The sequence below is a fragment of the Acromyrmex echinatior genome, chromosome 11 (assembly GCF_024713525.1).
Source record: "Acromyrmex echinatior isolate Ae372 chromosome 11, ASM2471352v2, whole genome shotgun sequence".
NCBI classification, from domain to species: domain Eukaryota; kingdom Metazoa; phylum Arthropoda; class Insecta; order Hymenoptera; family Formicidae; genus Acromyrmex; species Acromyrmex echinatior.
The window spans coordinates 2,913,530-3,057,708 of record NC_141862.1 but is presented as its reverse complement, the minus strand read 5'-3'; the positions used below and the strand labels follow the sequence as shown (position 1 = coordinate 3,057,708).

The 144,179-nt window shown below is 34.2% G+C and overlaps 1 protein-coding gene, 1 long non-coding RNA gene and 3 pseudogenes across 3 annotated transcripts in view; 2 read left to right on the top strand and 3 right to left on the bottom strand.

Moving 5' to 3' along the window:
- The window catches only part of LOC147908038 (odorant receptor 94b-like), a 259,915-nt gene extending 210,626 nt beyond the window's left edge, over positions 1-49,289 (top strand). The window contains exons 4-5 of one of the 2 annotated variants that reach the window (XM_087411253.1): positions 44,271-44,426; positions 46,982-49,289. In XM_087411253.1, the coding sequence (XP_087267379.1) occupies positions 44,271-44,426; positions 46,982-47,029 (204 nt within the window). In that variant the 3' untranslated portion in view covers positions 47,030-49,289. The remainder of the gene's footprint in view (positions 1-44,270; positions 44,427-46,981) is intronic. The other variant, XM_087411254.1, reaches the window with a different exon arrangement.
- On the bottom strand, positions 5,721-8,345 carry LOC147908040 (uncharacterized). The gene is made up of 3 exons (XR_015546693.1): positions 7,507-8,345; positions 6,969-7,425; positions 5,721-6,824 (listed from the first exon to the last, which is right to left on the bottom strand). It is a non-coding gene; the product is annotated as an uncharacterized LOC147908040 (long non-coding RNA).
- Positions 38,816-39,472, top strand: LOC147908039 (uncharacterized; annotated as a pseudogene).
- Positions 49,290-90,097: 40,808 nt separating the features above from the next.
- On the bottom strand, positions 90,098-100,042 carry LOC147908037 (uncharacterized; annotated as a pseudogene).
- A 1,137-nt stretch (positions 100,043-101,179) lies between these two features.
- On the bottom strand, positions 101,180-107,879 carry LOC147908036 (uncharacterized; annotated as a pseudogene).
- Between the last annotated feature and the right edge of the window lie 36,300 nt (positions 107,880-144,179).

The window sequence follows — 144,179 nt, the reverse complement described above, 5'->3', positions numbered from 1 at the left end:
ATACGTAAAATGTTTTTTTATTTGTATTGGAGTTGTATAATGTTCTTAACTGCAAGTGATGCGGTAAGTTGGATATTTTCATTTTCTAATATACGCACTATATTCGCACATATTCGTTGCGGCGATGACCTTTTTACATTACTTTTCCGTATTTTTTAATTTTTAAATATTCTTCCAACTGCTTAAATCAAATCCTAAAGGCAGTAACATCTAATTTAATTACGAGTTTCCATTCCGATTCTGCCTGATTCATCAACCCAATTTTTTCGAAATATATGCCGGGCATATGACAGAGCGGTATGCTGGTGAATTCAAGTCCGTTCCATCCGTATAACTCCATACAAGTAATATCCTGTAAGATAGGCGTTCATATTGCTCTTCGATGAATCCTTATCTTCCCATACTGTTACTTTGCGTCTTAATTTTATTCAGAGCTCCCTTAATTAAAAGCATTGCTATTGCTATTGTAACCGAAAGTTTTTTTTTTTTAAGTGAAACTTGAATATGCGGTGCCTAAGGTGCAACCAATTTTTTGTTCCCTCTACTTGCGATTGATGCCTACGCAGTTACTAGTTATAGTTATATAAGTTGCACGCAACCTGCAAGAATGAGAATCATGTGCCCGACCTCGGTTAGTGCGGAACTGGCGCGCCCCTTGTCACTTCCAGATGCATGTGTGCACCCTAACGGGGCGGGAAGGAGGTACTACCACTCTACGTTCATAAGTACACCCTTTTTGTACAACTTTATATAAAGATGCAGCATCATTTTGGCTCATCGAAAAGCGTCAATGATTAGCAACGACAGTGATACTAACGACAAGCAAACAAATCATGGCTTATCCTGGATTACGTCTCCCCCACTCTCCCGGCTCTAAAGTAAGTGCCTTATGGTTTCCCTTCCCTAACTAACTTGTTTTATTACGTTTATTACTAATTTGTTTATTTTCCGCTCTAACTATCCGCTTAATGCTCGATAAACTTCAATCGATTCGTGTGTACGCGTATTAGTTTTCGTCCTATTTTTATCGTGTAATTCACGTTATTTTATTTTTCTATTACTGTATAGGGACCTATCCATTTCTAGCTGCTTCGATTCGGCTTCTTCTTATCGTTTCGTCATAGAATAGAACCATGTCGCCCACTTCCTTCTTTTTTGAATCGTATTGTCTCTTGGCCTGAATTTTGACTTGTTCTCTCTCACCACCTGATTCATCGTGCAAAGTCTTTCTCTCAACTCTCGCATGTAATCATCGTATGCGTAAGTCGGTTTCGGATATTGTAATAGAGCGGTTGGTATTATTGCTTGATGGCCATATATAAGTTCGATAGGCGATCCTATGACAGTGTGTGTGTGTCCTATGCAATATTATATGTGAAGCGTAGAGTAACCATTTGTCCCGTAACCATTTGTTCGTCGTTTACATAATGTCGTAAATATTCCGTGAGAGTTTGATATGAATGTCTAATGTCCCTCCCCTAATGTTACTCTTGGAATGATACGCCGTTATCTATATTTTCTTAATCTTTAGAAGTTTACACACATTTTTATATACTTAAAATTCGTAAAATTAGTGCCTTGATCCATAAAGATTTTTTCGGATATTCCATGCTTCATTATTATGTTTATAACAAATGTTTTGGTTTTGATTCTCTACCGGTATCACTTTGCTGAATTTTGTAAGGTTATCTTGAATAGTCAAGAGGTATATTTATTCCCAGCGATCGTAATCAACAGTGGTCCTACTATCTCAAGAGCATACTTTTCGGAGATTTTTCGGGTGTATCCGTTAATAGGTATTTTCGTCTTTTGAAGAATCTAAATTTATTTTTCTGAAAAATTTGTATTTACTAATATATTAGGTGTTGGAATTAATTCGTAGCGTTTTACAAGTGATGGGAAGTACTTTCATTAATGTATTTTTTAATGCTCATGTGAAATAAATAACATTCTTTCATTAAAAAACGCTACGAATTAATTCCAACACCTAATAGTTTTCGACATCCTTAGTGATGCCACGCCAGTCATGTAGCAATCTTATTCTTTTTGTCCTTCCCCCTCTGTTCATCATGATATTCATATAATATTTGTTATTTCTCTTCTTCCGTGTACTCCTTCGTGGTGTCTTCCTTGTATTCTTTGTTGTCATTTTTCCATTCCTTTGACTGAACGTTGTGTACGTGTTCGTCGTTCCGAATTGGATTTCGATTCAGAGCATCGACGTTGGTATTACTTTTATCAACTTTATGTATGATCTTATAATCATACTCTTCTAATTTCAATCTCCAGCGCATTAATCTCAATGGATCATTTAGCCTAGATCATTTACATTAAAAAGATTAATGGCCTGTGATCTGTTACGAAAGGTCGTACCGTATAAATAAGGTACCGAAAATATTTGCCAACTTATCGCTAATAATTCTTTCTCTGTAGTGTTATAATTTTATTCGACTTTAGTATTCGACTCACGTAAGCAATCGGACGGTCTTGACCTACGGCCTTGTGATAATATGGTTCTAATTGCAAGGTCTGACACGTCAGCGGTTATCAGAAATTCTTGAGTGAAATCTGGATAACAATATAGATATCTGGATAACAATAGCTGTTGTAAACTTCAGTTTTAATAATTCGAATGCATTCTGTTATTCCCTTTTCTAGTCGAATATAGCTCTTTTTTTAATCAAACTTGTTAGAGACTTCGCAATTTTTGAGAAATTTGTGATGAGTTTCTGGTAGTATTCTGGCTAATCCGATAAACGATTATATGTCCTTAATTTTTTATGGCATAGGAAAAATTTTTTTCTTTTTTTCGCACAGCGCTTAATTTATTCTGATCTGGACGTATCTCGGATATGGATCTTCTTCAGTTATTATATGTCCGAGATATATTACTTCCTTTCGTAGGAACTCGCACTTGTTAGGTTGTAGTTTCAAATTGTATTTACGTAATCGTTGCATTACCTCGACAAGACGCTTATTATGTTCCTCTAGGCTTAGTCCATAAATAATTATCATCTGAGTTCACGAGGCATCTCAACCTTTGTATTCCCGCTAATATTGTTCATCAGTCTTTGAAATGTCGCGAGTGCATTTCTTAATCCATATAACCAAAAATATAAAAAACACAAAAATAAAACTGCCTTTTCTACCTCGCACGGGCATATTATGAATTTAACCCGAATTCGGTTATAATGTCCGTGAGATAGAGAAGTTTATTTTTAGTTTCAGTTCAGTTTTATTTTTGTGTTCCTTACTCCAAAGGAATTTGATAATATCCCGATACTAAATCCAATTTAGAGAAATATTTGACGTTTCCTAACTGGTCTAAAAATGTCGATTATGTTTGGTAGAGGAAATGAGGCTATGGCTAATTCGTTAAGTCTCCTGAAATCTATTACTACTCTGAGTTGTTGCTTTCCTGAAGCGTCGCTCTTTTTTGAAACTGTAGTGACGTGTTTCACTGACTTGCGCTAGGATGAAATATCATCTTGTAGCATTTTCCTTATTTGTTGATTCACTTCTTCCTTATATACTTCTGGCAACTGATATAATCACACATTTACTGATGCATTATTAGTGCGCGTATTAATTTCATGCGCTATCGCTGTTGTGTGCGTTATATATATATATATATATCCTTCTAAATGGAAAATGTTGAAGTCTTTGCATATTTGCTCAATGGTTTTCTTTTCTTCTTTATTTAGATGCTTAGTTCTTATCTGTATTCGTACACGCTCGTGCCGCAGTAGGATTAGTGTACCGCTTTTATTACCTGTTTTTTGTAGTGTGTGTACGTTTTCTCGGTCATTCGCCCGCAACTCGTCTATTGTTACGAGTGGCGTAATTATTTCGATGTTTTCTCTCGTAATATTTAACATGCTTATTGAGCACGTATATTCGTCAGGTGTTACTAGACAATTTTCAATAAATATTTCTGTCTAGTTTCCTCTGATTTAACTATTCCCACGATTTTTATTTGTGATCACACACATTATCAATGCGGAGAGTCAGCGTTATTTTTCTGTTTTTTCGAGTGAAGTTTCAAAGTTATCCCGTCAATTTGCAAATAGTTTTTCTGATCGCTTTTAAATTTGTACTTTAGTAGAAAATCTATTTCGAGGATTCCTTCGTAGTCGACAGGAAAATCATATCTCACGACATGCATGGCATATCATATTTCCTTGTCACCTAACCGCACCGTTGCTCTTACTTTTCCAATTTATTTTACTTGATGACCTGTCACACTGGTGGGAGTCATTGGCCTTCCCCGTATGAATAACCTTCAAGTTTCCTATTTTAATTAAAGTAAGTATAGCCTGTCTAATAATAGATTTATTCGACCCTTCTTCATTTCTTTGATCGCTAGTATTATAAGTCTAAGATTGTTGGTATTCACATCGGTATTTTCCGGTCACTTGCGTAATTCGATGCTCACTAGCGGCTCGCGTTTTTTGCGTCCCCCTTTTCTCTTTTTTTCTTCCCTGCTAGCGTACGACGATTCTTCGCTTTCGCTTTGTCGCTTATTTCATCTTATCTAAACAATAGTGTTTACACGCTTCGTCTTACTATCGATGTTTCGTTTCGCATGTTGTTTCGGCTCCTTTTCGGGCTGTCCGTTCAATGAGTAGCACTCGTTTTTTTTATGTCCTGCTGTTTTGCAATACGTACAAAATTTCTCGATGATTTTATACTTTATCGGCTCGGGAAAATGAGAATCTATTAGCGTGATGGCTTGACCGACAGTCTCGTCAGTAATTATCTACTTTTCCGCATTTGCTGCACTGTACACTCGAGTTTTTTGAGTTTTGGCTTTGCTCATATTTATTACGATCGTTATTATTCGCTCGTGGGAAAGGCCCTTTTATGCGATCTTCCGCGTTTGCTGCATTGATAGCTTCTTGCAGGCTTCTTTTTGAAGATTTTTGTGACCATACTATTAATTTAATATTGTCGCGCAGTCCCCAGCTCGAAATTTAATAAAGCTTGATCCTGAATTGTTTCTAATTGTTCGCTTCTGCTTACTTGTATTTTCTCGTTTCTCGATCAATGATTCGTATAGATCTATAGCTAAAGTATCCACGCGTCGTTCATATGTATGAGCGCTTTCGCCTGGCTTTTGTTTAAAAGCATTAAACTCTAATTGTAAGTGTAACATTCCATGTTTTCCCAAGTAATTAGCTTCTATCTCTCGTCATAATTGTTCAAAGTCTGTCATGCTTCTAATTTGGAAGTTTAATAGGAGTTTTCCTTTCAATTTCGTGTTTAATATCTCTTCTAACAAGACTGATTTTTCCACGAAATTGATCTTTTTCATCGCATAGATACTAGCGCTTATGAATTCCTACATCCTCTGACGCGAATGTTCGTCTATTTCCAGTATCAAACTCCATACATCTTTTATTCTTAAATATCCCACGGATTGATTTCTTGCTTCCCGTATGTCATTTTGCGTCCGTCCGTACGTGACGTTGAGCGTTCTATCATCGGGATACGCCAATCGGAAATTTTTACGATGGTAAATTGTAATTTCCATCCTGCTCATTCTATCTTGCAAACCCGTAATTGCTTCCATCATTCTACTTATATCGCGTTTCATGATATCGTAAACATTGTCATATTGTACATAATACAGGGTGGCCGATTTATCTGAAGACATTGAAATATCTGGAGAACTATACATAAGATAAAAAAATGTGTGCAACGAAAGTTGCTCGATACGAAGGGGGGAATCCAATGATACCAAACTCGGCCCCCACCGCTCCCCGGAAGCGGGGTGGGGGTAGGGGACATAAGAAACTTAAATAGGAACCCCAATTTTTTATTGCAGATTTGGATTCTCCAGGAAAAAGTACGCCAAGTTGACCTACGAACTTTAACATTTTCGTTCACAGGTGGCGCTGTAATCGATAAAAATCCAAATTTATCAGAAGACATTGAAATAACTCGAGAATTATGCATGGGACAAAAAAAAGGTGGCTAATGAAACTTGTTCGCTTTAAAAGCTGCCTTCGAATGAAAGCAAACTTGCCCCCCCCCCTCATGGTGGGGGGAGGGGCATAAAGAACTTAAATAGGAAGCTTCTTGATTTGATATTATTGTAATGTTTCATACGTGTAGCAATAATGGAAAGTATCGGGGAAAAAAATCATGGAGTTCATTACAAATTTATCAAAGAATACATTTTGCGTTACTCGGGAACAACGACGTGGCCGTAGTATTTTTCTGTTCCCTTCGGGGTGCTAAATTAGCGTGAGTCCCCTTGCCTCTCACAAATGGGGGTGCTTGTTTTATGTGAGCCCCTTGCCTCTCACAACTTTTTTTTGATCATTTTCTTTTTTATTAATGCCCAACATCTCAAGAATATTGTGTCCAAATTTGAAGTCAATCCGAGTAAAACTAACGGAGTTCTGATGTCCAGCGTCCGATGCCTGGCCTCCAGGCGCTAGGGGTCCTGACTCCCTTCGCCCGGACGCTTGTTTTCCCGAATTGAGGGCTGTTGGGACTTATGACCGAAAAAATTAATGTTTACATCACTGTGGTGGTCGAGACTTTCGAGACGAGACGAGAACGACACGATACTGTACGTGCCACGTCTCGTCTCGTGCTCATCCCAGACGAGAATTCTCGACGCGGCTTTTTCCGAGGCGAGACACGTCGACACGAGACGAGACGAGACGGGCTCGAACGGTATTACTAGTCATAGTAGATATTTACGAGTACTTGAAACAAAACTTCATTAAAATTGATTGAGAGTTCACCGAGAGAAAGCCAATGTCCGAAATTTTTTCTTTCCGACCACTGTGAGATGTTGCTGTGATTAGGTTCTGTAATAAAAATAGAAGAAAGTATAAAAATTGTAATTTTTGTAAATTTTGTAAATGTGCGTGTAGGTCTGCTATTAATCACGTGGAGTTCAACTCCCCTTTCGATAACCCCGAAAGTTTTGTCAGATTTTGCGTATCCCTTACCGTTTTCGAGATATCGTAGAATTTCGCAAATTTGAACGGAAATATCCCTCAACGGCGAATTCGTAGTTTGTTCCACAGTAGAGATACTTGTCGCTGATTTTACTCTTGCAGCGAAAAAATATCCTCTTGCATATTCAACTGGATTGTTGACTGTTTTTCAAGTCTGTCATAAAGGTACAGTTCGGTCGGAGGTCACTTTTCTTTCAGAATCAAAGCTTTCACTTTACTTGACTAGTTTTTATTGTGTACCCTTCATTCCTTGAACAGAATTACAAGTAAAAAATGAATTCTGCTACGGTTCAGGAAAACATCGAAATGATTCTCATTTATGGTGAATGTAGGAGGAATGTTGACGATGCTGTTGCCTTGTATGCTGAGCGTTTTCCAGACAATGTTCGCTCACGTTCTTTTTTTTACAAAGTTGTGAATGCCTTTCACTCAGATGGCAGCGTCCAAACTAAAAAAAGAAAACGAAGGTTAACGGTTACAGGAGAAGCTACTGAAATAGCTGTGTTAGCAGCTGTTCAACAAAACCCACATGCAAGCACTCGGCAATTACATCGCGATTCCGGCATTTTCAGAGATAGCATTCAGAGAATATTGCACCATCATAAGTATCATCCATATCACATATCACTGCATCAAGAACTTCATGGCGATGATTTTCGTAATCGAGTGGTGTTTTGTGAATGGGCACTTCAAAAAATGCAAGCGAACCGCAGTTTCTTTCTTAATGTATTATTTTCAGAATCTACATTCACGAACCATGGTGGCGTTAACAGACATAACATACATTATTGGAGTGTAGAAAATCCCCACTGGTTACGACAAGTAAATCATCAACGTCCTTGGTCGGTGAACGTTTGGTGTGGAATCATAGGAATCAACTAATTGGTCCTTACTTTATTGAAGGTAATTTGAATGGAATGAAATATCGAAATTTCCTGGAACAGGAACTACCATTACTACTTGAGGATGTTGCCTTGGACGTTCGACAATGTTAGGACAATGTGGTTTCAGCATGACGGTTGCCCAGCACATTTCTCAGCAGCAGCCAAGGAAATACTAGACCGTGATTACAATGGTCGGTGGATTGGTAGAGGTGGCCCAATTAATTGGCCTGCTAGGTCACCTGACTTAACATCGCCGGATTTCTTCCTGTGGGGTTACCTAAAAGGTAAGGTATATGAACAAGTGCCAACAACTCGCGAAAACGTGGTAGAACGCATAAGAAATGCTTGCGCAGAAATTCCCGCAGATATGATACTGTCCTGTGTAAAGTCATCATTTGAAGAAAGAGTCAACAAATGTATTGAAGTGGAAGGTCGAAATTTCGAACACTTATTCCATTAAGTGAACATAAAGCAAGCATCCCGATTTGTGAGAGGCAAGGGGACTCACGCTAATCTAGTACCCCGAAACGTGAGAGGCAAGGGGACTCACGCTAATTTAGCACCCCGAAGGGAACAGAAAAATACTACGGCCACGTCGTTGTTCCCGAGTAACGCAAAATGTATTTTTTGATAAATTTGTAATGAACTCCATGATTTTTTTCCCCGATACTTTCCATTATTGCTACACGTATGAAACATTACAACAATAATATCAAATCAAGAAGCTTCCTATTTAAGTTCTTTATGCCCTCCCTCCCACCATTAGGAGGGGGGGGGCAAGTTTGCTTTCATTCGAAGGCAGCTTTTAAAGCGAACAAGTTTCATTAGCCACCTTTTTTTTGTCCCATGCATAGTTCTCGAGTTATTTCAATGTCTTCTGATAAATTTGGATTTTTATCGATTACAGCGCCACCTGTGAACGAAAATGTTAAAGTTCGTAGGTCAACTTGGCGTACTTTTTCCTGGAGAATCCAAATCTGCAATAAAAAATTGGGGTTCCTATTTAAGTTTCTTATGTCCCCTACCCCCACCCCGCTTCCGGGGAGCGGTGGGGGCCGAGTTTGGTATCATTGGATTCCCCCCTTCGTATCGAGCAACTTTCGTTGCACACATTTTTTTATCTTATGTATAGTTCTCGAGATATTTCAATGTCTTCAGATAAATCGGCCACCCTGTATATGAGGCTATCATCGATATACATAATTTTACATTTTTCGTAAAACATTGATGTACTCGTGGTGAAATTCATACAAACGTCTTGGATATGTTGAAGATACACATACCTACATATATTGATCAAACTTCTTTGAGTTTACGTAGTTCTGTGGCGATCAGATTCTCCGAAAAGACACTACGACTATGGAAATTTGGTTTTGCGATCATTGCCTCAACACTATTTCCCATTTCGTTAATAACTTTACATCGACGCGATCGCGCATGTTATCCATGATTTTGCCAAATATCGCGTTATTCATAAGTTTATATAAATTTTTTTCAAAATCATTTTTGGTTAAAGTTCTAAATTTTATGTTTAGTTCTATATAATTGCATAGCATGGAGATTGCGCGAATTGCAATATATGATAAACCTTTGTGATACGAAGACCGTGATGAGTACACTGCTGCAGGTTACAATAATGTATGACACGTTTATCGCATAATGTTGCGAGGAGCTTGTCATAGCGCTTGCTGAGTGGTTTCTCGCGAGTCGGACATAATGATAGATCAGTATGCGCTTCATGAAGATGTTGCGGGAATTCCATCTCGAGAATATAGCCTATTGCCGAATCTAACGCGATGGTCATAAAGTCAAATTCAATTTTGTACGTCGTCGACCCATTGAAAATCGGCGTAAGGCAATAGTTGACACAGCGTATAGATTGTTGACGACATAGTACATCAAGTATGATGACGGTTTCGATGGATTCTATGACAGCATGTATTTGTTGTTGACTCGCGCGAACCTGTTTGAACACTGGCTCAGACCACTGCGTGCAATAACACTGTTCGAGAGCGAGTTAGAGCGAGAATGATAGCGAGAAAATTTTGAGTAATACGTTTCAGCTAAAGCTTTCGATTTACGCGAATTCTCTATCGCGGATCGAACGCGGCGGTTTTCTGGCGGTGGAGCGTCTCCTAGGCGGTTACACTTGTAGCGAAACGTTGATTCTAATCGAGAACAGCGAAGAAAAAGAAGAAGAATTGCTTCTCGATTTTGCCTTTTATCCTCTTTGAAGAACAAAAGCTTCTCCTTGCATTCGCCTATGAGATTCTCGCAAAATTGAAAAATTTGAGGTGACCCTCTGTTTCGGGCAGCGATTGGCAATTTCGAACGCGATGGCCAAGCAGTATGCTATTGCCATGAGCGCCCGCTAAATCTGGAATCTTGATTGGAATGTACGCATATTACGCGTTTTGCGTCATGCAAGCGCACGTGTGTTGCGATCGATCTGAGTTAGTTTATCGTTATAGCGATTGAGATCTGTATACGTACGACATGCTTACCTCATGTTTTTCGACTTTATTGACGAGGTGATGGCTATTTATATTTTGGAAATCTCTAAAGACGCTTAAAATCTTTCTAGAAGCTTCCGATCCGCACGTACGCTAAATCTGCAAAAACTGTTTGTGTTAGCTGTATCTTGAACAAACGCATTACGCTAACAAAGCAGCTATACTTTGATGAAATTGTAAATGTTGCATTTTTGCAGGTATTATCATCAATTATATTGATGATCATTATTCTAGAGAAACTCTTAAATTATACGAATAAAGCAGCTGTATATTAGCCGATATTGAACTATTTGGCAACGTTATCGCATCTCAATTATATCATATCATATATTATTTCTATCATACATTAATTATTGTCATTGCGAAACATGTTAAATGTCTGAAAAAATTTTTTTATTACGCTGACAAGGTCATATTGAAACTTGGAAATTGCTGATATTGTGATTTGCGGTGTCAAATTACATTAATGTCATTATCGGATGTCTCTAAAAATCTTTTGTTATAAAATTTGATCTTTGCATTTTTGATGTCATTGACCGGCAATGATCATATAAATATCCGCGAGAATTTTTTGCGAAAAGTGAACCTGTGTAAAATAGCTAATCGTAATTGTTATCCATTTAATTCGTAATCGGGAACTTGGTTTCCGCAATGTGTTAATATGTACTAATACTTGGTATTCAAAATACCAAATAGAGCATCAGAGTTACATTTCAGTAAAAACGTTTAGTAAAATGGAAATAAGATCTCAAATTTATATGAGTACTCTAGGCACGTGTGTTATAGTTGATTTTGTATCTTAAAAGAGATGTAAGTATATTACCGACTTACATGTTTATTATCCGTCAAATTTTAGGTCTGAAGATTCTCCCTGTAATTCTTCCGAGTGATGAATAAATTGGGAGGGAGGGATAAGATTTAAAATCGGTTCGTGTGACGGCATCGAAAGATGGATTCATACGTTCAACCGTATTTCATTTATATTTGTTTGAAAAAAATGTTTCTCTATAGATGGCTTATTCGTTTGTTCTTCTCCATTATAGCGCGTCTTTACATACATATTATTACATATTATATTGGAGAGGATGATATTCATATTGGAGCAGAGGAGATAAAATGTATGATAAAATATATATATAAATAAATATGGATAAATCGGGATTAAGTAGTAGGATAGCTACACCGATTTTAGCACATATGTGTTAATGCGAATACGTATACGATATGCGTGCGTGCGTTTTAGGCTAACGAAAATGCAAATGTACACACACACACGCATGTGAGATATAATTCTGTCCGCGTAACCTTTCCGTACTTCACCTCGGGTAATGTTAATATATACTGGTGCAGCAACAATAAATATTAATTTTTAGTTAAAAAAACGTAAAAATGTATTAGTCATTTCAAATCATTACGCTTCAGTTAAAAAAATTGCGTAATGATTAAGAAATTATTTTAAGAAAATGTTAAGTTGTACAGTATAATTAAAAAAACTTGCATAAAAAATTTGTTTGTGCCACCAAAGTTTATTTTTCAATTCTACAAGGTTCTATTTATATGAGCACCATTTGTAATAACTTATTACAAATTATAATTCTCAAAATATTTTATTTTAAAAATTATAATTTAAAATATTTTTTGCATAACTTTATTTTTTGTAATATTATAAGTATAAAATACAATATAAATTTTCAAATTAAATGTGTTAATTACATTAATTTATTGTATCAATATATGTATAAGTAAAATAATAAAAACCATGTTTAAGGAACCGTAAGATGGAGCGCCCATTCTCTCGCGAATTAGGAGCGTTCCAGTGCTCTAAGTGCAGCGAGCGCGAGCGTCAATTCGGCGTAACAGAAGCTACAGCTCCTGGAACACTCTGCCAACGGTATTCCCAGACAATTCAAATTGGAACGGCAGTGATTGCAATCTCGCAGATCTAATGATGCTAATCTTCTCGAAATATCGTAATGACGACATATCCGGTGTTAGAAAAGTCTAGATCTTCCCAGAAGGTCGGCACTTATAAAACTGCCAAATCAGTCATTCCGGCCTCTCGCAATAGTATTTGTAATTAGAACCTCGCATCTCGCGCCTCAACAATTTTGTACATTGCATCGATCGCTGCGGATAAAAGTGTGAATTATCGTGTAAAATAAAGTGCTCAAAGAAATAACTCGAATTTTCCTTCTTTTGCATCTTATCACACCTCTTGTACTTCTTTCTAACGAGTGTAGAACACCTAAAAATGTACTTAATCAGAAACAAATAACATTAACGAAATGCGAGTATATCATTTTATGTGACATATGATTGAGCTATTATTACATTGACAAATCGATTTAACTGAGTAGTTTTATTTGACACACTCCTTCTATTTTTTTCTGACTTCTGCGACATAAATCCTATTGTATATAATTTCTACAATTCTTCGAGACTCGAGATTTTCAAGAATTTCGAGCCTAAAATCTCTTGTCTTTAAACTTTCCGCGCAAATCTTGTCTCGATCTCGTCTTGAAATTCGGGACGAGACAAGACAAGATTCTCGAAATCTCAAATATTATGGATCCCTAATGTTCGAGAGCGAGTTAGAGCAAGAGCGCTGGCGAGAAAAATTTGAGTGATACGACATTTTAGCTGAATTTCGCTTCGCGCGAATTATCAATTGCGAATCAAACGCGGCGGTTTTCTGGCGGCGGAGCATCTGTTAGGCGATTGCACTGATAGCGAAGCATTGACTCGAGGACAGCGAAAAATAAGAGTCATTGCTTCTCAGTTTTGCCTTTTATGCTCTTTTAAGAACAAAGGCTTCCCTTTGCATTCGCCTATGAGATTTTTACAAAATTGAAAATTTTGAGGTGACCCTCTGTTTCGGGCGGCGATTGGCAATTTCGAGCGTAACGGCCAAACGACACGCTATTGCCATGCGCGCCCATTAAATCTGGATTCTTGATTGGGATAAACGCATATTACGCGTTTTGCATCACGCGATCGCGCGTGCACCGCGACCGATCCGAGTTGGTTCGCCGTTATAGCGGTTGAGATCTGCGTACGTGCGACGTGCGGCTTAGCTTATTGTTTTTCGACTTATTGTTTATCGACAAGGTGATGGCCGAGTTTATGTTTTGGAAATCTCTAAGGACGCTTGGGATCCTTCTAAAAGCTTTCGATCCGCATGTCGCACGAACGCCAAATATAACAAACTGTACATGTTGGCTGTATCTCGAACATCTAATGAAGAAATATATGCAAAATAATATACATTATATATGCAAAATATGTTTTTATAAAAAATTGTTCTATATTTTCATTTATGTTATTTCGTTAATATTATTCGTTTCTGATTAAGACATTTTTAGGTGTTCTGCACTCATTAGAAAGGAGTGCAAGATGCAAAAATGCGTAATAAGATGCAAAAGAAGGAGAATTCGAGTTATTTCTTTGAGCACTCGTATATCGTATATTCGTATATACCGAAATTATTCTAATGTTCTTTGTTTTCTTAAACAAATAATACAAACATGATTAGTAATACCAAATGTTCAATATTTCTAACCCTAGATCACATTAAACTATATCTAATATAATACTAATTGTAAATCCAATAACACACGAATCTCATTATTATTCAAACACTTTATTGCGCCAATTATTATTCGCCGAAAAAGATTTTAGATATTGAATATGTGATCCATGACTTTAAACAAAGTATGGATCTCGCTGATTCCTCACATAATCTATTTCTATATTTTGTTATAATTAATCCTGCTATAGAGAATAATCTTTTTGATGGAACGGATGTTCCGCAAATACTTAAGAAGTCTCTTGCCATTTTCGACAAACAAAAGAAGACATGTGTTTGCTTAAACCACTATTCTAAAATATCCTCATCTTTATTTACTCTTTTAGAACTTTGATATTCATCAATTTCTTTATCGTTATTAGAATTATTTTCATGCAATGAATTTATATCAATAGTATATCGAAATTATAAGTGGTATTGTTTAAATTGGAAGATTTATCTTTATTAAAACACGATTCAGAGTAATGTTCTTTATAAATTTCTTTGAATTTTTCTAATGATTAACAAAGCAGCTCTTTACCCCAATTAATCAATTTGAATGTTTCTAACTTATGTCTAGAATCTATCAGTAATACAACAAAATAAATCCAGTTAGTCTTGTTATAATATTTTAATTAATTTATTTTTTGTTGTTTGAAATGCTAAAAGCAAATTTTCATCAATTTTATATCTATTTTCTTTGTCGTTTAATAATTGTATTGTATTTTCTATTTTATCTAGTAGCATATTAAATGCTACTACGGCAATGTTATATCATACTTGTCTCCTTTTAGAAGAGGAAACTAATTTGAAATTTTTTAAAAATAAATTAATTTGTGTTAATAAATATCAGTCATCATCAATTAACAGAAAACGCTGTGTGTTCAAAACATCACTAGTGCTACAAAGTGCATTCAAAGCTGGGATGATAATCCACATTCGATCATGTCGAATGTTGAATTCCAACGCATTACTATATTAATTATTGGCGATAAGTACGCGGTGTTTTTTATAACACAACTACTCTTTAATTTGTTACGAAGTTGTTCTGATCTTTTCAGTTTTAATAAAAATGCTTATTAATTTAAGAACAGATTGTTTTATCGGATAATCTTCGTCATTATTAATTTCATTTTCGGAAATTTCTTTGATAAGTAACTTTTTTAAAGAATCCTGCACAGAAACTAAATTTATAATGTGCGCAATACAGCGAAAATGTTGATACTCACGATTAAAATCTAGTGAAATATTTTTTATAAGCTTTTCGAATTCTACAATGAATGTAATATTGGAGCATTATCCATTGTTATATCTAGAACTTTTTCTAAAATACCTTTATTTTTTAAAGATGCAAAAAATACTTCCGCGATATCTTTTCCTGTGTGATGATCATGAAGCGATAAAATCTAAAGCAATAGAAACCAATTTTCATTCGTCATTAATAAAATATGCAATTATTCCATAGTAAGATTTTCCCGCAATGGATGTCCAATCATCCAAAATGAATGATATTTTCGACTTGTTTTGCATCAAGACATCGATTACAGATTTTTGTAAAAACAACTTGTACAACCTTTGTTCGCATCAAAGTACGCTTTGGCATACTAATTAAAGGATTTGAAATATTAAAAAAATCTTGTATTTCTTCATCAAAGAAGTTGAAAAGAAGATATTTATTGCCATCCATTTGACAATCTTGCGATTTAAATCCTGATTTGTAACACTTGCTGTCTGTAATATAGATAAATATAAATTAATTAATTAGTATTAAGTACCTAATGTTAACGAATAGTTTTTCCTTAAATTAATCGGTCAAAATAATTAGTAAAAATAAAATAACGAATACAATCAGGTTTCATATTTATATAAATCAATATCTTCATTATTCGACTTTTACATTTAAATGACAATTAAATTATTTCACAAAAAAATATTGTTTTTTAGCAGTTTCCGCTAATGTTAAAAGATTTTCTATTTATATATATCTCTAGAAGATACTCTAAAATGTAGAGGAATTTTGTACATAATTATAAGATGCTAGATAAGTTACATTTAAGATTACAATCATTAATTAGCACTACATTCCAAAAAGAACAAAAAAAAAAAAGATGTTTCAGAAGCCCAAAATGCATAATCTGAAAAAAACTTTAGAATCTTTAAAAAGACTCTTTAACTCGATTTGCGTATGCTTTCTTGTAAAACTCATGAACATTTCTTTTTACAAATAGCGCATTACAGTAGCGCATCTCTTTCTGTTGCGACAAGTTGCATATCCTCTTATTTCAAGAAGCTATTCAAATTACTAGTGGATTTTCCTATAAAGGAATTTATTCTTGATCATAGCTCATGGTCTGTTTTTTTATAGATGAATATGTTATAGATGAATGTGTTACAGACATACGATTCATGCAAAATTGTTTGCTTAGAGGAAATGTCAAAAAGAATTACGCTTTACGCGAAGAGTAGTTTTTTTTATACGGGATCGCTAAATAGTAGAATATATTTTTTTTAATGATATAATATATATTCAATTATTCTGTAAATCCATTATAACACTACAAAACATACTTGCATAAACATATCATGAATATGTATTTGTTTCGAAGATACTTCTAGAGATTTGAAATTTCGGAATATAGTTTCATAAACTTTTGCATGATTTCTTTGCAGATGTCTAAGACCATTTGTATTTAAGATCGTCATTTTGATTGTTTTAATTAAATGTTTGCACAATTTGCACACTCCAACTTTCGTATCGTTCACAATCTTAATATCAAAATTGTTCTTAACAATGTTTCATTTTTATTATTTATTTCGAGATCACTTTCACTCTTACTAGTTTTCCTCGCCCTTTTTTCTTTTTATAGTCATTGTAAAATCGCTACAATCCCACTAGTCTGTTAAATACTGATTTTCGGCGTCTGTGTGTAGCAGTCTGACACCGTAGGAAAAATACTGCGGGAATGCGACGCTGCTAACCGTTTGAAAAACAAAAGATCATTGACCAGCGCGCATCGATTTGTTGCGCTGCGCGGTTGCGATCGCCTTAAGCGTCGTCTACAATACACGAAGTAAGAAGTAAGAGTAAAAAATTGACCAATTACAATCAAATCTGAGAAGAATAATCGATTATTTAAATTGTCAAGAATTTCGAGACAAGATAAGATTTTTGAGTTCGAGATCAAGATAAGAATGTACATTTCAAGATTTTTTCAAAATAAGACGATATTTTCTAAAATTTCGTCTTGTCTCGTCATTCCTATTCTTCATACTCGTATATATTACAGTGTAACTATGTTATATATTGCAAATAATACAAATTTTAGTTATAAACTCTTTTTTTTAATAATAAATATCTACATATAAAATCCGATATCTAGTAATAAATTTTTACAGAGAAATATGATGCGAAGCATTCGATAGTTATGTCTTAAGCTTTAAGATGCTTTACCAAACATTGTTTCGCGATTATTTTTGATGGAGATTTATGCATTTTAATTTTAATACCGATTTTAAATGAATTTATAATCACTTGTTCTGAAGTAGGCAAACTTCAAAATAGAGGAACTTTGTCAAAAATAGTCATAACGAGATTTTTAAAAAAGCATTTTAAAGCTTGAAATCTCTACTTTCGAAATGGGCAATTTCGATATGATTGATTTTTGCGAAGCTATACAAACAGAAATGGATATCCGTAAAATCTGAAAATTTTATACAAATTTTACAAAGGTCTATGGCGTGAACCAAAAGGTTTATAAGTACTTTCTTGTTCTTCAAAATGTAGCTGAATTTCCCGAAAGCCGCCCAACTTGGACGCACTTCTTCTCCTCAACTCAATTTGATTTTCTCTGTCCTAGCTTCATTGTGTCATCCAGGTACATACATTCTTTGACATTTTCTATAGTTTTTCCGTTAATTGAGATTTAGATTGCGGCTGCGCCCATCACTTTAGTTTTTAACAAGTGAAAGAGGCTCACAGCTTTACATCAGTTTTTTCAACATGTCGGCAAGTTCCGTTGGATTGTCACTGATGATTGAGACAATATCATCGGCAAAGCGAAAGTGGTTGAGATAATCGCATATCTATGCATATTCCTTTTTGCCTCCAATTTCTTGAATATTCGGGAGGTTCGAGGTTTTTGAATATTCGAGTCCTAGTGTGAATAATTTAGAAGACACAGTATCCCCTTGTCTAATTCCTCTTTTCACAAGTATCTTGTCGGTCCTCCAGTCGTCATTAAATTTCACTTGGAGTGTAAGCTTTCTCGTACAAATTTTTGACAAGTGTTGAGTACGAGCATCGTCCATAGCTGCCAGCCCATGTCTCAAGGAAGTCGAATGCCCCCCACCCTCTCTCTCTCTCTCTCTCTCTCTCTTCCGATAGTCCACATAAACTAAACATAGAAATATATTGTAATTAGCGCTTTTCTTAATTCAAGAGCGGACTATATGTAAATACATTAACTATATCCCTTTTGAAAGCCAGCGTGCTCTACTGGTTGCATATCAAACTTATTTGTCAAGCGCTTGATAATAATTTTGGTTAGCATTTTGTACAGGATGCTAAGTACACTTATTGGTCGGTAATTTTCTATACAGCTCGGGTTTCCCTTTTTGAATAATAGTGTCACTTCGGCATTTTGCCATTGCTCTCAATACATTTATTGAACAAGGCATATGTTGAACAATGCATTTTCTAGGGCGACTCCTCCTCTCAGCATTTCTGCCGTCAGTCTGTTCTCTATCGGACTTTTTTGATTTTTTAACTTTTTTAAGATTGTTGATTCCGTCCTTAGTAATCCTCGGGAGATCTTCAGATTTTACATGCGCAGGCGCAGGGACTTTTTGACAACGTACAGATCCTAGAACTTTTAGACAAATTTTAGTATTTCATTCTTTCCATACTCAGGATTTCCTTGGTTGTACCTTAAGCATGTTATTCTGACTTTTCCTTGCTAGATTAAATCTCAATATTCGCATATTGTCTTCTACGTCTAGTTGAATGACTTTTGTATTGTGGACTTGAATGACTCTTCTAAGCCTTCTTCACTTTTTTGTTGAGTTCTGTGTGTTGCGTCTCGAATTGTTGTGTATCTCAATCAGCTGTACGAGTTCAGCCGTTAACTTGGAGGGAGTTGATTTTACGTAGCGCATACGCTCCTCTGACTGTCTCTAGTACGCCGCTGACAATTGTGCTGTTGATTTCATTCACCTCTAGAGTGTCTAGGTTCTCACTCGGCCCTAATTTTTCTTTAACGTGTCTCTGGTATTCAATCTTCCTCACTTTTATGTCTGCACTTAATCTCAAGTTTTTAAGGTCATCTTCCTCTAGAGGTTTACATCGATTTTGTTATCGGTTATTATTGAGGGCTGAGACATCTTTATCTCCGATCTGTCAGTTGACAGCACATAGTGTATTTTGCGCACTATGCCATCCGGGCTTAAGTTCTTTTTTTGTTCGTCTTCGAAAAAAAGTTGGCATGCAGTAGAGATTCTCTTTTCGAAGAAAATCTATAAGCATCTGGCCTCTAAGCATCGTTTCCCATTCCGAATTTCCCAATATTTTTGGGGTCCGCATCTGTTTTTCTTTCCTCATCTTCAAGTTTAGCGTTGAAGTCGCCCATGACAATTGTGAGTTTGCAGGGAGTCTCAGCTTTTGTAGCAGTAATGTTTTCATACATAAGTTCGATTTCTTCGTCTTGATATGCCAGCGTCGGTGCGCAGATTTGATAATTTTGATCGAATATGTGGATTCAGCTTTATGATGAGATATATCACTCTGTCTGAAATTGCCCTTGTCTTTATGATGTGTAATGTCTCTATGCATCATGAGTTCAACGCCTCCCGCGTCATGTTAGCATTTTTTTGGAACAGCAGATGTCCCGACTTGAAGGTAATAGCAGCCTCTCCCGCCAATTTTATCTCATTCAGTCCTAAGACGTTTTCCATTTTATGTTAGCAAGTTCTTCGAGCACAGTGAAGTAATCTTCAAGTCTCATAGTTTGAATATTGTATGTAGCAATAAATAGTTAGTTTTTCTTCTTTTTCGTGATTTGGTTCAGATTTTTGTCCTCCCCCCCCCCCTCCAGAATTCGTGGGACAAACTGCATATACAGCGCGAAATTCTGAGCATCTCGCTTTATCCGTCTGGAGTAATGTAGTTTTAAAATTCGACATATTCATGTTTGGAGGGTTGTTTGGCAGTTAAAACACCACGCTTACCGAAACGGGTTGGTCAGTCACAATTGTTTGGCCATACCACTGGATTCCAACTCTGCACGCCGTTCCGTCGGTCTTCAAAACGCTGTTGTCTCCGCTGCTGCTCGGTGACAAGATGGATTTAAGTGGCACTAAGGGTTTCACCATTCTCCTTAGGAGATTCCTTCGCCCTAAACCGTTGATCTGTGTATAGATGAGTTATTTAACCGCCGCTCACATTCGGCAGTATGGTCTACTTAATTATCATAGCGAGTTAACTCGGTCAGACAAGTTGTATTGCAATATATTAAATATATTTTTTGATTTTTTTTTGTCAATTCCATAATTCATAAATTTTCTATGACTTTTGCTTTGCGCATAATTACCCAACACGTCAGAAATTTGTTCGCTTTTCCGTTCTTTTTTTGCCAAATATAACCTTATTGAATAAAAATCTGTTCAATATGAGGATATGTAATGGTAGAAGAATGTTTCTAGCTTGTATTTCCATAGTTATATCGCTTTGAACTTGGAAAATCATTTCAAGACAACAAATTTCCTTTAGGTGCGCACAATTCACTTTCCCATATACTTATTACGCGTAGCATTATCACGAGTAGCACTATCGCACGTAATACTATCACACATAGCACTATTACATGTAACACTCACTACACACAAATAGTTATTATAAAGACTTTCTGTCTTTATAATAACAATTTCCAAAAATGTAATCTCGCATAACACCTGCATGTACAATGTACATGTTCACTACTTATTTTCTGCTGAGAATATATTAAATAGAGATCTCGCGACTCCACGCGGATTGTTGCAGCGCAACAGTTGATAACCAATTGTTTTTCCTAGCTACTGTTTCTCTCAACGGAAAGTCAGTAGTGAAGCATGCACGGTGCAGATCTTATACGAGATTACAGTTTTGAAAATTGTTATTATAAAAACAGGAAGTACTATTTGTGTTTCATAGTGTGTACTATCACGTAATAAATACGTGATAGTACTACGTATGATAGTGCTATGTATGATTATGTTAAGTATACTGATTTCTAATAGAGTATTTATTAATAGAATTTATTATTTCTTGATGGAATATTACTGTTATTGTTGAATTTACTTGAAGGATGGATAAGAAGTAAAAGTATGAGCAATATTTTGACAAGGAATAGAAGGAAATTTTTTCGCATTTGTTTACAATAAAATCACCTGGCTGCTATATGTTATCCTTCTATTGTAAAAAAATATAATCTTTATCAGGAGACTGGTAATGTCTCGCTAAGCACGGACGTGCTTCCTCCTTCTTTTACGCTAATCGGCAAATTGCGTCAGATCGAGGTTATCGGATCACAATAACGACTGTCCCGATGTCTTTAAGTATACTTAATCGATAGCTTACTTTCCGGTCGTATTATAGGTGTTTTTATTTTTTTTCTCTACGTGCCCTATAAGCGGACATATCGCGACGCAAAATTGCCACTTTTCAAATTAAGATACATCATTATTGTCGTCGATCGCATTCCACATATTTCTTTCATGTCCTTCTGACATTCTTTATGCAAGGAGCGCTAGTTTCGTATCCTTCTAACATTCTTTACGCAAGGAGCTCTAATGATACGCATGATCAGTAAATTCTGCGATCTGGAGACACGGTAGTGTTTCAGCGCTAAGCATGGAGTGAGTTTATACTAGTGTCTCAGTCAGTTTTTTCAAAACAACAGCATCGATAAAGTCGGAAATAATGAAACGCTACTAACTAAACTTGGAAATGATAATGAAAAAGTGATTTATTCGATCACAATCTCCATTTGTTTATAACTTAATATTTAACAAAAAGAGATCCGATGGAAATGAAATTACACGCTAATTGTTAATTAAGCTAAGAAATGAAAAAGTAATTTATCTCTATTTGTTTATAATTAATATTTAACAAAAAGAAATCAAATGGAAATGAAATTATACTGATATTTGTTAATTAAGCTAGGAAATGATAATAACAAAACAATATTTATTCGATAACGATCCATTTGATTATATTAGGTGTTGGAATTAATTCGTAGCGTTTTTTAATGAAAGAATGTTATTTATTTCACATGAGCATTAAAAAATACATTAATGAAAGTACTTCCCATCACTTGTAAAACGCTACGAATTAATTCCAACACCTAATAACTCAATGTTTAACAAAAGGAGATTAGATGAAAACGAAATTATACATCGATAATTATTAACCTAACTAATAGGAAATGATATCTCATTTTGTTAATATTATTGAGTATGGGAATAAGTTTCCGCCCATTGCAGAAAGATGTCGTTAGTAGCATTGCTCGTGTATTTGATAGAACGGCAAGACATGTTTTTGAAAAGTGTGTATCCAAACTTTTGAGCCCAATAGATGGCATTCATTCGAAGCGTAACAAAGAGTAACTTTTTTTTGTGTTGAAGATGTCGGAATTTATTCCAAAAAAGCAACATTTGCGGGAAGTTTTACTCCATTATTTTAAAGAAAAGTGCTGCGGAAACGCATCGTTTGCTCGTAGATATTTACGGTGAACATGCTCCACCGAAAACTAGTTGTAAAGAATGGTTTCGGCGATTCAACAGTGATGATTTTGACAAAGAACGCAAAGATGCAAAAAATTTGAAGATGCAGAATTGCAAGCATTATTCGAAGAAGATTCGTGTTTATCGCTCGATAGGTTGGCAAAAAAGTTAAATGTTGACGATCCACTGTTGGAAAACGTCTACATGCAATAGAAATGGGTGCAAAAAGAAGGAAATTGAGTGTCATACAAATTGAAAGAGAGAGACATGGAAAGACATTTGGTCATCTGCGAGATGCTTCGTCAATGACAACAAAGGAAGGAATGTTTTCTACATCGTATCGTAACTGGCGATGAAAAATGGATCTACTACGATAACTTTAAACGCTTGAAGGCATGGGTGATGCCAGGTGAACCAGGTCCATCAACGCCAAAACGAAATATCCATGCTTCGAAGATTATGTTGTGCATCTGGTGGGATCAAAGAGGTATTATATATTATGAGCTATTCAAATCGTCCGAAACCATCACTGGCGATCGTTATCGGCTAAACTGATACGTTTAAACCAAGTTTTGAAAGAAAAATGACCGGAATGAGACAACAAGCTGATTCTGTTACATGACAACGCTAGGCCACACGTTGCAAAACCGGTTAAGAAATACTTGGAAGGAGCAAAGTGGGAAATTCTCCCCACCCGCCGTATTCACCGGACATTGCCCCTTCATTTCCATTTATTTCGTTTCATGCAGTCGGCCCTTTCTGGAGAACGATTCAATTCTTATGAAGGTATCAAAAAATGGCTTGATGAATGGATCGCTTCAAAAGAACCAGATTTTTTCATTCGAGGATTTTTCATTCAATCCGTTTATTACCGGAAAGGTGGCAGAAAGTTGTCGCTTCCGAAGGAGCATACTTTGAATAAACTCACTTATATAGATTTGTTTAAATAAACACATCTTTTTCATTTAAAAAGGGCAGAAACTTATTCTTATACCCAATAATTATAAACAAATAGAGATAAATCACTATTTCATTAACATTTCTTAGCTTATTAACAATTACGAGCGTGTAATTTCGATTCCATTCAATCTCCTTTTGTTAAATATTAAGTTATAAATAAATGGAGATCGAGATCGAATAAATCGCTTTATCATCACTATCTTCTGGCTTAATTAACAAATATAGTATATAATTTCAGTTCCGTTCGCTCTCCTTTTGTTAAATAATAAGTTATAAACAAATGCAGATCGAGATCGAATAAATCGCTTTGTTATTATCATTTCCTAACTTAGTTAACAATATGGTATTTACTACATTGGTGATATCCTTTTACTTATTTCATATTGGTTACTGGCACTGTCATTGTTCATTTAAATCTTTATTCAACATTGAATTTAAGAAATTATGAAATTATGAAGTTAGGAGAAACTAAGATTCATTATAAAATATGCCAGACAAAGAAAGATTGAGAATGCCAACTTCTTTACATGAAATATATCTCGCGTTTCACAGTTGGCAGCCTTTGTCTCTTATGTGACATAAAGGTACCTTTTTATGCTGACGCTTATTTTCAGCGTCAAAATAAATTATGTGATCAAAACTGACGTTTAATATTCAATTTCTATTACTGACTTATTTTGACATCGAAAATGAGCGTTGAGCGTTGGCATGAAAAGGAACCTTAAGCCCAATGTCTACGTATGCTAGAAATATGTATGCTAGAAGTCAGTCCGAGATCTCGAGCAGAGAAAAAAATTAACAAATCAAATTTAAATAATTTGATCATATGACAATTTGATCACATTGTGATTGGTCAATTATTTCTTCATCCGAAGATTTCCATTTTTAGCATCGTGGACACAAGGTTATAGATGGAGACGGCGGCGATTTCGAGAGAGACACGGTCCACTGAGCACACCATAAGAGAGTGGCAAATTGCAGCACATGAATGACAGCGTTTCAATCAGGATGGGGGTCACATGATCAGTTTCCTCTAATCTCTTCCATGCCTATGGAGTTTTGATGACCGTGCCCAATCAGAAAAGACGGGTCACGTGATGCAGTTTGTCTCTCTTTCACTTTGAGTTCTCTAGTTGGAAGTTGCCATTCTCTTTATTTTCCTCTCGTTTCTCTCGTTGGGACATTTTTGGAAACTGTGACTGGCTTCAAACACGCTTTAAGTATCTGGAGATACGATAGTGACTCAGCTATGATTATGTTATTCTGTTCGGAATTTTTTGTTGCTCACCGCACAAGCGGCATTTTGACCGTGTCGGCTCTGTATTATTATTATTACTCTCACGCAAAGAAGAAGCTTTCTCCTCTGAAGTTGCCATTACTAGTGGCGAAGACCATCATATCCTAGTATGAATCAGTTAAGCTGCGGGGCCAAAAGAAGAAAAAGCTTTGAACTTGCTGCAAGTTAACCAAGAGATGTAAGTATATATTTATCTTGACAAGTATTTTTCTCATATCAAATGTTAATATTTTTTTCTTTACAGGAATGACGAAAGTCAAAACGCAAAATTGGCTGTAATAGTCTCGATAGCGGAGGTTGCTTCTGCAAAGCAGCAACCTGTGGAGAAAGCATCGGGATCCTCCAAACTACCATCCACGTTCAGCATCGAAAGCAGAAATTTCTGCTTTGGAATAGCAACTTGTGGAGAAACCGCCACCATCTTCTGAATCATCGAAAATATCTGAATCCGGAAAGGATTAGATAGCAACGAGACGTAAGTAAAAAATAAACTGGGCCTCTAATGCCCTTTTCCACCTTTCTAATAAATTAATTTTATAAGGCGTATGACTTTGCTTATGCGGTTTTTTTCCGAAATTCGAGGCTTTATTGTAAAAAACTGGTTATACATTTATGATTCAAAGTATTGTCCATCGCTGGCCACTACTTTTTCCCATCTTTCGGGCAGCATACGAATCCCACGTCGAAAAAACTGGTCATCTTTTGAGGCGATTCACGAATCGATCCAATTTTTGACTTCTTCATAAGACCGGAAGTGCTGGTCAGCCAGGTCGTGTGCCATTGATCGAAACAAGTGATAGTCAGAGGGAGCAACGTCTGGAGAATACGGCGAGTGGGGTAGGACTTCCCATTCCAACGTTTCCAAGTATGTCTTGACCACTTTCGCAACATGAGGTCGAGCATTGTCATGCTGCAAAATCACTTTATCGTGTCTCTCGTTGTATTGTGGCTGTTTGTCTTTCAATGCTCGGCTCAAACGCATCAATTGCGTTCGCATACTGATCGCCTGTGATTGTTTCAATCGGTTTTAACAGCTCATAATATACTACGCCGAGCTGGTCCCACCAAATACAGAGCATGATCTTGGAGCCGTGAATATTCGGTATGGCCGTCGACGTGGAAGCATGGCCGAGAACTCCCCATGATTTTCTGCACTTGGGATTATCGTAATGAATCCATTTTTCGTTCCCAGTCACAATGCGATGCAGAAAGCCCTTCCGTCTTTGCCTTTCAAGCAGCTGTTCACAAGCAAACAAACGTCGTTCAACATCTCTCGGCTTCAACTCGTACGGCACCCAATTTCCTTGCTTCTGAATCATTCCCATGGCTTTGAGACGTTTTGAAATGGCTGATTGAGTCACTCCTAATGATCGTGCCAATTCTTTTTGATTTTGACAAGAGTCTTGATCAAGTAATGCCTTCAATTCTGCATCTTCGAAAACCTCTCTTCCACCGCTATGCTGGTTCGACGTGAAAATCACCGTTCTTGAAGCGTTGAAACCACTTATGACACGTTCTTTCACTAATAGCGGCTTCACCTTAAATATTTGAAAGCATTCGATGAGCCTCAGCCGCAGATTTCTTCATATTGAAGCAGAAGATTAAAACCTCCCGCAAATGACAAGAATTTGGCTCGTAAACTGACATTTTCAATCGAGAATAACTTTATGGTGCAGACACAAATCGACTTATGTTTTTATGGGATTATGTTGACAGATGCCCAAGTTTATTGTGTGACGTCTATGATCTATTTATTTCGATCACCACTTACCGCTAAAGCCATCTATACGAAACCGATGAGCAAAGTCATACACCTTGAGAGCTTTTTTTCTTATTAATTAATCTCACTTAGACTTAGAATCGCCCACGGACTCGATAGCTGCAATTTCATTCTGTAACTTTGCATCTCACTCTTTGGAAGAGAGAAGATCACATCGCCAAGAAGAGAGAAAAAGCGACGCTGTGTGGAGAGGCCATCTATTCGGGACCTCGGATACGCAGGTCGTAAAATTTCATATATTTGTTTTATAATGTCACTGTCTCCTTGAATTTTGTTACATCGCACACCCTTTACAGAATATAATGGAACGCGAAAACTCCCAGTCGTCAGAGAAACAGTATAGATGCCAATCGGGGGTATATGTCCTCGACGCGTAGGAGGAGCTGCTAAAATATCCCGCGTCAGCCCGAGGAATTTAAAGGCCTCAGGCGACGAAGGAGTCCATGAAAAATTGTATTGCACGCTCTAAGATGCAAGGATTCACGAGGACCTCTGCGGCACGCGCTGGCTGCGTGATTGACAGGAGCCATTCGGCGCGTGACATGGGAGGGGTCTGAACGGTCTGCGTGAATCCGCGAGGAGCTCCCGTCACTTATTCGTTCTATGGCTCGAAAATTGTGAAAGAACTTGCGTCTTTTCTGCCAATGCTATTATGAGAAGCTTGCAGACTAATTCTGTCGAAAGCTATCATATGCGAAGTAGCTGAGAATCTGAGACGAGCGTCGTCGCCGATGTAAAGTTACCAATCCGGGTTCGTAGCTTCGAGTGGATCTCACGTGAAAAACTCATGGTCGTTTAATGGTCGCTGTCTGAACTCGTAAAATTGCGAGGAACGTGTCATCCTCTCAGGCATTGCTGTTAGGAGAATTATTAGTTATCAAGTTCGCCTCTCTTGCCACAGTCGAACCACTTTTCGTATTTGTTTTATCTTGTGTCGTTCATACCGAAACGATTATTGTAAATTGTATCGAAGTTTCAAATTAACTTTCGGGTTCGCGAGGCGCGTTATCCCTTCCGGGTAACGCGTCTTATTTCGCGTTCTAGCACACTGTCGATAGATATTACGAATGTCGTATATCAATCACCTCTAAGGTGATCGCTAACAGATATACATTCCGTAGTATAAAGTACGATTGCTGTCCGGCGTTGGAAGTTAGTCGCCTCTACTACCCGTGAAAATGAATTTAATAACTTCCGCGGAGGGAGCAAAGCTTCGAATATAGCGGTAATATATAAATATCGAATATAACGTTAAATGCAATTGTTCTTTATTTTATTATTAATCTAAGTGTGATTTTTGCAGCCTATCTCCCGTCCTCCGATAATTTCCCCATCTTTAACGGCCAACCCTTGTCGTCACGAATTAATTGCGCGTAAAAGTAAACGAAGATTATCGAAAGAGTGGCACGCTCACGTGCCTAGCGCCCAACTTGTTTAGCGAAAAATTCTGATAATTGTAAAGAATCCATTTGACCGTAGAGATCTTATATTTATCTTGTATAAAAATTCTTTCTCGTAAGAAAGAATTAAAGAGCACGAGACGAAGTTTTATCGTCGCTCGTGAGCGCGATTAAATTTGGCATCCAATGAGGGGCTTTGATTAAAAGATCTAGTAATTAATTGTGGGTTCGGAGAGCGAAAGAGAGTCAGGAAAATTATATTTTATGTATTATATTCTATCCATATTATTTTGACTGTATTGTCCACATATTTCTGTGTGTTATCTCTATGTGATTCCTGTGTGTTAACTGCTTTTCAGCACTGTATATTGTGCGCGTCACGATTTTAAATAATTACAATTATTGCAAGTGAACCCTGAAATTTCGGTGTACCGCGTCTATAATATTCATTTACGAGAATTTTCGTGTACTTGAAGAAGGTTGTGTGTATTGCTTCAATTGTTGTCGTTTCATGTTGCTTGAGTATTTCTTGCCGCTTGCTTGTGTATTATCGTTCGCGCGTTTACATTCATATTTAGGAATATCCCTTTCTGGATTACTGGATTCTCTTTGTGTCTCGATAGTTAACATTCGATCACTTCGTGTGCTGTTGTTGCGCGACATTAAATATTTGGAACTTAGCGCGAGTGGTTATTGGTTCGGTTGAATACAGATCGTTTCAAAGGATGATGACTTCGTAAGTCACATAGGGGGAAAGTTTGCATGCATAGTTTTTATTCTTTTGCTTTCGATCTCGTGACGGCTGTCTAAAATTAGCGCCGTTGCAGGAGCGTTGTAAACTCCCTGTTAATATTATTTTTATTTTTTTATTGATTGACATCATAGAATTCTCTTAGAGCGTCGCATTGTCGGAGAAACAATCTCGATTTTCGTGGATATTTCAATTGTCAGCGGATCGCTTAAGAGAAGTCCTCGAGCAGCAGGGATTGGACATCGAGGGGAATACATCTGCGTTATACGATCGATTATTCCGAACTGGATGCACACGCAGATGGAGATCGCGACGGCGTTTTAAGCGCAGAAAATTTCGCGGCGAAGTGTTTGCATTCTTCGATTCCTAAACCAATGCGTCCAGATAGTCCTGCTTCGTGCATCGCGGAGGATGGTATGTCCCGCGCGCGACTTAGGAAAGTACGAGAGAGTCGCGCCCCTTCACCCCGCGTTTGCCACGTGATGACGGGAACGTAACCGCGTATCCGCGAAGTTCAATGTGCGAGATGTACGACGCGTTTCGCAAATGGAACGTAATGTTCTCGGGCGCACGCGGAAGCGATGTGGAAGTTTTTTTAATGCGAGTGGACGAGCTTTGTTCCCAGTATTGAATGAAGTCCCTTCTTAGGTGTTTGTCATTTTTTTTACGGATACTGTTCTATATTAGTATCGAACTTGAAGTGAAAAATGGACGTGAGACGAGTTCGTTAGCAGCGTAGTGTGCGCGTTTCGTGAACCTGGATTTCCAATTCACGCTTTGCAACGAAATCTAGCAGCGTACACAGGGGGAACAGGAGTCGATCGTCGATTATCTGATCTGCATGCAAACTCTTTTTGAGAGCTTAATCCTCCGTGGAACGTAAATGAATTATGCGCATTGGAATATGTTACTGCGATTACAGATAGTACGTGAACAGTTTCATGATTTCGCGATCTTAGAACGCTAGTCACGCGCCTGGAGATGAGCTACAATGGAGGTGAGCGACTCAATACCCGTTGACTCCTGAGAGAAGCGAGGCTCCCGAGTTAGTGTATCGCCTCCCTCAAAAAGGGATTCGCGCGATTCGAGCATCGCTGCTAGTATCCTTTCCGTATTAAGACCCGCGGTTAAAAAAAGGTATCCTTCGCGCGGCCGGACTGGCGCTGGGAGAGCGGGAGAGCGGGATCATTTACCGCTGACTCGACTCAAGCGACTGTTCCGCGTCACCCAGCCATTCCACGAGCACTGCGAAGTGTGAAAAAGAATTGTGAAAAAGTTAGCCATATCGCGCGAGGATGTCCGGAGAGTCATCATCTATATTGCTCCCACTGCGGCAAGCCGAATGTCATTTTCGGGACTTCTTCGATTTGTTCGGAAAATGCGGAAGCGAGTCGTCAGGGCGGGCAGTCGCCGCGACTTCTGCGAATCCATGTTCTTCAAGTCGACGTATTGAAATATACGCAGAACGTGCTCCACGTATCTAAATGCTGCCTTTGCGGTGTGTTCGTCGCGAAACATGCGTTAAAGGGATGCTGGAGTGTTTTATCATTAATTATTAAAGACGCTTTTCTATTAATTGTGTTTATGGATTGAAAAATCCTTCTCTACAATTAAAGTATCGACAATAACGCAATTCACCAACTACAATTGAATACGAAAACCGAAAGAAAATTGAAGATTTACACTTTTGTTATCGGCTTCTGTAGTCAACACAATATGTGCTGTATATAAGTTTCAGACCTTGCACGTTCATAAAAAGTAGCTAGCGAATTTCAGAAAACCTGAAAGAATAATCCTATGCTTTTAGAAACGAGGTAGGAGCTTTAGTATAAGAGAAAAAAGTCTTCTAAAATTTCGTTTGTATATTAGTGAAATTGACGTGAGGTCATGTATTAGTTTCGCGATATTCCGACAGCAGCGCTGTCATGAAAAGTGCGTCGTTGAATCACAGAAATGACCTGAATTATCGACCTCAGGCCCACATCAATAAACGTTCTTACGTGCCCTGATCAAAGTTTTTTCTTTTGAGAAGAAAAATAATAATAAAATATGATATTAATTATATCAATTTTGTTGAAATAATTTCTTCATAAACAAGAAACGTACCATATTATTTATATATGAATACAAATGAAGATAATTATTTTAATTGCATTGTTCTGTCTTTTACATTTTCTTTAGTAAATTATTGATGCATATATATAAAATAACATATATACATGTACATATATGTATATATATATATTGTGACGTGACGTTTTCCGTCCGTCACAAGGGCCGCATGGCCTAATCGAACAGTATAGCGTCCTGAGTCTTCTCACATTTTGGGGGCGGACGCACCTGCGCTTTTTCCGCGACGTCATTTGCGTACCTTACGCGTACTTTCCGCGCTGTCATTTTCATTTTCCCGTTTCTGTATTCCCGTACCGAGGGTTACAGAGGCCGGCAACTCCCGTGACCTTGGCAGAATGACGCCACCTCACCGGAGAGAAGAGGAGGAAGAACTACTAGGATTGGGAATCAAGAAACGATCGCTGCTGACAGACCCGCCGGGGGCGCACGACATCTGACCCCGGGTTGCACGCAGGTGATATCCTTCCTTCATTGTTACGCCCTTTTGGTTATCGCAAGACATTTCTTATCGCACCCTCTTCCAGGCGCAAAGCGGATCGAGAGTTGATACGGCATGACGGGGAAGACCACTCTACGCCCCAAGGACGGCGAGAGCCCCGGATAGGCACCCGGAGAGGCCACGAAGCGGCCTGAAAAAGACTCCCGCGATCTCTCGACTTTCGCGTGCGACGGGCATGACACAGTTCCTGCGATTAGCGGAGCCGTGGAGTCACGCACCAATCAGGCGCGATATCCCCTCGCGGGGATAACGAGCGCTTGCGTGCGCCCGGGAAGATTAGCGCCCGGTACTTGAGCTGTGGCCAGCTTGGCGAAAGCACGCGAGAGGACGTAGGACGTCAGCGAATCTTCCAAGGTCGATTAGGACGAGCACCTGCGAGGGAGTCACGGTGAAACAAGCGTCACCCCTGTAAAGTCGCCGATTTCCGCGTCCGGGAGGCGTACCTTTATCGGATTTCTATCGGGCGTATAATAGTGAGTGCACGTGGCATTACCGTGCCTCAGAGTTTCGCGGGATTCGAGTATGCGTGTCGCCTCTAGGAACGGCTCTTATCGTCGGGATAATTCTAATGCGTCCGCCAAGCCTCGTCACTCGTTGTCGGTTTCTCTTTATCGCGGATCATATGTTGCGTCGAAGTTCCGTGCCGCAGTATTGTCGCGTATCGTGTCGTCTCGAGCGTCTGTAGCGCAAAATTTACATATTTATTCGATCCTCTGTGTCATAGCCATTAACGACAATTTATAATAGAAATTAATAATTGTGCATATTCTGTCGTATCGAGACTGCGTAGTGTCGAGTTTGCACGTATTCGAGCCTTCTCTGCATCTCAGCTGAGAGGCGCGAAGCCCCGCGAGCGCGCACGATGTCACGCCGTGTCCACGCTACAATCGTTGCCGAATTCCTTAGTATTTGCGAGGTGATGAAGTATGGTTCGTATAATTCGCGAGAGTACTCCTGTATGGCGTGAGCTCGTGTCGCGGGAATTTAACGAAGTTGATACGCCTAGCGTAAAATCTCGGGGCCTATGTAAATCAGTTATTGCGCTCAAGTAGAGCTTATCGTCTCGATTGTATCGCCAGATGTAAATGTGAGTCGAAGACTCATTTAATATATTTGTTACTTTTGTTATTGTTAATTCGTGTGTACTTTATTCTCGCCCCTATTCGCTCCTCCAAACGATCTGCTATCCTCGACCGCGAATCGCCCTGTCTGCCATTTTCGAGGCTGAGCTACCGGTTGAGAGCCCGTCGACACTCGCAGCTCATTAAAAATGGCATATAGAAAATATCACGTAATTTCTAGAAAGAGTGGCACGCTCGCTCGTGCTTGGCGCCCAACTATTGTTTTGTGATTATGTGTCGCCCTTAAGAGCGGTCGCGGGAAGACGCATTTCTGTCACGTTTTGTTTAACGCCACCCGTCATCCAATCGCCTACGAGAACCTTAGCTGTGCAACGAAGTTGCGCCATGCTCGTGAGTGCGGTTGCAATATATATATATATATATATATATATATATATATATATATAATATATTGGGTGGATCCATATAGTCGTTCGGTTTTTGAAGGCTAAAATGAAACAAGTTTTTTTCATACAAAGAATGAATTTTAATCAATGATATATTCTTCGTTTTTGGGACCACTTGCCATCTTTCCAACAATTTCATTATTCCGCTCTCATAAAAGGTTTGGGGCTTAGAGGCGAAAAACCGGTCGAAGTACGTTTTCACAACTGTCTGATCAGCGAACGATTTCCCGTTGAGGGAGTTTTGCAGGGACCGGAACAAGTGGTAGTCGGATGGCGCAAGGTCTGGTGAATACGGTGGGTGGGGCAAAACATCCCAGCCAAGTTGCACTAATTTTTGCTGAGTGATTATTGCGGTGTGGAGGTCTGGCGTTGTATGGTGGAATATGACACCTTTGCGATTGACCAGTTCTGGACGTTTCTGTCGCAATGCTTGATTCAATTTCGTTAGCTGCGTGCAGTAGACCTTCGAATCAATCGTTTTTCCCTGAGGAAGCAGCTCGTAAAACAGCACACCACGATGATCCCACCATATGGATAGCAAAATCTTCTTCGGATGCAGGCCGGCCTTCGGTGGCATTCGGCGGCTCGCCAGCGATTCCCCATGATCTCTTGCGCACTATGTTGTCGTAGATGATCCACTTTTCGTCGCCAGTCACTATTCGTTTGAGAAACGGGTCGCTTTCGTGCCGCTTTAGAAGTGAATTGCAGATGGACATGCGGTTGGCCAGGTTCTCCTCGGTCAGCTTGTGCGGCACCCAAACATCGAGGCGGGACACGTAGCCAAGCTGTTGCAAATGTCTTTGAACGGTTCCATAATCTATTTTAAGTGTCTCCGCAATCTCTCGCACCTTTAGCGTCCGGTCTTGCTCAACTAGTGCCTTGATATCATTCGAATCAACCTCTGTGGGCCGACCGCTGCGGGGTCCATCTTCAAGACTCGTATCTCCGGAACGAAATTTAGCAAACCATTTCTGAGCGGCACGTTCTGTTAAGACATCGTCCCCGTATACGCCGCATATCTTTCGGTGGGCCTCCGCAGCTCGCTTGCCTTTTTTGAAGTAATAAAGTAAAATATGCCGAAAATGCACCTTATTCTCCGACATGTTCACAGGCTTGTAGCACAAACAAAACTAATGCCAATGAAACCAAATTTGACAGATAAAAAGAGCGGACTGTCACCTTTCCAAAACATATTTGGATTGCCCGATTAGACAACCAGAACCGGAGATATTCGGAAAAAATTTGCACTACTAACAAAAACCGAACGACTATATGGATCCATCCAATATATATATAAAATATATATATATGCACGTGCGTGTGTATGTATGCTATTATATATACATATATATATACATATATACATATATATATACATATATATATATATATATATTTATACATAATAGACATACATACATGCGCACGTGCATGCGTGCGTGCTTGTTGATTAATTTATCGTACGATCAATGATTTATCGCGGCTCGGATTACCGAGTGTTATCGTGCACGGCTGTTCCCACTTACAGAGTGGTACTTTTTGATTACTAAATGTACGCGACGTATTGTATCCACGCTTACTTGACTTCTCGCTTTTTCGATCTAAGAAGCGGGTATATATCTTGTTTTAAAATGTTTTAAGCTTAATTGAGTCTTGCTCTGGTTCCATTATCAAATGCGGTCGGTGCTGACCGATCGCATCTAGCAAATCTTTTGCAATTATGCAACACCATATGGAATTTATGCGTGGTTGTCGCAACTGCTCTACTAAATGTACTCATTCACAATTGCGAATTAAGCGTTTTTTACATTATTTGAATTGGGTCGATATTCTGAAATATTAACGCAATTCGGATTACTATGATTAAACGCTAGTTGTCTTAAATGCTAGTTGTAGTTGACTGCAACAGTAATGTAAAAATTTGTTCTATGTAAAATCGATATGTCACAACATGTTTTGCGGTTAGATTACTCTATTGAATACGTAGAAACACAATTTTGCAGTTTCGCATAAGTCAAGCGTGCCGACTTCAGCAATACTTGTCGTTAATGATTAGAAGTAAATGAACATCCGTTTGACAACTAGTAAGTGAATATCGTTTTTCAAGGGAACATGTATGAACACACAATTATATATATAATAATACATAATTTTATAATAATGTAATCAACTGTTGCAGTTAATTATATTATGAGTATGTATTTACCAATAAACAAAATTAGTATATTAAGGTAATTTAATATTTAAATCTATTTCCTTAAATAAAATGTTGTATAAATAATTATTAATATAGTCAATCGTGTTATAATTAATTGTATTACACTATTATCGATATGATTGTTAAATTACATACATTATTAAAAATTTTGTCACTATGAGATTACAGCGTTGTTAAATTATGTTATTCTATCGCAGGCAAGCATACGGTCTCGGTTCGATATATTCTGCTGGGTGCCGATTCTGAAGCACGTGATGTGGAAAACACATTCGTCACAATTCGTTATAATACTACTGTAGTTCCATCCATGATTGCGTTTCAAGATTGAAAAGGACTTTATTGCGCAGTTTACAGAATTGTCTATGTACATATATATATACGTGGTCCATTATAAAAGTAATGCGCATTTTCTGGGAAAAATAGATTTATTGATCGTAGCGGTATAAATGCTCAAAATTCTTCAAATTACTCTTCCTCTGAATCAATACACTTGCGGAGACGTGTCTGCCACGCCTGGAAGGTACGCTGAAACTCCTCGACGGGAATGTCTCTTAGGAACGTTGTAACATGCTTTTGGATGTTTTCCACGGACTCCCAATGCTTTCCTTTCAGCTCTCTCTTCAGACGGGGAAACAAAAAAAAGTCGCACGAAGCCAAGTCGGGACTGTAAGGGGGCTGGGGGATCACCGGGGTGTTGCTCCGGGCCAGGTAGTTGGCAACGATGAAGGCCGTGTGGCTGGGGGCATTGTCATAGCTTGATCGCAGATTCTTCATCACTATCCCATGTACCGCAAATGTGGACATGTTTAGGGTGTCAGCGATGTACTGGATGCTCAATCGACGGTCGGAACGCAAAACTTCGCACACACGATTCACGTTTTCGTCGGTTCTGGTCGTTGTTGGGCATCCAGAACGGGGTTCGTCGGCGATCTCCTCCCGGCCCTCCTTGAACGGCTTGTGCCACCTCCCGGACTGTGACCTTGAAATGCAGTCGTCCTTGAAGGCCTCTTGAAGTATTTGAAATGTTTCGGTTGCATTCTTTCCAAGTCGCACGCAAAACTTGATGGCGTATCGTTGTTCGAGCGAACGCTCCATCGCGCCGTGTTATAAAGTCGAAAAACACACTTCTCGCGGAGGCACGTCTTTCCACTCAGACTGCTCGGAGCAAACTGGCGACCGGCTTTGGAAGGGCACACCCTCCACCACATTTCCCGATCCATTTTATCCCGCTGCGATGGATATTCGCGTCACAATAAAATCATGCGCATTACTTTCATAATGGACCCTGTAAATGCACATCGAAATATTTAGGCAATAATATCAGCTTTGATCGAATATAGACTTTCTTTTACTTAATTGATGGAATTAAAATGTATTTATCTAATAATTAAAAAAGTTTTTATACGGTTTATAATGTATATATATTGTTTGTGTGTGTATATATATATATATATAAAACATGTGTGTGTGTGTGTTTGTGTGCGCGCGTGTGCGCACGTGTATGTGTATATGTGTTATTTCTTGTTGAAACTTTACTTATAAGCATTTTACATCAGAAACAATAAAATTAATATTTCCTGTAATTAAAAAAGTAATTAAATATTATAAGATAAGTGTATAAGAAAAAAGAACTAAATTAATAACGTATAATTATATGGAATAAATTTAAAAACTGTAGCACGAATCTACCGTTGTATCTGTAGAAAGTTATTGATCGCAATAATGAGACAGAACTACACTTTACAACAATTTAATTTTAATTCTAACAATATATAATTGTTGTTATTAAATATGCTTTGGTATTATAGCAGTGAACATAGATCGTGCAAGAGCATTTGAAGAAATAATGTATTTATTTTTTAAATAATTTAAATTGTTCAGCAACAATGTTGGTCTCTTATATCTTTCTTATACCAAAGAATTCATAATATTAAAGTTTTTAACATTAAAGTTACACGAGTAATCTTGAATGAATTCTTCAAGATACCTTAGATTTCGGTAGCGAACATTTGCACGGAAACATTGAAACATATTATTCGTTTTAGCATTTTATATTTACTCATATATTTAGAATTACATTTCTTTTTTATTACAATTTGAAGATGCATCATATCTATAATATATTTAATGTGAAATTTATCAATGTTAAAATATAGACGGAACAAATTCTTGGGATGAAGTGAAAGAAATTCAGAGTTGAGAGATGTCATGATATAATCGTTTTTGCATTCAATAATAAAAAATTATATCATAGCTTACATACTTATAAAGCATTAATTTAAAGAACCTTTAATGTAACAATATTGTAAGTAAATAATGTAAGTAAGTCTTCATTTTTTGTCTACTTATATTTAATTAGCGTGACAATATTCAGCAACAAAGGGATATGTGTGCCACATCTGGAATCGATTAAAAATCTTTGAAATATCGTTAAACATAATGACAAGGAAGACACGCTTTCTTAATGCATGTCTAATTTGATTGGTTATACAAAAATTTATCGTTAGAAGAAAATTTATCGTGAAGGAAGTGGCGGTGTTAAGAAACGGAGCCATTTTCTTATTTTATTTTTATATGTCCCATGCCATAGAATTTCTTGACAAAATCCGAAAAGGACTGCGCTTCCTGACTAAGTGCTTGTCACCATGGATTATAATGGGAAGACAGGATGATTCCGTACAGCATGGTGAAACACCTGATTACAATGACTGTAATTGGTGTTGAAGAGAGAATGACGAATATAAGGCTCTTACATACGTTAAAGGATTTAAAAAACGCGAGTAGCTGGCTGATATACTCGATAGATACTCGCGATGACTCGACAATTGAGACTCTGAATACTGATTACGAAGATATAGATTCTTTTATGTAATCTAGATGTTATTAATACTGTACGATGTGGAAAAACATGTTAAGAATTGTGCGTTACAAAGTATGTTTACAATACACTGGTAGTTGCAATGCCTGAAAGGAATGTATCAAGTTTAAAAAATAAAATATAAGAAATATTTCTTTTTAAATATGTTTTCATTTCTTTTCCCGAAATTCATTTTTGAAAAAAGAATAGGAACAAATAAATTTTATTGTCGTTGACGCCGATCCCTTAAATAAAAAAGATTCGATATCATTAGAGTGCATTCTTATGATGTGTCAATGGTATCCTTCGACCACATCGTAAGTTCTTCAAAGTTTAATGTTTATAAAAAAAATCCCCTTCATTTTAGGGTGTAAAAAAAATGTGGAAGGGAACACTGTTTAAAAGAAGAGTTTCGGGCAATATTACCGCTTCAGTCAGAAAACTTCAACAGAGTTCAGACAGTTTTATTGCTAATTATAAGTTCTCTGAGAAAATAAAATATCTCAAGCCATGAATTATTATGTTCTAATTCAACAGGATGAGGCGTGCAAAAGACAGTAAATTCATTTAATTTTATAAAATATTTTGATTATACGAATTATATGTTATGTATTTCTGTAAGATCTATTTACATTTTTTCTTTTTTTTTTCAAAGCGCATTCTCAAACATCGTCTAGTACATCTTCGAAACCTCGCTACATGCCTCGTATCTTGATGAGGAAATATGCATTGACATCGACAGCGTACAAATTTCTGGATATTGAGATCGTTATAGGATCTATATCTCATGTGCAAATTGCAATTGGTGATAATCGAGGCAACCTCATGTTCATACCTCATACTATGTGGAAGACGTTTATCGAGAGACGTGCAGATATCGAGCGATTAATGTAATCAACAGTCCCATCATCACCAATTCAAGATCTAAATGTGGAACTTGTTAAAATATATAATATGAATAACGTGAAGTTAACATTAAATGATACATGTTTGTACATGAAACCAACAATTATGCTTTTCTCATTTGAGCTTGAGCAATGTGTTGAACATGTATTTTATGAACTGAGTCAATATACGCACGGTGTTAGTAAGAAATTCGAATATTTTGTGTTATTTTTAAGATAAAATTGTATTACTAATAAAAGCAATGCGGCAAACACTTTATACAAAATTTATGATAAAAATTCTATTATAGAATGTAAACTAATAGTCTATGATTTAGATATTGTATATACTGCATTACATGATATTATAAATAAATGTATGTTAAAATATATATTTTTTTCTTCTAAAATTATTTCATTCTTAGTATCTTCGCTACTTCTTCTTTATATCTTCGTAATAGTATTGAATTAATCAATAAGAAAGCGCTTAGTCATTTGTATTACATTGTTAAAAAAAGAATATTATTATAATTAGTGTTACTATAGATTATATTATTAAAAATTCATACAAATATTATCATAATTAATTTCTAAGTCGTATCATTAAAAATCATAAATACTATATCTATTTAATTAAAAATAATAATTTGTTCAGTAGTACGATTCAATAAGTATTGAATTAGTCGATAAGAAAGCGTTCGATCATTTTTATAATACATTATTAAAAATTATTATCATAATTGATGTTACTAGGTTATATTATTAAAAATTCATAAAAATATTATTATAATTAGTTTCTAAGTCATATTATTAAAAATCATTTCTATTTAATAAAATCGTGTGCAAAAGAAGAAAAGAAAAGAGAATGCAAATTAAAAATATAAAACTGCAACGGAAGAGAGAGAACTGCATCCTACAATGAATAGGAGAGACAAAAGACAATGAGTTAGAGAGAGAGAGAGAGAGAGAGAGAGAGAGAGAAGGAACGAAACTCCCTTCCCTTTTTAACACGGATCTCGATGACGGAGACCTGATAGAGAAGGATAGAGGGGAGGAAGATTTGTTCCTAAACTAAATAGTTAGAGTATAAAAGTTTTATAAGGTTGTTGTGCGCCTATAAAGTACGGTTTCTGTGCGCCGATATGATAAAGAACTCTTTAAATCTGAATCAGTGGATAGTCATCAATTATTCAGTGGCATATTTGGCACTAATATCAGTGATTATCACTGATTCAAATTTAGAGAGAAGTTGCTGTGCGCTGTTAATATAATAAGAAAGTTTACTGTTTATTTTTAATAAAATGTCTGTTAAGGTAAAGGATATTATTTTAACGCCAGCCGATAAAAATATAGTTGATCAAAGCGATTGGCTTACGAACATTCATATAGATCATTTCCAACGACTTCTAGCAAGTTGTTCCGATTATAGACCTGTCGAAATATGGCGGATACAATTATTAAATACAATATGACCTGTGTCTAGTGACGCAAAGCATATACAAACATTACACAGTTTATCAAGTTCATCAGATGAACATTGGGTGTGTAGCTTTTATGAAACAAAAAATATATTCAAATATGATTCTTTATAAAACATTGCACGAACAACATGAGTTATTTTTAAAATATTATTTCCAACATATGACTTTGATAAAAATCCTGTCCAATTTTGAGGTGCAACGTCAATCGAATGGTGATGATTGCGCTGTTTTTGCCATAGCTTTTGCGACGTCATTATTATTTAACTTTAAACCTAACGAAGTTAGATATGATCGTAAGTTAATGCGTTTGCATTTGATAAAAATTCTTGAAACAAATGTAATTAAGCATTTTCCTCAAGATCCACAATATGCTATTCCTCAAAAAGTATTTCTAATAGAAGTAATAAAAGCAAGAGAAGCTAAAGCACGGATAAGTACGATGCATCAACAATTAATAAAATCTTGTGATAATTGTGCTGTGACAAAATGTTACGAAAAAAATGCAAAGCATTTCAAACGAAATACAAATTACACAAAACACTTCGAAAAAAATTGTGACCGAATTAGTTAATTATATAAATATCCAGGCAGCAAAATGGTGCTTCGTGTCAGCAACAAGATAAATAGTTAAATGAATTTAAATAAATAAAAAATAAACAAGTTAAACAGTTATCTGAATTTGGCTCTAATATTGACCTGTCTTCATTGTTTTTATTGCTTTTTCTTTAAGTTATTATAAATCTTTACACAATTATGATAGATTAATGGTAAATGTTTTAAAACATTGCATGTTTATTTGGCTGAGTTTATAAGATTAGTTATGAAATATTGAGCCCAACAAACTCTATAGTAATAAGTATTGACTAAAACTCTTCTTTTATAACTGAAAAACCGTAAATAAAATAACAACTTGAACATTAAAGTTACGTTAAAAATACATTAATAACTTATATTTAAAAAACACATTTGATTGTTATTATTTAATTGCTTTGATTACTACGTAGACCAAAAAGAATACTCACCTGATAATTTTACTTTTGATGTATGAAAACAAAAAAATTTTTGGTACGTGTTTGACTGTTGACGACCGGACACAGATTATATTATATTAAGAATGATAATCTCTGTATTTGTATCTTCTACCTTACAAATATAGACGTATCTATATAAATATATTTTAGTTATTTAGATATTTTCATTTGCCCAACAACTTGCCTTATGCGCAACTAGCCCCGTTCTATTCCATCCCTACCACGCGAATAACTGTTAAAAAAAAAACCGTTAAAAACTAATGAAACTTAATTTTTACGCCATTTCAGTTTTCTTCACTAGTCAACCAAAATTAAAACGTAATTGATGTATGAAACACTTATTTGATGTATGAAAACAAAAAAATTTTTGGTACGTGTTTGACTGTTGACAGCCAACTAACGAGATATAAAGGACTAATAAGAATCACAAAAATTCAATAAAATTCCATTCGTTTAACAAAAGTATAATTAGAGATAAAAATAATAAATCAAACTATAGAAAGTACAAAACGCTAGAATACATTTATATTACATATTTCGACCTTATATTTAGGCCCTCTTCAAATGTACACAAAATTATTTTATTTCCCGGCGCAGTATAATACATTATTCAAAAATTAAGAAAGCGACTGTTTCGTTACATAATCAGATGAGAGTTAAAACAGAAAAAACGAAAAATTGATCGTCAAACGATTGGTTGATCGATTACGAAAATTTCTCGTTGTTCTAGAGAGAATATAAAAAAACATAGAAATGTTATAAGAGAGAGAGATATCAAAACTAAAATTTTTTTTTATTTAACATAAGCATAATACATCTCTTTGGTAAAAACTCATCTCATAGTCCGATAATTAAGAAAAACCATGTTAGTGTATAAAAAACATCTTATAAAAAAAAACATCAAATTTCGATGTCAAAAGCGATGAAAAAATTAATATCACATTGTAAGCGTGTAAATGCGTCCAATGTATAAAATAAAATAAAAAGCAACGAAAAACGTCTAACGTTCTCGACGGATTCAACTGTAATGCAATAAAACTTGGTAAAGTCAAACATTGTTTATTATCGGAATGTATGATTTGTGAAGACCTTCTGTGTCCGTCTGTAGGTTAAGACTATTACTCTGTTTTTTAATGTTAAGCGTCTCTAAGACAAGACACTTATTATAAATCGGTTCTTCATCCAAGACTTATTATTCCAATCAAAATTATGATCCAATTCCGATCGATGATCCGTTATTACCGATTTAGAGCTAGTATTCCACGTATTATATATGATTTCGATGTTCTGAAATCCGAGTTTTCAGCTTTCTCCTCGTTTGTCCTACGTAAGATGCGTCACAGTCATTACATTTTATCTTGTAAACAACATTAGACTTCGAGAAAGAGTCCTTATGAAAGTATCTTTATGTACGTTGATGAATTTCTTTAATTTGTTTGTACTGCAATAAGAGACCTTGATATCATTTCTATTGAATTGTTTAAATTTTTCTGTTAAAATCGATAAATAAGGCATGGTGAATGGATGGATTAATAGATTCTTTATTATTCTCTAAGTTATTAGTTTTAGATATCTTTTTCCGAGTGGCATCCTTGATTCTATTATTAATGGTATCAAAAATGAACTTAAGTGGAAAATCGTTTCAAAATATTTATGATAAGAATAATATTTTTTGCATGAAAAACAGGATTCGATAACAATAGAACTCTGTCCACTAAACTAAAAATTATGCCTTTCTTTTAGGATATCGAATGATTAGAGAAAAAAATTTAAAAATCTGCCTAAAAATGTGGGTTTATGATACCAATCAAACATCAAATGATTGTTTTTAATGATAATAGAAACAATACAGATCTAGAAAATTTAACCAATTCTCCCCAACTTTCATAATAAATTGTAAACGAAGATGGAACGAATTGAACGCGTTGAAAAAAGAATTCATCTTAGAAACAAGTTTTATCGCAGTACAATCGAATCCGTCAAGAACGTTAGACATTTTTCGCTGCTTTTTATTTTATTTTATACATTGGACATTATAATGTGATATTAATTTTTTCGTTTTTGACGTTGAAATTTGACGTTTTTTTTTATAAGACTAACATGATTTTTCTCAATTATTGGACTATGAGTTTTTACCAAAGAGACATATTATGCTTGTGCTAAATAAAAAAAAAATATTTTTAGTTTTGATAACTCTCTCTCTCTATTTATAACGTTTCTATGTTTTTTTTTATATTCTCTCTAGAACAACAAGAAATTAAAATTATAATCGGTCAACCAATCATTTGACGAGCAATTTCCCGTTTTTCTGTTTTAATTCTTATCTGATTTTGTAACGAAATAGTCGCTTTCTTAATTTTTGAATAATGTATTATACTGTGCGCCGAGAAATAAAATAATTTTTTATACATTTGAAGAGGGCCTAAATATAAGGGTCGAAATATGTAATGTATTTGTATTCTAGCGTTTTAACTTTTGTACTTTCTACAGTTCGATTTATTATTTTTATCTTTAATTACTTATGTTAAACAAATAATGGAGTTTTATTGACTTATTAAGTTTTTTTGACTCTTATTAGCCTTTTATATCTTGTTAGTTGGATTTTAAACATTAAAAGTCCTGTTACTGCTAGTTTTTTACTTATTTGATGTTTTATTAAATCGTAACCAAATACAAATAAAAAATACTTTTCGCTCCGGATCTCTGTTTTAAAGCTGATTTAGTAAATTTTTTAATCAGTTTATTCTTAAATATGTAGAGTACTGAAATTGGAAGCGCCGTTTACGAGATGGACTGGCCGATGCTTTCTGTTGATTTAATGAAAACCTTTTTGGTGATAATTACACGATCTATGAGACCAATCAAGATAACTAGCGGATATATAGTCACTTTGTCTAACGAATCATTTATGAAGGTGAACGAGATGAGATATGGCGATAGTATTAAAAAATATTACTGCACGAATACCCAGGTAGCAGACATCCATTATGACGTGATGATCATATTTAATTTTACGTCATTTATTTTCGAAATTAACATAAAAATGATGATATGTTTTTGACGGTCCTAAATCACAAACCAAAGGTGCCATTAGAAACGTCAAAGATGTTATTTTAACAAAATGACGTGAATTAAATAGCTTAATGACGTTTTTATCACTTTTCTGAAATCGTATAATGTTTTCTGATATGTATTATCTGACATCTTATAAGCAATTAAATTCAAAGCATAATAGACTTTCTATAATAAGTCATTATTTAAGTTTTAAGTCTTAAACTGTAAAAAATTGACCAATCATAGTTAATTATTTTTCTCATATTCAACTGTGATTAGTCAATTTTTTATGGCTTAAGATTTAAAACTTAAACAATGACTTAGTGTGCGATTATATTCTGTAGTGCGGTACGCAGCCCGCGATACAGAAATTAACTAAGTAACTATAGGAACCGCGCAAACCATGTCACTTACTTCTTTTCTCATTTATTACATATAGTGCGGTAAGCGGATCAGTGGCAAATTCACATTACTAAGCACTTTAATAGAATTAAATGCAATTATTAAGCAAATTCATTGAAAAAATAAGTGTTGAAATGTGCATAGAAATAAGTTAATACAATATATTAAAAAAAATTCATATTAAAATTTATTTGTCACTAGCCGCTTACTGTGCTACATATAATCGCACCCTTATTGTAGAAAGTCTATAAAGCGGGAAACACAGACTGTTAAATAACGCATAAAGTATAGTATATAAGCGAATGAACCAATTAAAATCTTTCTTTTTCTCCTATTTCACGGAAAAGAATTTTGATTGATTAATTTTCTTATGCACTATGTGTTATGCATTTCACAAGAATCTGTGCTGTGGCTATTAAGATGCGTTCCGAGTTATAGTATATCCACACAAACTTGTACAGCCGCATAAACGTATGCATAAAGAAAATTATCCAATTACATTTTACGTACTTTATAAGAGACTTTATAAGAGAAATGCGAATGGATAATTTACTTTATACATATGTTTATGTATCTATAAAAGTTTGTGTAGATATATACTTACGCATGAAGTGCATAATGTATTATTTTATCTTTTTTTATTATTCGATGAATAACAGAGCCAAATGTTGTATAATGCGCTCATACGTTATTCGGAACGTATTCTTAAGACACACTTTTGTATAACGCATAATGCATAGTGCACAAGAAAATCAACCAATCAAAGTTCTTCTTTTCCGTGAAGTGAAAGGAAAGGAAGGATTAGCTGATTTTCTTGTGCACTTATGCGTTATGCGTTATATAAAAGTCTGTATCGCAGCCCTTATATAATGCGCACACACACTTTTTAAATTACTCACATGACCGACATCTTGCAATAATGCAAATGTTTTCTATCTGCAAGAATTATATTGTATTACTAATAGCTGCTGCAAATAGAACATATTTTCAAAATTACTTTAGAAAATATGAATATATATATATATATATATATATATATATATAAAATTCATCTGAAACATTTCTTGATAAAATTAATAAGTAACAAGCTATTTCAAACGGCTTTTCTAGAAACATCCTATATATACTAAGTGAGTTTTCTAACCAGAAACTGCAAAATATCTGGAAAAATAAGTATTATACAAAAAAATGTTCCAAATAAACTTTTAATATTTTTGAAGGAGCAATTCTATTCCGCAAAAGTTAGCCGTCTCTCGCTCCCCTCTGGGGATGAGACTGGGAGTAACTTTGAAATCTTAAATGGGAATCCCTAGTTTTTATTGTAAATTCGGATTCTACGTCCAAAAACATGTCAATTTTGTCTAAATCTTTTTTTTCAATTTCTGATAGATAGTGCAATAAATAAGCACTCCGAAAAGATTATAATTTCCATCACGTCCATCTCGTTAATCTTGGGTAAAGCTAAGAACGGATAAAAAATTATCGTAGACATCTACAATAATTCGAAAAACATTTCAGATAAAAGTTGCTTTCTTCAACGTAGCATCAATGTACAATAAAACATAGGGATTTCTTTTGAAGAAGACGAAGGTTAACCAATTTTCGGGAATTGCTACCTCAAAATATCTATTGAGAGTTTATTTGGAAAATTTTTTTGTACAATGTTTATTTTTCCAGATATTTTGCAGTCTCTGATTTAAAAACTCACCCAGTATATAAGTAATAAGAAATTCTTTAATTATAGTTATTTACATATGTATACATATATGATAAATTTAACGTCTACATCACGTTATTACTGCAAAAATTTATTGACGTGTTAAAATTAACATCGAATACTCGTCGCTTAATTGATGTATAATGTCAGTGACCAATTGTAACCAAATATGGACGTTAAAATAACGAGACTGCTACCTATGTATTGTTAAAATACAAAAATATTTTTAATAAATTTAACATGATTATACCTTAATTTGTACATGTCATTTTATTCATATTTGTTCATTCTTTCAGATTATCAAAATATCTTATTCGGCATACAACGTCCTGCAGGGATCTTAATACAAATGAAAATCATCGATCACGTCTCTTGAAGAAACCTGTAACCAACTAATTTTCTTGCAAATAATAGTAATAGTATTGCTTAAAAGTTTAAATCAGGAGACATAGTAGTGTCATTAGTTTATGCCAATAATTTATGGCACTAATAGTTCACGCAACGAATCCAAACATTTGAGATTATCGGATTTCAGTAACGACAGAATCGATCATTTTGAGTAGGTTCAATTGATAACTTGGATTTTATATAATAAAATAATTATATAATAAAAGTGTTTCTATTTTTCTTTTTTATATGTTTTACGAGCAAAAATATTGCGATACAAAATTCAAATCAGAAAATATTATATTTAAGGAACGTTGTACCTTGTATAGTTGCAGCTTCTGATGTAAGAATATACTATCGTTCAAATTTGCAACACATCGAGAGAATGAACAAATAAGATCCAATTTTTCATTATCATGAGAGTCAATCATGTAATTTCACGTGAAACTTTTCACACATAATAATTATGTATGTAGCTTGTATATGTGCTGGCTTTGGACCAGTCTTTGTAGTCTGTTTTTATTTCAACATAATAGTCTATCTCTCGAAATAATAATCAGTCTACAAATAACATGACTAGACTATATTTTTTTTTAAATTTGAAAGTATATTTATTAATTCCCTAGGTTTTCCATCGTCACGATTCACAGCGAAAAAGTTTACGTAAAGAATTTCACGTTTTCATAGTCAAAAGAGTTACATAATCCTACAAAATCACAGATGATTATAGAGTTCACGTGAAACTTTTTATTTTTCATATTTCCGCCCTAGAATAAAAATTCAATGATCGAATTAGTGATTAACTTATAATTAATCCTGCTTAAAAAAATGCATAGGAATGGAAAGAATCAATCGCAATTGTTAATATCCGGTTTTTTTATTCAGATTTAATCTATCCATTTATATAGAAATAAATCGATAGAGAACCTATATGAACGTTTGTTTTGAAATCGGCGAAGAGATTCCAATCTGATTGAATCCGATTTAAATCGTGGTCAGTGAATATATTAGGGGTTTGCATTAAAAGCCACTGTTCACGTTTAGATGGCAGTAACTGCGTATGTTATGGTTAGAGACATCTGCTACTTATATCATTTTTAAATGTGAACATTTCCTACTAAAATTCAGTCAACAGACGTCATCCTTGTTTACATATGTGCTTTTCTATAACTGAATTAAAATGGAACGTGATAAGTTGTTTTTCCGATGTGTACTTTTACACTATTTTGATTTGAAAAAAAGTGCAGCTGAAACTCATCGATTGCTTGCGGAAATTTATGGTGAATCTGCTCCATCGGAAACAGTATGTAGAGACTGGTTTCGACGATTCAAAAGTGGTGATTGTGACATTCACAACAAACATCGAACAGGTCAACCGAAAAAATTCGAAGATGAACAACTGCAAGCTTTATTGGAAGAAAATCCAGCTCAAACAATCAAAGAATTGTCTCAACAACTGAAAGTCGATAAATTAACTATTTTTCGACGTTTACAAGCTATGGGAAAGATTCAGAAAAAAGGAAAATGGCAGCCACATGAATTGACCGAAAATGCCATTGCCAACCGTTTAAACATCTCAATTTCTTTGCTTGCAAAGCATAACAAGAGAGCATAAGAAGAGTTTCTTGTGGCGTATCGTGACCGGCGATGAAAAATGGATCTTTTTCAACAACCCAAAACGCAAAGAATCATGGGTTGATCCTGGCCAACTATCAATATCGACTCCAAAGCGAAATATCCACGGTCACAAAGCAATGCTCTGTATTTGGTGAGATATGGAAGGTGTCGTGTATTATGAGCTGCTTAAACCGAACGAAACAATCACCACCAAGCGTTATCAACAACAATTGGAACGTTTGAATGATAATTTGATGCAAAAACGACCATTAATTGCATCAAATCGTCGAAAGATGATTTTACTCCATGATAACGCTCGGCCATGTTGCTATAGCCGTAAAACAAACAGTGATAGATCTCGAATGGGAGGTTCTCCCGCACCCAGCGTATTCTGCGGACTTAGCACCAAGCGATTATCATCTGTTCCGATCGATGCAACATGCTCTAGAAGATACACACTTCCATAATTATAGCTAAGTCGAAAATTGGGTTGCTGAATGGATTGACTCAAAAGACAGACTATTCTTTCGTCGTGGAATTCAACTTCTGCCTGAAAAGTGGCAAAAAGTCATAGCTTCCGAGGGAAAATACTTTGATTGAGGTATTCATATATTTTGTTATTGAAATAAGTGCTCAAATATAAAGAAAAAACAGCGGCTTTTAATGCAAATCCCTAATAGATATGACAATATTTTAACGCGAAAAAAGTAATTTTTTTATTTTTACACAATTAATATTATAATATTTTTTATTTTTTTAGTTTAATTTTATGTCTTCACTGTTTCCTACAGGATGTCCCAAAATAATCTTCAAATATTTCATGGGCTAGAGCAGATTAAACTGAGTCGAAAAGTCCTCTAGCATTTTACAATTTTCGCAATAGTTAACAAGATATTACTAAAAATTATCCAAAAATTGGTCATCAGTAATTTTTTACTCAAATACTATCAACTTTATAGAAAAACTATAAGAGACAAAAATTGTTTATTTTCTTTTTATAGAACTCTAAGAATTTTTTCAGAACTTTTTCAGAATTTTTTAATACCGTATTTTCTCATGTTGGTAAAAATAAGAAAATGCAATATTAAAAAGTTGATAAAAAATTCTGAAAAAATTTTTAGAGCTCTATGAGAAAAAACAATTATGTTTTTTGTAGTTTTTCTGTAAAGTTGATAGTATTTGAGTAAAAAATTACTGATAAAAATTACTGATAACCAATTTTTGGATAATTTTTAGTAATTATTATAATATATATTCTAATCACGAAAGCGGACAAAGGAAACACCACGGTAATTATGAATCGGGAAAATTATCGGGAGAAGATATACGAGATTCTTAATGATAAGACTACTATATAAGTTAATAAAGAAAGATCCGATTAATAAAATATATATAACTTTAGAGATTAGTAACTTATTAAAAAATTGGAAAAACAAGGGATACATTGACCCAAGCGCATACAAAAAATTATATATATCCGATGGTGAACTTCCGAGATCTTATGAACTGCCAAAAATTCATGAAGGTCATCCACTAAGATTAATTGTTAATTGCATTAATAGCGCTTTTTATTTACTGGCGACCTTCTTAAAAAAAATTATAGATAACAGTAATAATAATAATTTTAGTTATGTAAAAAATAGTCATGATTTAGTTGTCAAGCTTAATGGAAAAGTAATCGAAAGAAATTTTAGTATTATATCATTTGACGTGGTCTCCATGTACACTAACATTCCGACTGATTTAGTATTAAAAAGCATTGAACGTAAATGGAATTGGATTGAAAATAAGACTTCGATTCCTTTGCATGAGTTTGTTAAGGCAGTTATGATTATAATTAACTCCACATTTTTTAGATTTGATAAAAATATTTAAACAGATTTTTATAAAATTAATTGTTTAAATTGCGAATCGTCGTATGTTGGCCAAACTAAGAGGAAATTAAAAACTTATAAAAGAACACAAGACTGATATAAAGAAATCTACTTCTGAGATATCAGTTGTTTCACGTCACCGTGTGAATGAGATGCATGAATTTGATTGGGATAATATAAAAATTTTAGATACAGAACAATCATTAATGAAACGAAGAATTTCAGAAATGATACATATAAAAGACCAAATAAGTGGGATCAATAAACAAAGTGATACTGAAGGTTTGCCTGATGTTTATCTTCCTCTTCTAAAGAAAGTTCTCTCTCGCACTTAATAAATAATTCTAGAACTTTCCAAACTGTTTGACTCATGGATATAAATAGCGATAAAATATATGATAGGACTAACACATATTGTCACGACAAATTTCTATCTGTGCAATGGTTATACTTGAGATTCATCGATATATTTTTGCTATAAAACAGGTAACGATTGTATTGTTTTATATTCCGTTTAAATGATATTAATGATAGAATAAATTATTTTAAATTAAAATCTGGAAATTCTCGTTCTACATTTTTCATGATATGACTTCTGACGTTCTAACATTATTATACGAAGCAGCTTCACATAGATGTAAATACGTTTTTTATAATTATAACACACGACGGTTGAATTTTATTCCAGCTTGATGTAACTCTGCGTCTTAAGAATATTATTAATTTATTGAAGATGACCAAATTATGGCCGAAACGTTTAATGTTTTTATTGTAATTAATCAATTTGTAATGCAAGAATAATTAAATATCACAAACTATAACTTGTGCTGTGGTTCTTTATGCTCTTTTTTTCATAATTTTGAAATTATAACCACAACTGTTTTTTACGTTTTTTTATTATTATAATATATTTTTAACTATTGTAAAAATTGTAAAATGGTGGAGGACTTTTCGACTCAGTTTAGTCCGCTCTACCTGCTCATGAAATATTTGGTTATTTTGATAATAATAACAATCAATTAAATACTTATAAATGATTATAGCGATAGCTATAAGTGATTATAGCGATTATTTTGGGACACTGTATATTCTATTTTATTTATTACAATTAATTTTAAAAACGCATCACTGGTGAGATTTGAACCAGTGATCTGCGAAGGTAATAGAAAGCACTCTAGAAAGATAATCTAACACACTAACGCTGAGCTAATCACACTTACATAATCAAGTCATCGCTTGTCTACAGTAACTATTCTTAATTTCCTGCTGCTTTAACATTATTAATATTTAAAGAAATTAGATGAAAACAAAATACGTTGGTATTTATTAACTAAGTTAAAATAAGATAAGAAACGATTTATTCATCATCTATTTCCATTTGTTTATAACTTAATATTTAACAAAAGGAGATTAGACGGAAGCGAAACTATATGCAGAAATTTGTTAACTAAACTAGGAAAAGATTATGACAAAGCGCTTTATTTGTTATCGATTTCAGTAAGGTAGTTAGACCAATTTTAATCCATTATTGTTGATATTCATAGTCGGTTTTTATTTCAAAACCGTTTTAAGCAATATCTTAAAATGCTAATGCAACCTTCTGATTGGTACATGACACCGCAAAACAGAACTTAAGACAGTTTTGAATATAAGAACTGACTATGAATACTGGTCTATGTGTTAATGCGTATACGTGTGCATATATGTGTGTGCGGTGTACGTATGTGTCTTCTTCTTCTTCTTCTTTTTCTTTGAATAGTTTCTGCCTTCAAAATAGAGAGGAGATACGGTGAGATCTTGTCTGCATCGATTCTTAAAGTTACTAGAATCTTCTTCACGTTTCTGACTTCTACATATCGTGCCACATGGAGTCAGTTACGGCTCCGGAACCTCGCGGCGGGGGGGAGGAAAGGAGACAATTAGCTGAGTTATGCCGCTAGGATAAGTAAGGTCCAGGAACAGAAGCCGAGAGACCTGTTCATCGCAGAAAGACGTGCTTACATTATGTTTTAAAAGTTGCGATTACAAGCCTTCTCGAAACTCACAAACAAATGGCAAATTTTTTCTGTAGGCTTATTCAAAGCGTGGGAAATGATATCGTGCGGACTGTCAGAGTTGTACTGCTCATATAGAACTCGCAACGGGATGATGTGCCTTTCAGTAAAGGAATAATCAAAGGTAATATGCGAAGTCTTGAGATGGATTTCCGCAGGGATACATAAATAATATTAGAAAGGATCATAAATAATATTTTTACGGAAAAGGCTGTGGGTTCAAATTAAAGTGATTACTTCGAAGACGGTTAAGAGTAGCGATGTTTATACGGTTCAATGCAAAAAGCCAAGATTTCTTTAAAATAAAAATTATCAAAATAATGAGTGCCTGTAATAGAGAAGGCCTGTAATACCGTATGCTTAATATATTTATTAAAGGAATTAACAAGCTGAATTTTATAAACGGAAAATAAATCGGAGTACGGATCTTTAAAATTAAAGTCAACTTCTTGCCAAATGGCTCTTTTAGCCAATCGATCCGCAATCTCGTTCTCCCAAATCCCACAATAAGAAGGAATCCAAATGAAGTTAGTTTTCAACTTGCTTCATATAGAAAAGCTTTAATGGAAGGAGTCAAATAATTATTGGTATTGTTATGGAAACTACTAAGGGTTTCTAAAACAAATTTTAGAGTCAATACAGTAACAACGGTTACTCGGTTTAGGTGCAAGTCCAAAGCCGTCCGAAATGCGTTATAAATGGCCCAGGCTTCTGCGGTGTAAATTGATACATAAGAAGATAGCTTATACATTAATGGTAAATTTAATTGGGAAGAGTAAATCGCCGCTCCAACATAAATGCTATAGTCAACTTTAAAGCCGTCTGTATAAAAGACTGTAAATTGATTAAGGCTGCATGCGAAGGACGCCTCAAAAAGAAGTTGCACACTTTGTTTGAAGAAGAGACTCAAGCGTTCTTAGAACCTGAGGAAAAAAATAGCTAATAGTAGTCATTGTTACGAACAAAAGGAAAACGATAGTGGGGGAGGTTAGGGTCAATTTGCAATTTGACTTTTGTATGACCACATGCGAAGAAACATTAAAGGAAAAAAGGCGCCAAGATAAGAGAACTGGGGGAGAGGGGGGGGGGGGAATATAAACCAAACCGCACAATTCAAACAACTTATTTATGACAGGGTGATCTTCCATAGAAAGATTATCGAGCAATTGTTAATCTCGTAATTATCAAATGAGTGTATATATATACATAAACTTGTACATAAGTGATATATACACGTCTCGTCATTTATGAGAGACACATCCATTATCCAGATCCTACAAATCGTACACGAGGCAAGGAGATATTGGAAATCCGATAATCTTGGACACACGAGTCATCTCAGCAAACAGTCATAACCTAAAAGGGTTGGTTGAAGGTAAAGGGGTACTCTACCTTCCTTGTTAAGAGTCGAAAAAGTGGCGACCAGAATAATTGATACAACTGAAAAGATAATTCAGTATTTTAATGTCCGGCTACAACATAACTCTAAAGATAATTATTATTAAGTCTTCAAATAAATATGTATGATCAGAATATGAGTCAATATGATCAGAACATGAATATCATATATTAAAAATACGATAAATGCCCTCTGAAGCTGCCAGGACAAGCCGAGTTGTTCGCCTCGGCTCCCATTCTGGTCTCCCAACAGCTCAGATTTAAATCTCTTGGACTATTACGTATCGAGCGTAGTTGAAAAGATCACAAACAAGTCTCGGCATCCCAATGTGACGTCATTAAGAACCGCTATTGAGGCAGCATTCGTTGGCATGGATAGCGCTACATTATACAGAATGCGTGCGAACGCTTCAGACCGAGAATAGAGGCCGTCATTCAAGCTAATGGGAGATATATCGAATAATTCTGTTCCACAATCCTGGATCCCCAAGTACTATGTAAAAGGATTTTTTGTAATATTTAATTTTTTATTAAAAACATTTTGTTAAAATTGATTTGTCCGGATTTTGATGACGTACCCTATATCTATTAGCCTTCTTTCATAGAATGCATTTGACTCTGTTATTAATTGTTTAAAAAATAAAATTAAGAGAGTAATCATTCAATAACATTTCAATTATCATCGTCAAATTTTTTGTATAGTATTCAGTATTTCAGTTTTGTATAGTATTTTGTATTTATGTATTCAGAGTTCGAGAATAAAAGAGCTCGATTTACTAAATCAATGATAACTCCTCTTTTTTGTGAGAGGACATGATTTGAAAAAAAAATGAGAAATCTCTCCGAAAAAATCGGTTGTGATACCAATCAAAATTTAATTGGTTATCAATAATCTTGATTGTAATGTCTAAAAAATTTAATGAATCATTACCTATTTCCAACGTAAATTGAAGGCGAGAATGGAATTGAAGTGTTCTAAAAATGAATCTATTTTGGAAGAAGAAACCGTAGCGCACAAATCGTCAACATATCAATAATAAGAAAGCACATCAAACAACATCAAGGTATTTCTCTCTAATTTTTATAATACCAAGTCAACAATGACGAGAAACTGCAGAGAGCCCATGGGTGTGCCAAAATTTTGTTTATAGATGGTGTTGTCAAAAAGGAAATAAGTTGAATCTAAATTAGTAAGAGTAGGCGAGTTCTAATTTAGGAGCGCCGAGGGGGAGTGAGGAGCAGGGGATAGGGAGGGGGAGGGAGTGATGTCACAGCGAGGAGGGATGACGTCACTAGGTGAGGGAGGACGAGAATATCCCGAATGCGGGAAATTATGTAGCGGAAACTTGCGTCCGTGTCACGGTGAAGACGTGGTGCGTGGTCGCGATTCGTCGCCGCCGCCGCCGCCTGTCCCTGCCGCCGCCCCCGAACGCGGCTACCACCGCATACACTATACATGCCATGTATACTTAACATGTATACTTATCATCTCTCAAGTATCGCTATCTTTTTGTTATGTAAGCTTTCTTTCAGCGTTTATTACATGCGATTATTTATGTAGAAATATTTTCGTTTATATCGAATTTCATCAAACATGAACGCCACGCAATTATTTTCAAGTGTCGTCGACATTTGATCATTTTTCTTTTTCACAATCAATCTTTCTTTGATTGAAAGAAAACTGTCGCACGGCAATGTGTACAAATCCTGCTGCTATATGGGTATCCGTCGCTATGCCCAAACATAATATTGGTGTACGGATTGTACGTGTGAATCTCAATCTTGACGATGCAGTCATCAAAGATCGGCTTAGTAATATTCAAGATATCAGCCATTTCATATGATGAAACTCAATTTAAGAATGCAACGTTGGATGTAGAGAGTTTCTTTCCAGGCGTATATCTCGTCTGTTTCGGTTGTTCGTTCAACACATCTCACGTTAGCATTGCCGTACATACAACCTAACTGTGATCTCTTCTCCGCGAAAATCAAGCAATCGACCGTCTTGGTCCACCACGCGAATTGTCAGATCTGTAATGCTCCGTACAACGATCGGAACGTAAATGATCTGCGTCGGCCTTTCCAATATTTTATATCCCGGCGGCACGCTCGGCAAAAATTCGTGTATTGTGTGCACGCATCTGTTGTTGCTGTATCCCATTGCACTTGATATGTATGATATTTACGTTGATGATATTTATCGGCACTGTCGATTCGTGGCTCCAGCAGCGATTCGACGAAAATCCCAGCAGCGAGCCAATATTATGAGGTTTTGTAAAATTTATCCGATAGGTGCATTTGATTTCATTTTTCATCTATTGTTCATTGTATTGTTGTTGGCGCGAATAACCAGCGAGAACTCTTTATCCTCCTTGCCCTTCTCATCGTGAGAATATAAAATTTCACGCTTCAGATATCGCTTTATATCACGCAGTTCGTACAAACATTCGTGAATGACAAGTTTCTCATTGCTATAGTAAAACTTGTTGTTTGTTAAATTTACATTGGCTAGAGTATAGTATATTTCAAAGTCCGTCAGACCGAGCTCGTAATCGCTGTCACCAAAATCTACCGCTGGAAAGTAGCTCACGGCGAGGACGCTACTCTTACCGATCAGCGTAAACATCAGCGACATGTTTCAAATGAACATTGAATTAAACAGCGTAATGTCGGTCCGTTCGTAGAAACTGTAGACAAAGCTCGCAATTGTTCTGATTGTAACGTTGATGAGACGTGCGATTGTACTCGATTACACTATTTGCCAGATACCGTTCAAGTTCCTTTGGCGGTCGAAGATTCGCAAAACTGTCAAAGTACATGACGCGATTCCCTCTTTTCGCATACACTATTCAATGCGTACCAGGCAATGGTCCCTCGGCAATGTCTAGATTTACGATTCTGTTCTCGTTTTAACGTATTCCTTCGATCGATAATATAAGCATAAAGATGCCTTTAAAATATGGAATGCGCATATGGTTTGCAAGTTGTTGCAATTGTACATCAGTAGTTACTCCCCTCACCATTTTTAACATTTCATCGACATTTTTTTTTCTACGCGCGATACTTTGTCCGCGCTTGTAGAAAGCGAGATAAACGCGGCCTTCCTGGCGCGATTATGACAGTTGCAGCTCTTCCAGCTGACGCTCCGCCGCTTCGTTTATTGCCTTGGTGACTCCCGCCGACCAATGATTCAAGAATGCCGAGCAGCAGTAGAATTGGTGTCGCCGCGTTTCGCTATCGGAAGTATCTGCTTGCTCTTCTTCTTCTTCCTTGTTTTAAAACCCATATCAAACTTTATTTTGGCCTTCATAGCTGCCCAAACTGCTGTGGCTGCGACTCTCTCTCTGAGAATCGAATCACTCGCAGTAATGTCACGCCTTCTCGGCGAGTATATTGTCAGTCGCGTGTCGTTCAGCAAAATCGTTGTGCGAATACGCTATATCGTGCTCACGACACGCAGCATTCAATGAATTAATTCCTTGATCACCTCTAACCATTTGCTTCTTCAATTGCGTTCCCGGACCACAAAACTGATATTCTGGAATGTGTATTAGGTGTACAACTTTGCTTCTGCCGTTTTTCTATAGATGGCTTTAGCGGTAAGTGATGGTCGAAATAAATAGATCACAGACGTCATACAATAAACTTGGGCATCTGTCAACATAACTCCATAGAAATATTAGTCGATTTGTGTCTGCATCATAAAGTTATTCTCAATTGAAGACGTCAGTTTACGAGTCATTTGCGGGAAGTTTTAATTTTCTGCTTCAATATGAAGAAATCTGCGGCTGAGGCTCATCGAATGTTCTCAAATACTTATAGTGAGGCTGCTATTAGTGAAAGAACGTGTCGTGAGTGGTTTCAAGAACGGTGATTTTGACGTCGAAGACCGGCATAGCGGTGGAAGAGAGAAGATGCAGAATTGAAGGCATTATTTGATTAAGACTCATGTCAAAATCAAGAAGAATTGGCACGATCATTGGGAGTGACTCAACAAGCCATTTCAAAATGCCTCAAAGTCATGGGAATGATTCAGAAGCAAGGAAATTGGGTGCCATACGAGTTGAAGCTGAGAGATGAACGGCGTTTGTTTGCTTGTGAACAGCTGCTTGAAAGGCAAAGACGGAAGGAATTTCTGCATCGCATTGTGACTGGGGACGAAATGTGGGTTCATTACGATAATTCCAAGCGCAGAAAATCATGGGGAGTTCCCGGCCATGCTTCCACATCGACGGCCAAACCAAATATTTACGGCTCCAAGGTCATGCTTTGTATTTGGTCGGACCAGCTCGGCGTAGTATATTATGAGCTGTTAGAACCGATTGAAACAGCCACAGGCGATTAGTATCGAACGCAATTGATGCGTTTGAGCCGAGCATTGAAAGACAAACGACTGCAATACAATGAGAGACACGATAAAGTGATTTTGCAGCATGACAATGCTCGACCTCATGTTGCGAAAGTGGTCAAGACATACTTGGAAACGTTGAAATGGGAAGCCCTACCCCACCCGCTGTATTCTCTAGATGTTGCTCTCTCTGACCATCACTTGTTTCGATTAATGGCATACGGCCTGACCAGCACTTCCGGTTTTATGAAGAAGTCAAAAATTGGATCGATTCGTGGATCGCCTCAAAAGATGACCAGTTTTTTCGACGCGAGATTCGTACGCTGCCCGAAAGATGGGAGAAAGTAGTGGCCAGCGATGGACAATACTTTGAATCATAAATGTATAAGTTTTTTACAATAAAGCCTCGAATTTCAGAAAAAAAATGGTGGAAGCAAAGTTGTACACCTAATAGTTCGAAAGGAAGCATGTTTATCGCACGATTTAACGAACCTCTCGACGACATTCGAGGCAATTCTTAATCAAAGGCACCGGGCCGTCGATATGCGTTTAATGACTCGGTAAATTGTAATGCTACAGGCACCGACGTATCGTATCTTCGAATTTGCGCGTATATATCTGTAATGTGTCCCACAACAGATCTATGCAATTTTCAAATTCCCGCAGCAATACAATCATCGATATGTATTCCAATTCTTTTGAGGTTAAGTTGTGCAGATCATCCGACACGATGAGAAACATTATGATTACTTATCGATTTCGCTCTACGCAACTCTATAAGTAGGTCCGCTCGCGATATCGTTTTCAGTATTTTATGGAAAGAGAAAATATGCGATTCGTGCGCCAGTCGCGCACAATCAAAGTGATGAATCTTGACGACAAAGTGCAAACCGATAAAGAGACGCGCAAACATGGCGACATGCTACCGGCATATCTATAAGTGTTATCATCTGTGGACAGTCAAATTGCGGCAAGACGAACGTGTTGATAAGCCTGTTGGAAAGTTCGCACGGCGTACGATTCGAGAACGTGTACGTATACTCCAAATCGCTACAACAACCGAAATATTGATGTCTGGCGAATTTGTTAGCACCGTTCGAGGAAATCGGTTATTTTACATTCTCCAATAATAGCGTCATTTCACTCAGCGAGGCGCTTCCGAATTCCATCTTTATTTTTGATGATGTTACAAACAAAATGCGATAAGAGAGTACTTTGCAATGGGACGACACGCGGACGTCGACTGCTTCTATCTCTGTCAGATGTACGCAAAGATACCGAAGCACTTTATATGCGACAATGCGTATCTGTTGATCCTGTTCAAACAGGATACCAATCTGAAACGCGTGTACAACGATGAATACCGATATGTCCTATGAAGATTTCTGCTATTTATATCGTAAATTGACAAAAGTATGGATTTCTAGTGATTGACAAGAACAGTGCGCTTATCGATGAGCGATACAGAAAAGGATTTAATGACTTTGCAATATCGTGATGTGATCAGTTGATTTCGATACGTTGACATGGACAATAGCAAAGATCGTGAAAAGATAGTTAAGGAGATTGCGAAAGCGAGAGATTCGATTCGCATAAAAGTATCGCGCTTTGAAGACTGGTAAAATGGAGGAGAATATCGCATTGGAGAGGCGCTTCAAATCTATTATCGATCCATTGAAACAGATTGTTGAAAACACTGTTGAATCGTCTAAGGATTATGACATGAAACATTCTTTTCGGAAGAAGACGAGGAACCAAAACCCAGAAAGAAAACGATCGAATGCTTTGTACGACAATCCTATACAGGCTTCCACGCCTGTGAAATCAATGTTGAGTCAATCGAAAACCGTATCACTTTGAACGAAGTGTCTGAAATAATACAACCGCGCGATTTTTTTGTATGATCACGGTTTCACCATCGAAGAAATTTTCGAAATTTCCAATGAACCGCTCATATCTATTCGACACCTGCTTCAAACATCCGAGGGGCAAGAAAGCTGCATGTAAACTATGGTCCGTTGGAACAAAAATATCTAAAAACAGTCCTGAGCGGTAATAAAGCCGTCAACATAGACATTGTGTATGGAGTATGTTTCAGCGACGAGGGAAATGATGCTTGGTGACAAACGTATCACCTTGCACAAAAACGACGATATAATTATGGATAGGAAAAAATACGATTTTGTACGAGTTAATTTTCATAAAATTTCCGAATGAAAATATCTGTACGGATGATGACGTACAGATCCTACAGGAGCATTCTGCTAACGACAAATATTCATCGGCATGGTCATAGCCTGAGTAATCAAGTAATGGATAGTAAGGGATACAAATATAAGAACATAATAGCGCCATTGATGTTGGGTAAAAAAGTTGGAACAGAAATAAACAAAAGAATGGATTTACTGCGTACAATGACGCTAAATGATAACAAGATCGACTATATCCATTGGGACGATCCCAATGAAATTGTGAGTCGTCTGTGATTGCTCGAGGTCTCGCGCCAAGCGAGTCACAATGGTCATGATAATGAGATTCTATCGATTATCGAAGAACTTCGCGAAGCCGGCCTGATTATAAATTAACCTCGTTTTACACACGTCATTCAATTGACATCGCAATGCCGATCAACAAGTTTGGATTATCACTTGGAGGAAGAGGAAACGAATCACATTATCAATGACGTGGATTGCTCAGAAATTATATGCGTGATAACGCTGTTTGCATGGTCGTAGTCGACTTTAAAATAAAGGAAAGAAGATAATAGTTGTTTAAAAAAGTATGAATAGCTTCTATCAAATTTTTTTGTTGGAACCGTGGATGTGATAATAGGATAATTTTATCAATGAAACTGATGATAGTGCCTTTTTTATGGCAAAGAGGATGATTTGAATGGAAATTAAAGAACCTTCCGGAAAACGTCTTTTTATGATAAATGTTAAATATAATTCTCTGATTATCTATAACAAGCATTGTATCAAGAAAACTTAATCTGCCATTTGTACCAACCTCTAATGTAAACTGTAATCTCGTATGTAAAGAGTTAAAAATATTTAAAGTGTCATTAATAATATCAGATGGAAGCGCAAGAAGAATATCGTCCACATATCTAAAATAAAGCAAAAGTTGTACTGACAATTTTTTAAGTGTTATTTCTTTTAGACCTTGTATTACAATGTCGGCGATTATCGGAGATAACAGTGAACCCATCGGAGTGCTGAATATCTATCTGTAAGTTATATTATTAAAGGTAAAAAAGATTGAATCTAAAATAAATCTAACAGCAAAAATTCGTTTTTTAGAATAAATACGTATATATTTATAGACGTATATGCGGCAAATCGCCATAATTGGTAGAATGTATTTGAACATACATTTGTCTTGCCGCTAAACTAATCAATTTATTGAAAATTCTTTATACATGCGAATTAGCATATTTTATCAAAGAAAAAATATCAGGATATCGCAATGTACGTTTTTGTATGCAATAACTATGTGTTTTTTCCAAATCCTTTTTTAGAATGTCAACGTTATGTGAACTATTTATATGTAGAAATGAAAATAAGCGGAACAATCTCCAATGGCCTTGATCTTGATAAATATTATCCAAGTCATAATCTCAAAACAACATTCAAGAGGTTTTAACCATCGTTTGAGCAATGTTAATGCCGACGATAATTTTCAAGCATTATAACTCAAAAGTACTTTATGAAAAAATATTTTATTATAGTGTTTTAGAAAGCTCTCTAGAAATGCTATTAAAATATGCAATGAAAAACGAGGTGTTTCATTTAAAAAAATTAATATGACTTTGATTTAATCTTGACGATGCCACCTAAGGTCAAACTATTAATATCAGTAAATAGAACTTTTTGACCTCTGCAATTTTTATTCGGGTTTTCCTTGAAAGTATGTGCTTTTGAAGATCATAGGAGATCCCAGTCTTTTTGAATACCCTGTGTATAGTGTTTCAGAGTCGTGAATTCTTTTGAACTCTTAATTCTGACTTAATTCTAACTAATTCTTACAGTATGTCTTATTGTTAGGGTCTGAGCACAGTAGAGAAACAGGAAGATATTAAAATATTAGATATTAGTTATTAAGATTTCAACCTATCAGAAACCGATTACACGATCAGAATTACACGATTTCTGATAGATTGAAATTTTAATATCTATAATTCCTGTTCCTCTATTGTGCGCAGGTTCTTATACATAATGGAACAAGCAATAGGGAATAAGAAATTTCAACTTATCAGAAACCATAACATACTGAAGCGCGTCTTCTCTATATTAAACTATAGAAAACCGCGGCTCGACGGAGAAAAAAAAGACAATACGGATACATGTCTTTTGGACTCTTTCCTACATTGTATTGGGAATAAGTTTCCTTTAAATGAAAAAGATGTGTTTATTTAAACAAATCTATATAAGTGAGTTTATTCAAAGTATGCTCCTTCGGAAGCGACAACTTTCTCCCACCTTTCCGGTAATAAACGGATTCCTCGAATGAAAAAACCTGGTTCTTTTGAAGCGATCCATTCATCAACCCATTTTTTGATACCTTCATAAGAATTGAATCGTTCTCCAGAAAGGGCCGACTGCATGGATCGGAACAAATGGAAATCTGAAGGGGCAATGTCCGGTGAATACGGCGGGTTGGGCAGAATTTCCCACTTTACTCCTTCCAAATATTTCTTGACCGGTTTTGCAACGTGTGGCCTAGCGTTGTCATGTAATAGAATCAGCTTGTTGTGCCTATTGTCCCATTTCGGTCGTTTTTCTTTCAAAGCTTGGTTTAAACGTATCAGTTGTAGCCGATAACGATCGCCAGTGATGGTTTCGGACGGTTTGAGCAGCTTATAATATATAATACCTCTTTGATCCCACCAGATGCACAACATAATCTTCGAAGCATGGATATTTCGTTTTGGCGTTGATGGACCTGGTTCACCTGGCATCACCCATGCCTTCAAGCGTTGAGGGTTATCGTAGTAGATCCATTTTTCATCGCCAGTATTACGATACGATGTAGAAAACTCTTCCTTTGTTGTCATTGATGAAGCATCTCGCAGATGACCAAACGTTTTTCCATGTCTCTCTCTTTCAATTTGTATGGCACCTAATTTCCTTCTTTTTGCACCATTCCCATTGCGTGTAGACGTTTTTCAACAGTGGATCTATCAATATTTAACTCTTTTGCCAACCTATCGAGTGATAAACACGAATCTTCTTCGAGTAATGCTTGCAATTTTCTGCATCGTCAAATTTTTTCGGTGCACCTTCGCGTTCTTTGTCACGCACGTCAAAATCACCACTGTTGAATCGCTGCATTTCTGCAGCTCTTTTCTTTAAAATAAAATAATGGAGTAAAACTTCCCGCAAATGTTGCTTTTTTTGGAATAAATTCCGACATCTTCAACGCAAAAAAAGTTACTCTTTGTTACGCTTCGAACGAATGCCATATTGGGCTCAAATGTTTGGACACACACCTTTCAAAAACATGTCTTGCCATTCTATCAAACACACGAGCAATGCTACTAACAACATCTTTCTGCAATGGGCGGAAACTTATTCCCATACCCAATACTATCTCAACTGAAAACATAATTCACCGGATCATGTAACTAAACTATAGTTTGTGTTACTAAGAGTGAAAAAGTCAGAATGATATAGTGCTAATAGTACTTTCCAAACGCAGAGTCTATGACTACACGCACCAGTAAAACCGGTTTAGTTAAAATTGGTATTAGATATTGTGTAAACATCTTTAATACTGATATTATTAAAACCGTTTTAGTAAATACAAATTTCTTCAGAAAGAGGTTTGGCGTTATTAAATCGTTTTAAGAAAGCCATGTGCGCAATCTTCAATCGGTTTTACGTATAAAAATTCGGTGTTACTAACTTTAGACATTTTATAAAGTTAAGAAATAACAAAAAATATTTCTTTTCAAATTCCTTATCATGATGCAGCATCCATTTTTGTAAATTTTATAACCTCAAAATTTATTTCACTTTTTTAATATATCAAGGAATGTTTTATACAACAAGCAGTTTTAACTCTTTTATGTTTTATATTGGCAATATTTCGTTCGGGTTTTATGAAGCTATTTTATGTTTAGTGAGGATAAAATATGCCTGACCATGTAAAAACTGACACCAACACCGGTTTTAACTAAAACGGTTTTATCAGTGCATGTAAACGTAGTCTGCGTTTTTAGTATTAATAGAACAACATGAGCAAATTTGCAAAAATAACGAACATATCTGTCAATCACATTTCGTTATTTGACATCGTGAAAATTAGATGTTCGTTACCTTTGCAAATTTATTTAAAATAATTTATAGAATAAAAAGACTATTATATTGTACCACAAAATGAACTACAATCTATCTGCGTTTTTTTCTCTCTTTTTATTAATGGACTCTTAACATATTTACTGATATCACTTACAAAAATTTTCTTATGACTACTTTGATTCTTGATAAAAATGACTCGCAGCGTACTACACGGAATGAAAAATTTGATATTAAAAAATTATAATAATATTGCAAGACCATGTACATATTTTGGATTTAGAACAATGTTGATATATTAAGACTACATTGAAAATGACTCGATTGGAGTCGTTTATTGTTAATTGTAATTATTTTATATGAATTTTTAATGCTATTAGGTGTACAAATAAGTTTCCGCCGTTTTTTATCAAAAATTTAAGATTTATTGTGAAAGAACGATACATAATGTTTTATTGAAAGTATTGTCCATCGCTAGCCACTACTTTTTCCCATCTTTCTGGTAGTATACGGATGCGTTGGAAGAACGCTTCATCTTTTGAGGCTATCCAATTATCGATCCAATTTTTGATATCTTCATATGATGTGAAGTGCTGCTCAGACAGACCATGCGCCATCGATCGAAATAGATGGTAATCGGAAGGAGCAATGTCTGGTGAATACGGCGGGTGGGGTAGAACTTCCCAATTGAGTGTTTCCATAGGTTTTGACCGGCGCCGCAACATGTGGTCGAGCATTATCATGCAGGAAAATAATTTTGTCATGCCTGGAGTAGTAGGACGCGTTTTTCCTTGAATGCTCGGCTCAATCTCATCAATTGTGTTCAGTAGAGAGCCCCAATAACGGTTCCGGTTTGAGCAACTCATAATACACGACACCATGCTGATCCCACCAAATACTAGCTTGATCAAAAAGTTTCCGGAATTTATTCAGAAAATTCAAAATACAAGTTTATTCATCAAAAGTGATATTGTCCCCTTCAAAGTACTCTCCAGCGACTGCAACGTACTTATGCCAGCGCTTGATCCAGCTCTCGAAACATTTCTGGAACTCTATTATTGGTATAGCCATCAGAGCCGTCTTCGATTTTTCCATTACCTCTTTTCGGCTGTTAAAACGCGTTCCCCGCAGGTTTTTTGATTCGATCGAACAGAAAAAAATCGCAGGGAGCCATATTGGGTGAATTCGATGGCTGTTAGATGATATTCGTTGTTGCAAACTCGTTGTTGCAAATTCAACTCCATTTTTAAAACTGTAAAAAATCGAAAACACGCGCAGAGATAGATGTACTCAAGACGGTGTAATTTTTACAAATGTCAAGCTATGGTGATAAAATTTGATGGAAATGTCAATGATAGATGTGGCAACCTAGCCAAAAAAAAGAACTCAAATCAGCTGACTCAGAGCATCACCTGGTGGTCTCTTCCGGAAACTTTTCGATCAAGCTGATATACAACATGAGTTTTTTTCCATGAATATTCAGCTTGGCTGTCGATGTTGAAGCATGGCCATGTGATCCCCATGATTTCCTCTTCTTTGGGTTATACTAGTGGATCCATTTTCCATCACCAGTGATTATACGATGTAAAAAATCCTTTCATTTATGCCTCACAAGCAGCATTTCACATATGGAAAATCGGCGTTCAACGTTTCTCGACTTCAATTTATATGGAACCCAATTCTCTTGCTTTTGAATCATTCCTAACGATTTCAAACGATGTGAAATTGCTTGTTGAGTCGCTCCTAATGTAAGTGCAAGTTCTTTTTGCGTTTGGCACGAATCTTCATTCAATAATGCTTCCAATTTCGCGTCTTCGTATACTTTCGGCCTTCCGCTACGTTCTTTGTCTTCGACGTCAAATTCACCGTTCTTAAATTTTTGAAACCATTTACGACAACTTCTCTCACTTAAGGCAGCCTCACCATATGCTTCTACAACCAATCGATGAGCCTCAGCTGTAGATTTCTTCAAATTAAAGAAGTAAATCAAAACGCAAATAACGCTTATTCAAAACTCGGCATTTTCGCACAAAAAAAAATATATGATGCTGATACAAAATCGCTAGTATTTCATTTTTATGTTGACAGATGTCCTTACCTGATATAATGTTTTACATCAGACAATTTTAACCATAGCTTGCTAGTGGCGCCGTCTTTTGTCAAACGGCGGAAACTTCTTTAAGTATGACGAAGAAAAACATTTGTCTCGTATGTCAACGAACATATTATACAGTAGTGTTGCTAAAACGCAGTACTTTAGGATTACGTGCTGCTGATACAAATGATATTGCTGTCCCTCGAGAATGGATTAAAAATATTAAATGTAAAATTTAAATCTTTGTAAACTTCCTTAAATATCCGTAAGGATATAACATTTAAAAGCGTATTAAAAATATTGTCCGCGAAGGTATGACGCTTATGAATCCAATGAGCAAAACGTCTAAAGTCGACACATACAGCAACATTAAGATTTCTTTAAAAATTCTTTAAGAAACATCTTCAAGATATTTCATAAAGAACTTTGAGAGGTATCTTATATAAAGTTGATCTTGTAACGATTTTAGACATCTTACTCATTGGGAAGGAAAAAAATCAGTGTATTAGAATTTCTGGACATAACGCTTAAAAGCTTAAAATATTGTCACACACACACACACACACACACACACACACACACACACACACACACACACGCACGCACGCAACACTCAGGGAAATGTAAAAAATTAATTTTTAACATTTATTTTTTGACAATTGTAAATGTAAATATATTGTAAATTTATTTATGAATTTTATATTTATTTTTATATAATGACAATTTTTTACATTTCCCTCCTGATGGAAGAGACCACCACCTTCTCGCTGTTTCTGTTGAGCAACAATATGTACGTTATTTAAAATAAATACGATAAAAGTAACAGTATAATATTTTTTAAGTAATTAATAAATTATGGTATAATTAAAAGTGTTACAATTAATTTCATTAACATAACGTCTTAAATTAAAAGACTCGTACATATTGGCTGAGAGTGCATACTTTCACACTCACAAATTTGAATGTTGAGTAATTCATAAAAGTATGCACTATAATAATATCTAATACATCTCACTTTATTCCAATTAATGTTTAAAATATATAGGAAAATAGAGAAGGAGAGTGATATTTTGATAATAATATCGCACATTGCATCGAAAACCCGAGATTCTTGAGAATACGAGAGCATGAGAGCGTTCATCGTATAGATTCTATATTGCACTAGTAAACGTCAAATTAATCGATGTAGCTGAGTAAATAATCGATGTGGCTAAATAAAATGCGTGGACTGTACGCTGATATTTCTCACGCGAAAATCCTGTTTTTCCCTTTTTTTCCCTTAATATACTTTCGTGATACAAGTAGTTTAATTAATCATCTGTATAAGGTCAAATAATATATTTTTGTATAACAATTGCAATTATTCGTGTACCCTAAAATCAAAAATTGTAGGAAAAATAATGATTCGACATGTATGGTATTCGACTTAATCGATGAAAGATTCATATAAAAAAAACATCTCTCTTACGTGGGCCAAACTATAAGGAAAGTTAAAATTGAAATAAATGAACATAAAACTAACATTAAAAAATTAAATAGCTCTTACAATGTGGTCTCACAACATCAATTTAAATATTGTCACAAATTTAATTGGGATAATATTCAGATATTAGATATAGAATCATTCATTCAAAAGAGACTAACATCAGAAATATGATCTTCATAAATAAACAAAATTGTATATAAGCCGTCTTTCATGATTAGAGTTAGATATTTTGTTTTCGACTCTTGAGCAGTTCAATATAGTTTTCCATGTATTAACATTATCAATAAATTTCACATTTAATAGAATCTGGAAATTATATGTTTCAATAAGTTCGACTAATTGTTGTGACAAAAAAACGACAATTGGCATCTGGAGTATTTGACATGGTTTTATGGACTAAAAAAATTTATAACAACCTGAGCGTCAAGCTCTTCGAAAATATAATTATAATTGAGCGTGAAAAATATTTTATCTCATTATTATAACGTGAATAAAATTTATTCGAAATTAGGTGTTCTCAACATGTATGAAAGTTATAATACATATTAATTTTGTAATACTGAAGATAGCCTGATATATGAGGTCTATTTTATTGTATTGTTTTTATTCTATGGTAATCTATTAAAATATAAATATTTCGCTACTAATACCTTGCGCTCGTGATGTATGCCTTTTCAATCACATTTAAGTTTAACCACGTTTTGACTTCTATTGTTAAAAAAAATATATTTAATGATGTTGCGTTTATGACAAATACGCTTTGTGTCGATCAATATTTTGTATAAAATGTTTCTTTCTAATTATCACATCCGCATTTAAAATTCTGTTAATGAACAAAATTTCAAAAACGAGATTACTAATAACATAAATAAAGATGATACCAATATAATTTTGTAGTGCACAATTGAAAGCCTTCATATGTTGTGTAATTTTAAAATAATTTTTTATTTGCCTATTGAATAGCGAATCGGTTTTTTCCTACAACTATTGCTTAAAAATTACACATACAAACAATAATTTCAAAAATTATAAAATTATGAAAATATATTTGACCTAATATATATATATATATATATATATATATATATTATAGTACGCGTATTAAATTTAATACGCACTAATGCTTTAGTACGTTCGATGTAAACGCATCCGTATTATCACTTTAGTGCACATCAAATTTAGTATGCGTATCAACATAGTATAACTATATACAGTAGCGAAAGTAATAAGTAGAAAACGAGGGATACAAGTTTTGTCCTGCGCACGCGTGGCTGTAAAACCAAAAATATGGCGGCTGTCATAGCATTGGATAGCATTATATGCGAAAATTACAACTTCTCTTGATTGGTTCAGTTCATAAAACCTTCAACATGGTTGACACTGATATCAAAGGAACCGACAGCTATTGTCGCTACTATATGTAATTATACTGTGGCATAAGCATAAAACTGTTGGATCAATGAGCATTTAGCATAAAGTTGTCATATTGATTTACATAAAATGCTCATTGATCAATGCGGTCTTATGCATTTTATGTGCATTAGGTTTTAAACCTATCCTACATGAAATGCATAACAGAGCATAAGTATAACATAAAACTGTTGGGCTAATGAGCATCCAACATAAAGTTGCCATGTTGATTTGTATAAGATGCTCATTAGTCTAGCAGTCTTATGTTATGTTCATGCACTGATATGCATTTCATGTGTTTAGGGCATTATACTTACACAATTAATGTGCATGGATTGAATTATTGTGCATGGCTTGTTAGCATTTACGTAGGAAGGTGGTCATTTCTCAGTTGGTTTGTTTTCTGTTCCTACACTAAAACTTTCTTTCTCACTTTCGACAAATATCAAACTGTAACGAATTGCTATATATAATGAATGAAGGTATTAGAGGAAACTTTGATTTGTAAAATAACAAATGCGGTCCTCTGATTGGTTCATAATATCTTAAGGTTGTATTAAGATCTTGAATATAAGAATCGACTATGAATACCGGCCTAGATCAGTTTTTTGTGTTTATTCAATAGCACATACAATTTTTATCGCGACAGTGTAACTCGACTCGTGTCTATCGTTAAGAGAGCAAAGAGTGGTAGGTATAGGTAATTCAGCATGGTGTTTTGTATGAGCGCGCCATTTGGTCACGAAGTGTGTGAGTCTAAGCGAGTATAAATGGTTGAAGTATGACTAAAGAAGTGTGAGAATGTGTGTGTGTGTGTGTGTGTGTGTGTGTGTGTGTGTCAAACATATGCTTATCTCATTTTAAATTCTAAAAATATATATATGTACATACACTAGTTTAGCCACAAAAAACTGATCTAGGCCGGTATTCATAGTCGATTCTTATATTCAAGATCTTAATATAACCTTAAGATATTATGAACCAATCAGAGGACCGCATTCGCATCTTAAGATTACTTAATGCATAGTTTACAATGGCAATATCAGTAATGGATGAGGCTGTAAGAGTAAGAAATTGACCAATCACAGTCGATTATTCTTTTTACATTCAACTGTGATTGGTCAATTTGTTACTCTTACAACCTCATCCATTACTGCTATTGTAGATTACGCATAAGAGAGTCTTGAAATAAGAATTGACTACCGGTTCTAGTACATGAAAATTTCTGAGGGATAGAATTGATGACTATGGATGTACATATAGTGATTTGGTTTCTGTTTATGCATTAAACTGCACTAAAATTTTCTTTCTCGCTTTTGAGAAAGAAAGTTCTAATGCAGTCTAGTGCTGAAGTAGAAAACAGATTATTTGATTGGGTATGAACACTCATGGTCATCATTTCTCTCAGAAATGTTCACATAGGATCGATATTCTTATTTTAAACATATGTCACTTTAAACTACCTCATTTTATTCCGCAAATAGAGTAATAAGCCTTAAGACTTAAAAAATTGACCAATCATAGTCGATTATTTTTCTCATATTCGACTATGATTGATTAATTTTTTAAGGCTTAAGACTTACTACTCTATCGTTGCTGACTCTCATTAGCCTACTATATTTATCTTTTTATATTGTTCAATATCTAATTTTTATTCTTTTACTGTGCTCAAGCCCTAATAGTAACCATAAGACATATCTTAAAAATTAACCAATCAGAATTAAGAAATTCAAAAGAAATCACAACTCAAAATATACACAGGGTACACTCAAAAAGATTGAGACCTCTTATGATTTTCAAAAGTACACATTTTCAAGGAAAGTGATCCAAATAAAAGTTGCAAAAATCAAAAAGATCTATTTACTGATATTATCAGTTTAATCTTAGATGGCGTCATCAAGATTAAATCAAAGTCATATCGATTTTTTAAATACCTCGTTTTTTATTTCATATTCTAATAGCACATCTAAACAGCTTTTCAAAACACTATAATAAGATATTTTTTCATGAAGTACTTTTCGAGTTATAGTGCTTGAAAGTTATAGTATTGTCGGCATTAGCATTGCTCAAAGTACTCAAACGATGGCTAAAACCTCTTGAATATTGTTTAGAATTATGACTTGGATAAGATTTGTCAAGATCAAGGTCATTGAAGATTGTTTCACTTATTTTCATTTCTACATAAAAATTGTTCTACACAAAATATTGACATTTTAAGAATGGAATATTAGAATTCACAAAATGTTGACATTCTAAGAATGGATTTGGACAACCCGAAACGCATAGTTCTGATATCTTATTTTATTATTCAATGAATAATAAAGAAAAATGACGCATCATGCGTAACACGGAACACACTTTGTATTGCAACGAAAAGTTAATTATTTTGATGACACATGTATACTTAAACGATATTACATGGTAATTTGATTATTTTGACGATAATAAGAAAATAGTTCACATGAAATGGATATTAGTGTATAACAGAGTAAAAATTACAGAAAAGTGAATATAAGCAGGATATACCAGGTGTACAAGTATGAAGTGCGGATTTGAGACAACAGATGATACACCAATGCAATGTGTAGTATAGATTTGACGTATATGCCATTTTGTTGTGCCATCAACAAGTGTCAAACGCGCATAAGTGATAAATTGAAAAAGTGTTTACATAGTATTGTTTTGCTGTGTTCAATATGTCGAAATTTGTGCCAAATAAAGAGCATTCGCGGACAGCATTAATTTTTTGTTTTCATTTGAAGAAAACTGCTGCTGAATCATACCGATTACTTCGAGAAGCTTATGGTGAACATGCTCCATCGCAAGATACGTGTGAACGATGGTTTCGGCGTTTCAAAAGTGGTAATTTCGATGTTGCAGACAAGGAACACGGAAAATCGTCAAAAAGGTACGAAGATGTAGAATTGCAAACATTGTTGGACGAAGACGATTCACAAACACAAAAACAACTCGCAGAGCAATTAAGCGTTAGTAAACAAGCTGTTTCCAATCGCCTACGAAAGATTCAGAAGGTCGGCAGATGGATACCACATGAGTTGAACGAGAGGCAGATGGAGAGGCGCAAAAACATATGTGAAATTTTGCTCGAACGATACAAAAAAAAGTCGTTCTTGCATCGTATCGTTACTGGGAATGAAAAGTGGATATATTTTGAGAATCCCAAGCGCAAAAAATCATGAATAGACCCAGGCGCACCATCCACATCGACCGCAAGACCGAATCGTTTTGGCAGGAAGACGATGCTCTGTGTTTGGTGGGACCAGAAGGGTGTGGTCTATTATAAGCTGTTAAAGCTTATACGCTTGCTGAAACGGTTAATACCAAACGCTACAAATAACAATTGATCGATTTGAACCGTTCGCTACTCGAAAAACAACCAGAATATCGAAAAAAGCAACACAAGATCATTTTTCTCCATGACAATGCTCCATCACATACGGCAAAACCGGTTCGCGACACGTTGGAAGCAATCAGCTGGGAAATGCTAGTCCATGCGGCTTACTCACCAGACTTGGCTCCTTCCGATTATCACTTGTTTGCATCGATGGGTCACGCACTTGCTGAGCAGCGCTTTGGTTTCATACGAAAATGTGAAAAAATGGCTCGATGAATGGTCGCGGCAAAAGGGGAAGATTTTTATTGGCGTGGTATCCACAAATTACCCGAAAGATGGGAAAAATGTGTAACTAGCAATGGAGCATACTTTGAATAAACCACTTTTTATCATTCTTCCATATTTTTTTTTGAAAAAAAATCCGCATTTCATACTTGTACACCTGGTAGTTAAATTTTTTTATCTTTAATTTTTTATTTTTTACTTTACAGAAGCTTTCATATATTTACATCTTTATATATTTGACGATAGTCAAAAGGTATGTCCTATTTAACGTTTGCGAGTATCAGTTTATTCTTGTTGTCATCAAATGTTAAGCAAAAAATAAAATAATGCACGCGAGCGTTGCAAACCTTATGTAAAACACATCTAAAATATGCATGCGGTGTCAAAGTATACTTATCGTCAAAGTAGTCTTTGTTCGTATAGTACAATTTGACGACAGTCGTCAAAATCTACAGGTATAGTCAAAGTACATAGTCGTTAAAGTAGTCATTTCATTGTTCGTTGTAATATAGTTTGACAGTAATATGCATGTATCATCAAAGTAGTCAATTCTTTGTTTGACAACAGTCGTCAAAGTATATGATTAACTATTAATAATTTTACGACAGTCGTCAAAATAATTAAAAGTTATAAAAATAATCAATACTTAAAATCATCGTCAAAGTAGTCAATATACAAAGATATATATATATATATATATATATATATATATATATATATATATGAAATAATAATCTATAATCTCGACTTATCAAGATGAGAAAGTACAGATTTAGTCTTGATAGAAATAACTGATAAAATATTCTCATCTCGCTCAAATCATTATTAATTATTGAATTAATAATGTAATACAGGGTGGGCCATCTATTGGTACGTTTTTAAAAATGCGATCAAATGAGCATACATTGATATTTTTTATTAATTTTTTTTTTGTTGTGAAGCTAAAAGTATCCGCGTCAAGAATGAAAAACGATTTCGTTCATGTGGCTCCCTCTACTGGCCTTACAGTATGCCATTCGGTCACCCCAATTATTAATGACATTTTGGACTACCTCGGCGCCAATTTCACTCAAAACAGTCGTAATATTGTTTTTCAAAGCTGGAATTGTCTCACACTTTGGGCCACAGCCTCAATATTCTCGGGTGTGCGCACTGTCCGAGCTCTGGGACCACTTCTGTCATCCACTAACATCCCTTTCTCACGAACTTTCCTCACCAATTTGCGTATAGCTCCTTCGGTGGGTGCTCTATCACGACCCATATTTCTTTTCAAAATTCGTACAGTTTCGGCGACACAGCACTGACTTTGAAAATAAGTTTTTAAAATTTCAAAACGCTCTTCAAGAGAAAACATGTTGTTTCGTGCCGCGGACGGTATGACTAATAAACTGTCAAAATTTCGGGTCTGTAGCTCGTTCGGTGTTGCCATACGACGAAATTCAAAAACGTACCAATAGATGGCCCACTCTCTACTTACGTTTTCCCCATCAACTCATTATCATTGCGAATATCCATCGTAGCTTCTAACCCATCGGGCATTGATCAGTATCAGCAGCCTCCTACTGCAAACTGCACGCATTTTCTATTAAATCGTTGGACGTTTGCACCAGCTGCACATTAATGCGCGCAACCAATTAAGTTGTTAATATTTGCTATTTTACTGATTGATCGGTTCTCATACAAACTGAATGACAGACTAACAAACTGACAGATTGATTGTCCGCGGGACTGTGCGGGACTTTATATAGTAAAGATGTTCGTGGAACATGATATCATTCGGAGAAAAGAACAATGCCTTGATCAAAATTTACACCTCAGCTGAAAAATATATCATGCGATCGAATGATCTCATGAATAAACTTCAATATTTTTATCAGTTATAATTAGATCAATGCGTTATATCAGCAGGCAAAAATACAACGCCATAGTCAAAAATTTATATCTCAACTGAAAAATATATCACGCAAAAATATATCAATATATTCGAACGATTCCACGAATAAACTTCAGCATTTATCAATTACAATTAGATCATCAGTCATTAGATTGATAATCTAATTAATATATCAGTGGCAAAAAGTACAATGCCTCGAATAAAAGCGTATGCCTCAGCCAAATATATACAAGAAGACGTCGCGCTCGAAAGATTCCACCTCAGCATTTTTATCATTTGCAGCATTTCGCATTGAAGCGCAATTAAACGTATATCTATACGAATAACTATCAGACTGATATTTAACAGCTATCAGATTGGTATCTAATAGCTATCAGACTGATATCAGATCGTTATCAGTCCATTTCCAACTCCATCTGGTATATATATATAATATTATATATATATAGAGTTGGGAAGTAACGCGTTACTTATAACGCCGTTTTCGTTACTTTTTTCAGTAATCGTTACTTTTTTTTGTCTGTAAGGATAACGGTAACGTCGTTATATTTTTAAAATAATAGTAACGAATTTAGCCGTTACTTTAGTCCCCTATTATTTTTATACCTATTCAATGTCTACGTTTACACCGTTTGCACTTAGTCCGCAACCTATAGACGATAGGTGTCTTTTGTTTAACTTACAAGATAAATAAGGACACGTATTGTATAGGTCGCAGACAAAGAATAATGAGGAATGGAATCTAGTAATTAATAAGCGAAGACAATACGGCCAACATCATGATAGTTAAATGCATGTTAGATAGCGTGGATCATGATCGGGGTCGCGATTGTCGCTAGCCTTCCATTTTTGATCTCACTATTCTTAGGTCGCGGACTAAACATGTTCCAGTTCCAACATGTTCGCTCTTCACACAGTGCGCAACGGCTGTGAGCATGAAGTAATACATGTTACGAAGGCAAGTCAATAAATTCTTAGAAAATCTGTCAGAGGGCACTCGCAGTGTCATGTCATTTTTATTATTTTTTGACAAGTAGCATCTTTTAGCTGATTACTGTCTAATTTTGAGCGGAATTTATCGCGTGGTTTCATTTCTGTAGACGATTAAAGTGAACAACCTTTGTATTTTTTGCAAAACGGAAAAAACGAGTTTCGGACAGTGATCAAACATCTACATATGAAAGGTTTAACGCCAAAAGAAATCAAAGCTAAGTTGGATAATGTTCATAGCACCACCGTTTGCGATTGTATACAATTGGGTGAATGAATTTAAACATGCATCCACCTCATTCAGGACGTCTAATTGAGGCTGCTACGCCAGAAACTATCGATAAAGTCCACGATATTGTTTTGATTGATTAACAAGTGAAAGTGCGCGAGCTTATTGAGGCCACAGGCATATCACATGGCACAGTGATTTCAATTTTACACGAACAATTGGACATGAAAAAACTATCGGCAAGATGGGTGTCGCGTTTGCTCACTGTGGACCATAAGTGCGACCATGTGACGACTTCAAAACAATGTTTAGAGATGTTTCAACATAATCCAGATGAATTTCTGCATCGATTCATTATTATGGACGAAACATGGATCCATTACTTCACACTCGAGACGAAGCAACAGTCAAAACAATGGACTTCACCGAGTGAACCAGCTCCGAAAAAGGCGAAGATCGTGAAGTCGGTCGGAATTGTAATGGTCACAGTTTTTTGGGATGCACGCGGTATAATTCATATCGATTACCTTCCATCGAAGCAAACGATCAATGACTGGCTTACTACGTAGCCTTATTGACCGTTTCAACATTTTTAAAAAAAAACGTCCCCATTTGGCGAAGAAGAAATTGCTCTTCCATCAATGCACAGGTTCACGTGCCCGACACCGATGGCCAAATTTAACGAATTCCGCTACGAATTGCTTCCCCATTCAGCATATTCGCCAGATTTAGCTCCCTGCGACTATTTCCTGTTTTCAAACCTGAAGAAATGGTTCGGAGGAAAAGATTCACCACCAGAGAGCAGCTTATCGCCGAAGCAGAGGTTTATTTTGAAGGGTTGGACAAATCATATTATTCGGCCGGCTTGAAAAAATTGGAGAATCGTTGGATTAATCGAGCTGAAAGGAGACTATGTTGAGAAATAAAAATGAATCGATCAAAAAAATGTGTTTTACTATGTTTTTCTAAAAACTTATTGACTTGCCCTCGTATACAACATAGTACTTTAAAACCATTTTCAATGAAAAAATGCTTTACATAGGTGTAATAAGCTTTAGGAAACTGTAATAAGCTTTAAGAAAGCCATAAACTGTAAAAATTGATTCATAGTCAAGTATTCCTTTTCCATTCGACTATGATTAATCAATTGTTATAGCTTACAGCTGTTATAAACCAACTCTTATTGTATACTAATTTTTATATTTAACATTATTAATTTTATAACTTGACATTTTATTTTATTATAATATATAAACACAATTGATTTGTCTTATATAGGAAAAGCTAGATGAAAAACTCAATCACTCAAGAGCAATTTATTCATCAAATTGTGTGTTTTCAATGCTTGACAATCAATATTGGATAGAGTTCCTTAAAGAACTGCGACCTTCTTCTCCATCAGCTTATAAGATTAGTACTCCTCTTTTAAACAAAGAGCATACAAGAATTCAATTAGAAGTGAACGATGCTATTGAAAAAACAAGAGCCATTGGTGTCCATGTAATGATTGGAGTAATGGTAATTATGATTTTAATAATTATTGAAATAAAATCGAACATAAAATTTGTAAAAAAAAATGAAGAATTTCAAGAAATAAAGTAAATATAACTCTATATATTAAACAATATTAATAGAAAGTGTAAATATCCATCATAATTCAAAACAAACTAGTCTCGAAAAGTAATAATTAACAATTTAAGAAATAACACAAGTATGTTTTAGTAATGTTATTACTTTTTTATAGAAACGAATTGATTGTTAATTTTGTTGTGACTACTTCGGAAACTTTATTATACAAAATATATGGATATTAAAGAAAAATCTCATACTGGAGAATATATGGTAGAGATTATTTTAGAAATATAATTGAAGAAATTGGCACAGAACAAGTTCTGATAATCGTTACTGATAGTGTATAAAATATGGTCAAAGCTCAAAGAATTGTGGAACTCAAATATCCACATATTTATACAAGTGCGTCACCAAAATCCGGACAAATTTCAATTTAAATTTTCCGCTCTATTGTGCCTCCGCCAGAGATTGTTGTTGGCATCCGAGAAAGCCTGATGCTTCTAGTAAGCAATCATATTCTCAAAATGGCCGCAATGTTGAAATTAAATGTGGAATATGATTGAAGAGCCGCGATCATCGAAGGCCTCCGCGCTGGGCACTCAGCAACGAAAATAATTTGGTTCTTTGAATACCCGAGATCAAAAATTTATAATGTTGTAGCAAAATATACGGCTTTAGAACAGTCCAACAAAGGTTCCAGTATGTCAGCGAGGAAGAGTCACTCGAAAGAACGCATCACGAGGACCCCCCGCAGTCATCTCAAGCGTTGATTTCAGATGACCCAGGGCAATCGTTGCGAAAATTAATATCGATTGTTGGTTAAGCGAGTGAATAATGCGTTGAATTGCCGAGGAGGACTTTCGATACAAATCGTACACAGAAAAAGTAGTTAAAGATACGACAGATGTTCTCTGAGATTACCAGGATAAGCAGAATTGCTTCCATTCCGGTCTTCCAACAGCCTAGATTTAAATTCCTTGGACTATTACATATGGAGCGTAATTGAAAGGGCTTTGTTCACAAACAAGTCTCGGCATCCCAATGTGACGTCATTAAGGACCGCTATTGATGCAGCATTTGTCGGCATGGACAGCGTTACATTACAGCGTGCGTGCGAACACTACAGACCGAGAATAAAGGCCGTCATTCAAGTTAATGGAGGCTATATCGAATAATTGTGCTTTACAGGAATTCCAAGTGCCATATAAAAGGATTTTTTGTAATATTTAATTTTTTATTAAAAACATTTTGTTTAAAGAAATTGTTCGATTTGTCCAGATTTTGGTGACGCACTTTGTATATACAGCTGCGAAGCACATTTGTTTGAATTTATTAGCGAAAGATATAATCTATTTTGAGACATTTAAAGATGTTCAATCTTCAGCAAATGAAATTGTGGAAGAAATAAATTCATCCTATTTTATCAAAGCAAGATTTGTTGAAATCCAGAAAGAAAGAAAACAGAAAGTTGTATCATTGAAATTACCTGGAAAAATCAGATGGGAGTCCATAATCTTTTGCTCAGAGAGTTTGCTTCACAACAAAAAAGCTTTAAAAATATTGGTTATTTCGGATGATGTAGTTTTGAAAAGCAAAGTTAAAAATGATATTTTAAGCGAGAGTTTTTAGTATATCCTTCTAAGTCTTCATGAAATCCTGGCTCCAATTTCTTTGTTAAATGGATTACCATTTCAGAAGCTAATTATTGTACAGTAAACTCAGTTCCAAGCGCTTGGAATGAGACTTGATAAATTACTTGATGACTCCCCATTATCGATTGATGCAGATCTTAAAATGAAGATAACAAGTAGAACTGATTTGTTGATGCAACCATTTCACTTTGTATATCTTAGATCCAAAATAGGTGAACACTTAAACAATGGTGAACACTTAATTCGAACACAAAGGAGTTTAGTAATGTAAGTAATCCATGATCGAACAAATTATTTGTATGAGGAAGACAGTGAGAGTGTAACGCAAGTAATGACTGACATAGCTTATTACATACAGAAAGAAGGATTTTTTGGTGAAACCCCCCCCTAAAAACCATAAAAATGTTATTTACCAGCCATTACTCGGTGAAAAACCAACAATTCTGATCCAAAATTATATTCGATTGCAGTTAATATTCTCAGTATGCCAGCAACTAGTGCTGCAACAGAAGGGAACTTTAGTAGACACGGAAACGTGCACATCAATAAAAGAAATCGTTTAACGACTGAAATAGCTGGAAAACTGACATACGTTTCATTTAATTTGAAATTATCATCGAAAAAAAGAAAACAAAAAAAAATTATTTTCTAAAAATAATTTTTAAAATAATTAAAAATCTCCGTGGGATGACAAGGAATTTGATCTTCAGAAAAGTTAAAAGCCGAATATGTAAATGAAGAAGATTATGACTTCAAAGATGAATCTAACTACAGTTTTGAAGATAGAATAGTTGAAAACTAACTAAGATTTTTATCAAAATTTTAAATTAGCAAAAGAGACGTTATTAATTACTAATAGTTAAAAGCAGGGATCTGGATCGAAAAATTTCGGTTCTAATAACGGCCCAAGACCAAATTCAACTTTCAGTTCTAGTCTTTTTATCATAACGGTTTCCAGAACTGTTTGAATTTCAAATTTTTTTCGGTTCCAGTTTCAAGTAATTATCTAGTTATAATGATCACTGTTATCGCTGAAAGATTGGAGCCGACACTTGAAAACCGAAAGTTGGATAGCCTTGAATCATTAACCGATCTGAAATTACATTCTAGAATGTAATTTTGGTCCAGGTCCCTGGTTAAAAAAGATCAAAGCAGAGATAATATTTTATGCCATTTATTTAGTTATCTAATTAAGTATAGTTTATCTACTTAATTTCCTTTATATATATTCAAAAAGTTATTTAGATTTTGAGTTTATTATATTTTCTATTAGATTTAGTAGATTTAATTACAATAATAATTACAATAATCTCTATGACATCAAAACAATGTGATACGTTTAAGTTATAGATATAATATTGTTGATAAAACAAAGATATAATATTGTTGTTCCGTTTTTATTAAAAAATTACTTTAAAGAACATATGTTATTAATACTATTAATTTTAAAAATAATATTTAATACAACAAATTAAATTCTCAGGTATAGTATATCCATATTCGTTAGTTATCTTCTTCACTCTTAAATTCGGGTGGGTCTCATTTGGACACAGCACGATTAGACACGAGCCATTCACAGCTCTTATACAGAGGAAAGCCTCTAGCAACCAGCGTGGTGAGTAGCTCGTGTCCAAACAGTACGTATCAAGTTATGCGCCTTCCTTAAATATGTACTTTGAAAATAAATAAAATTACATAATTCTAGAAAAATGTAAGAGTGTTAGATTGCGAACCTTCATATAATAAAAGGCTTATATCGGAGATGTATACATAAAAAAACAGAAGCAAGGAATTAACAGACAAACCAAAGTTTTACCTGAATCCTATTCCCATATTTTACAATCTCGCTCCCCTTTCTAACATCTTTTGACTTCCCGTTTCAACTGTACTCTGATTCCCCTTCCCACACTCTTAAGCTCAGTCTTTTCCAACACATAATCGTTTAATAATTGTCGAGAACATTTGCCGCAATTACGCTTATTAAAAAAAGATTATAATTATTCTTACATTGTATTATTTAACCTGATTTTAATAATTGACGGCATCGCCGTCTTTCTTGGGTATTGAGATATTTATATTTCACGGATTTGTATTTACATTGACGAATCATTATTTTTTCAGGTTTTATGTAAATTTGCTATTAGAATTATTAATGTTATAGATTCTTTAACACTTTTTTCGGATTAGAGTCTTTAATGTTCACAATGGAGTTACCATCTACTAATTTTATTTGTTTTACAACCCGAAGATACTTCAAATTAAGTGAAATGCCTTGGTATTTTTGAATCTTTTATTACACACTTTCAATAACATCAGACTTTTTGCGACTAAAACAAAATTATGTTATTTAAATTATTACGTATTGTTATTTTTTTGCGCCTTTATGACACTTTTGATTATACATATGCGTTAATTTTTCGACCATTATTAGTTAAATTATTATGTTATCATATATCATAATAATTTAACTAATAATGAAAAATTCTTTATAATACGTAATAATTTAAATAACATAATTTTGTTTTAGTCGCAAATAATATATTGAGAATGACACGAAAGATGTCGAAACATCGTTTTTTAGCTTTTGTTCCACACATTTTCATTTATATATGATTTATTTGTACGTTGTTATTGTCCTTTATGTTGGGAATAAATTATTTTTTGGTTCGTAAGTCCTTCTTATATTATCTTTTATTTACATAATTCTAATTTATAAACCCGGGTAGGTGTTTTACGCCTTAAATCATAAGAAACTGACAAATTATAATTGAATACGAAGAGAATAATCGACTATAATTCGTCCATTTCTTATAACTAAAGGTTTAAAAACCTATTGTAGATTCGGGCTAACACTTTTATGCTTTTTTAATCGCCTACATTAAATGAATATATTGTTTTATGCAAACAAACAACAAATAATCGTTAATACTGAATTTTCTCGTAAATTCTCATAAATTCTCGTGCTATCGGCATAATAACAGTATAATAACGGTAATATTCTTTGTTACCTTCTTCGATTTTATTTTTACTGAGAATTTTTGAACTCTAAACGCTCTAGAGCTGATTAATATTGTTAGAACTGAGAACAGGCAAATCGTGGAAGCTTCCTTTTCAGTCACAGGTTAATTGTGAGTACGCTCCCAACGCTTGCAATTTAAGGACCTGCAAAGGCAGTCTGCGAAAGGAATCGCAATTTAATAGTCAAATTCGAGAAAGAAATCTGACGACGCGGTGTAGCTACTTTTTGAGTCACCGACAAATTGTGAAAAACAACACATGAAAAACAACGCGGCAATTTGGGAAGCCTGCGAAAAACGATTGGTGTGGCAACCGTGACAGAACAGGCACGCAAATTGGGCGAAATGAACGGTTGTCGATAGTTTGAGGTAAGCAGACAAAACACGTGTTTTGTCGAAAAAGGAAGAATTTCGAGTGCGAGACCTGAGTCGAGGATGATAAATTGGTGAAACAGTTCTGATTAAAAATTGCGAGTACTAGAGTCCAGACGATTGGATAAATTATTTCGAGTTCGAAATAGGAATATCGAGAATACGCGTAAATTGTGGGAAACTGTGAGAAAAACATAGTTACATACACGAGGTCACAAAGCGAAAGCGCTGAAAAAACATTGTTGACACGCGGAACGGTGTTGACGGTTGCCACGCAAACATATGCAGAGAAAATGAAGGACCATAATACGGAGCGTTATTCTAATTCGCGAATATGATCAAAACAAGTGATCACAAGCGTGATATGCGCAAGATATCTGACAAAGTCACGCAGGAAAAGGATTACGGATCGCGAGCGCGAATATAACGGGTATTTTGGAACTAAGGGATTATTAAATTTAAATACTTTGCGAAGATAATGATCAGATCGATCGAATTCCGGTTTTACGAAATAAAGCATCTGAAAAATGCGATTGAACTCGTGTGCTGCAGAGTCGAAATAATATTCGAGAGAAACAGGATCATGAGCGTAGTATATACACAACGTGTCAAAGGACAGATGAAAAACGAGCTTTTGGACAAAAGCGTTCGCAAGTGGTGAAACCGTCCAAATGACAGCTTGGAAATTGACCACGAACGTGATCAAACACGGGACAGCGTTCCTAGATATTGATGTTCATATTAATAAAGAGAAATCTAAAACTTTTTCCTATCTAAATCCTAATTTCCTATCTAAAATCCTTTAAGTGTATAAGGTAGAATCTAGTAACAAAACGGGGAATGCCCAGTGTGCAACATTCTCCAAACGCGACACGAAACGGCAAAACGGCGTCAAAGAAGGACACAGCGATGTCGAGCAAGGGTGCCGACGAAGCGACGGCGAGTATGACAAAGCAAATGGATAAGCAGAAGAAAACGGACGGTAAAGAGAGCGTTAAAAAAGTCGGAACTGCGATAGCATCTATATTAAAATTTGCAGTTAAACGCGGATCGGTAACTTTGATGGCCGATAGCGATCATGAGATGTTATACGGACCGAACGCCGAGAAAAGGCAACAGTTCGAGGATACACTAAACGCAGTAATGAATCGATTTCGAAAGATTGTTCCTAGGACGAGACGTAGCTAGTGTCAAGAACGATATATTGATTATCGAGGACGAGAAGTAGGAATTCGAAGAGCCGAGATTCAGGAGCTGTTAAGAACGATTAAGACTAACGAGAATGTCGATCCGACCGTGAACTGACTTCCATGCAGTGAATGATTGTAAAATTCATTTGGAGTGTATATCGGTAAGAAGGACAAACAGAATCCGAATACTTAATGCGGTTCGAAGGGATAGCGGACTATGTCGCGGAAAATGTCGCGGAGCGGGATCGTTTGTACTATTTCACGAACACGCTGAAGGGCGCGGCACAAACGTGGTACGAGCTAAGTAAACTGGAGGATTATCATGAAAGGAAAGAAAAATTTTTGGAACAATTTTGGAGAGACGAGGAACAGTCGAAGTTCCAATACAAAGTGTACATGGGTAAACATAGGCCTGGGCGAGACGTAGGTATGACGTAGGTAGGCGTAGTACGCGATGGACATAGCTAGACAAGCGCAGTTGTTAGTCTCTGATGACGGAATCGGAGATAATCCAGGCGTTGAAGACGCATTTTGGCACTAAAATATCGCGAGAAATCCAACCGATGACGATCAGTAATTTGACGGACTTAACGCGCCTGCTGAAGGCGATCGAAACGGAAAGGGTACAGGCGCGTAGAACAGCGAACGGGAAAGGCCGATAATCCGGGAAAATTAGCCGCTAAATCAAGTTCAGACGGGAGGTTTGTACGCGACAACGGTCACGGATTCGTTGGCTACGGTGGTGGAAGGCGATGGAACGATAACTATGACACCTGTAAAAAACCAAACAATATGTTGGTCGTAACCGACAATTGCAAATACCGTGGGGTCGATGTGAGGTCGTACCGATCAAACGATGGACTGAGTATGGCAAGCCGTTTTACTTTTTAACAGCATAAAAGAAATATATAGTATAGTCTAATGTTAAATTTTAAAAAAATAATTGTCTTAAAGAAATTATGATTTTTTATAATAATAAATTATTAATAATAAATTAAAATTATGTTGTAACATAATAATATTTCCATGAATTAAAATTATGTCAAGGCATAATAGAAATTCCGAATTTTTATTATGTTGGGACATAATTTTAATTCGTCGAATTATTATGTCGCGACATAGTATTATAATAATTCGATGAATTAAAATTATGTCGAGACATAATATTGGGTTGGCAAGGAATTGCGTTTTTTTAGTTCAAAGTTGTATATCTTCGTCAATGAAATTTAAATTTAAAAAAAGGGTTTTAAAGCTTGAAATCTCTATTTTTAAAACCTTACCTCATATTTTTTAAGTTTATATAAGTTCGGTAATTTTTACATACTAAAAATTACGAAAAAGCTGAAAAAGACGGAAAATTTTTTTTTCACTTTGTGAGTTTGTAACGTGCATAAAACAAATTTGAAAAAATTTTCGACTACCTATCGTGAAAACTTGGTATTTTTCCTACAAAATCATTTAAAAAAAATATTCCTATGATTTTTGGTTACTGAGTTATCGTGGATTAAATAAAAGGATCATTTTGACTTTAATTGCTCATAACTCCATTAAAAATTGTCGTATTGCAATTTAAAAAAGAGATTCTTAAAGCTGAAACTTTACTTTATCTCAAGATATATTTATATTAGTTAGTAAAAAAGTAATTGCGGTTTTTACTGATAAATGCCTTTTAAAAAAATATAATTACTTTCTTGCCAATCCAATAATAAATGCAAATTTCTATTATGTCCCAACATAACTTTAATTCGTGAAATTATTATTATGTCGCAACATAAGTTTAATTTAGTATGTAGAAACTTAAGTTGATCAATACTGGTAGCACTGAATGGCAAAATTTTGATAAGGATTGCATAAACGCATAAGATTTGTTCGCGTTGCATGAAATCTCTAAAAATGTTTGCATTTAAAACGAGATAATATTTAGGCGTTGGAAAGAGAAAACCAAGATGTTAAATGCAAAAAGTGCAAACATTGCAAACATACTTATATACTACGCTTGCGATTAAATGCTGAACGATGTCAACACTCAAAATTGATGCCATCAATGCATTACTTAATTAAAGATATAATATATATTATCCATATATAATTTTCTCTCATATAGTTAACTTAAGTAGTATTAAAAAATAATACTAGTATTAAAAAATAGTGAAGTCGAAATTAATCCGAACAGAGTGCATAAGAAGTTAGGAGGACTTTAATAATAAGTCGTTTCAGGTAAGTTCTCGTGTGTCTTTTTCATATTATTATCAGGAGCTAAAACAAGCACAATGACATTACAGTGATAACAAGAACATGTAAATTTATATTAATTGATTATGTTAATTATATTATTAAGTATTGGGGATAAAGTTCATGGGAAAAAGTTCGTGGCAGTTTTTTAACTCAAAATTGTATAGTTATCGGGATTACATAAACAGATCATTTTGACTTTAATTGCTCGTAACTTCGTTAAAAATCGTCGTACTGCAATTTAAAAAACATATTTTTAAATGACATAAAAACATATTTTGAAACTTTGCTCTATCGAAAGACACATATGTGTGAAATAAATATATCTATATATTGAGTTAAAAAACGCCACGAATTTTTTCCATGCCTAATATATTATCATAAATAAATAATTTATAAATTTGATAATTTGTAGATATCAACATGGAAAATATAATAGCTGTACGTAACAAAATTCTCAGAAGAATTCAACAGATCACTGATGCTATAAGTTTTTACGAATGTACTAAAAGTATAACATATCACTTTCTATGTATATATAGTAAATTGAAAAAAACATACTTTTATTATATTACTAGATATTCATAACAAACCAAAAGTTTAAAATTTCAAAATCATGATTGGCAAAGACTAATGTTTTTTTTAAAAGTAAAACATTGTGTTTTTAATGTTTTAAATATGCTTTAAATATATTTTAAACAGTATTATAAAAAAATATACTTAAAACCTATTAGGGACTGCACACAATCAAAGAAATAAGGAGTAAAGAACAGAATAAGAATTTCAATCTATCAGAAACTATGTATTTCACAATACATGATTTTTGATAAGTTTTTTCGTCTTAGTTCTCTATTCCTTTGATTGTGCACAGCCCCTTAAAAGCATTGATAAACATTGTTTAAAATATGCTTTTTATTAACCCTGTCAATAATAAATCCAAATAATGAGTTTTTTTATCATTATTAAAAATCAATTTATCATTATTATTTTATAAATATGTATTATTTCAGTGTTTGGAATAAATTTGTAGTATTGAATTTTATGAACAGAAAAATGTCATGAAATTATTTTATTAAATAAACAGCAACACATTGTTATATATAATGAAGGATGTACTATAATTGCCATGACAAACTATTTAGATTATTCGAAAAGCACCATTTACAAAGTTATATCAATTATATGTGTCTATGTGTGCACAATATAACAAATGTCTGATGAATTGAAAACAAAAATATATTCATTCATCAAGAACATCCCAATGTTGGTACTGTTGAAAATTTCAGTAAATATTAAAAATAATCGTACAATAATAAAATTACAAATGCAATTATATTTAAAAGAGAAATATTTGTGCCTAGATGTCACGTAAAAATAACTTTAAATGCGGTAGATCCAGTTGAAACCAAGAGCAAATGGAGTCACTCCATTAAAAAAAGAACTTACCAAGCAGCAATACCAAACTCTATATAGCATATGGATGCATATTTAAAATTGTCGAGGCAAAATTTTTATTACAAAACATTTATAAATACACAAATTCTTTATATTGTGATATAAAAACACATACTTTGGTATATTTGATTTATAGGTAATTTAGCTTTTGTAATTCATGATTTCCTCGATATTCCAGATCTAATATCTTATATGTGGGATATCTATTCAAGCAGAATCTGTCATCAATTTTTCGTAAATGCAGTAGATAATTATAATCTACCATCACGAATACGATTATGGATATGAAAATTTTCTTATAGCTTTAATAATGAATACAATTTGTGATAACAATGGAGGAAGTCACATAATTAGTAAATCTGTTTTCATTTCATAAAAAAAAAAATAGAAAGATTATACATGAATATTTTTAAGGAAGTATGTGTTTAGTTACTATTGAATTACAGAAAATTTTTTAGAAAATCAAGGTTTATTTAATGTCGGAAACATATAGGTTTCGTGTAATATATATATATATATATATATTGTTCGAGAGCGAGTTAGAGCGAGAAGGCTGGCGAGAAAAAATGTGAATGATACGGCGTTTCAGCTGAATTTCGCTTCACGCAAATTATCAATTGCGAATCAAACGCGGCGGTTTTCTGGAGGCGGAGCGTCTCTTAGGCGGTTGCACTGGTAGCGAAAGTGTTGACTCGAGAACAGCGAAAAATAAGAGAGTCATTGCTTCTCGGTTTTGCCTTTTATGCTCTTTTAAGAACAAAGGCTTCCCTTTGCATTCGCCTATGAGATTTTTACAAAATTGAAAATTTTGAGGTGACCCTCTGTTTCGGGCGGCGATTGGCAATTTCGAGCGTAACGGCCTAGCGACATGCTATTGCCATGCGCGCCCGTTAAATCTGGATTCTTGATTGGGATAAACGCATATTACGCGTTTTGCGTCACGCGATCGCGCGTGCGCCGCGACCGATCCGAGTTGGTTCGCCGTTATAGCGGTTGAGATCTGCGTACGTGCGACGTGCGGCTTAGCTTATTGTTTTTCGACTTTATCGACGAGGTGATGGCCGAGTTTATGTTTTGGAAACCTCTAAAGATGCTCGGGATCCTTCTAGAAGCTTTCGATCCTCATGTCGCACGAACGCCAAATATGCAAAAACTGTACATATTGGCTGTATCTCGAACATATAATATATATATATATATATATATATACACAAAATCTATTAATAATAATGTATAATACACAAAATCTTCTATTAATAATAGTTTTATATATATATATATATATAATATTATTAATAATAGAAGATTATCATTTTAGTCTGCATGGAAATTGTGATTACAAGGCGTATTGACAAATTATAATATAATGTATGTATTTCCTACAATAATATGTGAAATTTTTGATAACAGTACAAGTTTTTCAGAGTCATTGTAAATTTTGGGAATTGATCCTTCTATTCATATTATAAATAATTGAATATTTTATTTCGTCTTTTATGCAGCATTAGATTTAAATGAAAAAACATTATGTGAAAAATATTAATTATTTTATACAAAAATTTAATATAGAGAAATACGTACTAGATCTCTAAAAATTTCTTAAGTTTTTAAATACACAGTCCTTATATAAATAAATCTTACAATTATTTAATTTAGTTTGAAATTTTTTTTTCGTGTAATGCAAATCTTTATCGAGTTTAATAAGTTGCAATAAATATTATCTAGTTTTGTATTTTTATTTTAAGAAGTAAATTATATTTTTCGTTTTTGACTAGATAAATTTCAATACACATGTAATTAACGATTATTTAATTTAAGGATATATTTGGTTTCATAAAAAAAATACATTTAGTTCCGCATACATGAAATTGTTGTAATTAGTTAACTTCAATAACTTTTAATAAAAAAATTTAAAAATAATTTAAAAAGTTTTTCAATCGTGTAATAAACATCATAATACATATGAGTTATGAGCAATAAATGTTAAAAATCAATTCATATTGTTGAATAATCCTTTATTAAAATATTACTACAAGGGCAAGTCAATAAATTCTTAGAAAATCTGTCAAGATTTTGAAGACACTCGCAGTGTCATGTTACATTACTTTTTGACAAGTAGCATCTTTCAACTGATTACTGTCAAATTTTGAGCGGAATTCATCGCGTGGTTTTATTTCTGTGGACGATTAAAGTGAACAACGTTTGTATTTTTTGCAAAATGGAAAAAAACAAGTTTCGTGCAGTGATCAAACATACATCTACATATGAAAGGTTTAACGCCGAAAAAAATCAAAGCCGAGTTGGATAATGTTCATAGCATGTTCATCTGCACTGCGACTGTATGTAATTGGGTGAATTTAAACATGGTCGTACATCCACATGTGATGCACCTCATTCAGGACGTCTAATTGAGGCTGCTACGCCAGAAACTATCGATAAAGTCCACGATATTGTTTTGATTGATTAACAAGTGAAAGTGCGCGAGCTTATTGAGGCCACAGGCATATCACATGGCACAGTGATTTCAATTTTACACGAACAATTGGACATGAAAAAACTATCGGCAAGATGGGTGCCGCGTTTGCTCATTGTGGACCATAAACGCGACCGGCTGACGATTTCAAAATAATATTTAGAGATGTTTCAACGTAATCCAGATGAATTTCTGCATCGATTCATTACTATGGACGAAACATGGATCCATTACTTCACATCCCAGATGAAGGAACAGTCAAAACAATAGACTTCACCGAGTGAATTTTAAAAGAAGTTATTTTGTGAGAAAATGGAAATTTCGCGTGAAAATTTTCGGGCAATGATTTTTTACGATTACAAATGTAATCTAACTCCGAAACAATGCATCGATCGACTTCATTTGGCTTTTGGAGATGAAATACCATCCAATAGGACTGTTTATAATTGGTTTGCCGAATTCCAGCGTGGAACGTACCTTTCTTTATGACAAATTCTGTGAAGGTCGTCCATCCACGTCTATTGTTGCCACTAATGTTGATGCTGTGCGTGAAATGATTGAGCGAGACCGGCATATGACATACCGCGAGATTCAGGCATTGACATGAAAGCAATACATATGATTTTGCATGATCACTTGAGCATACGGAAACTTCGCATTCGTTGGATCCCACCCAATTTGACCGAAACTCAAAAACAGGCTCGTGTTAAATGGAGCAAAGCAATTGAAAACATTATGAAAACATTAAGATAGTACGCGCGACAATACCGTTCAAAAGTTTAATCTTGTTGCGACGCTCGGACGGTATTTTATTCTCGTCAGAGAGAGAGAGAAAACTTTCGATTGTTCCTATCCAAGGCCGCACGCACATGCGAAAAGAAAATGAATACTGAAAGATGCAGCCAAATGCCGGTGCTGTCAGATGTTCGCTGGCCGTACCCTCTACTCCCCACCATTCTCTTCAATTGCTTCCACCAAAGAAAATCAAAACATTGCGTTCTTTTCACAGCTCTATTTTCTTAACTAAATGGTCAAAAATTATAACATTTTTTACAATATCCGCTTTATGTTCCTTCATAGCATGCTCGTTTTTTTGTAACAATCATAAGAATGATATGAATGCTATAATTAAAAATCTGACATTAACTTGAGTTGCGTATATGCTTTACATGTTGAAACTACATACTTGGATTGCAATTATCTCAGAAACTAGATGGTCAATATGTTTCTAATTGCACACAAACATAGAGAGCACTTCAACTTACTTGTATATCAAATTTTAGTACATTCGTAAGAAAATCATTTTATGTTAGTATTATCTTAATATAGAGATTTTGAAGGTATGTTTATTATCATTTTCATTCCAGCATGAATTTTTTGTAAAAAAAGTGCTAATTTTGATTGAGCTTTTGTTTCTAACTTATAGTTAATACAAAATAAGTACATATTTTTGTTATTCATATATATACACAATATCTTAGGAATATAAGGATACCAAATACATAATCAGTTATTAAAAATGTAGCAAAAACTGCAGCGAGAAAGATATGTATGCCTTATATATACATACACACTATGCAAGAAAGAGTTAAAAAGGAAGCGCTTTCTGTTTTACCTTCTATTTTACCTTTCTATTAAACGCAGTAATTTTTGTAAAAGATATTTGTATGTATCACTTTTACAGATTTAGAAATTTTCCAGAATTAAAGTACACATATTAATACTAATCTAAGTAGTTTATGAAAAACTTTTTAACTGAGATCCGTCTCACCATTTCTTAGTTTAATGATCTAGAATTGTTAAATGACAATATTTATATGATATAAAAGCTCTGTGATCTGTACCTACAATCCTTCACAAAAATTTATATGTATGCATATGTACGATATTGCTGTAATAATATATAATAATGTATCGATATTCATAAATTGTAATATCAGTCGTGTTTTATTGATAATAATGAATCCATTGGAATTCAACTATCACTCCAGCATTCCTTTAAGAGATGTGCGAACTATTCGAATACGAATAATTAGATTGATGCGAATTATTTGTATTTGAATAGTTCGTACATCTCTACTTTAGGATATGTTCGGGGAGATCTTATTAGCTCTATTTGTGTCATTTTATCTTTGTTTTACGTTTAATGAACAATAAAAATAGAATGACATAAATAATGCTAATAGCGTTTTCTTAAACACTGCCTTAATGTATTATATTTTACATATTGTAAAAAAAGAAAAACTGTTTCTTACCAACATTGTCTTATTTTCTTCAGAGTTTGCTAGCCAATTTTCTAATTAAGCTACAGACTCATCATTTACTGGAAATAATTCTACAATATCGGGTAATTTATTATTAGGTGTTGGAATTAATTCGTAGCGTATTTTTCAATGAAAGAATGTTATTTATTTCATATGAGCATTAAAAAATACATTAATGAAAGTACTTCCCATCACTTGTAAAACGCTACGAATTAATTCCAACACCTAATATATATACGTGGATATTGTAATTTCTCTATCTTATTTTTTATCGGAATATTTACAGTTTTAGAAATGTCATCCATTTTTAAACTGATAATATGTAATTCTCTCAAAACTCATTTTTTATAATAAATTCTAAAATATAAATATAAATATTAATCATTATTTTATATTGTGTGTATATATACAAATTAGCATACTCAATATATATTAGGTGTTGGAATTAATTCGTAGCGTTTTACAAGTGATGGGAAGTACTTTCATTAATGTATTTTTTAATGCTCATGTGAAATAAATAACATTCTTTCATTAAAAACGCTACGAATTAATTCCAACACCTAATAATATTTTGTTATATGAAATATCTCTTACCAGTACTATTTCCAATAATCAGAGATTTTTATTGCATTGTCGCTTTTAATGTAGACGTAGCACAAGAGATAGAAGTAATTGATGACTTATTTGTAGTATGATTATCAATTTTACTTTCTAATGTTTGTCTTAAAAAAATTTAAATAAGATATAAATATATTTCTCAGTCTATATAATTAAAATTTTCTTTCATACAAAATAATGTACATTAAATAAAGTACAAAAAATTTTCATAAAAAGTAGATTTTTTTAGGTTATTATCATGTATATATTCTTTTATATTTTCTATTACCATTATTGTTAATATTGCCCTGGCTAGTTAACATTTTCAATCATAACTGCTTCTATGCAGTAATCGAGCAATTCATAAATACGTTATTCAATAAAAATAATATTAAATTATATTAAGACTCACGAATTTTAAACAATACAAAAAGATAAATATAATAGGTTAATGAGAGTCAGCAACGATAAACGGCGCAATTATTTAGTGAACAATCAATACTCAGATATTGGATTGATGTCTTCTTTATTTTGAACGTTTCGATTTTCTTTGGAGTCCTTCTCAACAAGAATGATACAAGAATAGTTAGCTCACATGTCCATAATATCTAAGTCACTCGCAAATTGACAAAGATGCAGTGTTGTTAATCTGACATTAAAAAAAAAAATCTTATTAAAAATTTTATTAAAGTGGTATATGTGTAAACAACTCAAATGACTTATCATCACGGAACATGAAGCATTGCACTGAAGCTTTGTTGAACATATTAACACTTAAAAAGTAGAATTGTTAAAATCAAATAAATCTCACATTTTTTAGAACACACGTCCGTGTACGTCGTGTCACTAAGATATGAACTATTTTCAAAGTAAGAGGTCACACAGTAAACATTAAGGCAAATTTGCAAATATGACGAACAAAATACATGTATATAGTTGTTAAGTAAAACCGGTAAAAACCGCGATAAATTATTGTATAAGGATTAAAAACTGTCAAAATTATTAAAATTGTAAAATAAAGAATTACATAATAAAAAGAAAAAAAAAAGAAAATTTAATATAAAACATATCTCGTTAAAATTGTTTTCGTCAATCAATTCATTTTCGTCAACCAATTCGTCAACAAAAACTTCGTCAAAATAAATCAATAAACTATAAATCTAAAAAGGTTTCTAATATCAGTCAGAAGAAATTTTCCAGCATCGCTGCATAAGTATGATATAGACCTTCTGAATCTGAACGTAAATTGAGATCATTCCTTTGCATGTGTATGAATGCCATTTCCGAAATTAATCTTTTGTTAAAAATTTTTCCTTGTCTAAAATTTGGACGTTCTTCCAATTGAAGTCATGTGAAAATTCAATACGATATTGAATAATTACAGAGTGAGTCAGTATTCCAATTTATATGTCTACGATATTTAGATATTCTGCTAAAAAATTTCCTGCATGTTTGTCCCATATACATCGCAATCTTTACAACAAATCTTATGGACCACATTTTTATTATCAAATTTTGGAAGAGTGTCTTTTTGTATTTATTGTATACCATTTTAATAAGATCTGTTTTTTTTTAATGTTATTAAAATAATATTAACAATGCTGCATCTTTGTCAATTTGACTTAGACATTATGGACATGTAACTATACTTGTATCGTTCTCGTTGAGAAAGACTCCAAAGAAAATCAAAACGTTCAAAATAAAGAAGATTAATCTAATATCTAAGTATTGATTGTTCACTAAATAATTGCGCCGTTTATCGTTGCTGACTCTTATTAGCCTATATTTATCTTTTTGTATTGTTTAAAATTCGAGAGTCTTAATATAATTATTGTTTTTATTTATCTACGCTGACTATAATGCGTTAATCTACGTTATCTTTTTCTTTTTTCAAATTTATTTATCTAACTTTTGGGATTATTCTTTTAAAAGCAATAAAGCTTTAGATTAAACATCACAAGAATATCATTAGTAACAAAATTCGGATAAATTTTGTTAAAACTGTATGAGGAATAATGTCATTCCACAACATTTAAAATTTCTAATGGATGATAAACTAAAATTCTCACATTTCCGTTTAATACACAGAATGAACTATTTTAGGAGTCAATATATGTTAAGAATTTTAAAAATAGAACTTAATAATGCTTATAGATCTAATGATATCTCGTATAAACAAATTTTGAATCTCAGGAGAAGCATTCAACATGTTCTTATATCAATTTGTAATTCTTTTTTTTTTGTAAAACCAGAAAACACCTTTCAATCTCAGATGAGGGAAGAGGAAATCATTCTCTCGAGAAAAATAGAAAGGATGTAAAAAAATAAAAAAGAGATTTATAATGATATATTTCCAATCTTTTATCATGTCATTGAATAATCAGCCTTATCAGATTGGTACTAGTGCCTCGGATTTCCAAGATACTCAATGTCAGTTGTTTACCCACAGTAATTCTTGTCGTTCCAACAATCATTTTAACATAAAAATAGATCCTTGAATTTATTTAAATAACATCAAAGTCTTCATTATTTAACAGCAAATAAAGTTGATTCACAAATTTATCTGGCTTTACAATCTCTGAGAAAGTTCAATATTTATTACAATTAAGTGAAAACTTCGTGATACCTTCATTTGATAAAAAAAGAACTTTATTAGAATTTATTAAAAATATAGAAAATAATTTTAGAAAAATTAACCTAGTAATATTTTAAGTATCAGGAGTTGTATCACGCCTATGTTAAAAAATTATTTATCATCTTTTGTTCAAAATAACGTAATCAGTAAACGATTAATTCATTTAGTACACAAAACAAAACTTGCACTAATAATCCAGACATTATTTTCATTAAGGCAGACAAGAAAAATAGCTGTGGCTCTTAACAAAAATACTTACATTTCGAAAGTCAAAGAAGTACTTGATCCTAATACCTACACTAAAATCATAAAAGTCTATCAATATTATCTCACAAAAAAAGTTCATGAACTATTATCACTTTAGAAAAATAAAAATTACATTTCAAATAGTACGTACAAAAAAATATGTAGTGAAACTAACTTATGAAGGTAACTTATCTTGTGCATATGCGCTTCCAAAAGTGCATAAACCTAATTGTCCTTTTAGGATCATAATTTTTTCAATTGACAGTCTTTTATATTCATTGGCTTTATTTTTACGATATTATTTCTGAAAAATCCCCTAAACCTTTCAGTAAAATCGAAAACAGTTTTCATCTCGCACAGAATTTAAGAGACATACAGTTGGAAACTAATTATTCTTTAATTTCTCTTGATGTCGTTGTTTATCTCGTTGTTTACTAATATTTTATTAGATTTGGCGATTGAGAGTGTGGCTAATAGGTAGAATTATATTAAAAAATCAACGATTATTCCGAAAAAAGAATTTTTTATAGCACTAGAATTAGTACTTAACTCGACGTATTTTAACGAGGAGATATACAAACAGAACTTTGGGATCGCCTTTAGCTCCTATTATAGCAGATTTAGTCATGCAAGACTTAGAGACTAAAGCAATAATAATGTTAGGCTTTCAATTGCCCTTTTACTTCAGATATGTGGATGATATTATGATGGCAGTCCCGTCTGATATGATTGATTTTATTACGACAACTTTAAATTTGTTTCATCCAAGATTGTAATTCACCTTGGAAATGGGAGGTAATAGTATTAATTTCTTAGACGTAACCATTATTAATAACAATAACTGTTTAGAGTTAGATTGGTACTACAAACCAACATTCTCAGGACGGTACCTGAACTATTTATCGTCACATCTTATTTCTCATAAAAAAAGGCGTCATAATGGGTATGTTAGACAGAGCTATGTTACTCTCAGATCCAAAATTTCATTATAACAATATTAAGTTCATTATTTGTACATTACTACATAATAACTATCTGGCAAAATTTGTTTTTGACACGATCAATAGTCGTTTAAAATATTGCTTTAATAAAAAATTTTTTAGTAATAATGTCCCAAATAACGACATGGTTAGATCGTGGTTTTTGATACCATATATTAATTCTACGTCAGAAAAATTTTCGATTTGTAAAGACACCAACATAAAATGAACATTTTTCAGCGATAACAAATTAAATAAAAGTACAAAAGGACCCTCTTCTAAAATTTGATAATAAAAATGTGATCCATAAGATTTGTTGTGAAGATTGCGATGTATCGTATGTGGGACAAACATGCAGGAAACTTTCCAGCAGAATATCTGAACATCGTAGACATATATTGTAAATTGAAAACTGACACTCACTCTGTAATTACTTAACATCGTATTGAATTTTCACATGACTTGGATTGAGAGAACATACAATTTTAGACAAAGAGAAATTTTTTTAACAATTTTTTTAACAAAAGATTAATTTCGGAAATTCATACACATGCAAAGGAATGGTTTCAATTTACGTTCAGACTCAGAAGGTCTGCATCATACCTATGCAGTGATGCTTGAACATTTCTTCTGACTGATGTTAGAAACCTTTTTAGATTTATAGTTTATTAATTTATTTTGACAAAGTTTTATAGGTTGACGAAAATTAACAATTTTAACAAGATATGTTTTATATTAAATTTTCTTTTTTTTTCTTTTTATTATATGATTCTTTATTTTACAATTTTAATAATTTTGACAATTTTTAATTCTTATACAATAATTTATTGCGGTTTTTATCGGTTTTACTTAACAACATATATACATGTGTTTTGTTCGTCATATTTTCAAATTTGCCTTAATGTTTACTGTGCGACCTTTTAGAGAACAGTTCATATCTGAGTGACACATCGTCGTACACGGACGAATGTTCTAAAAAATGTGAGATTTATATTTGATTTTAACAATTCTACTTTTTAAGTTTTAATATGTTCAACAAAGCTTCAATACAATGCTTCATGTTCTGTGATGGAAGTCATTTGAGTTGTTTACGCATATACCACTTTAATAAGATTTTTAATAAGATTTTTTTTTAAATGTCAGATTGATAATGCAGCATTTTTGTCAATTTGCGATTTGACTTAGATATTATGGACAAGTGAGCTAATTATACTTGTATCATTCTTGCTAAGGAGGACTCCAAAGAAAGTCGAAACGTTCAAAATAAAGAAGACATCAATCCAATATCTGAATATTGATTATTCATTAAATAATTGCGTCGTTTATCGTTGCTGATTCTCATTAATCTATTATATTTATCTTTTTATACGTTATTTAATATTAGGAGGCACATATATTGTTTCGAGTGTTAATAAATATTAACAGTATTATATTGAGTTAGTTACATCTCTTAAGTTCATGTGAGTTTTAAGATATGACATTACTTTCCTTTAAACAATTGCGCAATGGTTAAAAGAACAGAAATATCACACTCTCTACTCAAACTTATATATATTTTATTTTTTTAAATTGACAATTATACCATTCGATAGAGCAAAGTTTCAGGTTTAAGTATTTCTTTTTTAATTGTATATACGTACGATAATTTTTAACGCAATTAAAATCAGAATGCTCTTTTACTTCGCTCACGAGTAATACAAAAAATCGTAGAAAAACAAAAAATCGTAGAAACACTTTTTAAAAATTTATTTTTAGAAAAAACTTTAAGCTTTCACGATAAATAATCAAAAATTTTGCAACGAATATATAATTTCAAGCTAAATTATACGATGTTACTTTCCGGCCTATAAGACTAACCAGTAGAACTTTCTTTTAAATGTAATATAATGTTTTTCAATTCACTTTTTGTAATATATTCTATAAATACGTGCCATTAATTTTTGCAAATAATATCTGGAAATGTGATACTACATGATTACTGTATAGTTTACTTACTACTCTTTAATTGAGTTTTTCCAATATCAGAATATATTGTATCATCTAATGAAGATATTTCTATTTCAGTAGACGATTCGTATTGACTTTGAACCTTTTTATGGTTTTTTTCTTTTTTTATTTTTACACTTCTGTTTTATGTTTTCGTTGTTGGAAGAAAGATTATTCGTATTTTTTGCTTTATTTGCTTTCTTTTGTGCTACTTTATAATCATCTATAAAAATATAAATCATAAATAAGTAATTTATAATATAATTAATATTACATTACGTTATATCATATAATTTAATATAACATAATATAATATAATATAAATATAATATAATATAATATAATATAATATAAATATAATATAATATAAATATAATATATATATAATATATATAATATATATAATATATTAGGTGTTGGAATTAATTCGTAGCGTTTTTTAATGAAAGAATGTTATTTATTTCACATGAGCATTAAAAAATACATTAATGAAAGTACTTCCCATCACTTGTAAAACGCTACGAATTAATTCCAACACCTAATAATTATTAAACAAATTCTACTCTATTTGAAAACCTAACTGAATTTCAAACAAGATTTATTTATATTATTGTATAATGCAAGTATGAATATATTATATGGATACGTAAATATGATTAGTACATTATCGTATTATAGATATTTTATTGAAACAATTTGATGTGCAAAGATTATATCATAACTTTTTTGTATGCGTAGAAGAATACTTTACCATAAAAGCCTAAAATAGTAGCTTTATATAATATCTAATTTGCTTGAGAATATTGCTTATTATAATATAATATAATATTAATAAAATCTATTATGATATTCTTTGCAGTATTTTCGGATGGCCAATAACATTGTGATTTGTCCTTAATGTACCGCGTGTTTGGTACAGCTTCTACTGTATTTTCAGCATCAAATTTTACCACGAGCCAACTCATCTTCAATATTTTATCGTAAACAAATTATATTTAAATTATGCATAAATATACATTCAGTTGTGTTGAAATATATAGGGTTGATGCTAAGTAAACTAAAATATTGTAAGAGGTAATTCGTCACATAAATTTAATACTAGAACTTTATATGACTATTTGTCCAAAACAGCTTAATTTCAAAGATACAAGATGTCAAAGTTGAAAAAAATTGTTATATGACAAATCGTTATATGAAGTTCTAATTTTAAATTTATATAACGAATGATCCATAACAATCTTTTAACGTACTTTATATCCATCATGTATACACATTTTAAATTAATGATAATTACAAATTTACATATATAGCAAACATAAACAATAAATATAAACATAAACAATAAATGAAAATGAAATAAATTTATGTTTGTAAGATAATTACAAAGTAATAAAGTCACTACAAGTTTTCTTTTAATGACATCAATATTCCATGTTTCAAGTAAATTATTCTCCTTTTCTATATATTGAATATCAAATAAAGATGACAAACATAGTTTTGAATAAAAGCTATCTCGCTTGCTATACCTGTATCCTATTAACCATACGGAGTTTTTACAAGAAGCGATATTCTTAACTTCAATAATTCAATTATTTTTTAATTCTACAATTTATCTTAATTTTTAAATATTTAAGCAATAATGATTTGTCTGTGCTTGCATGTATTGTGGAGATATACAGTCATTTATCAAAGGTCCATTAAAACGTTCTTTTCGTAATTTCACAAAATCATTGCTATAATATTAGTATTAGGTGTTGGAATTAATTCGTAGCGTTTTTAATGAAAGAATGTTATTTATTTCACATGAGCATTAAAAAATACATTAATGAAAGTACTTCCCATCATTTGTAAAACGCTACGAATTAATTCCAACACCTAATACATTCAATATTATTGCCTTCCTCAATCACGCGACATATAACTTGTTGTAAAGGCTGAGCAGATTTACGAACTTTTTTTTTAAATATTATATATTAGGTGTTGGAATTAATTCGTAGCGTTTTACAAGTGATGGGAAGTACTTTCATTAATGTATTTTTTAATGCTCATGTGAAATAAATAACATTCTTTCATTAAAAAACGCTACGAATTAATTCCAACACCTAATATAATTCAAAAGAAAAGGCACTAAAGTTATCAAACAAACCATATAACGTTACACATTCACTTAAATGCAAAAAGTATATTATATGATATAAAATCAGGACCGTAAATTTTAATGAATTGGCACACAAAATGTTTCATCAAATTTTGAGCATACGATACATAATTTTCTGATTTTGAGTAATTGACTTATCATTATGGAACTTGCAAGTTAACGTAATAAAATGATTATAGATTTTAGACGGTAGCATTTCTTTTAAAATTATAAGATCAATATATATAGCAAAAATAATCTGAATTCTGCAGCTTTATATCTTTTACATTCAAATATAGAACGTGTTTTTTTAGAAAACTTACGAAGAATATATCGCTTTAATCTTAAAAGATTTTCGGAAATGTTATTAATTCACGAAATTGTAATTTATGAGGTGGTTTACCATGAATTCAATCATATCGTTTGTGACAAAGAAGTCTTTTTGCATCTAGTAAAAGATTGTGCATATAATCTATGGGTACATTATCTATCATATTAAAATTTTTATATCTAATAGCATGCTTCTATTAATATAATGCTCTGATGAGCCATAGTTCTGAATGAAATATCAATTCGCTTGCGTAAATTTTCAGTCTCAATAAAGCACAATACATTATTAAATAATAATGTATTGTAATTTATCCTCTTGATCACATTTTGTACATGAAAAATAATATGATTTTTAATACCTAAAGCAAATGATTTTGCAGGTGAATCACATATTAACAATTCGGAAAGGATATCTAAAAGAATTTATTAATATTTCGGTCGATAAAAGAATACATTCATTAATAAAATCCTTGAAAAATTCATTAGTAGGCTTTTCTGAACCATGATATAAAGCAATTAAAAACACATGTTATATAAATAAATACTTTTATTGATTTTACTGAGCATAAAATAGATTATTAGAACTTTTGAAAAATGAATTATTAGAACTTTTATTCAACGGCAAGCCGTATTAACTGCTAATGAAAACTCTTTGGTTGTACGTTAATATTATGATTTACACAAAATAAATTTAAGGTTTTTTCTATGCTAAAGTAATAGTATATTCCGGAACCTATAGGTGTTGTGACTATATTACTAGGTGTTCTTAAAAATGTTCTTGGATCTTATAAAATTTTATTACCGTCAGATATTTCAGGTATAATAGATTTTTTAATGCCAATAACGTTATATTTTTCTGTATAGCCCATTTGATTACTTTTGAGGATGGCGATATTTTATTTTTACGATTCTTAATTTGCTTAATAATACATGATAATTTATTAATGTCATAGTCCACATTATTAATTAATTTATTATCACATGGGATATTAATGTCATGGTCGTTAATGTCGCATAAACTTTTTTGCAATATTGCATTATTGTTAATATTGTTATCGTTTGCAATATTTTTAATACTATCATTATCTAATATAAATAAAAGGAGTATATAGCCACAACGCTAGATGTTTTAAACGCAAAAGTCATATATTTAAATTATCATATAATAAAGTAGACGTTTCGGTCAAGATTTGACCATCATCAGTACAGAAATATCAATATGTCAAAGAAAAAATATAAATACATAGAATTAAAACAAAGATCATTAATCATAAAAAATGGTAAAACAGCTTTCGCATATGGTACAAGTTGACAAAATAAATTGAGGTCCGAGAAAATGAAATTAAACAATATTCAATTGCTTAAGAACTATTTTCTATTACATCTAAGATTCCTTATTACAAGAAGCGAAGTACGACTTCGTATGAAACGAAATTTCCAGATTCTATTCAAAATTAAGAAAGAAAATACGTTTTCAATAATATTATTTTAATAATACGTTATTATTCATAAGAATCAGACTAGTTTTATAATAACAAATGCTTACCGTATTTTGTGATGCAAATCCTTGCAAATGTAATTCGGAGTAACTAATGTAAATTAACAGACAGACATTGGAATCACTGGTAAGAATTATTGCTGACAAAAATATGATGGCACAATAGCTAACGACAGTCTTTATATATTGTTAACTATCATTATCTGTATTAATAATATTGTGAGAATCATGAGATGATTCGATATTGTAAATTATTGATAATGATCGATTTATTTTATTTGTAAGTTTTCTAGAGAACTTAAGGTTCCTGATTAGGCGACCATGTTAGAATCGTGATGTCAGAAGAATGACACGTTAATTTATGTTGCGTGCCATTTTTAAATAAAGACAATTTGAATGAAACGAAATGACGAGATCACATTAAAACATTTATAAAAATCGATGAAAACAGTTTTTTCCTTTCTTGACAGTCAGTAAATGATCGTAAAAGTCACGTAAAGTAAGTCTATATTCGGGAAGAAATACCAGTCCGATAGCTGTTGAAATGAGTAAAATATACGCTTTTATATATAAAATTCCAAGGTAACTTTAGTTTTCATCGATAATTATGACTTTGATAAGTACGAGACAAGTCACATTTTCACAATTAGACAAATAATAACGAAATGGCACGCAACATAAATTTTGTCGTTAAAACGTCACTTTTCCACGTTTATAAGTTCAGCCATTTATCATGGTGCGGCGTTGTAACACACAAACAAGCACGAGCCCATGTCCGTGTGTTCGCTCTCTTAGCGCGCCGAGAATGAACGAGAGCTCCTTCTCCCTAGTAGCTTGATTCAAGCGAAAATCCTTTAACGGCAATCTCGGCCGCTCGACAGCCCTAGGCATCAATAAGGGAGGGTATCTTAAATATTTAAGTTTTAATAAATTGTAATAATAGTGTACCTCATTAATCCAGAATAGTATAAATCATATTAAAACGCAACAGTTTATGAGATATTTGTTTACGATTTTTCATGCGCGTTATATAATATACATCTCGTTCATAAATAAGAATAGTTCAGTAGAAGTACGAGGGCAAATCATTGAGTACCCATCAATCAATAAGTACCCATGTTAGTAATGAAAACGCAGGCTTTTCATAAAATTTTTTTTTCAACGTAATCCCCTTTTAGGAGGATATACTTGTCCCAACGCTTTTGCCATTTTTTTAATCCCTCAGAAAAATACGATTTGTCAAACTCTGCAAAATAGGCTTCTGTTTCGGCGATGACCTCCTCATTCGACGTGAATTTCTTTCCACCGAGCCATTTTTTCAAGTTTGGAAACAAGAAGAAGTCACAGGAGGCTAAATCCGGAGAGTATGGTGAATGCGGCAGCAATTCGTAGCGCAATTCGACCAATTTGGCTGTGGCGACTGCGGAGGAGTGAGCCGGTGCATTGTGAGCAATCGCGGCACTCATTGAACCGACTTTTTCATTCCCAAGTTATCATGCATAATATTGAATACTGTTCCGTACGATACGCCTATAGCTTCTGCTACTTCATGCACTTTCGGCGATCAGCGAGAATCATATCGTGGACTTTTTCAACGATTTCCTTAGTAACCACGTCTGCCGGGCGGCCTGGGCGCTCCTCATCAAAAACAGACGAACGACTACGTTTGAACCAATATCTGGTTGGACAGTTGTCATAAATGGTGAAGAGTTTCCATAGACGGTATCCAACTTCGTTTTTATTTCTTCGCACGTTTTTTCATCCAAAAATAAGAAACGAATCATTTAACGATACCATATCGATCAACGAATCAATTTTTCATTGTATCGGAAAACAACACGCTACGAATTGCTGTCAAATCAAGATTATTGCATGAATCACTCTGAAATTTTGTATGGCATCGTTTGAAAGATGGTAGTACACACGATGGTAATGCCAACTTGCATCAGCAACGTCGCCTGTCTTGAAACACGGGTACTTATTGATTTGCCCTCATACAATTAAAACGAAAGATATTGAATGTATGAAAAAAATCGGTATAAAAAATATACGTATTCGAAATAACTACAAAATGAGACGTGGAACATGAAGATCGATCTATTAGTTCAGTAAAAATTTTTAAAAACACTGAAAAAGCCTTTTCTCACTCGCTCGGTGTTCATTTAAATGCAAAGTTTTGAAATTCTCATAAAATGTAGTCCTTGTAATGACGAACAAATCTAGCCCTCAACAAGCTTGAAATGTTCATTAGTTTTTGTAAAAAATTTGTTTACTAAAAACTTGTCTGCGGAAAACTTAATTTCTTTATCTTTGTGCAATCGCACAATAATTGACAGGGGTGATTTTTTTTCTTCAAGAGTTGCATTATCACGTACATTTAATAACAGACGATTTTTTACAAAACTATTATAAAATGACTTTGAAAAGTGGGTATCTTTTTGCGTATAAAAAAAATGAAATAATTTTGTTAATATGCATCATATTAAATAGCCGTGTAAAGCATTCAACAGCTGACATTTTTCTACGAATTTAAAAAAAAAGATTACCCTCCAATTATTAGGAGCCGAGATAACAATTTTTTTTTCAAAAAATCATTGTGGGTCTAATTTTTAAATCTAGGGATAGATGTAAATCAATTAATGTGAGCCAATACAGGTTAGGCGTGTGTGAAATTGTATATTTTATTCTTGAGAAAAATTAACAAACATTTCAACTCTTTCGATTGAGTCTTCTTCAGTATAAAAATAAAATCGGTGACGTATAAATTTAATATAAAAAATGCGATGCTAATTTTTAAAATTAAGAGTTCCGTCTGGCAGCAATTTGATTTCGTGCGTTAAAATTTGCTAAATTTACATTTTCTCAGCAATAAATTGACGTGGAAACCTGATTTTTTTAAAATCTGGGACACCTCGACGAAATATAAACAAATAGCTTAACCAAATGTTTCGCACAGTAATCACGAAATTTTTAGTTTTTTCTTGAATTTTTTTTTCGATTTATTATTAAAAAATCACGTTTGAGTTATGCTAACAGTTTTGCAAATTATTTATTAATTATTTGTTTACATATTTCATATTTATATCTCCAATTAAATTCGCAAAAACAATTTTGTACTGATAATTCTGTACATTTAATTGTTCAATTGAACACTTTTTACAGCATATTAAATAAAGAAATATAGCTAATGTGACTTAAATTTGTTAATCAGACATGCATTCCATACTTAAACATGATTTTTTAGTAATAAACCGAAAAAATAAAACTTCAAGAAACAAAAATATTTTAAATAAAAATTTCAATTAGTACATAAAGTTACAATTCGAGATGTTTTTAATAGTAAATTCAATTCTTCCTTGACAAATTGGTGTCAGACGGAATTCTTAATCTTAAAAATTAGAGCCACAGTGATTTAAAAAAAAAATTGTTATCTCGGCTCCTAATATTTCGGATATTTTTTTTTAATTTGTAGAAAAATATCAGCTATCGAATGCTTCATACGGCTTATGATGCGTATTAACAGAATTATTCCATTTTTTTTATAGGAAAAAAGATATCGACTTTTTAAAGTCATTTTGTAATAGTTTTACTGCAAAAAATCGTTTGTTATTAAGTGTACCTGATAGTGCAATTCTTGAAGAAGAAAAGTCGCTCCTCCGACTGCTCAAAAATGAAAAAATTAAGTTTTCCGCAGACAGGTTTTTACAAATGGTTTGAACAAATGGCTTTTTGCAAAAACCAATAAATATTTCAGGGCTAGATTTGTTCGTCATCATTTTACGAAAATTTCAAAATTTTGCATTTAAATATCAATGAACAGAAAGCGAGTAAAAAAAAAGCCTTTTTCGGTGTTTTTTATTTTTTTTTCTGAACTAATAGATCGATTTTAATGTTCCACATCTCATTTTACGTGGTTATTTCGAATACATTTTTTTATACCGATTTTTTTTCGTACATTCAATATCTTTCGTTTTATAAGCGAAATACTTTTTGCAACTATTCAATTTTTTTCGCATATTTTCTTCACGAGTCTCGAATCTCAAACATACACATTTCTTTTCAGACTTTTTTCTGGTCTTTTGAGACTTTTGTGAAAAGAAATGCTGGTTTATAATTTTTTCCGGTAAAACCTTTCTACTTCTACTGAACTAATCTTGTTTATGAAGGAGAGGTATACTATATAACACGCATGAAAAATCGTAAACAATTAAATATTTCGTAAACTGTTACGTTTTAACATGATTTATATTATTCTGAATGGGAGGGGTACACTATTACTGCGATTTATTAAAATTTATGTTATTTAAAATTCCCTCCGCCCTTTATTGATGCCTAGAACCACCAAACGGCCGAGATTGTCGAGAAAGCATTTTCAGTCGCTTGGAACAAGTGACTAGTGTGAAGAGGAGCTCGTTGTCTCATTCACTCTCGGCGCGCCGCAGGCGAGCACACGGACATGGGCTCGTACTTACGTGTATAGCTACCAGTTTTGCCAGATCGCCGTCTGATTCTGTCGCCACCATCAATGCAGAGTTCTTGGCTGAGTAATCAGGAGCCTTAATGTTATGCCTTGTTTCAAACTTATGTATGGTTAAAAGAAAAAAAGGAATTATGCAAAGAATAAGATACGATTATATGTATATAAATATTATATGTACAACAATATTACATATTATTATAATATACTTATCTTAGAAAAATTTGAAGGGAATTAATCTCCCCGGTAAGATTTTCGACGAAGGAGAATGGTAATTGTCGATCGAGATCAAGACTAACCGATGATTACATGATGATCACTTCGACGACGGCAGCTTCCAGAGTCTTCTACTGCTTCCATACCGAAACGGAGATATTTAGTCGCGAAGACAATAAATAGAGGCGGAGAGAAAGTCGACATCAAAACAATATTACACGATCGCTTCTTCTTCTTTGCACGAAATTCAATGAAACAGATATTACACAATCGCGAAACCAAACAAGAAATACGGATCCAGCACTACATGATTCTAGAAAGAAAATGTGGTTGCTGCACATCATGAACAACACCATGCACAGGAAATGATAACGCTTGCAGTACCGTGCGGCGACAATTGGCGCAATCAATCAATTTACCGCTTTTCATAAAAGCGGAAGAATGATTGGCTATATGGTGTCAACTTCCGCCGCGCGGCAAGCAAGCAATTTTTACGTATGTAAAGCTATCGATATGTAGGGCGGAATCCATAAACGTTGCTCAAGTTTTGAAATAGTCTTAAAGCTAGTACTTAAAGTATCATGAATTAGAGAATTGTACTAACAATTAAGATAATCTTGAAACTAAAAACAGACTATGATCTCATAGTACTTGACATTCCAAGGACGTCTATTTTAAATCCGATTCATCCGCACGTTCATGGACATAAAATAGACATTCGTGTAACGTCCATTGTCGGAATTGAGTAAATGTTCTATTTAAAATATCTTAGAAATGTCTATATTTATATTAGCATTTGGATCTTACTTTTCCATAATTTTTCTTTATCAATTTTATTATATTTATTATTATAGGATTAACAAATTCATAATATTTATTGAGATCTACTGCTAATCCATATTTTAATCGACATTTTAATAAAGAAATTAAAATTCTATCATGCAAAATTATAATATCTCGTTAAATATTACAAAAATTGCAAAATGATAGAATTAATTAAGACTTTTCAATTCAGTTTAGTCTGTTCTATTTACGTACGAATGTTATTATATTAAATAGTTTGGGACATCAAGTATACATTATCAGTATTATTATATCCAATTAAAATATTAGTTAATATAAAAACTTTGTATTACTTTTTATAAATTACTAAATACTTTCCTTTTATAAGTTTTTTATATCTTTAATCCAACCTTTTAGATAGCACATGGACGTCATGGGGATGTTCAAGTTCTCCAAACGTCTTATGGACATTCGTTTGTCACAACCTCGGAATTGAAAACAAAACATCCTATTGACATCCTATGAACGTTCAAATAATGAATGTTCGAAATTGGACATACGATTGACGTCCATTCATGTCCGTGGACATAAAATAATATAATTAATTATACGATAAATATTCATTTTAACAAAATCAGCAAAAACAAATTTTGATAAATAAGAAAATAAAATTCATACGATTTTCTTTTGCAAATTGTAATTTAAATATAATTTATTGATATTACATCGTTTTATATGTTTGTAGTTTCCTAAATTAATTTTATTTTATTTTTTTTCTTATTTTCTTCACATTGGGAAATCTTTTGCACAGAAGCAAAATGAACTACCCTGAGAAGAAAAGTCCTCTACTATTTTACAATTTTCATAATAGTTAACAAGATATTAATTATTAAAAATTAATAAAAATTGATTTTTAATAATTATTCACTCAAATACTATCAACTTTACAGAAAAATTGCAAGAGACAAAAATTATTATTCATGCATTGTCAATTTAGTCCGGTCTACTTGCCCACGAGTATTGTCAACAGAATTATCAAACATCCTGTATATATTATGTACCAGAATATATATTCATATCATGTATAAAAAATGTACATTCATTTAATATTGTGCGCTGTATATACACACACTGTATAATACATGAATGGATATACGTATTATACGTACCGAAATATATATCCATATTATGTATATGAAATGTATATGCATTTTACATATAGGATATTATTTTCACATGATGGAAAAAAAATGCATATAGAATATCCAATGTTATGTGAGTAATAATAATAAAATATATATACATAAAAAAAGATTTCCAGTTTCTTGATGATTACATGACGCGATAGATACGTTAATCCGATTAAAAGATGTCTTAGATTCGATTCCGAAGTATGGTGGACATAAAATATCAGTTTCTAATTTTTGCAAAGCTTGCGAACGTGCGTGTAGATTAATAAGGTCACATCAAGAAATATATTACCTAAATTACAGGAACACACTTACCATATATTGCTCTTGAAGGAACAGATTACGATACTGTTTCAAAATTGACAAAGAAGTTGAAACAGATTTTTCAGGCCGAATAAAACAGTCGACCAATATAAAAGGAAACTTGTAAACATTTATGAAGACGAACGAAGATATACTTGATTATATAGATCGCGTGAAAGAATTACACACAGTAATACTGAAGAGAGAAGGAATTACTAATGGATACAGTGGAGAACTAGACGAAGCAGTTAGACAGAATGTGGAAAGAAGCGCTTATGAGAGTTTTATTAATGGACTTTCTACAGATTTATTAATACGAGTTAGAAATAATCACGATGTTCCTTACGTTTGAAAACTTCACAGCGTTTTACGCTGTAACATGTGCAATACAGTTATCAAAAATTAGAAACTAAAAATTTGCGTAAAAGAGCCATGAACTACAGGCAAAATTCACCATTTCATGCAGACATAGAATATAAATCGAAGCTCCTTCAAGGAAATCATGAAAGTGACAGTATAGTCATCAACAATAATAGAAGTTTTGATAACGTTCGACTTACATCCTTTATTAAATCTCTTATTCCTGGATTTGCTGGTCCTAACGCTCCCAAAGGAAGAATATATTTCTAAGGTTCTAGAACACTTTGCAAACGAATATCGTAAATTAGCAGAGCGACGTAACGCCACTCAAGGACAAAATAATTCGGGAAACGCCGCAAGTGTCCCGATAATAAGCAGCGTCCGTCGGGATGTTCCTCAAACAGGACACCCGTTAACAAGCATGATGATCATACCGAAGTCGGTCATCTTCTTACGTTGCCAGAATGAACACGAAAATAGGGACAAGTCGTTGTCCAGCAATAAAGTTATCTCCTCATTTAACAGAATCTTGTATATTCATGATCGACTTTGGTTTTGCGATTAATGTCATCAAGCAAGATCGCATTCGTCTCATTTCATGGGAAGATAGCGAACCACGTTCATTGCAAGGAATATCATCCTAAGTAGTAAATACACTTGGTCTTGTAAATTCGAGTTTATGGGAGAGCTCGTTCCTTTTTATATCATTTTAGATTCTGTTATGTTCTCGCAAGATGGAATCTTGAGCAACGAATTCCTACGAGAGCACCATTCGAGTATAAATTATAAAGATAAGAGCTTACATTATGATAAGACTATTCAATTTGTAGATAATATTAAAATTGAAGTTCCAGAAAGAACTATTTATCCATTTTACATTATCATTACCAACCCTGAGATAAAAAACATACCATTTATTACGCTAACTAAAAAAACTTGTTTTATGGAAACGAAATTGTTACTATCAAATCAAAATGAAAAGGCATACTTACTTATTGTTAATACTATTATACTACAGGAGAAAAGCATATGATAGAAATACCATCTGTCGAATTACAAGATTATGACTCGAGAGAATGAGGTAATAAATTGCACACCTCAATATCCAAAGAAATTTGATGAGAAGTAGAGGAAGCTTAGAGGACCTGGTATACAAATTTGGAAACTCAGAAGATCTTCAAGAATCTTGTTACACAGTGAAGGATTATTGAGGACGTATTGAGTCTAACGGTACTCGTGAAAACCGTCTGAAAATAAAAATATTAAGTCCAGCGATACTTTCGTGAAAACCATCTATGTGAAAACAAAGATTATGCTCATCGAGTGGATGACAACTGATGCTACGGTCCGAGAAAACACAATAAGCAGTCCGAGTCTTGATGCAGATTTATCATTGTTAACGAGTAATGTTGTATAGTCTACTGTAGCAACTTGTGTCAAACTCTATTTACTTTTGCGAAGAATCGTTACCGCGAGATTTCAGATCATACAGTTATTATGTTTAGAACATTTAAATGAGGAAGAAAAAAAAATGTTATATCACTGATTACTAAAAACGCTGATAGATTTCATTTGCCGATAGAAGGCCTTGGAGATACAAAATGCCGCAGAACATGTTATATCGATTACCAACGAGATGCCGATACATATTAAACAATATAGATATCCACCGGTCCATAAGAGATAAACAAGTGCAAAAATTATTATTTTGGATTGATAGAAACGTCCACTTCGCCTTATAATTCACTAGTATAGATTGTTCCTAAAAAACCAAACTCTTCAGGTAACAAACACTGGAGGATGATTATCGATTACAAGAATTTGAACAAGATTTTGAAAAAACTATAGGAGATGCATACCGAATATTACTGATATCTTAGATCAATTAGGATCCGTTAAATATTTTTCTGTATTAGATTTGGCATCAGGATTTCACCAAATCCCGATATCACCTAAGGACGCACCGAAAACTGCTTTTTTTATACGAACATTATCATTTTAAAAGAATGCTCTTTGGTTTAAAAAACGCACCCTCTATATTTCAAAAGCTTATGGATAATGTATTATCTGGCTTACAAAGTAACGAATTATTCGTGCATATGAATGACGTGGTCATCTACGCGAATCCATGGAGGAATATGCAGTAAAATTTAATAGGTTAATAATAAAGAAATTGAGAGAGACTAAACTTAAAGCTTTACTCAGACAAGTGTGAATTTGTATGTCGAGAAGTCACCTATGTAGGACATATAATTTGTTCCTATGGAGTCAGACCTAATCCCGATAAAATAGATTTTATAATGAATTTTTCCATTCTGAAAAATGCTAAGAATATTAAGCAATTTTTAAATTTAACTAGCTATTACAGACGTTTCATTTTTAACTTTTCAAAAATAGCCAAACCACTGACGGATTTGTAAAAGAAGGACATTGCTTTTACGTGGTAACCTAAACACAAAGAAATGTTTAATGCATTGAGATTTTCGGAATCGATACTTCAATAACCTGATGAAATATTTTATTTAATGACAGACGCATTCGGATATGTTATTGGAGAAATATTAAGTCAATATAGCATTGGCAATGATTTGCCTATTGTTTTCACATCGCGTGTACTGAATAACGCCGAACGAAATTATTTCACGACAGAAAAAAAATGCTTAGCAATTATTTATTGTATAAGTCATTTTAGACCTTATTTGAATATGGACAAAAATTTGTAATAATCACAGATTATAAATCTTTAACTTGACTTTATTTTGTTACAGATCCAAATTCGAGATTGTGGAAGTGGAAAATGAAATTAACCGAATATGATTATGAGATACATTATAAAAAAGGTTGTTTGAATACCAATGGAATTCCAAGTTAATGCCTTATCCTCAATCCCCAATCGAATCATTACTTTTATGAACGTTACAAGAAGATGAATATAAATAAAGATAAAGATAATAAGATAAAGATAATAAGATAAAGATAAATCTTTATTCAGTGTACATCCTGAAATTAAAGAACGAAAAAATAATATTACAAAATCATTAGAAGTGCCTTTAACCGTCAACAAAGGTAATCTTGAAAACAATTTACCGAGGACATCTAGCCCTGAAATTCTAGAAACAGTCCTGAAGTAGTCCATTCGAAACATAATGATTCAGAGATCGCGCTCGATGATCTAGAATACGACGATAGCGACGAGCCGAATTATGAAGAAATTTGATGCAAATGATGTGCCCTAGGCATTGTAAGAATCTCGCGAAACGCGATTAGACATCCAAGTTAGTACGAAGGCAAGTCGATAAGTTCTTAGAAAATCTGTCAAAGGGCACTCGCAGTGTCATATCACATTACTTTTTGATAAGTAGCATCTTTCAGCTGATTACTGTCAAATTTTGAGCGGAATTCATCGCGTGGTTTCATTTTTGTAGACGATTAATGCGAACAACCTTTGTATTTTTTGCAAAATGGAAAAAAATGATTTTCGCAGTGATCAAACATCTACATGAAAAGTTTAACGCCGAAAAAATCAAAGTCGAGTTGAATAATATTCATAGCACATCTGCACCAGCGTTTGCGACTGTATACAATTGGGTGAATGAATTTAAACGTGGTCGTACATCCACATGTGATGCACCTCGTTCGGGACGTCCAATTAAGGCTGCTACGCCAGAAATCATCGATAAAATATGTTTTGACTGATCGACGAGTGAAAATGCGCGAGATTGTTGAGGCCACAGACATATCACATGGCACAGTGATTTCAATTTTGCACGAACAATTGAGTATGAAAAAGCTATTGGCAAGATGGGTGCTGCGTTTGCTCATTGTGGACCATAAACGCGACCGGGTGATGATTTCAAAATAATGTTTAGAGATGTTTCAACGTAATGCAGAATTTCTGCGTCGATTCATTACTATAGACGAAACATGGAGCCATTACTTCACACTTGAGACGAAGGAACAGTCAAAACAATGGACTTCACCGAGTGAACCAACTACGAAGAAGGCGAAGACCGTGAAATCGGCCGGAAAGGTGATGGCCACTGTTTTTTGGGATGCACGCGATATAATTCATATCGATTACCTTCCGTCAAAGCAAACGATCAATGACGATTACTACGCAGCCTTATTGGACCATTTCAACAATATTTAAAAAAAAAAACATCCCCATTTGGCGAAGAAGAAAGTGCTCTTCCATCAATTCACGTGCCCAACACTGATGGCCAAATTTAACGAATTTCGTTACGAATTGCTTCCCCATCCAGCATATTCGCCAGATTTAGCCTTCTGCGACTATTTCCTGTTTTCAAACCTGAAGAAATGATTCGGAGGAAAGAGATTCACTACTAGAGAGCAGCTCATTGCCGAAACAGAGGCTTATTTTGAAGGACAAATCATATTATTCGGACGGCTTGAAAAAGTTGGAGAATCATTGGATTAAGTGTATCGAGCTGAAAGGAGACTATGTTGAGAAATAAAAATGAATCGATCAAAAAAAAATTGTGTTTTACTAAATTTAAAAAATGTGTTTTCTATAAACTTATTGACTTGCTCTCGTATTAATAATTATATATATTGTTATAGTACAGATAAGAATAGAGTTTTATTTGATTTATTATTTTATTTTTAGGGTTTGTGAGACAGTGTTAGGGATGGGTTTATTAGTGATGATTGTTCGGTTTAAGGGTAATGATTTATATTATACATTTAATTTTAGAAAGTTTTAAGAGAAGGGGTAAGTAAGGGTTTAAAAAAGGGAAAAATTATAAATTAAAAAATAGATTTTTTTATATTAGAGTTTACGATAGGTATATTAGGCGTACAAATAAGTTTCCGCCGTTTGACAAAAGACGGCGCCACTAGCAAGCTATGGTTAAAATTGTCTGATGTAAAACATTATAAGGTTGGACATCTGTCAACAACATAACCTTGAAATATTAGCAATTTTGTATCAGCATCATATATTTTTTTTTGTGCGAAAATGCCGAGTTTTGAGCCGAATAATCGTCATTTGCGGGAACTTTTGATTTACTTCTTTAATTTTTAAAGAAATCTGCAGCTGAGGCTCATCAATTGCTTGTAGAAGCATATGGTGAGGCTGCCTTAAGTGAGAGAAGTTGTCGTGAATGGTTTCAAAAATTTAAGAACGGTGAATTTGACGTCGAAGACAAAGAACGTAGCGGAAAACCGAAAGTGTACGAAGACGCGGAATTGGAAGCATTATTGAATGAAGATTCGTGCCAAATGCAAAAAGAACTTGCACTTACATTAGGAGCGACTCAACAAGCAATTTCACATCGTTTGAAATCGTTAGGAATGATTCAAAAGCAAGGGAATTGGGTTTCATATAAACTGAAGTCGAGAAACGTTGAACGCTGATTTTTCATACGTGAAATGTTGCTTGTCAGGCATAAACGAAAGGGTTTTTTACATCGTATAGTCACTGGTGATGAAAAATGGATCCACTACGATAACTCAAAGAAGAGAAAATCATGAGGACCTGGCCATGCTTCAACATCGACAGCCAAGCCGAATATTCATGGAAAAAAACTGATGTTGTGTAGTTGGTGAGATCAGCTTGGTGTCGTGTATTATGAGTTGCTCAAACCGAACGAAACCGTTACTGGGGCTCTCTACCGAACACAATTGATGAGATTGAGCCGAGCACTCAAAGAAAAACACGCCCACTACTACTCCAGGCATGACAAAATTATTCTCCTGCATGATAATACTCGATCACATGTTGCGGCGTCGGTCAAAACCTACATGGAAACACTCAATTGGGAAGTTCTACCCCCGCCGTATTCATCAGACATTGCCCCTTCCGATTACCATTTATTTCGATCAATGGCGCATGGCCTGTCTGAGCAGCACTTCACATCATATAAAGATATCAAAAATTGGATCGATAATTGGATAGCCTCAAAAGATGAAGCGTTTTTCCAACGTATCCGTATGCTACCAAAAAGATGGGAAAAAGTAGTGGCTAGCTGGATAATACTTTCAATAAAACATTATGTATCGTTCTTTCACAATTCTTTCAATAAATGCTTAATTTTTGATTAAAAACAGCGGAAACTTATTTACGTATACCTAATTATTTATAATCCGGTTAATGTTTGCGGATTAATAATTTCGGTATTGGATAAAAGTTCGGTAGAATTTATGGGTAAAATTTTTATCATTAGATTTGTTGAAAAAAAGTTTAATTTTAAGTTGTATATAGTTGTATTTATTTTTACTTATTTTAATATTATAATATTTGTATTTATATAACTATTTAATAATTATTTAGATAGCTTATAACATAAAGCATAATATCGAAGATATTAGGAAAATTTATTTAAAAAATTTTTATAAATAAATATAGAAAGTTAATACAATATTATTTTTATAATAAAAATATAGTATTTTTTAAAATTTTATTTAAAAAGTAATATGGGAAAATTTCCGTAAATAATGAATTAGAAGTTCATTTTTAATTACTTCAATGAGAAAATTAAATTTAATAATCAATGATATTATTAACAATAATATACCTCTTGTTTGGTTTTGGTTTAAGTTTAATAATAAATTTAAATTATGAGTTAAAAAATTTATAATATTAATTTTATATTATATGATGTTTGGGTGGAATATGAAAAATTTTAAATTTTGTTTAGATATACATTTTATATATTATATATATATATATATATATATATATATATATATATATACTTGTATATATAATAGGGGAGTAGGAGGGGGGGAGTCAAATAGAGTAAAAAGTAAATAGAAAAAATGGGGCATTTATAATATTTTATTATTTTTGTTTAATATTGTGGGGATCTTAATCTCTATAACTGCATGCGAATTCAAGCTGCCTGCGCTCTCTAGAGCTATTTTCTCCCTCCCAAGCGGCGCGGACATTAGAGCTAAGGCGGTGACCCCATAAGAGGGCGCAGAGACTTAGTGAGATACACAGGAAACGCGTGAGAAAGGACATTATTGTTTTTGAGTTAAGTTAACGAGTGTCATAGTGAAAACCTACGCATCGATACATTTATCCGTTAGGGTCTTTAACGTGATCCTACAATATTTATATTAAATTTAGGAAAAATCGGTTACTGCAGAGAATTTTTGGAAGGAATTATTAGTTACTAATTAATTTTTAGTAAATTTAGGAAAAATTGGTTATTGCAGAGGGTTCTTGGAAGGAATTATTAATTACTAATTAGTTTTTATTTTTATATTTATTTTTAGATAGAATTCTTAGATTTTTTACAGTTAAAATCAATAATTTAATTTGAAGTTAAAATGTTTTTATAAATATTTACTTTAAGAATTGATAGATTAAGAAATTAATGCTCTGGAGGGGGAGGGGAGGGCAATTTAATTTAAGTTGAGTGGATTTATATTTATTAATATTATTAATAAAAAGAATTATGTAAGTAAAATAATAAGATATATATATTTAAAGATAATATTATTTTTTAATGCAATTAAAATGTTATAAATTAAATTAATTAATATTTTTAATTTTATTAATTAAAAATAGGTAGGATGAGTGTATAGAAAGTTAAAGGGTAAAGATTTGAGGTGAGTGATTCTTGTTTGTAAAATAAATTTAATTGTAGATTTAAAAAAAATTAAGTTTTTAAAATATTTTGTTAATTAATTAAAATAAATATGTTATATTATTTTTTAATCAAGGGAATATTCATTATATTCTGAATAAAGGCCGATGATTGAAATAAAAATATAAATGAGTAGAAAATAATAAATGGATTAAAATTTATGATTTTGGATATATAAATTAGGGATAAAAGGAGAGCAATTTCAATATCGAAAATTAGAAAAATTAGGCTAATAATAAAGAAGTTGAGTTCTGAAAGATAATCGGACCCTGGATTTTGGATTGGAATGTTGCCACATTCATGGGGATATTTTTTCTTGATTTAAATTAGTTTTTTTAGAGACAATAAAATTAATTAAAAATAGAGGATAGGGTAAATAATATAATAATAATATAATACAAGTAGTAAAAGGGGAATTAACAATTCAATTAATTGAAAAAGAGAAAAGTAGATTCCCAAGGTAATTGTTATTAGTAGACTTTTTTTCCTTTCTTGTATCTTTATTAATTAAGGCGTGGGCTTAAGTAACAGATAAGCCTGAAGAAATTAGAATAATATGTTTATAAAAGGTATATCGAATGGGTTAAATGGAATCATATCTTTAGGATGTCAAAATTGTCCAATTTCAATTCTGGGGGCTAAAGATGAATGAACTATGCCCAGAAAAAAAAGATAAAAAAATTTCTGAAATAATAAATAAGATTATATCAATTTTTATGCCTTTAAACATGTAAGTTGAGTGGCATCCTTGAGTATAAGTAGTTTTTCGAAGTACAACTCATCATCATAAGTATATGCAAATTAAGATGTTTGGGATTGATAGGGTTAGAAGATGATCTGTAAAAATTATGGAATCATCTGAGAGATTAAATTATTAAAAATTCTAAGGGAGACAATAATATAAATAAGAGGTTAGAGGCTGTAAATGTAACTAAATGGAAAGGATGATTATGATTTATCATAGTGATAACTTAAGTTTCTGTGCTATATAAAGTAGATAAAATTGAGAATACATAGGTCTGAATTATATAATAGATACTGAGATTTCAGCATATAAAGTAAGATTTGAATGGAAATAAGAATTAGGAAGATAGTTAAAAATATTGATTCCTGATGAATCAAGGAGGGTAAGTAATAAATGTCTTGCAATTATATTTGCTGTTAAACGAATAGCTAAGGTGAAAAATCGAATAATTAAGCTAATTGATTCAATAATAACTATAAATAATGATATTAATGTAAAAGGAATGCCTAGGGGGGTTAGATAGACTAATAAATTATTTAAATAATTAGTGATTTTAAATAATATCAATCTTATTCAAAGTTAAGAGAAAGGGAAAAACAAAATCTTATGTACTGGAAGCTATGAAAATGTATAGAAAAAGTCCTAAAAAATTATTGAAAAAAAGAAATAAAATAAGTCTTGTGAAAATAATAATATTTAAGAAAGAATAATTGATTAAAATTTTAAATTCATTAAATATATAGTTAATAAATAAATTTCAGATATAAGTAATACGAGATGGGGAAAATCAGAATTGATAAGGGAGTATAAATAAAAAAATAAATATATTTAATCAATTTATAGATAAAGAGGGGGATGAAGCGGGGTCAAAAATAAAAAATAAATTTATTATCATATTCAATTTCAAAAAATTTTTTTATTTATTTGTTCTAAGCTTATAAGTGATGGTGAATTATAATGTAAATTACAGGGAAAAATAAAAAAAAAATATAAAGAAGAAGTTAAAATTAACATTATGATAGTTAGAAAAATTAATATATATGTTTACATTAATGATATTATTTGAGGAATAAAAGAATATTATTTTAAAATGACAATTTAATATTTATATTTAACTAATTCTTTTCATTAAAAATAGAGTTGAATGTACTATTGTAATTTGATTTAAAAGATCAATATTTTATTCAGTCATTTAATAGCTTATAAAAATGAATTTGAAGATTGATTATAAAATAAATAATTTAAAAGTATAATAATAAAATAAAATATTTTAAAAATTATACATATAATAATATGAAATAATATAAATTAATATAAATTATTTATTGAATGAATTATTTGTTAGCTAACAGCGTACGATCTACGAACAAACTTATTCTATGGATGTGTACATTAACGTTCTACCGCGCACGCTTCCCGCGCACGGCTTCTTCTCGCCATGTTGTTCACGCTACTTGCTTTCGGCACGCACGTTTATATATTCTGTTAGTAAAAGCCATATAGTGACCACTCACATACTCTTATTCATTTCTCGCATCTCCACTACGTTTCCCTGTAAAACCTTAACATCATTATATAATAATATTGAAAAAAAGATTTTTATAGTTATAAAAAAATAAAGGAAATATAAAAATTATTAATTTGATTAATAAAAAAAATTAGTTAATTAAGAAAAATGTAGAAGGGAAATAGAGTTTAATAATAAATAATAAATTATGATTGTAAAATATGGTTGTAAAATTATGGTTGTTAAGTTAACCCTAATAAATATAGAGATAAATTAAATATTTAGGTAAAAATTATTTAAACTAAATCCAGAAATTAAAGGAAATCAGTAAATAAATCTTGCAATAACAGAGAATACTGCTCCCATAGATAATACATAGTGAAAATGAGCAACCACATAGTAAGTATCATGGAGAAAATGTCAATAGAAGAATTAGAAAGTATAATTCCTATAAAAATCCTCTTATTGAGAATAGAAAAATAATAGAAAATAAATCCTATGGATCATAAGATAGGATTGTAATTAATTTTTATACCATTAAGAGTAGAGATTCATCTAAAAATTTTGATACCTGTGGGGATTGCAATAATTATAGTAGCGAAAGTGAAATAGGTTCGATTATCTACATCAAGTCCGATAGTAAATATATGATGACCTCATACAATGAAATCTAAAAATCCGATAGTAATTATAGCATAAATTGTTCCTAATAACCCAAAGATTTCTTTTTTACCTCTTTGGTTTATAATAATATGAGAAATTAGTAATATGAGAAATTCTGGGAGGATTAAAATGTAAACTTCGGGGTGTCCAAAAAATTTAAAATAGGATCCCCTCACCCAGAAGGGTCAAAAAACGAGGTATTTAAGTTTTGATCCGTTAAAAGTATGGTAATGGCTCCGGCAAAAACAGGTAGGGAAAGAAATAATAATACTGCTGTGATGAGTATTGATCAGACTAAGAGAGGAATTTTGTCTAAGGATAAAATTTTTTGGTGTATATTTAAAATTGTAGAGATGAAATTAATTGCTCCTAGAATAAAAGATATACCTCCAATGAAGAGAAAAAATAGTTAAATCAATTGATGGTTTTCTGTAGAATATATTAGATGTAAGAGGGGGATAAAGGGTTCATCCTGCGTCTACTCCTAAATATAAAAAATTTCTTAAGATAAGAAGAGTAAGTAATAGGGTATTGGGAAATCGTTTTAACGATACGCTATCGCTGACCACAGATGGCGTTTCTACCACCGGGACGTTCATCTTTTGCATGCATGATTAAACAATAACAGTTCGAGCCTTCCCTGTGTCGCGATCCCTCCTCAACAGGTTATGGGCCCATGCAACGATTCGCGATAAGTGTTCGTGTTAAAGTGACAAAGTGAGTGAGGTTCTCGGTGATCAAGTGCGTCAAAGAAAACGACACTCACAATGAATGTGTCCGCTATGAGCCGCATTGAAACGCTCAATAAAGACAATTACGACACCTGGAAAATGCAGATGCAAGCAATATTGGTGAAGAACAACGCATGGAAATATGTGAATGGAACGGACGTGAAAACGGAACTAGTTGCCGACGACGACGGGATATCTGCCAAAACTCGTGCGGAATGGGACGACAACGATAGTAAGGCAATGTCAGATCTCATCCTTTCAATTCACCCGAGCGAATTGAAGCAGATCAAAGGCTGCACATCATCTCGAGAAATTTGGCTGAGATTGGAAGGGATATATCAATCCAAGGGTCCTGCCCGAAAGGCAACGCTGCTGAAGCGTCTCGCATTACAAAAAATGACGGACGGGGAAGACGTGCGCGAACACATTCGTACATTCTTCGACGCAGTGGATAAACTGACCGAAATGGAAGTGATCATAAATCCCGATCTGCTCGCGATTTTATTATTTTATTATACAGCCTACTATCGCAATATGAAAACTTCCGATGTGCCATCGAGTCGCGCGATGAATTACCTGCACCGGAAGCACTACGAATTAAAATAATTGAAGAGAGCGACGCCCGAAAAAAGGACAACAACGTTCTTGTGCAAAACGCCATGGCGATCAAGCCTTACGCAAATAAAAATTGGAAGAACAAAAAGAAGGCGGCATCGAAAAACGAGGACAAGGAAAAATCTAAGCTTCAATGCCACAGTTGCGAAAAAATTGGGCACAAGGCGGCCGACTGCTGGTATCGAGACAAATAATTAGCCAAAACGGCCGAAGATATAGGATTCTTTACGACGCTCGCGACGAAACCATTGCCGCTCAAAACGTACGAAGCGCACGAGGCGCGCCGAAGACTCGCGAAGATAACCGAAGGCGAAGTTTCCCGAGCGATCGCCGAAGACGGAGAGTGCAAATCGCAGCGAGCGGGGCCACTCGGCGACAGTGTCCGAAGTTTCCCGAAGGACGCCGAAGGCGCGACTGTAGCGAACCGCAGCGAGAATAACAAGTCGACGCACGCGTTAACCGCAACTCGCAATGAACTATGGTGCCTCGACAGCGGCTGCACGTCGCACATCTGCAAAGACGCCCATGAATTCACTGAGATGAGAGCGTGCGAAGTCGGACAACTCAACTTAGCGAGCAATGCCTCTACAAAGATCAATGCGAAAGGAGTCGTGACTATTGTAGCGAATTCAGACGGATATGAAACAAACGTGGTGCTGAGCGATACACTCCACGTCCCCGACTTGCGCACAAATTTGCTTTCAGTCGATAAAATAACCGAAAAGGGATTCAATGTAACATTTAACAGAAACTCCGCATCTATAATAGACGACGACGGAAATACGAAATTCGTCGCAAAACGTATCGACGGACTTTATTATCTCGAGGGAAATGCGCGATCGGAGTGTAGACTGACTTTGCACCGCAAGATTCAAAACGGAATATCAACGGATTCTGAGATCGTGAAATGGCATCGACGCCTAGGACACCTGAATCTGAAAGACTTAGTGAAGTGCGATCGCGAGAATAGAGTGCGAGGACTGCGCTTGGATAAATTCCATGGACCGCTCGAATGTGAAATCTGCACCCGAGCAAAAATGACTAGGATTCCTTTCTCGAAGAACTCAAATAGAAAAACGGAATTGTTGGAGCTCATTTATTCAGACGTATGCGGACCCATGCGCGTGGAAACGAACGGCGGGGCCCGGTATTTCGTGACCTTCATAGACGACAATTCGAAATGGTGTCACGTGAGGATGATCAAAAGGAAGAGCGACGTATTCAATTGCTTCGTAGAATTCAAGGCCTTCGCAGAAAATTCTACCGGAAAGAAGATAAAATATCTTCAAACGGATAACGATCTGGAATACGTGAATACGGAGTTCAATGAATTTCTGAAAGCGAACGGAATTCAGCGGCGACTCACTGCACCTTACAACCCGGAACAGAATGGAACGGCGGAAAGGAAAAATCGCACGTTAGTGGAGATGGCGAGGTGTCTTCTGACGCAATCTGGATTAGCCACATCATTTTGGGGCGAGGCCATCGCCACGGCAAACTATTTGCGAAATCGATGCCCCACAAGTAGTCTGAAGGGGAGGACACCGTACGAAAAATGGAGAGGACGCACACCGAACGTCAGCCATCTCAGAGACTTCGGATGCGAAGTCTATGTCCTGGATAGGACATCCGGCAAGGGGAAGCTCGAACCTCGATCTACGAGAGGAGTATTCATCGGCTACTCTGATACGTCAAGAGCCTACAGAGTCTGGCTACCGGAAGAAAAAGTCGTGATATCAAGAGATGTCAAATTCATGGAGAATAACGCAAAAAATTCTACCCGTATTGAATCTGTGCCAGAAACGTTCAGTGAGAAGCAGGCCGACGATCCAATAGACGGACCACGTGAAATGGACATCGAGCTAACGCCCCCACCAATAGTTAACGAAACCGTACCAGAAGACGAGACAGAGGAAAACTTCGAAGACAGGCAATCGGCGGCGAATGAGCGGGACGTCGTTGCACAGAGAGACTCGCAGGCAAAAAAGGGCCGAGGCAGGCCTACCATAGTGCGCACTGGACTGAGAGGAAGACCCCCCAAAAGGTGTCATGAAGCTCGCACCGCCAGCGAAGAAATGGAACACGCCTTCTCAGTGGAGATCCCCATACGTCAGGCCATGGATTGCTCTGATGCGGATGAATGGATCCGCGCCATGGCGGAAGAAGTAATCTCTATCGTCAAAAATGACACGTGGGAACTTGAACAAAGACCGACAAACCGCGACGTGATTGAAAGCAGGTTCGTCTTAAGAAATAAATACGACGCGAACGGAATCGTTGAACGCCGCAAAGCTCGGTTGGTCGCAAAAGGTTTCTCCCAAAAGCCAGGAGTGGACTTTCACGAAACGTTTGCGTCAGTAGCGCGTTTGAATTCGATTCGTGCTCTAACCGCGGTGGCGACGAAACATCAGATGTCGATGCATCAGATCGATGTGACGACAGCCTATTTGAATGAAGACCTTGACGAAGAAATCTTCATGGAGCTACCGGAATTTCTTAAAGAAACCATGCAGCAAGTGGTTCAATCTGGCATGGCATCAAGAAGAATCAAGGATAAAGTCAAGAAGATGCTAAACCAGATCAGGACTGGCGACATGGTATGCCTCCTAAAAAAATCCCTTTACGGACTGCGCCAAGCTGCACGAAGGAGCTGGAACAATAAAATTAGTGAAGCCATCAAGGAATACGGAGGCATTCCTGCCGACGCCGATCCTTGCGTATTCCGAGTAAATAGAGGGGGAATCACACTTTTAATTGCCGTATATGTCGACGACATCATGATCGCCTCCGACAGCATCAAGGAGATCCGTAACTTCAAACAATTTTTGGCTCAGAAGTTCGACATCAAGGATCAAGGTGAGATTGGATACTGCATAGGACTGGAGTTCAATCGAGACAACGGAGGTATCTCGATTCGCCAAAAAGGTTACATCTTAGACATCCTAAAAAAATTCGGGATGGCCGACTCGAAATCTGTGTCAACACCTATGGACATTGGAGTTAAACTGACTCACCCTGAGGGCACCATGGAGAAGAAGTATGCCGAGTTGCTCTACCGTGAATTGGTGGGTGCTTTGATGTATTTGGCTACTGCAACGAGGCCCGATATTGCACATGCCGTGAGTTTCCTGAGCCAGTTCCTAACCAACTACAGACAAGAACACTGGACCGCTGCAAAACGCGTTTTACGTTACCTGAGAGGGACACCGGACATCGGAATTACCTACGGATGTGGCGGAAGCTCAATCATCGGTTTCTCGGATTTTGACTGGGGAAACTGCCTCACAGACAGACGGTCGTACACCGGATACATATTCATGTACAACGGAGGTGCTGTATCCTGGGAGTCGAGGAAGCAAAGGACAGTGGCTTTATCTTCGACAGAAGCCGAATATGGCTCTCACCGAAGCCTCTAAAGAAGCCATTCATCTAAAAGGACTGCTGAAATTTCTCAATTCAGAGGACCCGCCAGAGGTCATCGTTTTCAGTGACAATCAAGGAGCGCTGAAACTAGTCGAAAATCCGGTCTTCCACGCTAGGACAAAGCATATCGACATACGACACCATTTTGTTCGTGAAGCTATAAATAACGGATCCTTTCAGCTGCGTCTCAACGGAAGAAATGGCTGCAGACGTCCTAACGAAAGGATTACCGAGACCTAAGCACGATAAGTGCCGGAGTTTGATTGGTCTCGGAGAAGCATGAGTAATAGTTCTCCTTTGGTTCGATCGCGTATCGAGGGGAAGTATTGGGAAATCGTTTTAACGCTATCGCTGACCACAGATGGCGCTTCTACCACCGGGACGTTCATCTTTTGGATGCATGATTAAACAATAACAGTTCGAGCCTTCCCTGCGTCGCGATCCCTCCTCAACATAGGGGTTAATAGTCAAAATCATAAATTATTATTTATTCGAGAATAAACTATATCAGGAGAACCAAGTATTAAGGGTAACTAAAAAATTTCTAAATCCTCCGATTATAAAAGGTATAAGTATAAAAAAAATTATAATAAATGCATGTTTAATAATTAAAGAGTTATAAATTTGATCATTATTAATTAAATTTCTACAAGATCTTAATTCTAATCGAATAAGTATTCTTATTGCTGATCCAATTATATCAAATAAAATAGCTAGTATAAAATAAAAAATTTCAATGTCTTTATGATTAGTAGAAAATAATCATTTTTTCGTATATGATATGTGATAAGAAAATAGCAGATAAAATAAAAGAATAAAAAAATAAATAAAATAATAATAAGGCTATTTTTTTATTGTAGAAAAGAATAAAAAATAAAAAAATATCATTAAATAAAAAAATAAATAGATAAAAATTTATTAATAAAATGTAAAAAATTATAGTAAATAAAAATAAAATATAGAAAATTAATAATATTAGAGAAATGTTATATCTGAATAAATAATTATAAAGAACGTGGTTTATAAATCAAACATATAAAAAAAGGAGCATAAAACCATAGCACTGGATGTTGTTTGTGAAATTTAATAATTCATTATATTAATAAAAAATCTTTAGACGTTTCGGCCACAATCTGGCCATTTTCAATAAAATCATAAACATTAATAAAACACAGAATTACAAATTTACATATATCTGACATTAAATTCAGCCGTCGTATAAAATAAATATGTACAGGGTGCGGCGCCAAAATCCGGACAAATTTCAAATTGAAATTCCCTCCGTTCAATACCATTGGTAGATGTCGCGATTGGTATTCAAATAGCATGTACTAAACCATCATAACTTCGAAACAGTCGCAATGTTGAAACCAAGTGCGGAGTATAACCGAAGAGCCGCGATTATCGAAAGTATTCGAGCCGGGCGCTCGGCGACAGAAATCATTTGCGTGTTCTGACAAATGTAGTGAAGCCATGGATGGAAACTGTGTCGTCTGGAAAGTCATATGTTTTCCAGCAGGACGGTGCGCCCGCCCACACAAGTCATTTGGTGCAAAATTGGTTGTCGGACAACGTCGACATGTTTTGGTCGAAAGAATTCTGGCCTCCCAATAGCCCAGATTTGAATCCTTTGGACTTCTACGTATGGGGCATGGTTGAAAGGGTCACGAACAAGTCCAGACATCCAAACGTCGCATCATTGAGAGCCGTTATTGAAGCGGCATTCACCGATATGGACCGTGACGCATTAAAGCGTGCCTGCGCACGCTTCAGACCGAAAATGGAGGCGGTCATTCAAGCAAGCGGGGGATATATTGAGTGAATATGTTCTTTATGGCTTTACAAACAATGGAGGTAAACAAATTTTATAAACCTTTTCATTGTAGCAATAAAACATGTTTAGAAAAAAATGTATAATTTGTCCGCGGATTTTGGCGCCGCACCCTGTATAAACGTGTTCTTTCATCTCGTGAAGGTGCATCGTACAACATTGTTGCAGCGCCAATTATCATATTGCAAGTTATGTAGAGAGAACAAGAATTTCCAGATTCTAAAAATTAAACTATCGTTAATATCTTCTAGTTAATTTTATGAGGATTAAATCGTTACCTGTTTTACAGACAAAATGATGAATCTTAAGCACTTTCCTCACGCAGATGGAAATTCGTCGTGATATTGTGTATTATTATTTGTCATATCGTATTATATATGTTACTGCTATTTATATATTGAGAGTACAAATTAGTTCGGTCCGTTTTCCAAAAGATGGCTCCGGCTGTTGTGAATGATTCATAATGACAGCTGATTTTGGCGTTTTCAGAGAGGTTAGACATCTGCTAATAATATTCAGTTTATATCGCTTTTTTTCATCAAAACCTTGATTTTTATTGTGTCTGAAATATCGAATTTTGTGTTAACCAAGCAGCATTTGCGAGAGGTTCTAATTTTCTGCTTTAATTGGAAGAAAAGTGCAGCTGAAGCCCATCGAATACTTGTCGAAGTTTATGGTGACACTGCTCCAACTGATAAATCATGTAGGGAATGGTTTCGACGTTTCAAGGATGGAGATTTCAGCGTTGAAGACAAGCCTTGCTCTGGACAGCCAAAAAAATTCGAAGACAAAGAATTAGAGGCATTACTCGAAAAAGATCAGAGTCAAACGCAAGAGGAGCTTGCAGAATCATTGGGAGTAACTCAACAAGCCATTTCTATACAATTGAGAGCTATGGGAATAATTGAAAAACAAGGAAATTGGGTATCTTATGAACTGAAACCGAGAGACATTGAAAGGCGATTTTTTACTTGCGAACAGCTGATTCAAAGACAACAAAGAAAAGATTTTTTGCATCGGATTGTGACTGGAGATGAGAAGAGGATATTCTACGACAACCCCAAGAAGAAAAAATACTACGCTAAGCCCGATCAATCGACCTCAACATCAACACCAAAGCCGAACATTCATGGTTCGAAGATCATGCTCTGTATCTGGTGGAACCAAAAGGGTGTTGTTTACTATGAGCTGCTGAAATCTGGCGATTCCATTACGGGCGATCGGTATCGGCTACAATTGATTCATTTGAGCCGTGCATTGCGAGAAAAACGGCCGGAATACGAACAAAGACATGATAAAGTTATTTTTCTTCATGGCAACGCTCGGCCTCATGTCGCAAAAGTCGTAAAAAATATTTGAAAAAACTCAAATGGGATGTTTTACAACACCTGCCATATTCTCCGGACATTGCTCCTTCTGATTATTGGTTGTTGCGAAGGATGCAGCACCATTTGGCAAGTCACCGGTTCACTTCTTTCGCAGAAATCGAAAATTGGCTCCAAAATTGGATCGCCTCCAAAGAGGAGTCATTTTTTCGATATGGAATTCGAAAATTGCCTGAGAGATGGGAAAAAGTAACGATGGACAATACTTTAAATCTGTTCATTCATTTTATTTTGAAATAAATGCATTTTTGAACACACAAAAACGGACCGAATTAATTTGTATTCCCAAAATATATGTCAACAGTTTAGATTGTTCTAGAATTATGTTTAAGTGTGAGAGAGATCTTTCTTTAGAAAAGGCAGATAAACATCAGGCAAACCTTCAGTCACTTTGCTTATTAATACTACTTATTTGGCTTTTTATATATATCATTTCAGAAATACTTCTTTTAAATAATGATTCTGATCTAAAATTCTAATATTATCCCAATCCAATTCGTGCATCTCATTCACTTGATGTAAGATCATGAAACCACTGACATCTCAGAGGTGGATCTTCTTATGTCAATCTTATGTTCTTTGGTTCAAGTTTTTAATTTTGTTTTTGTTTAGCCAATATAAGAAGACTCACAATCCAGACAATTTATCTTATAAACCACTTCACAATGGTCCTCTTTACATACACGATCTTTTCCAGTTTTAATAAATCTATTAAGTTTATTTATAGGTTTGTAATATTAAAGCAATATTAAAGCCCTGACTATGTGATAATTTTTAAAATTTTTCCGATACTTTACTTAAATATGATATTGTAAAAAACTTTTTCCTTAAATTGGAATTAGAATCGTTTTCATTATTATTATACTCACTATTTTTGTCTAAATTAGTTTTATTTTCTAAAGTTTTTATTTTGTTTATTTTTTATTGTTGAAAAAATGAATTCAAGAGGATAACCGTTCAACATCCATTAACAGAGTGTGAACTAAGTCAGAAATATTTTTTTCCTGAAATTTTGGATGGGATAAAAACAATATTATGTCTAATTGATCGATGATTACCCTTTTTATGCACTAATGGATGATTCGAATAACAATTCAAATATCTCCTTGAATTAAAAAGTTTTTTATAAATATCGAAGATGATTCTTCCTTCTTGTCTCATTAGTTTAGATGAACATCTAAAAAATTAATGCCATTTTCGTCACCAAAGTCTACTACAAAACTTAACCTTTCATGATACAAATTAAACAATTCCAGAACATTCTCAATTTTATGCACGGACAATACAATGTCATCAACATAACGGAAGTAAAAAGACGAAACAATATTATTGGTCGTAAAAATTTCTTGTTCTAAGTCTTGTAGAACAATATTCGCTAATATAGGAGACAATGGAGAGCCCATTGACATGCTAAAAATCTGTTTAAATATTTTCGAACCTTAGGTAATCAAACATGAAACAAATACATAGATATTTTAATAAAAAAAGCCATATAAATCATTAAAAATCCCCAAAATTAAAATTATATCCACCCATAATCATTACCATAAGACTAAACTTTGATGTTATTCCATATATATATTAAAAATATACACCAATAAAGGAAATGAAATTAATAATATATACATTATTATCAGGGTGTCTCAGAGCACCCGTACTACCCTTTTAAAAGGTAGGGATGTGTTTGTAAAAAAAAATGATTCAGACAAAATTTGCAGGATTTCGGGAGATCTATCTGATGGTGACCTTGAATTTGACTTTGAGGTCGACCTTGGGCATAACTCAAGGTCAAAGTACCGTTTTACAAATGTAAACCCTTATTCATGACATCACAAATGAAAATAGCGGAAAATTTTACGTCCGAATACGTTATCAAGCCTAGGTCAAAATTACCCTTAGAGGTCATGTGGAGGTCAAGTTACTTTTAGAGCACCCGTACCAACCTTCTAAAAGATATGGATGTGTTTGTACAAAAAATAGTTCAAACAATACTAGGTATTTACATAGCTATGATGCATCCATCTGCTGGTGAATTTGAATTCTACCTTTAGATTCATTTGTAGTCGTGTACATCGATTTTTAAAGATTCCTAATTATCAAGATCTTGAACAGTCGATGCCGCCTGTGTCAGCGTTACCCAAGATGTACCACGTGGAGGTCACAAGGTCGGACTTACACCTCGTCGGGGTGCTTTTTTAAGGTGGTTCCCCTTGCCGTCACCTTTGTTCGTACGCATGTGTTCAGTCTAGATTTTCGAAGTGTCCTCCACGTGCATGTATGCAGGCTGTTATTCTTCGTTGAAAATCATCCGTCACCCGACGAATTTCGATAGGATCTAGAGACTGAATGGCTTCTCGAATTCTGTTCTTCATGTCTTCTGAAGTCGTAGGTCGTTCGCAGTATACGAGGTCTTTTATTCTTCCCCACAAATAAAAATCCAAAATTGTAAGATCCGGTGATCGTGGTGGCCAGTTATGTGGACCATATTTACCTATCCATTGGCCGCGAAATATGCGGTTCAGTTGTTGACGAGCAATGACAGACGTGTGGGCTGGACATCCATCCTGTTGAAACCACATATTTAGACGTAGTTGAAGTGAAATATCTTCAAGTAAACGTGGGAGTTCGTTTTCGAGTAAATCGACTAAACTGAATTAAACTACACTAAACTAAATTAAACTGAACTGAACTGAACTCAACTAAACTGAACTGAACTAAACTTACTTGTTTGTTTTGCTTTTCTCCCTTTGCTCGCTTAAGAGTTTTATAAACTGTCGGTTTTTTTTTTAGGTGAGTTTTATACCTAGATAGGTAGGTACTTAGGTACTTCAATATTCGGGGATTATTATTCATTTATAGGTAGGTATGTCTTACTCAAGCGAAGAAGCTGCGTTAATGTTGTCGGTTTTGGGTAGGGCTGGAAGTTTTCGCGAAGCTGAAAGAATGTGGCGAAATGAATATCCCGATCGTACACCGCATTCGCGCAATGTTTTCAGTCGTTTGCAACGGCGGATAATTCAAAAAGGTATCGTCCAACCGGATTATAATAAAGGAATGCAAATTCATCGTCCGCTTCGTGCAGTACGGGCACCTGATATAATTGCTTCTGCTCTTGTAAATCCTACTGATTCTTTAAGAAGACGAGAAAGAGATAGTGGAATAAGTAGAAGCACTATCAATAGAATTTTGCGAGAAAATTCATTTCATCCATATCGAATGTCACTTCACCAGGCCATGACATTGGACGATCATAGACAAAGACTGATATTCTGTAATTGGATTACTCAACAATTACCTACTTTCCATAGAAGTATCTTGTTTTCTGATGAGTGCACCTTCAAAAGTGACGGCAAAGTGAACACACATAATCTCCGTTATTGGGCGCAAGAGAATCCACATTGGTATCGAGAAATCATCAACGTATCTGGAAAGTCAATGTTTGGTGCGGAATTGTTGATACGCATATCATCGGACCATTTTTCTTTGAAGAAAATCTAAACCGTTTTCTGTATGTCGATTTACTCGAAAACGAACTCCCACGTTTACTTGAAGATATTCCACTTCAACTACGTCTAAATATGTGGTTTCAACAGGATGGATGTCCAGCCCACACGTCTGTCATTGCTCGTCAACAACTGAACCGCATATTTCGCGGCCAATGGATAGGTAAATATGGTTCACATAACTGGCCACCACGATCACCGGATCTTACAATTTTGGATTTTTATTTGTGAGGAAGAATAAAAGACCTCGTATACTGAACGACCTACGACTTCAGAAGACATGAAGAACAGAATTCGAGAAGCCATTCAGTCTCTAGATCCTGTCGACATTCGTCGGGTGACGGATGATTTTCAACGAAAAATAACAGCCTGCATACATGCACGTGGAGGACACTTCGAAAATCTAGACTGAACACATGCGTACGAACAAAGGTGACGGCAAGGGGAACCACCTTAAAAAAGCACCCCGACGAGGTGTAAGTCTGACCTTGTGACCTCCACGTGGTACATCTTGGGTAACGCTGACACAGGCGGCATCGACTGTTCAAGATCTTGATAATTAGGAATCTTTAAAAATCGATGTACACGACTACAAATGAATCTAAAGGTAGAATTCAAATTCACCAGCAGATGGATGCATCATAGCTATGTAAATACCTAGTATTGTTTGAACTATTTTTTGTACAAACACATCCATATCTTTTAGAAGGTTGGTACGGGTGCTCTAAAAGTAACTTGACCTCCACATGACCTCTAAGGGTAATTTTGACCTAGGCTTGATAACGTATTCGGACGTAAAATTTTCCGCTATTTTCATTTGTGATGTCATGAATAAGGGTTTACGTTTGTAAAACGGTACTTTGACCTTGAGTTATGCCCAAGGTCGACCTCAAGGTCAAATTCAAGGTCACTATCAGATAGATCTCCCGAAATCCTGCAAATTTTGTCTGAATCATTTTTTTTTACAAACACATCCCTACCTTTTAAAAGGGTGGTACGGGTGCTCTGAGACATCCTGTATATATATATATATACCAGCTTGATCAAAAAGTTTCCGGAAGAGACCATCAGGTGATGCTCTGAGTCAGCTGATTTGAGTTCTTTTTTTTGGCTAGGTTGCCACATCTATCATTGACATTTCCATCAAATTTTATCGCCATAGCTTGACATTTGTAAAAATTACGCCGTCTTGAGTACATCTACCTCTGCGCGTGTTTTCGATTTTTTACAGTTTTAAAAATGGAGTTGAATTTGCAGCAACGAGTTTGCAACAACGAATACCATCCAACAGTCATCGAATTCACCCGATATAGCTCCCTGCGATTTTTTTCTGTTCGATCGAGTCAAAAAACCTGCGGGGAACGCGTTTTAACAGCCGAAAGGAGGTAATGGAAAAATCGAAGACGGCTCTGATGGCTATACCAATAATAGAGTTCCAGAAATGTTTCGAGAGCTGGATCAAGCGCTGGCATAAGTGCGTTGCAGTCGCTGGAGAGTACTTTGAAGGGGACAATATCACTTTTGATGAATAAACTTGTATTTTGAATTTTCTGAATGAATTCCGGAAACTTTTTGATCAAGCTAATATATATATATATATATATATAGGTGTACAAAAAAGTTCTGAGCTTTTTTTTGTAAAATTCAATCTTTATTCAAAAACAAACGAAAAAATATTAATCAGCGAAATATTCTCCGTTCGCATCAACGACCTTTTGCCATATTTCGGGGAGCTTGCGAATTCCTTGACGATAGAAACTCACCGGCTTCGAAGCGATAAAGTCATCAATGCATTTTCGTATCTCTTCTAATCTCACGAAATGTGTATCAGCCAAATGATGCTGCAGCGACCGGAATAGGTAGTAATCGGAAGGCGCCATGTCTGGGCTATACGCCGCGTGCGGAAGAAGTTCCCAGCCTAACGCAAAGATATGGTCCTGAGTCGCTTTCGCAACATGAGGTCGAGCATTGTCATGAAGCAAGATCACTTTACGACGTCCTTGGCCAGTAAATGGCCTCTTTTCTTCTAATGCATCGCTCAAATTGGTCAATTGTTGTTGGTAGCGGTCTGCCGTGACTGTTTCACCCGGTTGTAACAACTCGTAGTACAACACACCCTTCCAATCCCACCAGATACAGAGCAAAACCTTCTTGGCGTGGATATTGGGCTTTGGCGTCGATGTCGAAGGTTGACCAGCATCAACCCATGATTTTCTACGTTTAGGGTTATCATAAAGAATCCACTTTTCATCGCCTGTAATGATTTTGTGCAGAAAATCTTTTTTCCGGAACTTTGAATGTAAAGTGAGTGCAGTGTCACGCCGTCGATTTTTGTTGTCTTCGGACAATTCATGCGGAACCCATCTGAATGCCTTCCTTCTGAACCTTTCCCATCGTATGTAATCGTACGGAAATGGTTTGCTGCGTAACGCCAAGCTGTTCTGCAAGCTCCTTTTCAGTTTGCGCAGAGTTTATATCCAGCAGTGCTTGCAATTCGTCCGTTTCAATCTTTTCAGGGCGTCCAGCACGCGATTCATCTTTAAGACTGAAATCTCCTTTCGAAACTTTTGATACCGTCTTTTACATGTAGCATGACTTACAGCGTTCTCTCCATATGCAGCACAAATCATTGCAGTGGCTTCAGCAGCATTTTTCTTCAGATGAAACGCCAAGTGGATGGAAAATCGAATATGCTCTTTTGTTATTGCCTTCGTGAACACTACTGATTTTTGAGGTTATGTGCATCAAACGCCAAACCGTATGGCATTTTAGAAGGCCAAATGTTAACGCTTTAAAACCGCAAAAGGGCGGGAAGATATATAAAATTTAAATTGTTATTTCGGTTGTATCAAATCTAAAGCTCAGAACTTTTTTGTACACCTAATATATATATATATATATATACACGCATTATATATACATATATATTTTATATATGTATACAATTTTATTGCACATTTAAACACAGAGAATGTATAAATAGCTTAGCATTGATAACTTCTATCTGCAACGTATGTATATTCACACATTATAGTACATATATGCAATATTGTACAATATTGCCTATGTGTGTATTATATTTAAGTACATCATTAATATGTTAACATGATTAACTTCTACATTTTTATTAAACATAGCAAAAAATGGTATAGCTATGTATATTATATGTGTAATATCTATGTATAGCTAATACATATCACATCCTGACCTAAAATGACATTGTACGACAGGAAAAATGCTATTATATAGGCCCATGTGTCAATGTACGCTGTCAATACTGAAAATCTATAGTTACGTATTTTCAATACTCGCAGTGAATATCGAAATACAGTTGTAGTATCACTTTTCCCTATGATCAATATCATTTAGGGAGTCAAGATGTAACATATATTATTGTCAATATATGGACACGTGTTTCATATATATATATATATATATATATATGTATATATATATATATATATATATATATATATATAAATGAATACGACACATACATAATGTAACTCTTTTTACTCTGTCTAATAAAAAGAGATAGATACTTATAGTATTTATACATTACTAATATGTCGACTATATATCTAATATAGAAAATTGTATGTACATTATACTATGATAATTCTAACATTGTTATAATATATAACAAAACATTATTAGTGAATATAAATTATAATTATATTTTATATGTATTATAATGTACATATACACAATAATGTACTCAAAATATAATTTTAATATTGCATATATCATTAATTCACTAACATGTTTATGTCTTCACTAATATGTCAATAATAGTATAATATTTTTTGTGTTATTGTGTATATACACATATATTATAATACACATAAAATGTCATTGTAATTCGTATTCATGAATGTCTTTATATACAACGTTAGAATTACATTTTATATATCAGTATACACATTATAATATAAAATTTTAATATTGCATAAAAATGGACATAGAGAATATCTGCATGAATATCTATATATATATATATATATATATATATTAGGTGTTGGAATTAATTCGTAGCGTTTTACAAGTGATGGGAAGTACTTTCATTAATGTATTTTTTAATGCTCATGTGAAATAAATAACATTCTTTCATTAAAAAACGCTACGAATTAATTCCAACACCTAATATATATATATATATATATATATATATTATGATATTCATTTATGATAATATATTATCGTAATCTAAAATGGCATTGGATGTAAGAAAAAGTGCTATTACGGTTTCGTATCGATATATCTATTAATTAAAAATCTGTATTTTATGTATATTACAGATTTTTAGTACTGGTGATATATATTAGAACACGGCCTACATTGCATGTGTATATAATACATACAACTAAATATGTATATAATGCAACTAAATTTCTAAGGTCCGATTCTACAAATATAAGATTAACTTCAATTATGTTTATTTTTTTTTTAATTCTAAAATTGGAAAATTTTCCAAAATAAATCTTATTGTGGGACCGACCCTAATACACGTCCCTGTTAAGATGGTAATGTAGGAAACGGAATAAAAATATCGATAATTAATCGATCGAATTTCCTGCATGATCATATTAACTTCAGAGGGCGTAAGCAGCTTATACATTGGAAATGAAAACCTGTAATATCGACCTTGATCAACTTCGGCCTTCGCTCCAGCATCCCCTTAATAAAAAAGTTTAAAAAACTTTTACGTTTATAGTTATTTATACTTATATTATTACTTATAATAATATTTATAATTAATAATAAATATATATACAATAAGATTGGAAACAAGACTGTTTATGTTAAACAGGAAGCGCCACTACGGTCTGAATATTTAGATATTGAACTATTATATACATTCATATAAATGAATTAATTTCAGAAATGATAATTGTGTGCCGATAGGTTGTCGGACTTTCAACGCAATCAATCTGAAATATTAATAATCCCCCCAAATTTATGTTGAAGTTTGGAGCAATCCTAAAACGAAAATTAAAGATAAAACACACTGAAATAACAGACAATTGAAGATCACTTATATATACATGTATCCAAAAATGTGTCCATATGTGTTTTTAACGTATATCCAGACATTTCAAACAAAGATCGCATGTAGGAAAATTTAAAAGTATGAAAGCAATCGTCTAATATCACTGACGATAGAAAAAAAATAAGTCGTGATAACAGAATCTTTCGAATAATAACGAAAGCCCGCGCAATCGCCCGTTCGAAAATTTCCTACGCTTTTTTCAGCATCCGGAACCAAAATCTGAAAGTGCTGGTGTAATGTCTGAGAGTACAAACGAATAAAAAAAAATGATTCGTTGAGATCGTGTACCCGGAAGGGCACCGAATAATGGCAAACTTTCGCGCGTTCTGTCATACTTACGCTTATACATTTCCTACGTGATCATGAAATTTCCATGGCTAATGTAATCTTGAATTGCCATGCATTGCCGGTTGCATTTTAGTTCGAATTCTCCCATTCTCACCCCGTCTTGTGCCACGTTTCAACTTTCTGATCCCACCATAATTGTAACAATCCACACTCGATGTGCAACTTCACTCTGTGACAACTTCATATTATTGATTGATGCTAGGCCGAGATGTCAAATAAGAATTACATAATTTTTAAACACATATTTCGAAACAATTTTTCATTTTTATTATAAAGTTATGATAAGTTTGTAGAATTCTGTATTCCGGGCGATTATTGCATTCTCTTATGCAGTATTTTCTTTTATTTTTGTAACTTTGACACGAAAATCAGTCGGCTTTCTATCTACTTTTTTATGGTTACATTTCTTTGTTCTTGCTAGAAGAAATTACAAATGCTGCTGAGCATATGCTCTTAGAAGAGGAAAACTCTATTGAATACATTCAACGCATATTAGGGGAAGTCCTTAAACATCAAAAAGAGCATCAGAAAAATTATGCGACTCTTTTGGAGCAACAGCAGCAGCAGTAGCAGCAGCTGCAACAATTGCAGTAGCAACAGCAGAATGGTATATTATATTTATCTATTATATAAAAAAATAATTCAATTAAATAATTTATATATATATATATATATATATATATATATTGGGAGTACAAATTAGTTCGATCCGTTTTCCAAAAGATGGCTCCGACTGTGAATGGTTCATAGTGACAGCTGATTTTGGCGTTTTCAGAGAGGTTAAACATCTGCTAATAATATTCAGTTTATATCGCTTTGAATTTCATACAAAAACCTTGATTTTTACTATGTTTGAAATGTCGAATTTTGTGTTAACCAAGCAGCATTTGCGGGAGGTTCTAATTTTCTGCTTTAATTGGAAGAAAAGTGCAGCTGAAGCGATCTTCCGGTGTACGCATAGAATTTCGGGCCAGCTGACACGAATTCGATATAACTACGGGCCGTAGCTCTCGCATTCATCGGTCATATCCCCCAAAAATTGCCCGTACGTGGCTTGTACTCGTTCGTTATAAGTACAGGCGATCCGAACAAGTACAAGCCACGAATATGTTATCCAAAAATTGAATTCCGAAGCTTCAATAATTAACTCGGGACATTCCTCTCCGATGTAGATCTTTGGATGACCAATCGGAAGAACATCCCATTTTTAGTACATAAGGATACAGAGTGCACACGTCTACGTATTTTCTCTATTCCTGCAACATCGCATCAGATTGTTATATTCCTCGTTCGGCTATTAAAAAATACATTGCGCGAATCGAGAAACGAGTTCTTTATCAAGAAAAGTATTTTTAAAAGCATTTTCAAGAAAATCGCGTATCTCGTTATTTTCGCTCATTTCTCTGTCGAAAACGCACTCTCATTTCTCTATGACCTGGTATCTCCATCGTCAAAGACGCCATGTCCCTGCGAGAGTTCGCGCGTGTCGATCGTGTCGCTATGATCGGTGGAAAAATTAAGTTTTTTCTCTCGCGATTTATTCGCAAAATGTTGGACAACCATGCCAAAAGCAGCCGTGAAACTGCAACACGTAACGTTGCGTTTCGTTCTTCGATTCACTTTCGTAATATCCATTAACAGGAATGCCGCCAATTCGAAATTCGTGCCCTCACCCCGCGATAAATAGTTTATCCGCTGATTGAGCTGACTCTCCATCCACATTAATCATTGCACGGCGCGAATGATTATTGTTATATCTGTATCCATCCGCCGGAATGACTCCTATTTTTTTCCTGCGTAAAAAGTTTCTGTGAAAAACTTTCATACACGTAGAAGCGATAGAGTCTACGAACGGACACACGCTCCCGCGTTCAAGAAAGATTTTCCTGAAAGCCAAGCGTCCGTCGAAGGATATCTACGTCGTTACGACAATATTTAACTATTTTGTGTTGAAAATAAAAAATGAAGGATTACGTCATTTCGTTGTACTATTTTATAAAATGTTCGCGTTCTTCGAGTTTCATTTGTTTGGGCGAATAATATCGTGCGCTAGGTATTGATCCCATATATGATTTGCTCTTTTGCATTAAACAAAAGAGAAAAGATACTTTTATATATCTTGCAGCCCGAAAGCCTTAGGTAAATTGGATAATCACATCGGCATATAATTCGAGCAGTAAATTTCGTGTTACCGACCGTCATTATGATAATTTTCGTTCCGTTCAAAATTATCCGTGGTTCTTAAGTTATATCGGATTGTTCTACGATGTATTTCTGGATGAAGAAATGTGGATGCGATGTCATTGGTATGGTGTGCGTGAATTTGTTTTTCGCCATGATCCAGTAAAAGAATTTGTAGATTTCGCAACGAACGTAAAATATTTTAACAAAATAATTTGTCCCGCATAAGGTGTTCGCGTTGCGAAATCTACAAATTCTTTTACTGGATTTTTTGTATTTCCGCGCACGTTTGACAAATTTGTTGCGCGACGCAAAGAATCGGTATGTGCATTTTTATGTTCTGCATTCCTTCGAGTGTCTCATTTTGTCGAATTTTAAAGTCGTAAAACACGAATGTGACGCGATCTTTTTTACTTTCCGCATCATTCGCACTTTCGTCATTCTCATTTACTTGATTCTCTTTTCGCATTGTTCCAGCACTCATCCCTTCTCCGGGATCTTCGATTGTGACTTTACGAAGAGGCTATAATAAGAATGATTCTTATTAGGTGTACAAATAAGTTTTAAAGCGTTTTTAATAAAATTTAATATTTATTTATTTAAAAACGAAAACACACTTAATTATCAAAATATTCTCCATCATTATCTATGACCTTTAGCCATCTTTCGGGCAGCTTGCGAATTCCAGAAGCGAAGAAGGTTTCGTCTTTCGATGCGAAAAATTATCCTATTTTTGCACTTCTTCAAATGCTCGAAAGGCGTTTTGCATTGACCGGAATAAATGATAATCAGAAGGGGTAATCTACTAAGAGATAATCTATGTCTGAGCTATACGCCGGGTGCGGCAGAACTTCCCAACCAAGAGCTAGCAATATTTCCTTTACAGGTTTACCAACATGAGGCCTAGCATTGTCATGAAGCAATTTCACAGGACGTTTTCCTTTGCCAGTAAATGGACGATTTCATTCGATTTTTTGATTTAAACGGATCAATTGTTGACTGTAGCGATCACTGTTAACCGTTTCATTCGGATGGAGCAGTTCATAATATAGCACACCCTTCATGTCCCACCAGATGCATAGCATAACTTTATTGCTGTGGATGTTGCGTTTTGGCGTTGATGTAGTGGGTTGTCCTGGATTCACATAATGTTTTTTTCTTTTTAGGATTATCGTAAAAAATCCACTTTTCATCACCAATCACGATTTTCCACAAGAAAGATTTTCTATGTTGTTTATTGTACAGATTCAAACACTTCTCAAGACGATCATTTTTGTTTTTTTCACTTAATGCATGCGGCACCCACTTTCTTTCCTTCAGAATCTTTCCCATCTGCCATAAACGAATTGAAATATCTTGTTGAGTTACTCCAAGTTGCTGTGCAAGTTCGTTTTGTTTGACATGAGTTTTGATCGAGTAATGCAATTCATTGTTTGTAACCTTCTGAGGAACACCACTATGTTCTCTATCGCTAACATCAAAATCATCCTCTTTAAATCGCCTAAATCGAAACTCACATGTACTTTTGGATACAACATTGACTCCAAGAACAGAACAAATTGATTCACATGCAGCGCTTTTTCCTTGATGAAATTCGTATCGAATACAGTGTCGAATAAATTGCTTGTCGCTCGCCATTTTAAAACCATTTAATTTTGAGGTTAAGTTTCCAATTTTGTGAAGTCAATTATGTTTTTTAATAGTACACATTAAACTACATATCAAAAGAGCGCGAAAATATTTGAATTCTAAGTTTAAATTATACGTTACACAAAAAACGCTTTAAAACTTATTTTGTACACCTAATACATACTTGCAATTATCGACAAATTTTACAAAAGATAACGTCATAGTTATGACGCAAATTTGATTTTATGAAGCGTCCACAGTTGCAAATTCTAACGGATTTGCGAATGCTTGCGATCAATTTTCCATCGGAAGATCTTTTCACACGATGACACTCGAAACAAGAATTTCCGAAGAACGTACGAATCGCACCTAATCAACTCGGCACTAGAAACCTCCCAAACGCGTAACAGGGTGGATATTTTTTCGCGGAATGATGCTCTCTATCCTTCCGATAGCCGGTATTGCACGCTACGCAATACCCCTCTCAAGAACCGGTAGCGGCTTTCAAATTTAAAATTGGTTAATAATGCTGTGAATAGTCGTAAAACATTATGTTTAATCGGAATAAAGGTTTACGACTTAGGGAGAAGAGTAGGGAGAGCGCGCAGCCGTTATACAACAGATTCTCGCTGTCACCAAAAGTACTGAAATTGTAAACAACTATCGCGATATTTTCCGCGGCAAGAAACCGTTGAAATTGTTCGATTTCACGAATTCCCTCCTCGGGAATCGTGATAACCGTTTACTCTTTGGCCAACTCACGTTGTAAAGAAGAACTATCTCACGGAATCTCACCTTTCATATATTTTATCCTTGCGCAATTGTTCGCGTTAGTAATACGCGCGCCGCTACAAGCAAACGGGGGAAATATAAATTGTCGGAATTGATAATTTGTAATCGAGCATTTGGGTAAAATTGGAGCGCTACGTCTTTACGCGTTAATCGATTGGATTTGACGTCCGCGTCCGGTAGGTAACGAAACTCTAAAAACGCGTACGGCAAAATTTTCGTAATATCGATCCATTCCTCCAGCACTTTGTATCAGCGAACTCACGAGTTGTATCGTATGTCATCGTGGATTAAGTCGCGTGCTGGACGAAATGATAATCCCTCTGGAGACGCGCTAGATCAGCCGTCGACTCGAATAATAACCCGACGTTCGGCTTGCATGAATGTATTGCGTATGTTCGGATTTCACGAAACACGTTTTCTAATGAGCGATATCGCTACCTTCAGATGGTGAGCGTATCGCGAAAATCGCCTTCCTCCTCAAAATCGCGAAATTTCTAAATTGCCGTGAGTTTTCCGGCTGTAAAACTATATAATTAAAATTATTTCCGACCTCATGCTCCCACCGTCGTTGCTCCTGTTGTTAATGCTCCTGCTCCTGCTATTGATGTTGAGCTTGCTGAGGCGGCTCAGCGTCGGCGGCGAGGGCGGTGACAGTGGCGATGGTTGTTGATGTCTGAAGGGATCGCAGGAGTAGCTTCAGCTGCTGATCTCCCCTTACTTTGTGAAGGCGAAGGGAGAACGTCATCTGGGGGCTGAACCACCAATTTATCTGAAAAGTTAAACAAAATCTTTATTTAAATTTCGTTTGGTATATCATAATGTAACAGGAAAGAAGAATAACTCACCTCTAGCTGCTTCATATGATTGCGAGCTGGGATATTTTTTCGATCGAGTTATCGAGAAGCTTCGCTAACATTTCGGCGACAGCAGTAAAATTACCGGTGAATAGGAAACTTTTAATAAAAAAAATGTACGTTTAAGAAAAATTTCTCGAAACATCAGATTAAAAATAAAGAGTAAAATATTACCTTCAAGTAATAACAGAGATAAAAGAGCTCAAGGTAATAAGCGTTGTTCAAGGTACGAAAATTGTTCAATAGATTTACGTTTTTCAATTTTGTATGTTTAGACAACGAGCAACATTAATTATGTAATCTTTTTGCGTAAATTTTTCGCTAAAGAAGGTTAAAAACCGAAATGTACGAATTTATTATTGTTTTAATGATTATGTTTGTTCTACGGTCTCTTCAATAAATTTAATTTGAATATTGAGATATTCTTGAACAATTTACGTACCTTGAGTAGTGCTTATTCCCTCGAGCCCTTATCTCTATTATTAAGTTAGAGAATCGTAACATTTTTTAAAATTTTTTTATTATTACCTTCAACTCTCTCCCTTCTCTCAGTAACTCTCTCCCTTCTCTTCTGTGACTTCTTTCATCGCGTCCCGAGTCTCTGCAATTTCGTTGCCCATATAAATATCTTCGTCATTATAAATTTCTTCGTCGATAACATCTTCATTTACCTCATCCTCACTAATAACATCAGCAATGTCTTCGTTGTCCTCGTAGTCGATAATATTCAAACTATTTTCGATTTCTTTTTTCTTTTCTTCTTCTTATTCTTCTTTTTCTTCGGACATCATTTCTTTTTCTTCATTTTCGTGTGCTAAAAAGTAAATTTTATTGCTATTTTTTTCAGAACCAACCCTATGTTTCGCTAATTTTTTTTAAACTTACGTGATATAGAAATAATGTCAATTGATGAGTTTCTCGATGGCTGCGAATCT